This window comes from Strigops habroptila, chromosome 6, assembly GCF_004027225.2.
Source record: "Strigops habroptila isolate Jane chromosome 6, bStrHab1.2.pri, whole genome shotgun sequence".
NCBI classification, from domain to species: domain Eukaryota; kingdom Metazoa; phylum Chordata; class Aves; order Psittaciformes; family Psittacidae; genus Strigops; species Strigops habroptila.
Window position 1 is genome coordinate 5,066,483 of NC_044282.2, and position 144,179 is coordinate 5,210,661.

The window sequence follows — 144,179 nt, forward strand, 5'->3', positions numbered from 1 at the left end:
TCCCATCAGACAGTGTCCTGTTTGCTGTCACTCCATCTGACTGTGCCTTTAGGAACAAGGATTATAGGGAATTATTTGCTGCCAAGCCACCAGAAGCATGTTTGATACACCAAACAGAGCCTGAAATTTGTTGTCAATGTTCATAAATAAAAATTTACTAAATCAAGTACAAGATCATACCGTGTGTGTTTTCTAAGCCTATGCAACTAAACTGTTTCCAAAACTATATACCATTCATAAGATTAAGTCGCATACCACATAAAATGTGATCTAGCTCATAACTGAGGAAAGGAAATGAGGCAGGATTTCTCATTCTGTGGAAAGAATTACATTAAGCAACAGTTTGAACTCACCTTTCCCATGAGTCTGTAGTTAAGATTTTAAAAAAGCCAAGGAAGAAAAACTTGAATATTCTACTTTTTCCTGCATTCAGGCTGTGCTTTTTCATGGCTTTCTTCCTCCTTGTAACTGAAAACTGATTGGAAATGCTTAACGGTGCTAGGGAGATATCCAACATCTGTAATCTGAACAAAAAAATTTAGAGGAGTATAAACTGGCGAGATGAAAAGATGTGGACAATGCCCCATAGGAAAGCCTGGAAAGGAAGTCTGCAAACTAGTCTCTTGAATCTGTTGCTGCATGAAAATGTGCTCCCAGATACAAAAAAGGCATCCTTTTGTCTAAAATGGAGGAGAAACTCATAAGGAGAAATGAAAAACATCTGTCTTTTCTGAAGCACATTTTGCATTCTTGGCTGATGGGAATACCCTTCAAATGTTCTAGAGATGATAGAAATGGTATTCACAGCTGTAGTTTTGGTAGTTAGACACAAATCTATCAGCTTTTCTCCTGAAAACAAATAGCAATGGGGAAAAAAATCCAAATACGAACAGCTGAATAGATGGAAATTGCATTTACTGCCTTGCCTGCAGAGCAAAAAGAGCATTCCTTTCCTAAGTGCTTTTTCTCTTCCATTCCCAGTCAGTCCTCTTTCTTCCCCTGGAGAGCTGGTTACTCCTGAGAATCAAGAGAGAATTCTGTGGCATGTCCTGCACACAATAATAAGACAAGGACAGAAAGATTGTTAGTATGGAAATTTTGGTTGAACAAACTGAGTGTTTAATATATACAACTGACTGGTACAGCTTCCATCCATGCTGATGAGTGTTAAACTGCTCATACAAAAAGTCTGGAATATCTGAAATGCAGGACATATTGAGAAAACTCTTTAATTCTCCTTGCAGAATAACAGGGTTGTATTCTGCCAATAAGAAAATTTCACAACAATAAATAAAACGGCTGTCTTCAAAAAGCATTCCTGAAAAAGCACGATTAGCCTTGCAACCTTTGTGGCATTCCCATTGCTTAGTAGTCACTAGTGGTCTACATTGGATCCAGTAGTGTTCAGCATCTTTACTAATCCTGAATTACTGTGGATATCCTGCCTGGAGCCAGATTGAAAGAACACAGGTTGCTAACAGGCAGAATTAGGGAAAAAAAAAAAAAATCTTTTTGTTCTTAAGAAAATGAAAGAATTTAACTTCCACTTATTTTGCCCTGTTAAGGTGTGAAGCCTAACAAATAGCTCATTTCTCTTTCAGCTACAGCATCACTACAGACAATCATGCAAATGATAAAAAAACCCTCTATCGCCTTTCTTTTTTTTGTGTGCCTTGCAAGCACAGCTGGAGTTGGTATGGTTGGCATATCTGTGAACTGTTGTTCTCACTGAAGTCACAATGTGGTGAAAATTCACTTCTCCAGCCATGGCTCTCCTAAGAAAGTGGTTTCTAAATCATCTCCTGCTGTCATTGTAACTGTGAACAACATCCGTTGGTAAGGTACAACCAGCCAGAGAAATTGCTTCCTTACTGCCAAATACCAGATTAGTTGAATCTCTTCTTTGGTAGAAAGGAAAGACGCTGCCTTTGTCTGCCCAGATGAGACCACTGTGCCTCATAGCTTGTAACACCACTCTCTACAATCCCTAATCTTGTGTAAAACCACACATGCCTTTGGTGACTTGTTCCATCCGTTAGGCAGCAATCTGACTCAGTGGTAAGAGGCAAGCTAGACAGCAAACAACTCTGCAAGTTTGCCTATTATTGGAGTGCCTCTGGAAAACTGGAGCCCTCTTCTCCCTAGCCACATTTCTCCCACATGGAGTAAGACCCGGAAATCTCCCCTTCCTTGCAGTCAGTCTTGGGAAGCAACTGCTGTCCTTCCAGCTTCCAACCGTTACAGGCAAAGCAGGCTGCGGCTGAGCTTCCTGGACAGTGGGCAGTTTGGTTTATCATAGAATCATAGAACGGTTTGGGCTGGAAGTGACCTTAAAGATAATCTGGTTCCAAACGCCCTGCCATGGGCAGGGACACCTTCCACTATACCATGTTATTCAAAGCCCCATCCAACCTGGCCTTGAACACTGCTAGGGATGGGGCAGCCACAGCTTCCCTGGGCAACCTTCTCTGGGCAATGTCTCATCATCCCATAATCCTGTGTACAAACATTGCAGAACCAGTGTGGGAGGTAATTTGAAAAAACAGTCCTTTCTATATCCATTAATATTATTTTCCTGAAGGAAGAATGTCCAAGGTATGAGTCAAGGGTATTCTGTGCCATTTAAATGTTTGCACTCAACTTTGAAGGTAGCCTTTAGTGAGGTACTAACAAAAAGCCAGCGGTCTCTATAACAAATATTAAGAAAAAAAGAAGTTTATTTTGTATGGTGTCAGACTCTCAGAGCCAGGGTGTGGTGTTTGGGAGATGGTAGCACTTGCTAAAAAAACCCCACAAAGAGTTGAGCTTTTCCTTGCTCTGGCTGTAGGATTTTCTGGAGCAGAGTAGGCCGTGTTTCCCTTACCTGCTCTCTTTCATTATTACTCAGCCTTGCTACAGAGACAAGACTAGCTATAGGTAGTGCTAAATTCCATAATTTGCTTACAGGCGTGGTTCCAATACTCTAAAACTCAAAACCCCCCAATCATTAGAGAGGGAAACAGACAGGTCCTTCTGAGTTCAGATTTTCCATGGCTACAGGAGTGCTCGGTTTCTCAGCTTCAATAGTGGTCTATGGAAAATCATGTTTTATGAATTTTTGGTTTTAATTCTCACCCATGATGTGGCTGTGAGATCTGGGACTCAGCAAGATCTGCTTTTACAGTCAGCAAATTGACTTATACCTATTCCACTCCAGCTTCATAGTTAGGGATCCCCAAACAGTCTAAAAACATAGAAACAAAGGGCTTGCCATTTTGGGGAAGCTATACCCACATCCTCTAGAAAACAGGAGAAGTTTGAAACTTTCAGAAAAAGCATTATTTCTTAGTTCTCAGTGCAAAGCAGAGTGGTTATCAAAGGAGAAACATGTTTTTAAAACAAATATTTGCCATATGCTGGTTTTACTATGTGTTATTATCTATTTGTTGCTACTTTTAGTGTTTCTTTATTTTAACTTCTGAATTTCTCAGCGTTTCTGAGTAAAAAAAAATACTCAGTTTTATTCAGTCAACTTTTCTTTTGTCCTGCTTTTCTATAGTAAGGAATATGTTCCAAGTAGACTTATTACAATGTCACATAGAGTTCCACTGCCTTTGAACTGCGAGATAGAACTTATTCCTCTCCATCTCTACTCTACATACCAGAACTTTTGTATTTTTGCTAACTTTAATGAAGAATAAGAATTCTTTGCTTTTGAAAGGCAAACCAGGACAACCAGTTGAGAGTCTTGAAATGTAAGTGGCTGAACTCTTCCAGGTCAATGTTATTTGAATAAAATATTTTTTTTTTAGATTCTCAGAATCACTGTGCTCTAATTTGTGGCTTTGGTGGTGTATGAATTCTGATTGAGGCAGCTGTTAATTTCCAACTCCATGCAAATCACAGAAGTTACTCTATTTCAAAAAGGAATAGATCCATACAAATGTCTTAGGGAACTGCATAAGTTTCAGGCTGTATGTCTACTGGTAATGCAAGTAGACATATGTACACAATATTGAATGTTTTCTTATGAACTAGCAAGAGTTTTTATTTTTATTTCTATAAATGGATACATTTGTTTTCAAATTTGAATAAAAATGCCTGTGCAAGCCTATGAAACTGTCAAAAAAATTTAGATATAGGCATCAAAGCCCAAAAGCTAGTGATTTTCCCTTGCATAAATCTCCAGGATTTGACGCTGCACTTCCTCCCATGTGCAGTTTTAATTGTATGATACAAGAGCGGTACACAGAGCCAAATTGGTCCCCTAAACATCATTATATCAATTTCACTACTAGTTCTTCGAATCTCCAATGCAGCCACTGACTCATGTAACTAGGGAAGAGAAAGCAGGAAAACTTAAGTCTTCTTCCAAATCAGCCAGAAATCCTGAGGTGTTCTAAATCACATAAATGACTAGACTCCTTGGTTGAACTTAGCAGTGACGGGGAAAAAACTTTCTGTAACTGTTCCTTTAAGTAACAGGTTTAAGGAGGCCTGTGAAACCACATGATCAACTAACATGGGCATTACAGCTTTTGGAGGTTAGAGGGAACACAATGCTATGAAGAAGCAGTTTGTAGCAGAGTTTGTGTCATGGGGTGTGACAGAAGCTGTACTGTACTGCATAGAGAATTGGCTCTGAGAAAGCTGAAGACACTGCCACACAAAAAGGGTACCCAGTCATCAGTGCCAAAGTAAAAATAAAGAGCTGAGAACCAAGTCCTTTGCTCACAGAAAATTTTCAGTTAGATATTCCTATGCAATCTCCATACTTTTATCTGTAAATGACCCACTACACTTTTGAGCACTAGATACTATGACAGCTGAATGAATAGTAGGAGAAATAAACATGAATATAGCAAAACCACTTTCATATTTGCTTTCTTAAACTAATTGCAACTTCAGACTCCATTATCATAAAAGTTTGTGTAAAACCCAAATATGTGATCAGGATCTTCTTGTGTTAGAGACTATACAAATACTGAACGAGAAAAAGAGGTTTTGGCAGGTTGATAGGCAGGGATCTTTGCACAAGAGTCAACTTTTATTAGCGGGGTAGGGTGCTTTTGGGGGGTGAGGCTGGACATTTTGCTAAAGAAGAATATTAAAGAATCTTGTGAAGGATGACAGCAAATTAATTTTGCTGCTGTATAAGTCCAGTATCTGTCATGTGCGAGAGCATGGATGAAATTAATTTGCACAAGTCTGGGCAAACCTCAAAGACATTATTTCATCATGCAGGTACCCAGAGATATATATAATTCAAACACGAGTGTTCACAAAGGCATACCTACACCAGAAATTTGCTTTCATAATTGAGCTAGAGTATTGGCCTGAAGCTTGCATTGCTGCCATGGTTGGTGATATGGGTGTTAATTCAAATTTAAATATATCAAATCACAACAATCAATCACATCAGTCAAGCTAATTCTACTTTAAATTGCTAATGTAGATATACCAAATATTATACTCTTAAAAAGATGTTTGTTTCTTCTAATTTTTCAAATTAATTTTATGATTCTAGACTGGTTACATGCCTACATTAGTTTGTGTTATGTAGAGCCATTTACTAGACTTAGGGTATGATTTACTATGCAGTGAAAAATCAGTTGTATTCTTAATTGAGGCATTTAGCATAAGTCTCTGATTTAGACGGATAGACTTAGATGCCACAGTGTTGCAGGGTGAAATATAATTCCATGTTCAAGGAGACGGTGTAACGGTTTAACCAAAGATACAAATCTTGACATTCAGCTTGGCCCCACACCTTGATGTAAGATAGCTAAGCTATGTTTGGAGTGTATGTGCACACACTGATCATCTAAGACATGGGGGGGAAAATGTCCTGTGGTTTTTATTTATTTATTTATTTAAATTGGCTTTTAAAGCTCCCTTTTCTAAACAGACATATCTTCTTCAGTCCACAACTAGTTACAGATTGAAACACTCTTTGACATGCTTCTTTAAAACTCCCCCACTGTGCCTGCAAATCGGGCAAACAGGTAAATCTGTTGTTATTCATACCAGTGCTTAGCAGCATTTTCAGTGGAGAAATATGTAACATTTCTGCAACTGCAGAATCTGGAAATTTCCACTGCCTTGTCCCACTTACCTGCCCTTGGTGGTAATTTGTGTACAGCACAGTGTGAGTTAGAGAGTCGCTATGTATAAAGCCTTTACAGAAAGGAACGCTATTTTTCAGATGTCTTTACTAATTTTGTGCTTTAAACTCAGGTTTAAATATTTAAAAATAAACACAAACATTTAGGTATTGCCAGGCGTTTGAAAATTGTTGCAAGTACTGGTAAATATCCAGACAAAATTCTTCTGGCTAGAGCATTTATTTTACCTTCTCATGTTCAGAATGCTTTACGATTTATGAAGGGTACAAAATACAACTCATTTTCTCTAACTTCACTTCACTTGTGACTAGCATAATGAATTAACCCAAGTGGAAAACACAGGGGATGATCACGGAAGACACTTCCACTATATACAAACTTTTTGTGAGTCTGAATATGTTTTTCTAAGTACATAGCAGTTTCCATGTGAATCAATAGGTGAGAAAGAGAAATTCAGAACATTTCAGAACATACTTGTATTAGATAACCATAACCTTTCTGATAAACAAAATGGGGAAAAAACACACACTCTCTCAAACTGTTTCAGTTTCCAAATCATTACAGAAATATTTTCTATACAGTTTACAATTCTGGGGTCTCTCTACTATGAAACATATTCCTTTTGGAAGTTTTTACAAACCACTACTAGTAAAATATTCTCTGTTTTGATAGCCTGGCTCAGCAATGATGATTTAATTTACTTTAGGTAATTTTTATGCAGTTCACACAAAACACTTGACTGCAGCACACAAATTCGAAAAGAGAAATTGTCTCTTCTAAATGTATTTTCCTATAGAAGAGCTGTAGTCATGTTTCCTACTTACTTTAGCAAGGAAAGTTAAGTTAAATCACTTAAATTTGCTTTCTTCCATACACTGACACTTTTTTTAACAGATACTCAGTTACTTTCAGTCTCAAATGTCGGCAAAAATGTCTTTAGCTGCAAGATCTCAGAGACGGGTTCCTCTCTTTCCTGGTAAAAGTCAAGCCCAGTTAGCAGCTCCACATCCTGAACACGGGCAGAATGAGCCTGAACTCTTTCTTCAACCCATTCAGACAGTGTCTTATTTTCCTGCCAAAACAAACAAGAACAATGTTCAAACACACAAACTCTGGTTTTTGGTGGTGGTATTAGACAATAACCAGTGTCTGAACTGGTTTGACAGACTAAAGGCCTCCAATTGCTAAAACTCTTTTCAGGTTCCCTAGGGATGTTTACAGACTTGCATTTAGGGATCTCATTTAAACAGAATCAAATGGATGTCCCTTCTCCCCACCTCCAAAGCAAAGGTGAAACAAAATTATGCTGAAATGGCAAGTATGATTTTTGACTACAAAGTCGACTCATGTTTTAAACACGCAAATAAGGATAGTTTTAGTTACAGTATAAATTAGCTGCAGTGCTCAGGCTACCAAACAACAGGCACCTGAAAACCTGAACAAAGTCCTTACAGCAGCTCAGTCTTGATTGTTGGACAGCAATAATACTTGCTAGATAGACAGGGAAAACAATGGAAATGTAAGCACTAATCAATAAAAAATGTTATTTTTCAATTCTTTTACTACAATGTTTTTTTTCCAAACAGATGGTAATTTGCTTTTCCATGAACAGTATCTGCTCCTGACACAAAGGTTCACTAAATTCATTGCTGCAAGACATGAGGAATACAAAGTACAACAATATTTGGGGTTTGCTGATAAACTTTAGAAATAACAGATGTTCATTTCTAAAGTACAAAGACCAATTAATCCCAATTATTAATATTGTATAGATAGTCAACTCTCAACTACCAAAAAGATTACTGAGTATTTGTGGATTATCCACGCCACAAATGAGGAGACACCCAAGTTGTTTCTAAGTAGTGCAAGATGCACCTGTCTGCAGTCATGAGTTCAAATTTATAAATACACTAAATAAACACAATTGTATTGCTTTGAGGGCCAGTTCAAGTTTGTGCAGCTGTATTTGTATATGGGAAGACTCTGTAATACACACACTGAGCTAAGGAACCTTCTGCATCCCATAGTTTACGGAATAGACACTCAGCTGGCTCAACAATACATATTACACTCAGCTGATTTATTTTGTTTGGTACAAAACATGAGATTTACGCTGTTACTATTAAGCATGGATTTTATTTAATTCAAGTATTAATTTCAACTGACAACCACCCATCTAAATACCTAATGTCTAATTTCTGATAAAGGTGTAACAAAGGATTGTAGGAATTCTTCTAGCTACACTGAAGGAATAAACACTCAAAGTCCTCTGATACTTCTGGAGAAAGATTATCCTGCAGCACTTCCATAAAGCTATCTGATCGCCCTGTTAGGTGTACTGCTGTTCTCAGCTCTTCAGTGCCAGCATTCCCAAGTCCTCTTATCAAACCCTTCTTTACTCTTCTTCCTTGCTTCCTATCAGCTCACTAGTTTCCAGCTACTTCTCTTGGAGCTTCTTACTCTCCTAGTCATCACTTTAGCTCTCAACTCATTCTCAACTCATGGGGAATGAATTAATTAAACACTTAGACTTCTAAAGATTCTCCAGATGAATGGATCCCACTGGGAACCAGTTCACAAAAGTCACTGGCACAAAGGAGCATGGAATTATACTTACAGCACAGCTTTCAGTGTTGTCAGGTCGATGAGGAATGATAAAAGACAGAGCATCCAAGGAGCCTGAGCAGTCCAGTGGAGTATAGGACCTGTTCTTGCAGCTAGTCAGAACCACAAAGTAATGGGTTGGGACAGGGATTTCTGTGTTGTTTACATGCCTACAAAACAAATATTAATTAAGCGATCTTTCAAGTATTTAAACCACTGATGCCGTTAGTAATTTATCATGTCTCAGCATAGATCTTTCACTACAATGACTTTTATTTATTTTATGATTGAAATAAATACCTGATGGGACAGACAGCCTCATATCTCTTTCATGAACAGCCAAACATGCATGGATTAGTACTTTTGCTATAAGCAGTCCCACTGAAACCAACAGAATTGCTTACATGATCAACACTGTTCTGTCAAAGCCAGACATTTCTACAAGTGGAAGAGGCAGGATACAACATTGTATCTCCCCTTCATTACATTAAGAATTTCAACCACATGAAACTGAATTGGAAAAGAATGATGAGAAAACTAGCTTCTCGTTTCTTGACAGCAAGAAATGCCAGAATGATGTCTTGTGGTTGTGTGTTATAAAAACCAGTTTAGGATACCTGAATGAAAATGTCTTTGTTTCCCTTTTCTGGCTATTCCGTGAAAATGGTCACTTTTGTGTATAAACTTATGAGGAGCTGAATGCTTCACAGATTTGCTGTACATCTTCAGTATTCAACAAAACACCATCACTGAAATCATTGTACTACTTCGTATGACTGACTAACCATGCTGAATAAAACATGCTTGTTCCAAACTATAGACAACATTATGTGGTTAGCTGGGTATTACAGCATTCTGCTTGGAAGGAAGTTTTAGTCTCTCCTCCCTTCCATCCTCCTACTTCATGGCAGAGCTAATTTTCCCATTCTCAAACCATTTTTGACAGATGTGGTATTAAGTCTAGCCTTGAATAAAACATCTCCAGTGACATATTCAGCTGTGCAGATTTCCCAGCACTTTTCTACGACATAAGCGTTCTTACTGTCACAAGGCATTTTCCCTATATTTGGAACAATCTAAGTTAAGTTGTTTTTTCTTATTCCGTTTTTTTCTCCCTCTGTCCTCATTCACTAACATAAATAATTGGTCTTTATCTGTCATATTTCTCTTTCAAAGATTTTTTTAATGTAAGTCTTCTCTCATTCTTGTTTCTACTCACACATGAACTGTTAAATGTATTTTGTTACTCTAACAGAGCTCACTAAAATGTACCTAGAACTTGTCAGACCTTCAAGTGACCTGCGTAAACCATAGCTATGCAAAGACACCACTTAGGAACATTACATGTTAAATTCCCAGTTACACGATTCAGTGAAAGCAAACGCAGAAATCTGATCTTTGATAAAAAACATCAGTTTGAGATAACAGAGAGAAACAATGAACAGGTGAGCAAGCACAACATGAAAGTGAGAAAATTATGCTTAAGCACATCTTCTGTATATTTAGATGTCATATATTATGCCAGTATTTCTGTTGAAGATGCCCAAAAACCTAGGCATAAGCTTCGGAAACACATTACTGGTCTGTATCTGTGCATGTGTACCTAGATAACTGCAAAGCACTTGTCTTTTTACTGGACCTTCAACTTCTACAGTACTGTATCTGTTTGCAAGAGTGTTTGCTGTTGTATGAGTAGCAGTGGGCGAAGTGTACTAAAGGGAATACTCTCTTCTCCATGATACTTGTTGGTTTTGAATAGAATTCCGTTTGTGTGGAAATACAGTTTGTGTGGAAATAATCAGGGGTTTGACTTCTGGCTTTTCCAAGTACTTACTGTTTAATTTCATCAAAAGTATCAAAATGGCCATCATAATTGTAATCAAACACTGGTCCACTGATAACGTTTACTCCATTCCTTTCTCTAGCATACTCCTGAAGAAGCACATTATGGAAATAGTCCCATAGCTCTGTCATTAAAAGAAAATATAAGCATATTTAACATAAATTTGAAGTTCTCTCATCACTAAAAAAACAAAAACAAAAAACCAAAACAACAGCCTTTTTTTTTCCCTATAGATGAACAATAAAAAGTTCCAAATCAAACTGCCTGTAAGATCAACATTTTGTTACACAAAATTTGTATTTCATCAAAGGGGAAATACTCTCACTCATCATTGAAAGAGGCACAGTAAATGCTTATAGGTCTGCAAGGTCCATTACACTACTGGTGATAATGCATCTCACCTGCAGCTGAAGCTACAATTTTAGAGCTATGAGGTCATTAATTTCTGGCCTATTTGCTAGCACCTGCAACTATGCCACTTAGTAGGAACTGAGATAATGCTTTGTAAGAGGAATATTTACCACCTGAGAGTTAGTCTAACTCTGCAGAACTCATGTCAAATATCACTAGACAATTTGGTTTATTTCACAGATGTTATTTGAGAAAATACAATTTGCAAGATATAAGCTAGTGAGACTATTCATCTATTTACAGCTATTATGGCAAAAATAACAAGATACATTTTGGGGGTTGAGGGTTGATTTACCTCTTGCTTATAGTCTAGAGTAACTTCTTCTAAGTTTATATCTCTTGTACAATTTTCCTTGGAAAATTGGATTTTTCATGTCTTTTTTTGATTTACTTTGAAGATTAAAGCCACTTAAGTTTTCTGGATCTCTGTTTTTTTAAAGGACATGAGTGAAAGAATAAATGATGCATTAGAAAGGTAGTTACATCATTGCTTTTCCTCCAGCTTTTTCCATAAGCATTTCTTCTTTCTATATTTTGTCTAAGAAAATGAGCTTACTGCACTTGTATAATAGAAACATCTGCCTGAAATGAATATTCCAAGATTAATATTGTTTGGTTTGAGTTTCTCCTTGATGAAACAGGCACTGTGTCAGGGCATTGTTAACAGACTTTGTCCTGTCTTCTCTTGACACCTTGCAAAAGGAAAGAAAAACTGCCATTTACATTCAGCTTTTTCCCAAAGGGGATATTTTCATGAGACTTTCATTTCCTGTTAGGAGAACACACAGTGGGTGAAGAGAAAATTCAAAAGTGAACAGGTACACCTAGCAGAGGTCAGACAGGACTATATACAGAAAAAAAAAAAAATAATGTGGGTGCATTTTAAAATTTCAAACATCTATTTTTAAAGTTCTAAATATATTTGCACAAGATCTGGATATACTGCAGGCATGCATTCATATTTTTTGGTTCTTGTCATAGCTTTATCAAATCCAGAGTCATAATTACAGAAAATTAATCAAAATTAAGCAAAACCTTGCAACCTACCTCTGAAAGCTCTATACATGGGAACAATATTGCTGGTGAGTAAGGCATCATACTGTTCAAGAACAGATGAATTGAAGTCTATATAACAGAAAAAGAAATATAAATTAATGAAATTAAATAAATATACAAAGACAAATTTGATTCATATGTCACTATAAGTTGCAGGTACGACAATTAAATTACATTTTACATTTGAACATGCGTATGATTCTACTGCAAACATATCTCTAAATTTATTTATACAATCTGTTCAATAAAGTAATTACCAAATTTGACAACAGGAAATGAATACTCATACAGAGGAAGAGGGACAGCACTTCATTCCAACCCTTTACATCTTTCTAACCAGTTTTCATCACATTCAAGTTGTTCCATTTTTAAAAGAAAGACTTTAATGTTCTAAACTGAAAATACTTAGATACAAGTAGCAGTTGCCCTGCTTTTAGTCAGTCTACAAACACTGGAAACCTTTTTCTGCCCAACATGCTGATCCAAAGAAGTTTGTTTTGGTGTTTGGGTATATGTTTAAACATAAACCCACATCCAGCTGATTAAGACTTTCTAAGCTCTAGCTATAAAAAGAACCATGCTCACTGGGAGGATAGAGGAAACTGCGGGTGAAGGTCAGCCCTTCTGGGTAGTTGGAACAATTTTGGCTCCGAGCAACAGGGATTCTAACATCAGCCCGCAGACAGTCTGAAACAGTGGGAGGAAGAGGAGATGTGTTTTCCTGTGAAAAGGGAAAAAAAAGAAAAAGTATTACACCCACGGCTGTGGCTAACCCAGTGCTTTGTATGGTTCTAACTTTCTAGAACAGACTTCATTGAATCTTCTCCTATTTTCATAGTGAATCAGGTCAATGCAAGTAACAGACACTGATGTTTGCTGCCTAGTGTTTTTCCTCTATTTCTGTTTTTAGGTAATTCAGGGAAATCCTTATGCAGCGTGTAAAATTGCAGTAACAACATAAGGTTATACCTTAGGAAAAAACTGGTGACAAGTTTGGCTCATTTGTCACTTTTACATATTTCTGGAAACACCAACGTGATGTCACATCCTCCTGGAAAGCAGCTAGTATATAAAGATGAAGCTATCACCTCACCTTAGCATCTGAGAATACTATTTCCATAATAAGAGTCTGTGCTGCTGAAGAGTTGAGGCTAAATAAAGTCATTCAGTAAATTCAGTACATTTTACTGGCCAGCTTCACTGAGACATGTTAACACGCACACTAGCTAAGATCTGGCCAAAAGTGATTATGATGAGTATAATTTTTTCTATAACCTTTACTTTTTTTTTCTTTAACCTTTGCCATAATTTTATTATAGAATTAACTAAAACATCAAAATATGCTTTTCTGTTTAACTGCATTTTCTTTTTCATACTGATTTACATGTAATTTATTTTCATTTTGGTAATAGAACGTATTTATTTGCCTTATACCTTTATAAATGGTAGTTAAACATCTACATTGACTTTCACTACATTGCTTATTTTGATCGGCTAAGACCAGGCATTAAAAAAGAACTGGAATTCCTTCTTGTGCCTCTTAGTACTCCTTGATCTACTTACTTACTTACTTGCTTGCATGAGAATTCCTATAGGTGCCCATATTATGGTCAGGTTGTATATTAATGGAAATTGCATATATCACATGGAATGAAATATAAAAGACAAAAGACTGACTTTGACACCTGAGCAGATAGCTGAAATTGTCAAGCAAACATAAACCTCAATACAAAACTGACATCCAATTCATTTGAGCAATTTGTCCTTTCTAGTGTCCAAATCAATAAGGCAGGGTTAATAGATCAGAAGAATAGATGAGGGTTAACAGAATAGAAGAAACCAATATTTTAAACTTAATAAGTGAGCTGTGGTAATCAACAATAACTTCAACTTTTTTACAGTCTCCAAAGGGAAACCTGAATCAAAGTAATAAAGGTCTGAGTAAACATGCCAAGGACTGTCCTGAAGAGAACTTCATTCTTCCCATTAAACATAGTGGTCACACCTAATGTTATCCAAATACAGCAGGGAATCTACTTTTGATCTCTATCATGAATCTGGGTTCTTAATAGCATTCACATTTTCTCCAACTTGAAGTGATGAGGACACCACTCAACTCTCTTCTCATTATTTCACATTTCTTGAAGCTGACTATATGAGCTATGATCTCTAATCCAAGTGCCAAGGTGGGAGGACAGTGTTTTAGACCTGTCTGTCTGTCACAGATACATCATATAACCTGTATTTTCATGAACATTCCCATCCATTTAGGAGGTGAAGACTGCTCATGGCTATGTCCATTGGACATCACCGGAGAAAATTCTCCAACTGAAGAGATGAGAATTCATAATGAACCTATGATGTCTCAAAATACTGAATAGACAACCACACAAGAATATTTCAGGTTGGTTTTTCAAGGATCTATAAGTCAGCAAGTAAACAATATCAAAAGATGTTGAGAGATGAGAATAGTTATGTCTCTGTCACCTTTAAGTACAATGGGATCAACAGTTAACATAACCCCAGATTGCAAGCCATATTGCTAATGGAATTGATATACTCACTCTGCTAAATCTCTTTTCATTTGCCTTCCCCAAAATAGAGGAATAATCTATTTTTAAACAGATCATCTATCCATAAGAATAGAATGATTCTCAAAGAAGATGTTGAAAGTGCTCATTTAGTAAGAAATGATATCTTGACAGTGATAGCCACCACTTCAAAACTCAGAATAAAAAAAAAACATTCATCACCAGTTCAACACCTTTAGCCTTTTTGGCTCTTCATCTTTCAAGTTAAAGAACCATAATGTCTTCAGAAGAAAGCAGTTACAACAAAAAAATAGCTTTGCCTATTACGTCATGCATCACCTTTTCTGATGCAGGTTATTGTCTTTTGCTGAGCTAGTAATTAATGTTGGGAAGCATGAGCTATTTGCATTCCAAGACAGAATTTAAGCATCTGCTGTGGTCTGTCATGTCAACGTCAGCCACCTCCAGGAATCTTTTTTCAGTAGCCAAAGAGTATTTCCTCATGGCAACTTAGAAAAAGGGTCAAATTATAGGGTGAGTTAAGCCCATGAATTTTATTTCATTTATTGACCCCGAAAACTCCAAAATTTATTCCAGAGCCACATACCCTTGAACTCTCAGAGATTGAATCAGCCATAATTATGTTTTTCAGAAATTATGTAATGTAATAGATAGCAAATGAATAGAATATACAGAAATATGCATTAGAAAAAACTGTCTTGCTGAGTTGTATAAAGGTTTCTTAATAGGAAAAAGATTGTGATATTCATAGGAAAGCTTAAAAGCTTCTGATTTTGGAAATTGCAGCCTGCTTTCCCTCAGGAATTGACAGGCAAATTGGAACACTGTCTTGACAGCTTACCCCTGTTACAAAACAGGTTTCATGCAGCCAACTTAGCAGCAGCTCTATTCTTTTCTAACTTTTGTGTCCCTAACAGATGGCCATTCCCACTTTTTTAAACAGTATTTTAAGATAGTTTAAATTTAAAAGATATCAAAGACAATTTTTCTTTTTCAGAAAGAAGAGGAAGGGCCTTAAGTCACATGATACCTATCAGTCCTTAACCAGGATTCCTGGTGGATGAATTATGTTTTCAATCTGTTCTATTACATACTTATGAATAGTAAAGATATTTTATAACATACAGGCTTATCCACAGTGTATGCAGTCCACAGTGGCATCCAGATATCATAGCTGTATCCACTCACATACCGATGATGGGAAAGGAGGCAGTAGACATTTTCTTTCTGCAGAACTATGGGTCTTCCATATGGCAAATGATATGAGTTTGCCTCCCTAACTAGAATTTAAAAAACAATTATTGATTCATTCTTCTATAACATTTTGGATGGTTTAAGAGAGCAGAGAAAAAAAAATTAAAACATTAGTAAATACAAATAAAATTAAAGATAAACATGGGCATGTGTTTCAGCTCTTAGCTTGAGTGGAATTAAAAAAAGTAGAAAATAGTTTTCATGTATATTTAACATAGAAAAGTCAATGTAATATATCAGACTTGTTTCTTTGCGATTTAATACCAATAAAAATCTTTCAAACTTATCTTGCCAGTGGTGTGAAAGTTACATCTTATTTGGCTAGGAAGCATTACGGTGCTTCCTAAAATTTCCAGAAACCCGTAAACAGGCACACAGAAATATCTATGGGAACTTTTGATCAGAGAAAGGCAAAGTTGTGGTTACAAAGTGCAGAATGAGTTATGGCATATAGCCTGGAAGTGCTCAGGGTTTCTCCAAAGACCACTGAAACCTGTATGGTCTTTTTCCTAGATTTTAATGGGATTCACATCCAATTCCTATGCATGAATGTTGTGTTAATAGCATCAATTAACATTGCTTAAAGAAATAAGAAAGAAAACAGAAAAAAAGTTATTATTCTAATTTGGCTTTCCTATTTCACTTTAAATTGTAATTAACATTGCAAAAATTCCCACTGAAACCAATAATATAAAATGTAAACCAGGCATAGATTTAAAAATACTGCTGTCCTTTTAACTTCTTGCTACTTACTTTCTTCTGTAGTGAGATTTAACCTCTCATTTAGCACTGAAACATTTGATACCTGTAAAATATGAGAATCATTCAGAATGAATCCATAATACAGAAAAAAAACCCCAAACAAACAAAGAGAACACATTTGACTAAGAAAATTTAAAGATCCCAGAAGCCCCTACTTACATGCATACATGTGCATCCCAGTTCATCTATAGGAGTCAAACGGGAAACTGGGCATGAAGAAGGAGATGAGACTTCTTTTGCATATGAAGGATTGTAAAAAGGGTTTTTTAAGAGGTGGTTCAAACTGCCATGTGTTCCATTATTTGGTGCTGGTGTTATACGCAGCAAATCTGTCGAAACATTTGAAATTTATAAGCAGATTTTAAGACTAAATGGCATTTTTAAAAGTCATTGTCTTTCCAATTCTACGTAGTTCCTATGCATTCATTCTAAATAGAGAAGAAATAGTTTATTCTGTTATTTAAACTATTGTAATAACTACTACCATCAACTTCCAATTTTCTAGATATGAAGGCTCATTGCTATTTTCCACTGCATCGAGATTTGGTAATTATGTATTTGAGTACTGTTGATACAATTTTATACATTGCCATAACATTCATGAGATTAGATGATTTAATGCAGAGTACAAATGTGATTGCAAATGCATCACATTGTGAAGCATACTAGTCAATTGCATTTTTGTGTGATGCCTTAATTCATACTTTCTGAGGCTTATACTCTTAATCACTAACTGTGGGGACTGCAATGGTCCATCTAAAGTTATGAGCAAGAGCAGTAACTCTCTACAAGATTCTTATCCTACAATTATTTCACAGGCATCATTTCAACAGCAAGCGCATGTGGCAGGAGCGCTTCTCTCTGATTGTTTAGTGGAATTCTTGTGCAATCAGAAACAAACTTCAAAGCTTAACTATTCAGGGCAGTTAATCTTTTAGCACTGTACATAAAGCAAAAAAGCATGGCTTCAGTCTTCTGTGCAAAAAACCTAGCTTCTGAATGAGTACATGCAATTTTTAGTTACTCTTCTTCTAGTTCTTTCAACACTGGTATTTGAAAACACTGTTGATTTATCATCTAAAGTACTGGATTGTTTCTACTCACCACACAGAAGGTTGTAAACCTCGATATTTTCAAAAGCATCCACTTCTGTTTGGTCTTTAAAGCTTGGGCCATATGCTAAGAATATAGCCTAGGTCGTAATAAAATAAAAGTTGTTATCTATCTTAAGGAATCCAAATTAAAAAACAATTCAGTTGCATTTTACAGAACAGGGACACTGGAAAAAAATATAGTCTTTTCACAATCCTTAAAATTTAAAATACAGGATTGTTCTGGTAAAGAAGGCAAATTTTTCCCATTGCATATAATTTGAAGAAAAACACAAAATAGAAATTCATTTCTCAGGATACTTTAAACTACATAATGAATTGGGGTGGTCTTTAATATTTTGATGCATACTTACAAAAATTATTTTTGCTATGTTTCAAATTCACACCTTTTTATGTTTTCATTGCAAAGCCATATCAACAAATGCACACTGCAAAAACTACCTCATATTCTATATTGTGGTGGTTCATCTAGCACATTGTGATTTTCTATGTAAGAAGGTGAAAGACTTGAATAGAAATCATCTTACCTGCATACTTTTAAATTGGTTGTTATAACCATGGTTACCCCCATCACAATATGTGTAACTTCTGTCCCTAAGGAGAAACCATCATATAGTGTAAATAAAAATGGCACAAATAGAACCAGTTAATAACAGTCATCCTGACTTAATGGACTCTGTATTATGTCTTAAGAACTGACTCTGGCATTATATTGTAGCACTTTTTGCTCATCCAGTGTTCACTTTTATGAAGATCTCTTTCTCCTGTAACAGAAATTGCTATGGACAGAAATAAATCATCCTAGCTAGCTACTGAGTGTACAGTGCACCAATGTTTTCAAAATAAATAGAAAAAATGGCTATTTTTGAACTGAGGCCTTCACCCGGCTTCAAGTTACAGAACAAGTGTAATCTGCTTAGGAAAAATTCCTCAGTTACGTTCTGTGATATCTGCATTTTAACATATAATTTACAATGTGAGAACTCTGCTGTTAGCCTCTGTGGAACAACATAAATAAGACTGCAAGGTATTTTGCCTTACAAGACAGTGCATTTTCATTATGGATTCTAAATGGTAAAGAAGAGATGTGGTTGCGTGGGAGGGGTTATAGAATTAATAATATGTCAGAATAGTCTGACTTATAATGACTAACACTTGTTTTAATTTACCCGTTGCTGAGATACATGGAAAGATAAAGATGTAGTCACCCCATACTGACTCAATGTACAGTTGTCAAGCACACACATCCTGTTTTCAGAGGCATAAGAACATTTGGGCATAGTTTAAAAAGGGGTAAATACGAGATTTTTCAGAGAGTATTTCTTTTGATGTGTCCAGGACAATTATTTGGTTGCATCAAAATAATCAAGTCATATACTGATCAGGCATTTTCTACTATTTGAATAGCCTTGAAATTCCAAGCAAGCTCATGCTTCCCCTACTACAACGCTCTAGCGCAGTAAACACAGTATTGCTACTAACACCACAGACTTTGTACTGAGTTTTCAAAGCCTCAGGACTAAGTCTTGTTTGAACTGCTCTTGACTTGCCCCGAGCTATTTTTTTTTATTGTCTAGCTCTTAAAGCACTTTTTTTGTAATGTCAAGTTGGTTATGTCTAGTTTGTTATCATATCAGTTATCTTTGCATGGCAAAGATACAGTTTTTGTACAGAATGGAGACCCCAAGGCTAGAAACAACTCACCAATGGTCAATTAAGGAAATGCAGATCTGGAACTGAGTAAGACCAGACTTAGAGAGGTAAGAAAGAGAATAAAGAACAACTATCTAACACATGTAGAATGCGCCATAACTAGTGAACTGAAATGTAATGTTAACTCTCAGGCCAGTGAAGAATGAGCAAGCTGTAATGTTAGCATACATACAGGAAGGACCCAATTCAGATCACAGAGTGAGGAAGAAGAAACATCAACATCATATTCCTCTTGATGAAGGACTCATAATGCTGATTACTGGCCATATCCACACATGTACCAGACTGAAGCCATCAATCTTAGGACCCAGAAGGGCAGTGGAGGGGTGACTGTAAAGCCAGGAAAAGGCTAGATACTAGGAAGGCTTTACAACAATATTAACTGCATTATTTTTGAGACTTTTTCTGTGTAATAATATTAATTTCCTTGTTTTCTTTTGTTTTCCTTTTTTCTGTAAAAATTTGATGAAGAGTAATGATAATTCGTTTATTACAGTGTTAAGATTTGAATCATACTAATAATACATTTTTGGCTTTATGTATAAGGCATGTTTCCTTTTTACATATAGTAAGAGTTTAAATGTAACAAATATGGAAATGTAGCAAGTCTAAAGCAAAACAGGAAATGAGGAATCTGTGAAGGAAATTAAAAGCATGAGAATGGAATGAAAAAGATATGGTAACAGTTCCACAAATTATGTTACCTCACAGCCAGCCACTGTCGATCCACCAAAAGATGAACTTTATCAATACGAATGTTGTTAGCATAGTGGAGTCGCTTTGGCAAGTCAGGAGTCAGATAAGGCTTGAAGTGCTGGGGGGATTTTTTGCACTGTGCAAGAGGAAATAGCCCTGTCAGGAGTTTTGCCCAGTTTCAAAAAAAAAACCCCTCATTCAAAATGAACACAAACATCTCAGTGACAGGAACATAAGCACAAAGCACATCATTCACAGATAGCTTTTCAGATAACTTGCAGATCTCATTTTTGGCTCAAGAAGCAATGGAAGGAAAAACGGCTTTTTTTTGGAACTGCTTGAAAATATACTGCTATAATATATATAGCAAGTTCGCAGATAAAGTGGTAAAAGTACACATAAGGTTGAAGGACATTTAGTAGTAGTCTTTCGTCTCTATGTCCTTGCTAATATCACTGGCATCTAGTACGTAAGATTACACTCTACAAGAAAGTTCCCTGGCAGTTTATTTTTGCCATCTTCTATTACTTTACCATTCAATTAATAACAAAGAAAAGCAAGTATACATAATGTAGCACAGTCTAGGGTTTTAGCTGCAAGACTGAACATTTATGCCACGTAAATGTCCAATGCTTAGCTATTAGCTAAAGGTCTTAGCTTTCACATCCACATTTAATGTGGTAATATAACTACTGTGTTAGCAGGCACACTATGAATGAGTTTAGCACTGAGAGCCTAATGACAACCATATGACACACTGCAAAGATTTAACTACATATGGCCATCAGGAGCTATTCCAGCTGGCTGCAAGCATCATGGCAATGTTTCAGGAGTGTTGGTCCTGATCAGGAATCCAGCACTGTGACAAAGCCGAACATCTAAAATGCTGAGGAAAGAGCTGCTGCTAAGCGGGGTAAGCCAGAGAAGTGGACTTCTTTTATCACCTAGGCAGTACAAACTATAGCATGCTTGGAGTCTGATCTGACATCTCTACCTCTAAGTACTAGAATTGTATACTCTGCACAGAATGACATTAACAAGTGAAATTTGAGTAAATGTGCCTGCGTAGTCATCAAAGAAGCATAGTGGAATCCAAGAACATGAAAAATAAGGATTTGCTAGCCCAGGAGAGGTAGTTATTCTACAAACGATAGTCTAACTAAAGGGAAAAATAGAGGAAATCAATATATAATATGACTTTATGTCTATTGATTGGCAATTAATATACAACACCGAGCTCCTTTCACTGCCTAAAGCCTTCATTCTAAGAACTGAAAGGGAAAAAATACACTAACAGTTTAGGAATTAAAAAAGGAAAGAGGAGGTGTCCTGATACCAGGCTGTTCCTATTAGGCAGAGATGTCACGTCTCTGTAACTATTTGCAATTGCAGTTTCAACTGGGGTGGAAAACATGCAAATTGTGCTACCCCACTCACGATACTGCTCTTTTCATATGACAGGTTCCACATCATACAATGGGGTAGGAGATGTTGCATTGAAAAGACTTCCGCTATTCCCAGCTATTGATATCCTACTCCTCTGTTTGATTTGGATGCTGGGGAGTAAAGGATGTGTTCTTATTTATTCAGAATATAGAAAAAAATAAACAGGAACATTAAACAGGAACATTCACTGCCCCTTGAACTTCAGGGGCAAGCAAAATCTACATGTGATATTGCACAACTGAGTTGTTCAACAGGTTAAAGGAAGACCTCTACTGGAGATTTATCTGAAATGTACCCAGCTGAGACTGCCAGAATTTTTCCAAGCTGAGAACATTTTTCCTAAAAGTATTGGAACATTTCTCTAATGTTTGGACTAGGACTAGCCACAAAATAGAAAACAAACTGGCAATGAAGCAAAAAAAGGAAAATTATGGCAATACATTGAGAGCAAGCAGTTTAAATTTATCACCTTTCAGTAAATATGGGCTTGGTGTTCCTTTGTTTTGCACTCTGTTCTGCACCCCTTTTTTTGCATCCTTCAGAGCTCAGCTGTCACAGAGCGCACCCACAAGGAGCAACAACGGTCTACATGGGAGACACAGACAAGCTTGGACCTGCCATGAAGGGCTACATCAAAAGACTCTGGCAGGGATCCAAGCAGAAATATCGGTATGGGGTCCAGTGGTAGTGCAGCATACCTAAAAGCACTGCAAGTACTTAAGTGATATGTCATAAAAAAGCCTAAAAGGGACATATTGCCTCATGCAAAAGGTCAATCTTGCCTAATAGTATATTTCTAATCAGACCTCCAGAATTTCCAGAATCAGATAAAGACTTAGTGTCTAAGAACAAATCAAATATTGAACGAACCTTCTTTCTGGTACCTGTTCAGTTTCCTCTAGGCTTCAGGGATTTCTTAAGTCAGAGGTTTCTTATGGATCCTGTTTAATAGCCCTTACAGGCCTATCCTTTGTTAATTTATCTAAAATCCCACCACCTATATTTCCAGCCTGTGGCATGTGCTTTACAATGTCATTTTCTGTTGTGTGGAAAAGTTGCTTTAACCCAGTCTGGGTGCAGCACTTGTAGTCCAGAGCTAAAGATGCCTGTTATCTAAAGCATCTCTGTGTTGTATTCTGTTCTATAATGAAGATATACCCTACTTTCTCCATGTGAAGTCAGCCACTTCCTTCAAAGTGAAGTACAGAAAACTCTTTTGTTCTGAACAGAGATCCCTCATGGGGGATCTCTGTACCATCTTTAAACAGCTTTCAGAACTGCCTCCTATAGTACACTGGAGTCAGTACACTATTTAAATTGGCACTGTAGTATCAGTTTTTCATGAACTGTGCTTTTTGATCAGATTCTTAGAGGAACTATGAGGAAAAATTATGAAAATATTTACTCACTGTGAGGTTTTTAACAATTCCTTCTGAGTCAACTGTTGAAAAAGAGAAGATGAATTAACATACATTCAAACAGCTGAAGGTGCAAAGCCTCATGAGAAAAATTTCAACATACTTTTTGTCGGTAGAATTGAATTTCTTTACTAGCCTGTGAAGATAATGGTAACCATAATCTTCCATGGGTAGGACTGTTACATTTCCAAGGGTAACTGTCTGTAAGTGTGGTCACCTGTGAAAGAACCTAGTACTTTGGGCACATCAAGACAGACTGTAGAAAACTGCCATGGTGATGACTGCCTGCACCTAAAGCTGACACACTATTAGAACCAAATTTTCTTCTCCCATGCAACCTCTGTTTGAAGCATAACCATTTTTACACTGAACTGGACCTGGAGCACTTATCTTGTGCTTCCAGCAGCAGTCACAGAGAAAAGTCCAATACATCTTAGTATTTTCACCTCCACATTTTCAAAGACTGATTTTAACCTTTTGGCATTAGCTTTCTAAAAAACAAGCCTGAGCACTTTACAGAAAGAGGAAAAATACTTCAGAAAAAAATAAGACCATTAGAGGAAAGCAGTCAACAATTATATTGAGATTGACACATACAAAACATCATTTTTCTCTCTTCTGCTTATCACTCTGCTACTGTCTAACTTAGACTTTTACTTAAACGAAGGAAAGTCTGCTTTATGTTGTATAAATATTGTGCCTACAAATATAAATACAACTAGAAAAGATTAAAAAGTACAACGGGATCCCAGCTTTTATTTGAGATCTGCAAGAATTATGCGTTTTAGAATACTTTATGAATTTTATAAACTCACTAAATAGAGCACTTCCATGGTTTTACCTCTTTCCTTCTTTTGCTGCATACAGAAAGTTTGGGGATTTTTTTTTTCCAGTCTGGTAGCACAATATCTATTCCAAGTCACAGTCAGCTCACATAGTTTCAATTTTGTGTTCTTTTGTGATACTAGCTGAAGGGCCTAACCAAGACTTAGGTCCCAATGTGCTAAGATTCAGATTCCATAACTTTATATACATGGTTAGAAATAGTCACTGCTTGAAAGAGACTGACTCTGCCAATGTTGCACAACAAATCTGCGAAGAGCAATGCACTTACAAAAGACCTCAAGTTCCAGTTCAAAACAATGAAACTATCTTTACTTCATCTTTCCACATGCCAAGAAAATGCAAATCAGAGTCTGCAACAAGCTTTCTAACCTTCAGTTTTATCTAAAGGGATCATTCTTGAAAACAAAAAAACAAATAAACAAAAACCTAAAAAAAACCTTCCATGGATGTTTAAGCCAGGTTCAGTGAAACAGAAAGCTGTTCACTCCTCTAATTACTACTGATTATCATTTTCCCCTAGTTATTTGTTTAGTTCCTGTTATATTGATTGTGCAATCCCAGGATTGGCCCACACTTACAGGTATAATAGTCCTCCGGAACATTTCTCGCTCGAATGCGAGCTGCAGGCCCAGCATATATGTAGAAATCAATCTGCTCGAAGTAATTAGTCATATATTCTAACTGTGTGCAGTAAGTTGACTCCATCCCTGAAGGATAACATTGAATCAGTTATTTTTTATATGCAATATATGGCAAGGAAGATAAAGTGAATTACAAAATATATTAGAACTAGTAAGGACACATATTATACAGAGGAATAAAACAATGTCTCAGTAAAATTTAGATTGAAAAAATAACTATATATATTACCATGATCAGCTAAAACAATGAGGTTTACACATTTGTGCAGGTTTCTTTGCTTAAGTCCTTCCATTAGCATCCCCAGTGCTTGATCTGCTAGCTGAAGGGCTTTAAGTACCTGTGAAATAAACCAGTTTTGTTAGAATTTTTGTTTCTGATTTCAAGTTCTCACTTAAATGAAATCATTAAATCTTGAAAAGTCATCCTTTTTGTCAGTTTTCAGATTCTTAATATTGCTTCTTCTTTGCTTTTTCCATCACCATTATAGATGTGCAGAATTCCATTGTTCTACCACAGAACATGTGACTTAAAAAAAGACTTGCAATTATTTTTTTCCATTGCCTTAGAAAAATTCAGCTTTACAATACATTTATTGAAAAAAAAAATTTTGACACGTTCAGATCAAATTTGTTCCTCACCTCCAAATCTATATATAAAAAAAAATCAGATTTATGACATTAAATAAATTTATTTTTTAGTATGAATATTAACATTTTATTAACATTGAGAAGTGTTCCAAAAATATTTACATGCACATATTATCTATAACACCATTGTAGCACCCAAGAAGGCATGGTGCCCTTCTCGCATATATAGTCCCTTTACACTTCCTACAGAAAACCTCTGACCACCACTGAAATGATTTGGGAGAAATCCAGTACAATCCACCTTACAGCCATTCACAGAGGATGGCTCTTCCCTAGTTGATTTACAGGAACAGATTTATAGTCTTCCTGTAGTCTTAGGAACTAAAGTTCCTACAGTAAGTCAGTCCTACAGTAAGGATGACACCCAACTAAGTTTAAGGACTCCATGTCTGAGCACTTGTACCCTTCTTGTTCCCCTAACTCTGCTCTACTCTCTTGAATGTCTTGTGTGCATGGACAATGTACACACAATTATACGTACAGTAATGGCTTTCTAAGCCCTTTATATAGAGAGAGAAATGGAGTTCCCTTTCCAATTAGGGAGCCTAAAATTATCCTGCAAAGATTGGGTTTTCTGTCTGTCCACTACAAGAAGGCCTTTTGTAGAAGAACATTTTCAAATATATTAAACAAGACCATTCCACGAAGGAGTTGATATGATAAATTCTAAGCTCCTTAAAGACCAAACTTTTTGCCTGCATGCAACTAAAAATGCCATATTTTTTTATTACAAATTAACAAATATTGAAGTAGAGTATTAAAGACAAGACAGATCTGAGGATTCGCCAAGCCACATGCTTCCAATCATCACTTGGCAATAAAATTAAAGTTCAGTCTAAATATAACCATTAATACTATTTCTAATAGTGTGATCTGAAATTATTTGCTGCCAATCTGTTTGGTTTACAGTTCTTTTGATTCACACACAGTGTTGGAATCATAACAATGGGCTCAATGACAAACAAGAGTTCTTAACAGAAGCTCATACAACAGTCATAATAATTTTTGATCAACTATCTTTTCCAAGTTTATAAGTTGCTTAAATTCATAGTACAGCACCATTTTTAGAGTGATTGAGTCGAAGAAAAACACAAAAAATACTTACACCAGCACTAACTGGTCCAAATGAATGTCCAGAAGAATCCGGTTCTTCAATATACAAAGTGTAGAAATCAGGCCTCGAGTTAGAAATAAATAAGAGTGCAATATTATGAGAATTTGGAGACAGCATTTCAAAAGAACTTTCATTTAAAAAAAAAAAAATCAATTTAAAGTGGAATTATAAATAACTTTTTTAAACTTTAATAAAAGTCCACACAGCAAACATAATCGTTCAACTTCCTCTGTGCTTTGTAATTAATCAGCTTGGACTATTTGAAATTACAATTTCAGAAACAGTATCCAGTATCTTTAATTGGTATCCAGAAATCACTCAGAAAAACTTCAAGATCTCAGTCAGCAGAGAAAGCTGTTCCTTTGAGATGCAAGTGGAACTACCACTTGAAGGATCTCTTCCTGATTAAGCAGTGAGGCTCTAGAGAGCATGTCCTAACTGCAAATATGTTAGGAATTTTTTAACAAATTATCATATAAAAGATTGCACTTGGTTACGTGTCACAAAGTCAAGCACCACAACCAGTAGACATCTACTTTTCATCCTGAATTACTGCCTGCAATTACTTTCAGGTATGTAACCTTTCTTGTGCAATATCTTCCATATAAGATCTTTCATCCATACACTTAGACTAGATGCTGCATGTTCCATGTTTCCTCTAGGCCATGCGCCAAGGAAAAAGATACAACAATAAAAGAAAACGTACAGTACATTCCATTCAGACATATGTTCACTTTTTCATCTTTAGTATCTACAATCTTATCCTTGAAATGATTAGCTGTACTTGTAGAGTGAGCTTAAGTTCAGCAAATTGTCTGAGGAATATTCCATGTTTCACAAATACCAATAGAAATTTTAATTACTAAGCATTAAAATCTTTCTAACCTATAGTTTCACAAATCAGACAGATATTACTGTTACCTCTCAGATTTGGTGTAATCAAGCCATTTCAATACTCCTGAAATTCTCTGTTCATATGTAACTGAACTGAAAGAAATAAAAAAAAAAAAAAAGAAAAAAGAAAAAGAAAAAGAAAAAAAACCCAAAAGTATGTTAACAAGGGTTTTCTGATAAGCCCTTCTAATTCCAGGATACAGAGAAAGTATCCACCCTTTAATCATGTAGTAAAGTCACAGATTTGGATTTCAAGAACAATGCATCTTAACAAGGTACCAGCAATCAGGTTTATTATTCTTATTTTTAATTGAATGTAACTCACTTTTAATGTTAAATTAGACAGATCCTGATTTTGCAAAAACAAACATGTGATGTTGGTTTGTATTTTATGTTATAAATGTATACTCATACATTTATAATTATATACATGCAAAAAAGAGATTTCAAGTTCAGGACATAAGCCTGAAGTACAAGTCAGAATAATTTTTATTCTTTCCAGCATGTATAAACCTTGGACTTTCATATTTTAAAAGCAAGTATGTCCCCAGCAAAATCTTTTTGAGGTCATGTTTTTTCTCCTATGAAGGAATTCACCCATTAATAGCTTTGCTTTCCCCCAAAGTCATGCACAAGCTTTTTGTTAGTTGCCTACAGTACTCAGCTGTTATTCTAAATGCACATCACTGCAAAACCTTTGTTATATACAGAGACTTACAGTTATATACTTGCTTTAGATTATCTTTGTAAATGTGAAGAATCATGGGAGATTTACTGAAATCAACATGAAAATTTAGAAATAATTTATTAATATCAGTCTTCCATATTAAAAAAAAAAATACTATGAAGGTAATTGCTATATTTTCACGTGTAGCCTGTGAGTTAACTAGACAAAACATACAGAACTATCATTCATCATCAGTATGCACATTATCACACACACAAACAAGACCAGAGGGAACTGATCTAGAGCCCATCTTCCTTCACTAGTGTCTCGGGTTCAACAGTAGCAGTTATTTTTCAACTTTTTAGTAGCTGGTGCAGTGCTGCGTTTTCGACTTTAGTTTGGGAACAGTGCTGATAACACTGATGTTTTTAGTTCTTGCTAAGTAATGTTTACTTCAATCAATGACTTTCTCAGTCTCATGCTCTGCCAGGGAGGAGGGGAAGCCAGGAGAAGCAGAGACAGGACACCTGACCCAAACCAGCCAAAGGAGTATTCCATACCACAGCACGTCATGCCAGCATGTAAACTGGCGGGAGTTACCCAGCAGGCCCAGATCGCTGGTCAGGTTGGGCTGGGTATCGGTTGGCAGGTGGTGAGCAATTATATTTTCTCCCCTTGTCATTTCCCTTATCATTATTGTTATTGGTGGTAGCAGCAGTGGTTTTGTGTTATACCTTAGTTACTGGACTGCTCTTATCTCAACCCGTGGGAATCACATTCTTTCGATTCTCCTCCCCATCCCTCCAGGAGCGGGGGGAGGAAGAAGGCGAGGGGAGTGAGCAAGGGGCTGCATGGTTCTGAGATACTGGCTGGGCTTAAACCATGACAGTAGCTTCCTTATACAGCATCCTCTCTCCAATTAGTTTATGCTTTTTTTAGGCTTTTGCCATGACTTTCAAGTTTGTGTTTGCTGTCTTATGGCATGAGTTATCTGAAAACTTATTCTCCAGTACACGCATTTTTAAAGGGCTATATAGTATGCGTAGATTTTATGTGTGGAAATATGGCAAACAAGGGCAGAGCTCAGCAGTGGCTACTAATCAGTTATAGGATATTTTCCTAGTTGGAGATAAATGGATTGCAGTTGGCTGAAACTTTCAAAACTGTCTAGGAGAAAACAATATATAGTACCCTTTGACCTTCTCATTGCGAATTCCCTAATTTTTGAAATTAGGTTTTGAAAATTTCGACTAGTATTGGTAGTTCCATGGCTAAACCAGGAGGATGTGAGATGGCACTTGTCTCTCAAACCGTTGTTTAAAAATCTTACATTTAATTTCCTTCAACTGTTATATGGAAATTTGGATTTTTGGACTAATTTACAGGCGCTTACTACAAGCTCTATAAAAACTTACTCATCGTATACAGTGTAGAAGGTGGGGTATGTTCCATTAATTGGAACATCAGAGCCTGGCCAAAAGAAGGTACCTGCTTTCAAATTTTGGTACATTGCTGTCAGCCAGACCTATAGATAAAGATACAAACAAACGATTTTATGGCATTTAGACCACTGGAAGTCCTCAGATCACCAAAGTAAAAATACATAATTGGATCAGAAATATGGGCTGCAAGCATGCATTTCTCTTTCTTCTTTCACATATCACACAGCTGCTTAATGACCATATCTGATTTGAAGATTGTTTTCTACATACATGTTCTGAAGAAAAATTAGTAGCACAGAAACTACGATGTTGCCATTTCTTGGGTATTAGAATCATAGAATCATAGAATAGTAAGGGTTGGAAAGGACCTTAAGATCATCTAGTTCCAAACCCCCTGCCATGGGCAGGGACACCTTGCCCTAAACCATGTGGTCCAAGGCTCTGTCCAACCTGGCCTTGAACACCGCCAGGGATGGAGCATCCACAACCTCTCTGGGCAACCCATTCCAGTGCTTCACCACCCTCACTGTAAAGAACTTCTTCCTTATATCTAATCTATTCTCAGCATAGGAAAAAAATCATATAAGAATTTCCATGATTGGCAACAGGTAATTATCTTTGTTCCTATGTCAAATGCCAATGGAATGGATTGTGAAGATGGAAGAATGGTTCAAAGCTGCATCAGGGATGTTCAGACTTGACATTAGGAAACATTTCTTTACAGAGAGTGTGGTCAGGCACTGGAACAGGCTTCCTAGAGAGGTGGTCAATGTGCTAAGATAGTCAGTGTTTAAGAGGCATTTGGACAATGCACTTGGTAGCATGCGTTAACTTTTGGTCAGCCCTGAATCGGCCAGGCAGTTGCGCTAGATGATTGTTGTAGGTCCCTTCAATCTGAAATACTCTATTCTATTTTGTTCTGTTCTGTTCTAATAACTTGATTTTAAAAGGGCATATTTGTATTCATCTTACAGTGTGCAGCTGTGGTTCTTTTACTAACTTGACAGAATCCTTCATGAAACAATAGCAACAAAACCTGGAAACTTGAGGAAATTATAAGCATGACTACGCAGACATATATTTCTAATATATATACACACACACATACACAAATACACATACATGTAAATAAATATATAAATAGGAGCTTGATATTTCCAGTAAATACATAATACTAATCATAACCATAGGTACAATCAGGGTGGGGTTTTTATTATGAAATGCGCCATATGTTAATATATGTATTCATTTTGCTGGAAATTAAGCTCTTTGCTATTCTCTTCCTTGCTTTTATATGCCTGGACTCTGTATATGTATTCATAAATGAATATAACTTGGAAGTAGATTCTCAGATTTCATTTTGTAGCTAGTTGTGAAAAGACAAACAAAAAAAATACCCCACAAGAAAACCATATCCAAAATTTGCTGGAACTTTCTGTGGCAAGAGATCCACTCCAATATTATCCAAAATATTTAAGTCTTTTCTACTAACTGTCACATTAAGTGAAATTGTTAAGCCTCAGCATTAACATTTTAAGATTTCTTTCAATTTCATAAGATAAGCAGATAGCAAACTTTTGTAAGCAGCCTATAATATGAAGCCCACAGGACAACTAGCACATACTGCAAATATATCACATAGCTTTGCATTTTATTCTCATTTTGTTTTATAATATGGCACAGGAGCCACTTTAGACATAAAGGAATACCAAGATGAGGAATAAACCTACCGGCTGCCCCTTCCACCATGAAGGGTTGAATTTTTCTGTTGACGAAAGTGAGAAATGCTTGTTCAAGTCTACATCATATATGCTGTTATCAATAATACCATGAGATTCCGGATACAATCCCTGAAAAATGAAAATAAACAAACAAACAAAAAAAAAGCTGAATCTTGAAATCAAGTGGAACCTGAAGTATGTTGCAATACACAGTGCTGCGGCGCTGCAATTATTTTTAGACCTGTTTTATCACAGAAGCAGAACATGCTTTCCTTACTCACACAGATCATCATACTCCTGCCAATAAATTCAGAATCCATTTCAAGTTCCCTTCAGTTTCCCTGTTTTCTCCCCAGCCCAATTTAAACCTGATGTGCTGTAGATTTAAGCACCATATACGTCATGTGGCTATATATCAGCTGCCAAACCCATCCTAACACCCACTCTTACCAAATGTCTGTGTCCTCACCCATACTCACCCATACCCAATTTGACTGACAAAGATCAGGAATAACTGGTTCACGGGCCAGAAGCAGATAACATACATATATAGCCACATAGATTACGCCTGCATGTACTATCTCAGCATCTGTCTCTTTACCCCTATAGCTTCCCCACATCTCACAAAAAGATTGGCACCACAAAAGCCTTCCTATGTCATCCAGATAGTGAAAATGAAAAATAGCAAATTCTCACTTACTGTGACAATAGTATAGTGGTTTGGAAAAGTTTTTGTGGGGTAAGCAGCTCTCATGTATTTTGAATGTGTGCCACATGTTTCTGCAAGAGATCATGAAGTTAATATAAATTCGTTTACATTTTTTTAATTGAAAAATAACAGTCTTAAACAAAAAAGAATAACCAGAGCCAGTTGCTGTGGGATTAGAAGGGAATTGTGACTCTAGATTCAGACGCATACAGTCTGGTGTCTGCTCATGAGCTAGGCCTACCGCTCCATTGCAATCAATGGATCCTGGACACAATTCAGCTGCCTGAAGCCTAGATGCCAAGAGCCATCTAAGACAGCTTTAGTGATCCTGCCTGGCATTCAGATGCTGCTTCTACATCCTATCTGTCAACCCAAACGAGTGTCTCAGATACTTCTGAGATACAAAATGGCATGCGACGTACATGTTTACGCAATGAGAATGAAGCCTCAGGTCAGCCAGGCAAGATACTCTGCAGAGATGTGTGGTGACTAGCTGTATGGGAAGGACTCAGTTGCTTTAGCACTGAAGTCCTGTACCATTTGAGATATCCTCCAATAGTCAACATATCTGCATGAAAGCTGTCAGTTTTGATGCAAGAACAGTGGTAGATCTGGGTTCTCCTGTCATAGCAGCAGCTAAAGGACACCTAGGATATGCCACAGCACTCTGAAGAATACTAGAAACAGAGGTTAAGGCAACATTTTGGCCTGTGGCACCTTCTGTCGGTTGAGTTGACTTGCTCTCTAGGCTCTTGTACTGTGCTATACAGACTGTACTAACCATAAACTGACTGACTACAAAGAGCATGCAGACATCTCACATGCAGACATCTCACATGCAGACACCTCCAAGAACACATTTAAATGCAGGTGTCTTGCTCTGGATTGAATCTCAACCCAGGTATCCTACTTTATCTCCAAACATTGAATCATTTTTCAGCAATTTAAGGCACCTACCACACCTGAATATCTGTAATATCTAAATCCACCATAGTATTCAAGTTATTTACCCACAAAACAAAGGTGTGAAGACTGGAAGATGCCTTAACATCATTTTTAAATCTAACTAACTCATGTGGAGAAACAGTTCTGTAATAAGCTATGGTCATATGATTATCTGGTTCACACTCAAACACGCTTTATTCTCTGATGTACAATGTTTCAGGCAAAGAACAGAAACAGATTTTAACTAAACAACCTCAACTAAGCAACAATAAGCCTGAAACCATTCAACCAAACTGTTCCAGTGTGGTACAGGAAAAAAGAAAAAAAACAAATTAAAGAGTGTTTAAAGAAGGGCTGAATAATTGATAAGTACATGAGAAAATCACCATAATTTTTCATGGATTTCTCTTGAATGATAAAGGAGCTACATTCATAGTGTAAGTATTCTATAACAATTAGCTTGATTAACTCTACTGAAAATCCTAGGTTAATGGAGTTAATAGAGAGGAAATACTTTATGCTACAAATCAGCGTTACATTTTTTCTTTTGAAAAGAATTTCCTTTTCCTTTCCACTGTAGATTTCTGAGAAGTATAAGCATGAATGTGCATAAGAAATTGTTAAAATTGACCACAAATATGAGTAATGCTGAATTAGATCTGTTCTTATTTGAAAGGATTTGTGGAAACATACACATAGCATGATTTTCATGCCGTTTGTCAATTTAGCATTTTCTTTTCACCTGTTTCAAAAGACTGGAACTGAACACTGACTTCTGCATGCATGGTTTCCAAAATTCCTTCCAAAGTCACAATGACATCAAAGAATAAAATACTTGCACAAGAAGTCAGGGTTGCACACTGCTTCAAGTTCAAGCTTCTGCATACCCTCATTATTCACAAACCATTCAGTAAAACGTAGTACTTTGTAACACCCATGTGAAGTTTTCAAATGAGCACAATGGAAATATGATATATTCAGAACAGACACAAACACTGCCAATTTAGAACTATTGCTGCTGAGAAGAAATTAATAAATGTGCAGACATTTTGTCCAGATACAAAGTATCTTGAGGCCTGACCTCTAAAATACTCAGGAAATTTTAACGAAGGGTACAATGATGAGTCTCACTTTTAGAGCCCTTTACAGCATAAGCTAAAGGCCTTCAGCTTGCTCTTTCTCACAACATTCAGAAATACTAGGAAGCAGTTACTTGAACCTTACTGCAATCAGATCAATGTATTAAATTATACCAATATGTAAATTACATTGCAAGTCTAATAAAATAACATTCACTGACATACTTTTAAATATGAAGGTTCTCTTTAACATCTTAAAATACCTGACTCGAAAAAGTACATCTTTGAGGAAAATTTCCCAATAACCCAATGAATTTTCTCTTTGTATTATATGTTAATGATGATTTTATCAGCTAGAATTTTTCAATGGAGTACAGAAAATGCAGGAAATCCTTCTTTGGAGCTTTTTTCCAGTCTCAATCTGGATCTGAAAGTATATTTCGAACCATTTATTTAATTAAAAGCTGCTGACCAGCATTAAAGGCCTTGTACAAAAAAACCTCATGTTTGCTGTGCACTCAAATACAATTACTGTAGAACATATAATAATGAAAATACTCAACTGATGAGGGAGATCTGATTTGTGATTTTCTTATTGCTAAGCAACACGCATGACAGCAGCAAAATGGACTGGAGAGATTACATGCAGACTTCTAAAGAAAACAGGCAAAGCACTCTTGGTAACTTACTGAGTTTTTCAATATTTGGCAGCAAAGAACTCCAAGTTTGCAAGTATTCAGCTCTAAACCCATCCATTGAAAAAAGGATAAGTGGTGGCAGATCAAACCTACAAGAAAATATGAGTTTGTCATTGTAAAGGAGTTTGGAGTGTTTGTGACTTGTTGAGATCTTTCCTTAACAACATAAATTCTATTTTTAAAAGCAGGATCCTGAATTTCCATGTACTTCTCAAAATTAATATTACAGGATGAGATAAAGAGTTCAATTTTGAAAGCAAATACATAATCCTCCTGAAAAAGAAAACAAAACAAAAACAAAAACAAAACTAAAACAAAACAAAAAAAACACCTGGTGGAGTAAACCCAAGCTACTCAATACATATAGAAAGTAGAAAAAAAAATTGGGTTTTGCTAATCTTTTAGTTACAAATATTTAATTACAAATAGAAATAAATACAAATGCGGCAGACCAGCCTCCAAATACAAACCCAGAGTACAGAACAGCTAAAGTACCTCTGTACATAGTAATGGGTTGAATTCTGTCTCTTGTGTCTTCGCACATCTTAAAAAGTCTTTCAGGACAGCTGCACAAGGACTGTAAAATTACTGCAGTCACCCAGCAAGCAGTTAGGGTCAATTAGCCTCAGTACTGAGAAACGTAATCTTGCAATGCCAGGTTTGAGCTAACACCTTACCCTACCACATTCCCTTTGTGAAGACATCACTAAGCAGTCCATGTTCTTTGTGCATTATATCTTTCAAGTTTCCCAGCTCTCATGAAACTGGAGAATATTTCCTTGCCTCCAGGCCCCCAACAAACTGAACTCAAAGCTACAAAAGGAATGCAGCAGCTGCTAATATGCTTAGGGTAAGACTTTGTGTAAAGAACCAAGGATAAAAGCCTCAGATCTGACTTCATACAGTAGGTATGATAAAATAGGCACAAAAGCAGCTGGTCTCTAGAACAGTGTTTAAATTCTTCTTATAAAAATTCTAAATAGGAAGCGATAGCTGTGAAAATAAGCTTCAAAGTTATTAAACATGTTTTCTCTTAACCAACCTATTAGGAAAGATGCATTAGTAGCTACGAAGTGCTGGCTTTTTTCATAACACCAAGTGACAACATCAGTAGGATCAAGAAATCTAGTGCTGCAAATTCAGTCTTTTTGTTAACTGTCATTATATATTCTACAGTTTCCTTAGAAACACATAAAGAAACATAAAAATTTTAAACTTACAATTAAGTTAAAAATATAATTTTAAGTAGGCTTCAATACATTAGAATCATAAAAAAAACCCCAACTATTTGTAATTTATAGGGATGGTTCACTAAATAAGCCTGGAAATATTGGGGGAGAAGACGATTGATAAAATGCAGTTACTGGTAACTGACTCCAAACCATTTTTAGAGTAATACCTCGAGTGATAACTATTCAAAAAAAAGTTATATATTCACATCAGGCAGTAATCACTATTACAGTTTGTTTCTCATTCAATGGTTTTTCAAAACATAGAAGTACACTGGCACCAACACTTTGTATAAAAAAATTTGTATAAAACAATTTCCTGATTTAAATCTGAAATTAAATGGAGCTTTATATAGCAATTCTGTTTGCAGCACTTAGAGAAGTCCTCCTCCATTAGTTTCCAAGCTTTAGCATATGAAACCATGTTAACTCAGAAAGTTATTTGTTAACCTAAAAAGTGTATTTTATACCCATGTTGGGAGGCACATGCAGGAACCCATGCAGAGGCTGCAATACTACAGGTATTATTGTTATAAGTAAACTAAATTGGCAGTAAAAAAGGTATATAACGGATAATATCACAAATACCATAATTGAACCAGGAAATAATCTATTTTCCTTTGAGAACAACTTCTAATCTGTGTTTCTGCCTAACCTCTACTTATAATTCTGGAATATTACAAATAGCAGAAGTACCATCAGCATTACAACTTTGCAGCATCTGTAGATACATGGCTATTTTCATAGCTTACTTTTTAACACACCTTCCTTGCTGCAGATAGTTCAAGCAAAAAAACCAAACCTGTTACTTAGATAAAGAATTGCAATCACAGATTCTAACAGTTATTACAGCTTGCATAAGGTGATTTATCTGAATTATCACAGATACAATATAGTAACATAAAATGGACTATGAACAATTTGAGATACATGAACTCCAGGTAACTCTATCAAGTTTTCCAGGTATTTGCGAACTGACTTTCAATCTGGATTTGAACTCCTGTACTTTGCTCTAAACTGTAAATGGTAAATGCACGTGCAACAAAATTACAAAGGTTTTAGAAAGAAAAATTATTGCTAGCCACAAACTGCTCCTATTGAATGTTCCTCAAGGCAGGAATCTTATTCTCAGTAAATATGAAAATCTCACGAAGACCTGCTTCAGGCCATTGGAGTAGTTCTCACCATCACAATGATTTTATTGATAAGAAGACAAAATTATTTTATCCTACCCAGCTGGACACTGAGGAGTTTCAAGTGGTTCACATGGTTCTTCTACCCAAGGTATTTCACCTAAAAGAACAAAAGAAAATACTGAGTCAACATTAAAACTACACACACACACACAAAAGAAGTTTCCAGGTTGATCTTTTTAGAGCTCTTCCTGGTATTTTTGTCTGCTTCAGCACAGAATTACAGAAATGTAGGGCTAAAGATAGATACCTTTCGAAATCATTTAGTGCAACATATTAGGCCCTCAAACCCTGAAAGGGTTAATGCTTACAATTGTAAGTTAAGGACAAGGCACATATTACACAGACAAGCAAACAAATAAAATGGAGAAGAAATCACTATGACAGTTTAGCCTAATTTGCATTAAAGTGACAAATACAATTTTGCAAGAGTTGCATTAAATATCTGCCACCTCACAATAAAAAGGAATTCTGATAACAAATACTGTTTTATGCCACCAGTATACTCCTCAGGTATCATTCCTATAATCCAATTTTACCAGCGCTATTCTTTGTGTTTAGCCGGAGCCTGTATGAAACAATCAGGCATGAACAAAGATGTTCAGAAATAAGTAAAAAATAAGAAACCCAATCTGAAAGTTAATTGCTAATAGAAAGGATGAGAGATTTTAAATTAGGGACTACAAAGTACTACAATGTGTACTTTGGATTGCATGAAATTTGAAACAGAAAACATGTCTCCATCTATTTTTAATAAAAAGAAAAGAAACAACCCTGAACCATCACATTTGGTATACTACTGCAATATTCAAAACATTTTGGCTTTTTAATGATTGACACACATTCACACTGTTCTTCAGAAACTTTTTCCCAGTCAAAAATACCAAAAGCTTCACTTCAAAATATTTTCATTTTCCAGAATGTCACTGTAAGACTCTAATCTTGAGAAACAAATGCATCCATCTTTATATTTGCCATGTTTGCCTATATATTTATTTCATAGGACAATTTATATATAAATCTTTTTGACTATTTACCTTTGCAAATGCTGTTGTAGTTTACACAGCAGTCTTTTTCCTGCAAGCAGTCATCAGAACAGGAACAGTAACTTCCAGGGATCCGTGTCTCACCACAACGGAAATTAGTGCACATCCAAGATCGGGCTGAAAATCGGAAGAAAAACATTATGATTCAGTTCACAGAACCTTATGTAAACTCCTTCATGTGGAAATCCCACGAACAGGCAAAGGAAAAAAAAAAAAGCTTTTTGTTAAACTATAATTTACATGTCCTGCTTGAGTTGCTTTGGAATTTTTTTTCTGAAAGGAAACCTCAAGATTTCATTTAACACATAAAGCTTATTTCTGCAGCCATTGAATGGTAACACAGAGTCATAGAATAATTTATTTTACAAAGGTTCCCAAAGTTACCTTCTTCAATGCCTTCCACCCTTCCAGGAAGATCTAAAAAAAAAATAATGAAACCCATATTTCTCCTACACAAAACAAAGAGAAGGAAATGGATCCTTTTCCTGCTCTTGCACACAAGTCCCAGCAAACAGCAAAAACAGAGATGTTTTTGGCTGAAGTGGGCAGAAGCAATAAGGATGACAAAACATCCAAGCAGCTGCCAGGTAAGCACAGATAGTAAGTGAAGAGGAGTCTGGCCTCAGTGGAGAGGCAGGCCGGTCCCTTGGAAGGTGAGCGCACTCCTCCAACACCAAGCCTCCACCAAGCACTGCATGAGGCTGGAGACTGCACCTCACCAGGAAACACCCATACATTTTCAAAAGTGCAAGAGGTGCCTTGGTCAAAGATAACCTACAATTTCTGCTTGCAGTCATCAGCTTTACCTGGGACAGGAAACATGCACTATGAATTCTTCGGTTATCCATGGGAAACAAAAATACAGGGGTCTGATTTGAGAAAGACACAGGAAGATTTTGTGTCCTGCCAGGCCACCAAGTTATGTCCCTCTGGAGCCATTTGATTTCAGAAGCAGCTTGACATTGACATGTCCTTCCATCCCTGACAGAATGTGACATAACTTCTGTATATCCGTTTAAATACAAGAATTTATTGCTTTGCTATGACTATCACATGAAAAAAAACAAACTCAAAATAAAATGGCAACCAGAGAGCACTGCTTGTTAAGGAACATACTTGGCTCCACGCAGGTGTCCTCGTAGTCCCAGCAGCAGTCGTGTCGCTCACTGCAGCCGCTGTCGCAGTGGCAGCCGGGCATCCCTTTCCTGTATGGCTCATTGCACTTGTGTCTGCAGCTGACTGTAAGGAGAAGGCAGAGTCTGAGTGCTTGGATAACACTGTCCAAGGCAAGTCAGTTGAATGGATCATAGGCATGGGCTGTGGGGAAAAATGTGCTGAGTAATTTCCCAAATCTGTTTCGTGAGTTGTTACAACATCCCTTAAAAATCTGCAAGTTTAGTTGTTTTGACCGAAAGAAGGAAAAGGATCCAAATGAAGGGTCTTGTGCTGGATATAGAGACATGTATTTCCTCACTACAGCTCTGACACCTTCTGTCAAGAAGAGCTACATTTTCTCACAAATGTACATATTCAGTTTTCTCTGCTTTTTTTGGCTGAATTTTAGAGTATTTCGTTTAATTTTTCCTTTACCCGTTGGCTTTTGAACAGCTCAAAGTTGTTCAGATAGTCTACCCAATTTAAAATTATATAGAATGGTGAGTCTAAGTCAGAAAAATATAAAAATACAACTCTTTTCCTTTGTCTGAAATGCAACTATTCATACCCCAAATAATTGGCAACTCTTGCTTTTAATTTCTTTACAACGTTTACATAACTGTGTAAAGTCAGGAATTTAGTATTTCATTAACTTTCATTTGGAATAGTCAGTAAAATTACAGGAGCTATAAAGAAATTTATCTTGAGTATATAAACAGAATCAATTGTACTATCACCAAACGCAAACTCTGTGCTAATCTTTAAACATACAGAGTGCCAGGTCCTCCCGACTCCTTCCACAAGCCCCAGCAAGCCTATCTCAACCATGAGTCCTTTTGCTCCTCTTTATCACTTTATCACTGCCCTCATAGCAAATGTAACTGAACAAAGGTGCGTGCCACTCAGGGCTGAGGCTTCACCTCACTCTGCAGCATAATATTATGTGTTGCTAATTCATATTTCCCAAATAGTTCTGGTTATGAAAGTAGGAAATAAAGTTAGTCAGCCCCTATTTAATGTTGCTCTGTAACACCTGCAGTCAGAGTCACACAAATGCTAACAGGCTAATTTGGTGCCATCTTTCACTTACTACACCTATGACCAAGTTCCTCATGTAAATGCCAGTGAAGCTCAAGTTGTTCGTATCTACATATTTTATACAGAAAGTTGTAATACAACATATGCATCATCAAAAAGCAATTACAGTTCCATCTCATCCTATCTGCTAGGCCCATAGTATTGAAGGACCTAAGACTTGATGAATAAGTAGGTAAAGAAGTTCAATATGTGTTGATTAGGAATGAAAAGAGACCATGCTTCCTTGAACTCTTCCAGTATGAGATTACTAATGTTTTGGTTCTAAAGGAAGTGTTTTATTTACCATATGGTACGTTTGTTTGTTCTCATCTGGCTTGGCCCCTGACATCAAATGTTACTTTGTTTTTCGAATTAAAAAATAACATTCAACCTAATCAAACCATTATCCCCTTTTTACCATAGCTTTATAAAAATTGAAGTTGGCAGAGAAAATTCATAACCAGTTTTAACATTAGCCACCTGAACTATGCCAAATACACTTTTACCAGATCTAGCTTCAGCAGTAACTATGTTGAAAGTATCACAAACAAACCTTGTTCCTGACCTCCACGGTTCAGTCCTAGTCCCAAACCTAGTCCCAGGGATACAACCACCAAAGCACACAGCAGAACCTGTCACATAGACATAGGAAAATTAAAGTTCACAATTGTGATAAAATGTTATGTTTATTAGAAATAACTTTGTGATTATTATTTTTGTGAACCTATGATTTCTTATGAACTAATAATTTCTCTGAACTTGTTCATCAAAAAATTGGAGACATTCTGAGCCCGAAGATAGGACCAGCACAAGAATTATAATCTTGTGAACTGCTTAAAAGCCAATTCCTTAATACCGCACTTTTAACCTACAGTCAGTCCCATGTTGGAATCCGGGAAATCTTTGCTGGGAAAAAGACAGTAGGCAGTAATCAACATATTTACCCGGTTTGCAGATTATTTATCTGTGTAAAAAAGAAGGTAATTCCTGTTATTAACCTTCTGTATTTTTTTAAAGTGCTCCCAATAATTTCTTAAGAGACTCAGCTGGATTGAGGCTGCACGTGTCAAATCTCCATCCACATACCAGTTTCTCATAATAAATTAACGAGGTTAGATGAAATTGGAAAGAGATAAACAGCTCAAGGAAACCCCATAACAGAAAGCAGCATAACGTTTGGGAGATTGGGAAAGAGCTGAGGAGACCTCTATTAGCTTAACAGACACTCAAGATGAATGGTGATGTATGCTGTCTGAAAGGCGCAGTGAAAAGTGACAAACCTCTCACAGTATTTCATAGGGTATGCACATTCATATGTTCATATTCACTAAGGCAATGATGGAAAAAAAAGCATATCACAGAAAAGCACCATAAACCATCCCAGTTTACTTCCCATTTTTGCGTCAGAGCCTTCTTTTGTCTCCTGCCAATTCCAGGAACCAGCACGCACTAGCAAATAAGATTCAAAATAAAGTAGAAATAAGAGAGGCTTACTCTCATGCTCAGTATTACTGTAATGGAGCCTCTTAACTGAGACTACAGCAATTATAAGGAGCTGAGAAAAACTGTTTCTGTGGGTAGGATATAACAAAGTGAACATACACCACCCTGTAACTTATTAGTTTGGGTTGGGGTTTTTTGGGTTTTGGTTTTGTGGGCTTTTTTTCCCATACAGGTAATCATTTGAAACTAGTGCATTTGAAAGAACAAATAAGTTTTATGATACTTAAATTTCTCACTTTACTCTTCCAAGTACCTCTTGAAAGTATCATATACTTTCCTTCATAGTTAGGCATTTTCCCCACATTGTTTCTCATTATTCATTTATTTTTAGTGAAGAATTAAGGAAGGAATGTCTGTTGTTTTATCTTCTCTTTTTTTCTCAATTTCCGGTATTTCCCTCATATGTTACGCAATCCTTGCTCGATGCAGCATTAAATAGGAAGCTGTACTATGTGCAATCGTACAGATGACATAGAGCTAAAGAATATTGTAACTTGTCTCTCATAGTGGTGTTTTCAAAATTTAGTTTAGAGTTGTAATAAAATCAGTACTTGTCATTTTCTCTAAATTCCAACTTACAGATGCAAGAGCTTGTGCAAACATATACATACATAAGTATTAATGATTGTCTCTTTCGTGGTTACAAACAGAAGCTAAAAACTGTATTGGCTACAACAAAAGATTTAAAAAACATAATGAAACCGTTACCCTTTATCATTTACAAGACAGCCAAAACAGTTAATCAGTCTTTCCCATGCCCTGCTTCCTGAGTGTCTTTCACCAACACTTTGCCTACATGTTCTGTTTTGTTAATGACAAATCCAAAGATAAAAAAGTAAGCAAAAAGGAACTGCGGCTGCTTTGGCTACAAACACATCTGCTTTAAACAAATGCATACAATAAAGTATTGAAGCAATGTCTTTGCTGTGCAAAAGAACTGTCAGGTTACCGTAGTAAAACAAAAAGTGCAGTTAACTGCCAGAAAACAAAGAAACAAACAATTTACTTGATAAGTACCAGAAGAACTTAGAAATCTGCCAGTGAAGTTAGTGCATTCATGCAGTAAAACTTTAAGCACCAATTACTAAGCTACCCTGAATGATCAATACAATGAAACTTCTAAAAATCTTGCAATTTGAGACTTGTTAAACTAGCAGCCCTGAAGAACAGCACCTACTTACAGCGCAGATGGCTTTGTATTTCAGGAGGGTTTTTTTCTTCACATAGGTTGTTGGGTTTAAATACACCTCATCCAAATGTCCGCTTTGATGCTTGATGATATGATCCTGAAGCTCCATTTTGCTGATATCTGCCTCTGGGCTTCGTTCCTCAGCCTCCCCAACTGCGACTAAAAGGCTCTTACTCCTGCTTCAAGTGTGTATGTACTTTGTTCATAGGTTTTTTATGAGATCCTAGCATTTGCATCAGTGGTAGGGTTGCAGGAAGCCAAAGTAAGCAGGAAAACGACTCAGAAAGGTCAATGGCTGAAAAACATTATCTGTGTACAGAGAACCTGTTGTCACACTGCAAGATAAGAACAGCACTAAGTAAACTCTTAACTGGAGATTAGGAGTAACATTGCTAAGCAATAAAATGCGAAAATGACACGAATTCAAGTACTCAACTATTTAGTTAAAAGCCTGTCATACAGAGTATTTGTTATCTTCAAAGACAGTTAAATATATCAGACGAAACCAATATGAAAGTAAATAGTTTCTTAATTTCTGCTCTGTCACACCTGTTTTCAGGTGGTTTGCCTTATTTAGCACCAGAGGATTCCTCCCATTTAGTTTCAATCCATCTTTGTCTCATACTTCTTTCAGCTTGTTACACATTTTTTTCAGTAGTAATAGATGTACACATTAAAAACAAATAGCATATAGTCAAATCAGATTCAATGAAAAATAAAAAGGTTTTGTGTAAGAACAATGTGAAATCTATTTGGTTTTCAATTTGGTAGTTAATGCAAGGGTTGTTTGTTATGAAAATGTACCTTCATAGCCTACTAGGGCTATGCAAGTGTAACTATTCAAATGTGGATCTGATTTGAAACTTAAGCACTGCATGAGCTGTAATTTATAATAAGTAAATTTACAATATCTGTAGTTAAGAAAAAAAAAACCAAAACAAAACATAGTACTATATGACTTGGTATGAAGAAAATTAACTCCTTCATAGCCCAAAACAGTTCAATCTCTACCCCTTATTCTATACCATTTGTGTCATGCTCAGGTCCCACATTATCCAACACATCCACATTAATCACACACATGCCCCTCTTTTCATCTGCAGACAGATATAATTCCCTCAGACTACAGAAATGCCCATAGTATGCCCATTGAGTTCACTTCTTCCACGACCAGGACTCCATCTGTTACACATTCTGGCATGAACTCATACACAGGCTGCAGCACGTTCCCTTGGCTGGAAAGCTGCCTAGTGGAAAAGGACTTGGGAGCGTCGGTCGACAGCCATCTAAATATGAGCCAGCAACGTGCCCAGGTAGCCAAGAAGGCCAACAGTATCCTGGCTTGTATGAGAAAGAATGTGGCCAGGAGAACTAGGGAAGTGATCATCCCCCTGTACTCAGCACTGGTGAGGCTGCATCTTGAATGCTGTGTTCAGTTCTGGGCCACTCACTACAAGAAATACATTGAGTTGCTGGAGCAGGTCCACAGAAAGGCAGTGAAGCTGGTGAAGGGTCTAGAGCACAAGTCTTATGAGGAACAGCTGAGGGAACTGTGCTTATTTAGTCTGGAGAAAAGGAGGCTGAGGGGAGACCTTAACACTCTCTACAGCTACCTGAAGGGAGGATGGAGCGAGGTAGGTGTCAGTCTCCTCTCCCCAGTAAGAAGTGATGGGACAAGAGGAAATGGCCTCAAGCTGCACCACGGGAGGTTTAGATTGGGTATTAGGAAAAAATTCTTCACCGAAAGGGTTGTGAAGCACTGGAACAGGCTGCCCAGGGAAGTGGTTGAGTCACCATCCCTGGAGGTATTTAAAAGAGGTGTAGATGTGGTGCTTAGGGACATGATTTAGTGGTAGACTTGGTGGTGCTGGGTTAAAAGCTGGTCTTGATGATTTTAAGGATCTTTTCAATCTACATGAGTTTATGATTCATGACTGTACCTGTTCCACTGTAGATCTAGCCACAGACACTTTGGGGTGTATCTGCTCCAGCATGGAGTTACTTACAGGTCACAGTCCCTTCAACTGGAGTTCAGATTGGAGTTACAGCATGCCTGCTACAGCAGTACAGGAACAGCAGCAATGACCTGGCCATATGCCAGCTCAGGCACATGGTCAACACTGTCACAGAAATGTTCCTAGGCACAGCAGAATAAGATGATAAGCACTACAGCAAATAGCAGCCACTAACAATCACTAGACTCCAAAATACAGTAAAGTCAGCAAGTCCTGTGGCACGTGCAGGAGCCTGACAATTAATAGCTCAACAGCTGTACTAGTTATAAATCTGGTCTAGCACATTCCAATCAAACCAGTCATTATCTTGAACCCCAGTTTGCCCCCACTGGGCACCAAAAAGCACACTTGTGGGTGAAGCCCAGTAGGCAGCTCAGCCCCACACAGCTCCTCTCTCACTCCCCTGCAGAAGGTTGGGGGGAAATTGGAAGCATAAAAGTAAGAAAACTTGTGAATTGACATAAAGACAGTTTCATAGGTAAAGCAAAGCCGTGCACATAAGCAAATCAAAATCAGGAATTCATCTCTACTTCCCTTTCACAGGCAGGTGTTCAGCCACTTCCAGGAAAGCATCATCTCTTTTCTGGAAGAGAAACAAACACCATCACTCCTGAAGTCTCACCTTCTTCCTTTTTTCCCCCCAAGATTTTATTGCCGAGCACAGCGTCACATGGTGTGGGGTAATCCCTGGTCAGTTGGGGTCAGCTGTGCCCCCTCCCAACCTTTTGTGCACTCCCAGCCTAATCACAGAGAAAGCCCTGAGGCTTTGCTTGAGCACAGCTCAGCAATAGCTAAACTCTGTGCGTGTATCAATACTGTTTTCATCACACATCCGAGACACAGCATCATACAAGCTACTATGAAGAAAACCAGCTACATCCCAGCCAAAACCAATACCTAAATTTACAGAAGAAGCAAATTTGACCATTGAGAGTGTGAATCATCAGTGTAGGCACTCAGGATTAATTTCTGATCCTATCGATATAAAAGAAAATAATTTAGCAAATGGAACACGATGTGATCTCATCTATTTGATTTTGCTACTTTTACCTAATCATTGCTCTAATTTCACAAATTTCTAATTCCACTGCCCACATGACTAATTTCTATGAAATTTCTCACTGATAAAATAAGAATATAAAACTTCATGAAGATTAACCAAGAACCCAGACTTTTCTGTTTAAAGATCAAGGGCCTCACAAGTTTAAAAATACTTCTTTTCATCCCTACTAAAAGACAATTCACATAAAAAAGCAATCCATATGATCAATACTTAAAAGCAAACAACAGGGAAGAGGAAGTTATCAATTATCCTTTCTGTTCTCAGTTAATGAATTGTAAAGTTCAGCGAGCATTCTGTGTACAGTCCAACTCTATACAAGTGCAGGGCTAGGGTACAGGCAAACCCACTCCCCTATGGTCAAATGGCAGTCCTCAGTCCATCTGGAACTTCCAGAAATGGGAAGATGGTTTCAAAGAACACAGGCAGGACATCTCGCCATATACATGTTAACAAGAACCTTAGGGAAATAGGGAGAGACATTTCAGAATTGTGTTGTGGCTGCTTTTAATTTTCACTACAGCTCCTGTAGTTTTAAGCTACTAATATAAAGCAGGTGAAAGTCCTCTAAGGCCATCAAGAACTAGACAGAACTTACATATCACCAGTTAAAAGACACCTTTATACTTATTTGTCATCCACCTTCTAAAATGAATGCCACTCAGGAAACTTAAAAAAAACCAAACAACAAAACACAAACAACAAAGCTTAACCATCTTCCTCCTAAATGTTTATCATCCTTTAAAAAATAGTCATTTTGGTGAAAGCTTTTTGCCAGAGTAACATCACATTTACAGTCAATTTGAAAAGTGCGTTTTCTGCCTCTGGGTGAAGAGAGCAATTTCCTCCTCCTGCAAATGCCACTTTTTGTGTTTGGTGAGGCTTGAGGCTCTGTGTTACCCAATATGAAGAGTCTGACAGGGCTTCCTACCTTGGCAGAGACACCTGGATGCAATGCCTAAGATCTGTGCTGTTCCTCCTTCCGGATATTCAGTTCCCTTAGACAAGGCAGGATGACCATTGCTAAAGCCTGATCTGCGGCGGCACCCTTGCCCCTCAGCTCCACCCCAATAAACAGATCCTCTGTCAAAGGCAGGATCATAGATAGGTCAGTTTTGTTAAAAGGAGATCTGGTTAAATGAGGCGTTAATTTCTCATTGGGTCATTATAGGAGGTTCAAGGCTATCACATGGTCCAGTTTTAAAACTCAAAATTGGGTATTGTATTTGAGGCAAGTTGTGGACCAGGATTCTAGTTAAGGATAGACCAAATCTGTCTATTAAAGGTTACCAGCTAAATTTGGGCTGGCATGGTAAGTACAATTTAAAATGAATGTTGGTTAATGATCTAAAATCAAGATAAAGTCGTATTAGGTACAAAGTTGTGGACAGATTGTGGCTTGGTACATATCAAGATCTGATCAAGATCTGGAGCCCAAGGCACGGTTAGGAATAGTTGTTAGCCTGTGAGTGTGACTGAGCAGTAAGGCAGAAAAAAGTAAGGACAGGAAGAGACTGGTCCTCAGAATAAGGATAAGACATAATGATGAGCAAAACCACTTCTTTTAGGCTTCATTTCCAGTTGCGTTATAGGTCATGATGGGAATGGAATAGGAGCTTGGCACAGAATTAGAGTAGACACCTATCCTGGGGGTTGCCATTTTGATAAACTAGGAGCTGGTATGCCCAGGATGGGCAAGTATCGACACTAGGTGTTAACAGGACATTCCAGGCCATGTCAGATTGTTCTGCAACACGCTTTAAATAAGCACACAGTGAGGAGTATAATGAACATTTCCAACCGAATCAATAGCTTCCTGTTAAGACTGAGGGCAATCCAATTATAAAAGCAACACAAGCAAATACAAACGGACCTTCAATTGTATCCTTTCTGTTTCCAGTGATCATTCATTACATATGTATGTAGGTAAATACTATACAGGTAAGCATTATTTGTTTTCCAAACAGGTATTTCCCATTACTGACAAGAGTGCGCTGACTTCAACCATGTGTACTACTGCCTGTTGGCTACAGCATGCCTCTCTGCTAGCTGGGCAAGTGCTGGTGAGCCGCATATCACAAATTCCTGGAGTACTTTTGAAATTTATTTATAACATTTCTCATTGCTTATGTCATGTATTCTTCGAGGCTTGCTTATACAAAAGTTATTTATGTTTACAACAAGTTATCCTCTATCCAATTCCACATGAGCTTTCCCTCTATGGGTTATTTTCCACTCAACTCCAGGCCTGGCAACGTTAGTTTCGTGCTGTTCTGGGGCCTTGGAATTTGGGATGATCAGCTTTATTCTTCTGCTGTAGACATAAATTTGTATCTAGCTGAATTTAAGTTCACAGCCAAGCAGCCACAGGCAGCTCAGAAAACACAGTGTCAGCACCAAAGAGCCACAAAATTTTACAACTGTCTTGAGTTGGCATTTTACATGTATTTTTAATTTCAAACCCACTGCCAATATATAATGTGTCCTCCTATGTTTTCAGACAAACGCATTTTCAGTTTATTCTATCTTTATGTCTTTTTACAGGAATGAGTAATTCCAACTTTATAGTAATTACAGCAAACTATAGTCCCATAAGAACGTTGGTAAGAACCAGAACATAGAATCATGTAACCACAGAATGGTTTGGGTTGGAAGGGACTTTAGAGATCACCTAATTCCAACCCCCCTGCCATGGGACGTGTATTTTGTCAGATTATTCTAAGAACTGATTATTCAAGAAACAAAGAAGTTTAAGCAAATATTCTGGTTAAAAACAAACATAAAACCCAAAAGCAACAACACCACCTCCCCCACACCCCCCCCCAAAAAAAAAGAAAAAAATTACCCCAAACGAACAAACACAAACAAAGCAACAAAGAGCAAACAAACAAATCTCAGAAAGTCAGCTCCAAAATTGTAAACGGCGGTTCCTTCCCCCGCTTCCCGCCTCCCGCCGCCGCTCCGGCAGGGAGCGCTCCCGGCCCGCAGCCGGGGCCGCAGCGAGCGGGCAGAGGCGGAACGCTGCGCCCGCCGGAACGGCCGCGCCGAGCACTCGCTTCCCGCGGCGAGCGGGATCAGGGATCGGGGACGGAGCTTCCGGCGGGGGAGCGGTCTGCGCACCGCCGTGTCCGCCTGAGGAGGGCCGCGGCGGGGCCGCGGCGGTGGTGCCGGCACCATGGCGATTCCCATGGTGCCTATGGAGACGCAGTTACAGAGCATCTTCGAGGAGGTGGTGGTGAGTCCGCGGCCGGAGCGGGGCCGGGGTTAGCGCTGTGGGTATGGCGGGCCGGGGCGCTGCGGCCCGGTGTGCTCCCTCTGCGAGGCGGGGCGGGGCGAGTCCTGCAGAAGACCAGAAAACGGGGAGAAAAAGGGGTTTTGTTTTCCTGACGCGGATTGCTTACCCAGAACCAACCTGTATTGTGCCGAGTTCGCTGTAAAATAGGCAGTTTAAGGAAACGTTTCAAAGGAGGCTGTGAGCAGATGAATGTCTTGAGGAGACTTTTCTCTTAAGCCACCATAATGGCGCGAGTAAGTGGTGGAAATACACACACACAATGGTACTTGCAAAACGAAGCATGGTTCGGCAGGTCATTAGAATAGACGAGAATAGACTATTTCAGTTGGAATGGGCCTACAGCAATCATCTAGTGCAACTGCCTTATCAATTCAGTGCTGATCCCGTGTTAAAGCATGTTATTTAGAACATTGCCCAAATGCATCTTGAACACTGACAGGCTTGGGGCATTGACCACCTCTCTGGGGAGCCCATTCCAGTGTTTGGCCACTGTTTCAGTAAAGAAATGCTTCTTAATGTCCAGTCTAAACCTCCTCTGGTGCAGCTTTGAACCTATCTGGATCCCAGAGATCAGCGTCTCCCCTCCTTAGGAAGTGGTAGAGAGCAGTGAGCTTTCCCTTCAGCCTCCTCTCCAAAGTACACAAACCCAGAGTCCTTAGCTGCTTCTTACATAGGACATTTCTTCCAGCCCTTTCACCAGCTTCGTTGCCTTCCTCTGGACACTTTCAAGGACCTCGACAGTCTTTGAGGCTCAGAACTGTGCACAATATTTAGGGTGAGGCTGCCCCAACACTGAATACAGCGGAATAATCACCTCTTTTGACCACCTGGTTATGCTCCGTGTGATGCACCCTGGGATGCAGTTTGTCCTCTGGGCTGCCAGGGCACACTGCTGGCTCACGTTGGGCCTGCTGTTGACCAGCACCCCCAGATCCCCTTCTGCAGGGCAGCTCTCCAGCCACTTCTGTTCCAGTTTATACTTGTTCCCAGTGTTACTCTGTCCTGCGTGCGGGATCCGGCATTTGGACTTGTTGAATTTCATCCCACTAATCATAGGCCAGTGTTCCAATGTATCTAGGTCCCTCTGCAAGGCCTCTTGTCCTTTGAGAGAGTCAGCAGCACCTTCCAGTTTGGTATCATCAGCAAACTGGCTAATGGTGCATCTAACTCCTGCATCCAGATTGTTGATGAATATACTGAGTGGGACTGGCCCTAAATCAAGCCCGGAGGAACAGCACTAGCGCTGGTGACCAGTTGCCAGCCAGATGCAGCCCCATTCACTGCCATGCTTTGACCTCTGCCCTTCAGCCAGTTCTTCACCCAGCACACTGTGAACCCACTGTTCATCCCACAGTTGGACAACTTGTCCAGAAGGATGCTGTGTGGGCCACTAAAATCCAGAAAACCCACATCTACTACCTTCCCTTGCTGCAGTAGGTGGGTGATCTTATCATAGAAGGATAGTTAAATTGGTCTTTCCCTTAGTGAACCAGAGTCATTGGGTCATTAAGTCATTGATTTTTAGAGCTCAAATGAATGAGCTTCTTGGTAGATATGAGCACTTCGTGGCTGGAAACACTGGGGTAACAGTAGCTGATAAGATGATAAGGTCATGAACAGGAGCCTGACTGACATTTCAGAGAGGAGGCTGGTCAAATTGTCTGCTCTGGAAAGAGTACGTAGGTCCCATAGAGAGGTGTAATTGAAAGTGGTATCCATAGGAGGAATTTCAGTAGAGGGAAGGTTGAGTTTTGCTTCCTGTTTTAAATTTGCATTATAAAATGTACAATGTACTTCTCTTTGAATGGTATTAAGTTGCTCATAGCATATTAATTGCCCATACCCAACTGATTTCTTGTTTGGGCACTGTCATTCAGACTGTTTTCACATATTTAACATTGTGATTTGACTGTGTTGTCACATTGCCTGTTTTTAAGCAATGTTATTTGCCTAGAATTTTTATTGAAGAAGCAAAAGGCCCTTACAAAGTTTCACCGCATTTTTGAAGCCAGAACTGAGATAATAGCAAGTTGTTTCTTTCACTGCTGCTATTACTGATTTGGTAGGCAGCAACAAACCTTAAGTTTCTATACAGAACAGATGAGTATCAGTTTCCTTTTTGTGTCTAGAGAAAGCTGTGAGTAGCAGTGAGAGGCGGTTCTAGGCTGTGTGATTGGAAAGGTTCACCAGAAAGATGATTTGGTTACATGCTCTTATTTCTACAATATAAAATGAAAATACATAGTGGCTAGTTACAGATCACATCTGTGTATAGTATGAAATTCTTACAGAAGGTAGAAATAGTTGTAGGATAGTATTTTCTAGAACCTATTTGCTGATGTATTAGAATAATGATGTAGAAGCCTTTGAGCAAAGTGGAGGTGGTGGGGGGTTTTTTTGGTTTTGTTTTTGGGTTTTTTTTAAGGGGAGGGAGTGAGGGGAGGTAAGAAAAAAAAAAAAAAGGAATCTTTTAGAGAAGATAAATTGAATATTTATATATCCATCCATCCCTGGCAGTGTTCAAAGCCAGGTTGGACAGTGTCTCGAGTAACCTGGTCTAGTGGGAGTTGTCCCTGCCTATGGCAGGGGGGTTGGAACTAGGTGATCGTAAGGACCTTTTCAACCCAAACTATTCTATGAGTCTATGATACTATATAATCTTTCACCTAGTACAAGACCATATAATCATTCAGTGGAATTTAAAAAGCAATGAATCTAAACTGAGAAAGTAACTGTAATAATTGGTTTGTGTTACTGAGTGTTATGCAACATAAATGAGACAAAAACTTAATGGAATTCAAAAGTATTACTTTTTTTCAAAGTATGAAAAAAGCTGCAATGACAGAATCAAAAATTTATCCAACTTTGAGAAGTAAATTAATATCTAGGCATTCAGAATTAGAAAAAACCCCACCCATCCCACCCCAAAATCTACCAAAACAAAACAGAAGGCCTAAGTTTGAATCCACAAGGTGTGTTGTTTTTATGAAAACAAAGCAATCTCAACCTTGAAAGAGTCTAGTGCAGCAGAAGAAATAAATCTTTCTTTGATACAGCCCTATAACAGTACGACTTACTCTTTTGGGCTTCATCCTGGTGGTGTGATACTCATAGGAAACCTTCTCACAATAGCTCACTCAGAGTTTTTCTCTTACAGAAAACAGAAGTAATTGAAGAAGCTTTTCCTGGGTAAGTGCAATTTTAGTTTATTCGTGCAAGACTTTTGGTATATTTTTCTACTTACGCTCTTCCAATGGGTACTGCTAATAACTAATGTTTTTATTTGCATTAGTATGTTTATGGACACTCCTGAAGATGAGAGAACCAAACTGATCAGCTGCTTGGGCGCTTTTAGACAGTTTTGGAGCAGTCTTTCCCAGGTTAACATTTCATTTTGTTTCTTACAAGTACTTGATACACTTTTTTAATATAGTGATTTGTTGACTAGTAGGCAAACACTAAAGCTATAAGGTCTGTGTCCAGTCATTCAGAATCTAGTTTCAGGTATGGTGCAGTAAAGAATATAGGAAGACTTTGCAAGAAAAAAGATTAGTTTTGTCATGTATAAGATGATACAGTTGTTCAGCAGAGGTTGGTGTGCAGTGTAAATAAGGATAAGCAAATGAAAGTATAACAGTTAAGAAATAAAAAAAGGGAGTTTGTTACAGGATTTCCAGTAGAAGTGAATAAGTGAAATAAGAGGAAAAAAAGTAAGAGGGGAAAAAAAAAAAAAATGAAAATAGTTGTTTATGTTCAGAAATTACCTTCCAGAAGTTAGGTACCTCTAGACTCTGTTCTGTAATTGGAGACCTGGTCATCTTTGTTTTCACTGAATTTGATTGTAACTGTGAAAGAGAAAGAATAATATAGAACAATTCTATTTTATTGTATTCTCTGCTGACTTCATGTGAAATCAGTTGTTGACTATAGAAATCAATGTTTCAGCCATGAGGTGTTTCCAGTACTGAGCAACTGGACTTCTTCAAAATAAGATCAAAAGGCTTGTAGGAAAAACAAGACAACTGGACAACTTCTACCATTTGTAATCTTGTTCTTGTGTTAGAGTAATTTCTTTGTGGTAGGGTACTATATGAATTCTACAGTTTGTTTCACTGCCTGTAAATACGTTCTTTCTCCCCTTTACTGCTTTTTCAGGAATCCCATGAACAGTGTGTCCAGTGGATTGTAAGATTCATTCATAGCCAGCACAGTCCTAAAAGAATTTCTTTTCTTTACGACTGTTTAGCAATGGCAGTAGAAACTGGTCTTTTGCCACCCAGGTAAGTAACTATGTCAGAATGAATCGATAAATAGGGTTTGTAGAAGTTGTAATATTGGAGGGTATTTTATGATGAAGTTGTAAAATTATTGCTGAAGAACATGTGCTTATTATCTGTAACTTATTCTTGCATTGTCTCCTTCTGCTAGGATGGTTTGTGAATCTCTGATAAACTCCGATACGCTTGAATGGGAAAGGACACAGCTGTGGGCATTAACATTTAAATTGGTCCGGAAGATTATTGGAGGTGTAGACTACAAGGTATCTTCCACCCATTCGTTTCTTTGTGCGAAGACGCCTCATTTTCTGGCTTTGTTCTTATCATTCTATGCCAGAGACACACAGTATTTTGAAGTCTGCTTTGAGTATGAAAGAAAAAAATAATTCAGTGAGACCACTTTTAATACTTTTTCATAGTTGAGCTTTACCTTAATAGATAATTCTGTGTGGACAACTTAACTCTTCCTACTCTTTTCTTTATTGCACAGTCATCTTTCATCCCTCTTTCAGTTACAATAACCCTAATGCAATTGCAGCAGTGGTAGACGTGGGAAAGTAATACTATCAAGCATGGAGGCTTAAGTTCTGTTATCTGCTCTGACCCCTGTTGCTATGTAGGAAAAAGGTCTTAAAAGCCAAGTCTTTGGCAGGGTACAACTCTTAACAGAAGGAGTAGGAAACCATCCATGTCTTGCAGAGAATCACCTCACCAGTGTTGGTGAGTGTGTTAGAGCAAAAAAACCCATAAAATACAACATTGTATGCTGGTCAGCCTGTACAAGCCATTGCAGGTTGGATGTGTCTGGCTGTACATGAAAATTTCTAGAGTTACTTTCTCATCTGGGATATCCTGAGATTAAGAAGTTCCATAAAGGGGATTAACTTCATTAGTGCAACTAGTGTGTCTGTCCAGATACTGTCTGACCATATTGACGGTCTAATCTTTCTGCCAGAAATAAAGAATATCTGGGAAATTTAATTTTGTGTGCTTTCTCTTAGGGTGTGCGTGATCTATTGAAAGTGATCCTAGAGAAAATCTTAACAATTCCAAACACTGTGAGCTCAGCTGTCGTACAGCAGCTTTTAGCAGCAAGAGAGGTAACTATCTGAATTCTGTTCATTATCACTATAAAGGAAGATAGACTTCATTCTTCTGTTATTAGTGAGTTCCTAATAGCTGGGATAACTCTCTTGGTACAGTTCAACAGCAAAGACTTCCTCTTTGTGCTCTAATTCTTTTCTGTAGTTGCATTCTATACAGTAAAAAAAGAGCTTTTTAGGGGTTGTAGATAAGCAATAAAATCCATAACAGGAGAGTCAGGCCCAATATTTGATTTGCCTAAGGTAAGATGTATGAGTTATAATATTGAGATTAATTTCTTTATTTTTTAGTGAATAAAAATAGTAATTGTTTTCATACTTTGTAGGCAGACAGAGGCAGAGATTTACGTAGGCTTGCACAGTCTAAGTTACACTTGTACAATTAAAAACAGGTCTTAAACTAATTTTCTATCGGAATACAACTTGAACTATTTTAATTAGTATATCTATTTTCATGGGCTGCCTCAGTAGACAGACTACACCTTTGTTTACCTTACCCAAAGTCTTTTACACTGATTTTTTTTTTTTTATTATTTATTTATAGGTGGTAGCCTACATTTTGGAAAGAAATGCATGTTTGTTACCTGCCTACTTTGCAGTTACAGAAATCAGAAAATTATATCCTGAAGGAAAACTTCCCCATTGGGTAATGACATGATATTAAAGCATATAATCTGGGGGTTTGTTCCACACAAACCAAAATGAGTTATGTTTTTATAAACAGAATTTAAATGAAGATTTAAAATCTTCTATGCAACAGTAAGGTCTGTGACCAGGCATGTAAGTTAACATACAGGCTTGATGTGATTGTAAGCAGCACCATGTGTTCTTGCATGAAATTGATGATGTAGTTTTGACCTCTGGCCTGATGTTCAAAACTCTAGAAGCACTGAATTGGTTTTGTTGAATGCATTTGGAAGTGCAGGTTCACACTTAATCTACCAGTTTGTGCTTTCTCTATGGCTTCAAGATAAAAAAAATCACTTCAAATAGCTGACCAGTGTTTTCTTTTTGTTTAAATTCAGTAATACAAAAATATTTGGGGCTCTGGTACAATGAAAATGGTCTTTGTTTCCAGAAAGAATGGAACGTTGATCTAGTTTTTAATTTTGTGTTCTATTAAAATAACTAAGTATTGGGAAAAGGATAAATTCCTGCTCCCCTTGAATTAATGGGAAAACTATTACTGACTTCTTTTGAGCCAAGATTTAATTTAATTTAAAAATTATTATTTAATTAATACATTAATGTAGGTGCTTTGTGGAATTGTTATTTAAAGGCAGGCAGATTTGTTGTGAACAGAAATTCTAAACTTGTCTTAAATCATCTGTTACTAAATGGTGTGCATTGTTTCTCTTATGCATACTATATTATTTCAGTTATTATATAAACTCTTCTTTGAGTGCAAACTGAGAAGAGTACTTCCTGCCCCTTCTTTATAAGGGCATATTTTTCCTTTTGTGGTTTTAGGTTTTGGATTACTTTTCTGACTTGTTGAAATGTGTAGTAAGACAGTTATTTACTAGACTATTGTGCATTTTATTAAAACATAGAAACTATTTATAAGTCTTAAATATTCCTATTGGTATCTGGAACTTAAACTCTTTTTTTTTCTTTTAATTTTCTGTCCTCCTCCAGTTACTAGGTAATTTAGTATCGGACTTTGTGGATACCTTCAGACCTACAGCAAGAATAAATTCCATTTGTGGTAAGAGAATGATTTCATGAGTGACTTAAAAATAAATTAATTTATTTTGAACTCTTTTTTTTCTTATAACCTTTTGGGGCATATATTCGTCTAAGCAAAATTATTCAGAGCTTATGTTTCATGAAGTATCTTTACTCTTGTCAGTTTGCTCTCAGACTTGTTTTTCTTCCGTTTTTGCTCTGAAGGGGAAAATTCATATTGATGTGTTCAAAATATTTTTTACTACAGGCCGGTAGTGGAAATGTGTTACTTGTTACATGGGATGCAGTTTCTAACTACAGTAGAAGTAAAGAAAATTGTAGGTTTCCTAAGCTCAAGGATTTTGAGTTAGTACAAATCTACTGGTATGTTAGTCATAGAGTATTTTCGGATTTCAGCTCCCATTGGAGCTTTTGTAGCTGCTCAGCCTTGCTGTTTTTGCAGGCTTCTGTGTGAACATTTCCCAGTAGGTCAGATAAGTGCTGGCTCTCCTTTTCTGTGAAAGAAACACTCGCCTTTGTTTATTGCTAGAAATCAGAAGGTTAAAATTTGGCTGTTTTAATTGTGATGCCTGTTGCATTTTTCTTCAAAAAGCTAAAAATGTCTTCTGTTTTCTTTGAGAATTAAGTAGCTTAATAACAGCTGCATTATTTGTTAGGTCTCAGCAAGGTCTATTGCAACTGAGCTTCTTCAGTGCAGAGATTAAGAATATAAATTCATCTGTAATGCTCCAAAGCATTATGTGCTTCAGAAGCATGTAGTTATTCTTCTATTGAAAGTGTGGCATAGCTTTTATGCGTATGACTTGCAGGGATCACACACAAATTTTTGCAAGACTTCTATGTGTAAATGACCTGTATAGATATGGTTGAAGGGAAAAAAGAAATGTTTCTTTACTTCTTGTTTTATCTGATAGTAATATGGCCAGTCTGGACAATAGAAGTAATGGACTTTGAACTGACAGTGAGATTTAGGTCAAAGTTGAAGCACCTAAACTTAGATGCCGATACACAGGTGTGCTAGAGGTTCGGTTCAGATGCCTATGTGTAAGCAACTGAAAGAAATCCCAGGTGTCTAACCTACACTAACAAGTCTAAATTTGCAGTACAAAAACCACTTTGTGTATGATGGCTGAGTCGTATTGGCCTACACTGACTGAATTGAGTAGATCTCCATTGACTGTAATTGGGTACAGATGCTTGTATTTGACTGGTTTACTGACCTTTATTTTTGGTCGTTTAGTAGTTTACTGAACAGAATCCTGCCTAGTATTTGTCTTACAGGGTTAAAACTGGAAGACTAGATTATACACTTATTTCAGAAATACCATTTTCTTTGTGGAAAGGGTCAATGTGCCAAAATTAAATCCCTAGATCAAGCAACGGTAATGGAACAGTCTTCTGGTAACCTAAAAGGGCACTTTTAGATTAATATTTGCAAATACTTTACTTTTTCAGGGTAGGCAATCTGAATAAATGGTGATTTTACTCCTTAGATATTTTCATTAGGTGAAAATTAGTTCTAAAAATAAAATCAGCCTGAAGCAATCTTATGGTAAAAAGCTTTAAACAGTGGAAATTTAAGGGGAGCACAAAAGTGGGTGAGGCCAAGTTTTGCATCAGAATGATTAAGCGATAGGCCAGTTTCACTGTCTTAGGATTTATGTTTCATTGCACGTAGGTCGCTGTAGTCTTCTTCCTGTGGTAAATAACTCAGGTGCCATGTGTAACTCATGGAAGCTGGATCCTACAACCCTTCGTTTTCCTTTGAAAGGTCTCTTACCATATGATAAGGTATGCCTTATGAAGCTTTTTACACATGTTATATTCAATGAATGCAGAGCTTTTGTATCAGTGGGGGGGGAAATAATTTCAATTGTGAATATCTGATTGTTCCAGCTAGGCTAACATTGAAGACGTAGGTTATATCTTCATGGTGTTGCATATGCAAGCTATATGCAGAGGACCTTTAGACTAGTGTATGATATAACTGCTGCTCAGGATGCTGAAGAACATGAGATGTTTAATGTGCTTTGTGGGGGGGGCGTTGTGAGAGGGCAAGTGAGAGCACAGAATAGATTGGAAAATTATTTTAGCAGTGGAAAGATGTAAGAGAATGGGAATGTAATATCTTCTTTCTGTGCTCTTTGTTATTCCATATGAAAGATAATTTTACAGTTCAAATTTCTAAGTTAGCTTATTTAAACTTAAAACTGAGTCTGAAATAGTGGCATACTGAAAGAATTTAAAAACCTAAAGGATCAGGGCAAAAATCCATATTGTTGAGCATCCCATTCCACATATCCTAAATGTCTAAGGAAGGATATAAAGATAGTTTATCTAATGACATATATAGTGTTCACGCTTGACAGTCAGTATCATTTTGGGTATTTCCTGATAGAGGTGTTGTTTCTGTATATTTAGTAAACCCTCCTCTTCCAAGTAGTTGTTCAGTCTCCTCTTGAGCCCCTGTAAGCTTTTAGCATCCTTAACATCCCTTTGACAGGTAGTTCGACGTTTGAACTTCATGTTGCATGACGAGTCAGTTCCATTTGTTTTGAGTCTAGCTTGAGATAACATTTGTCTTTGAAGTAATTCAGCTATTGGAAGGTACAGCGAGCAGTTGTTCCATACCTGATTTCATTATACTACTCATGATTTTTATGTACCTGTGCTTCCTCAGTTGTCTTAACCTGGCTTCCTTTGAGTTCTTGATGGTCTTGCAGTGCTTCAGGGCTGTTTCAAAAAGTGTGCCATCCTTTTACTGGATGAAGAATGTTCATCTATTTGGTCCCCATAAAATCTGTCACTTCCTAAGAGCTGTGACTATTTCCTTCTCGATTTAGGGTGTCAGAGAGCAAAAAGATTTGCCAGATAATACATATCTGCGTAAATGAAACATTCCTTCTTACGTGAACTCAGTTAAACGTGAACTCAGTATTAAGCATGATCTGGAGGCAATATATGTTTGTATGTGATTGCTTTTTTTTTTTTAAGGATCTGTTTGAGCCACAGACTGCTTTGTTGAGATATGTGCTGGAACAACCGTATTCAAGGGATATGGTCTGCAATATGCTAGGTCTGAATAAGCAGGTACTGTACTATGCTATAACATGTGTTTTAATTCTGCATAGAATCTGCACTATTCTTTTTCTCTTTTCTTTGCTATAGCTAACTAAGCAAAACAGTTTAGGTCCAGAGAGTGAATTTTTTTTTTTTTTTCTTTTTTTTTTTATGAGATCATATTAGGTTAATTGGACACTGTTGTTCCTATCATTTATATATTGCTTTACAAATGTTAAATTGAAAAGTAGAGATTTAAAATATGATTTTTTTTTTTTGCATTGCTTTTTTTTCCTATAAGGCCAGCCTCAAGTACACCTTCGACAGACAGTAGGAGACTGCTAGCTCAAACAATAAAAATGGTTATTGTTCATTAGGTTTTAAAGCGTTATACTCTCTTGTATTAGCATGTTATGGTACTAGGACGCTGAAAAGCTGGGTTTTGTTTTGTTACACTTTTTCTTTCTATACCGTAGAGTGGGAGGGCTTAGTCTGACTTGGGGATCCTTGAGGCTGGCCTCATAGTCACTGTTTTGTCTTTTCTTTTTTTCTTCCTTTATTTTTGTTCTGTCCTGTCTTGTCCTGCCCATCCTCCAATGCTCTAGACCTTGAACATTGCTCAGGTATGTTCACAACCTTACTGTTGTATTGTGACTAACGATACGCTGGCCGCTTTGTAGCCACTGATTCCAGTTAGAGAATACATGTACAGTCAGGGCTTGAAATTGGCAGGACCATTAGTCAAGGGCAAATTCTCGCTACAAATTTCTAGAGATATGAGAGATGTAGCATAAAGCTGACAGTCGGTGGTCCTTTGGTCCTAAAATTTGCATTGGAATGGACTGCTACAATTTCCCCTACCAGTCTTAAGAACTTTTACTTTGTCTGCTGGAATTTTCAGATGAGGAGAGATTCCTAGTTCAAAATTTCTTATGCAGGTGGAAAAACATCCGCTGCATTTGATTGTAAAATTATAAAGCTGTAAATACATTATGGTAAACACCCTCCCCCACAAAAAAAAAAAAACAAACCAAAAACAAAACCCAACCCAAACCAAAAAAGCTTTACTAGTGGAATTTTCTTATCATTAGGAACTGTAACAAACTTCCCAACAGGCAATTATTATGCTCTCCAAGCTAGGTTAAAGAAAGGTAGTGCAGAATATAATGTGAAAAGTAGTTCCTTAAATTTTGACTACTTGTTTAAATAAATAAATGAATGTCAGGCTAAATCAACCAAGTGGACTTCTGCTTGGAATTTGAAATTACGGGTATTAGATTTACAGTTGGTCCCTTGTTACAATAATAGATACCCCATCTATTTTTAAAAAACCCCCATTGTTTAAGATTTATAAAATAGCGTTGCTGTTTGCAATACTATAGTGAAGGTTGTGTCAGTGTTTCCATTTAAGAAACTTTTTTCAGATTTGTAACTTGACTATAAAATTTACATGATCCTGAAACCTTGTGTATATTTCCCATTGTAAGTGAAATACACCATTGCTTTTTCTGGATTGGGACAATGGATTTGAACGCGCAGATTCCTACATCTCGACAAACAGTACTCTGTGTTGTATATGACAATCTTTTGTATTTGAAACTTAAAGCAGCTGAAATGATAAACCTTGGAAATGAGCTGCTAGGTTTAGTGTTGAAATAAGTAATATTTGTATTCTGTGTCTATTTCTGTGTCTACATTCAGTTAATAAATCAAACTATGCCTCTATACATCTCGAAGCTGGTAAATAATACAAGATTTAGACAAAAAATATATTGAATCCATTTTATTCTTCTAACTCTGGATGGTCTGTGCCTTCAGGTCAAAAAACATTGATATTAAAAATGCTGTGGTTTAACTCCTACTTTACTGTCCTTTAAAAGTAAATGAAGAAAATTTAAACGAAGTAATGAAATATATTGAACTTTATTTCTTAAACATTGTTTACTAGTATAGGAATACCTACACAAAGTTTCAACCTGGCATGAATTTTTATGGCCAAGGAACAAACTTGAAGAACGTAGCTTATAAAGGAAATGCTGACAGAACATGAACTATAGCTGTGTAACTAGAGTTACATCAGCATAAAGATGTTTGGGCTGTTGAAAATTTGTGAGTTAAAAATACAAAGATAGAGTAGGGTGGTGTAGTGATACAGAACAAGAAGTGATTTTCCATTTAAATGTTAATATGCTCTGTTTAAAACTGTGGAAAATGTTAAAATTTGACTTGCTTTTAGTTACAAATTAACTTCATGTTATAGCTGGATTTGTTAATGTAGCCACCTGACAAAAAATAGTAGCATGCTTTTCAGAAGTTGTGTAACTGTATCGATGCTTTCAGTGAAATGGCTGATAATTTTGTATTTTATTATTAGAACTGAACTAACCTGCAGAATACAAATTGTCAGTATAATAGAAGACACTTAGAAATGCAAGTATTGCCAGGGTTGTTTCAAAATAAGTTCAGAAACACCTCAAAGCAATGATCATTATTTATTTATGATCATTAATTATTTATGTGAATCTGCTTGTATGCCCTGTCAACTATTTACACAGATCCAGTTGCAGGATTAGAGCCTTTGAATCTTTTGGCATCATAAACCACGTATGGTTGAGCCAAATCTGTCCTATTTCTCAAATACTCTTGAAGATCAGCAATGAAATTTTCCAGTTCAATTTTAACTAAGTAGTTCTATGTTAGAAAACTGGTCACTCAAGCCATCTCTGTGTTGTATTAAAAGAACAAAAACCAAAAAACCCCAAACAAAAACCAGAGTACAAATCCAGCTGTCCTGTAACCTTGCAGAGAGAAAACTGAAGGTAAAATTTGATAAGTTTATAGATTCATATTTTCCTTTCAGGATTCTAAGTTTTGCTGTGGAATTTTGTTGTGGGATGAGGTTTTCTAATACCTTTACCAAGTATATAGCTTTAAGACCAGGTGTAAAAGTACAGACTTCAAAATGTTCCTTCAGTTTGAATCTGGGGTTTTCTATATTTTGCTACTGTCCATGTCTGTGCAGGACAGTACCTTCTCTTGCATACCTGTTCGAACTGGTCTATAGGAAGTAGAGATTTAAATTGTATTTTATCATGTGTGTTATCATGGTTTATGGTTGGACATGATGATCTTGAGGGTCTTTTCCAACCTAAATGAATCTATGATTCTACATCAGTTTCTATGCTGCTGTTAAGTGGGTGGTACTCCCCAGTTCTTAATTGTCTTTTAAGGAATTTGTCGAGGTATGTAACAGCCTGGGTTTTGAGAAATTATTAGCAGTTCAAAGTGTCTTAATACACTGATGCCAAATTAAGGTTTAGTTTAGAGATTCTACAGTCGAGCTTTAGTAATGTCTTAAGGACATAAAGTTACTTTAAACGTTGTGGTTTCTATCTTTACCTTGTCTGTATGTACAGGCTTGCATGAAGAATAAAATGCCATTTTTGCTTGCGTAATTGCAGTCAGGTTTGTATTGCAGTCCTCTAAACAATGAAAAACTTCATTATTGATTTCTCTGGGTTGGAGAATATTTGAAAGAGGAGATAATTTTACAGTGTCTTGGTTCTGTGATGTTATAAAAACTTTCAATTAGCGGCTATTGTATTAATGATTTTGCTCTTTAAATAGTATATTTGGCTGGTCACCTTTTAAACCAGCAGCGGTGATCTCCAGCTCTTGACTAAGAAGTTACCTATGCCATACTCCATTCAGGTGAATGTGTAGTTTTGTTTTCTCCTAGCTACAAACCAGGATAATTTGCTTGCGGAAGATGTTATTTCATGTTTGTCCATGCATATTGTGTAAGCAGAATAATTAAATGAAAGGAATGACATAATGCAATATTCAAAAATTGACCTTTCCCTTTTATTTTTAAAATATTGTAGGTTGATGCTGGGAACTTACTATCCAATATTACTAGTGTTACTATGGCAAAGTACTTAAATTAAGGGGTGTGAATATTTTTATGTATTTCTGATTGTGAGAGTGTGCTTTGAGAACATTTGAGTGCAACTTGCTTGTTGAAACTTACTCCTTTTTTAATGAGGAAAACTTGCGAATGCCCACTGAACTTGGTAGAAATAGAATCAGGCATAATGTAAAGATGAAGCTTTAAGATTCTGTGGCTTGGTAGCATGCAGTTTTGGAAAATGGAAGTGGCTATGGCTATAGTCCTGTTTTGTATTAACTACTTCAAGCATTTAACTTGTACAAGCTTGAATTGGACTTTTGGAGACACCATTTACTCTTGCAGGCATCTTAGGCTCTGCAGTTTGGTCTTCTGAATCCATTTCTCAAGAGCGAATATTTATTAAATATTTTTGAGCTAAATGTTGTTTGCTCAAAATATTCAAAAACTATAATAGCTTGCAGCTGGCCTTACTGACTTCTTAAAATAGCCTTTTTTTAGGGAACACTTTCAATGCTACACCCCCCACCTCCCATTCTACCCCCTGAAAAACAAAGCCCAACCAACTAGAAAAAACCCCAAACCAAATCAAAACAAACCCAATTGAAGCTTTGATCTACTTAAAAAAGTACCAGTGTTCCATCAGAGGGCTGGTGCAAATGCGTGCAAAAATGTATATTCACTGAAAATACAGAAAAAGAAAAAAAAAATGCCAGAAGATTAAATTAATGAAGATAGAATGTGAAGTACTGCTATATTTCTTTATAATTGTTCTTAAAGCTATAAAAGCATGATTTTCAGAATAAAAGAATGAACTTGGTTTTTTTTAATTTCCTGGATCCTAAACTTTTCCCAATCTTAGAATTATTCAGAATAGTGAAAATTCCTACTGGAAATTCTGGCTTTCTTTTTAACAGTAATATTTTCCTGTTGTATTCTTTGAATAACGTTATTCTAAATTAATATAGCCTAACATGATTAGGCGTTTGGACATTAACCCGGTGCTTAGCAAACTATTAAATTTCAAGCCCTGTACGTAGTAGTTTTGCATGCTGGATTATAAACTAGTCTGTAGTGTTGTCTGTTGCACCCTGCTCTGCTTCATAATTAGTTGCTTTGGGAGGGGGAAAAACAAACCACAAAAACCCCAAAGTATTCTCAACTGGTGGTGTTAATACTGCTCTCTGTAAACCTGTAATGTGGTTGATCCGTGATAATGGCACTGCGTACTGGAAGAGAAGGTGAAACTGTAATCGATGCTTTCTGTTTTAGTTGGAGGTTTGCGTTAAGCATGCTTCGAGAAAGCACAGCTGGAATTGTAGCTTTCTGCAGTTTTGAGCTGGCGAAGAGCATGCAACAAGGGATGCTGTTCACTATTTTGTCAACTTTTCCCATTCTTGCATTTTATTTTTAATTGAAGAGAATCTCTTTTTTTTCATAGCAAAAAGACTACCATCGATGAAGGTAGAACAAGCATCTCCTTTCAGCATCTCTCTTTACTTTTATTATTTCTTTCTTTATTAATTAGAAGGGTTTTTTTAGGCTGCCTGGCTAGTAAGTCAAAGAACTCATCTAAGGCATCCCTAAAATGTTTTATGAGTACTTGGGTGATCTTTTAAACTTCTTTACACACACCTTTTTGCCTCTAGAAAGGGATACTGCATTTTCATGATTAGTGTTTGGGCAGCTCAGTTCCTTTTCTTTTGTATCATTAAAGTAATAATGTTTTCTTTAAGGCTGCATTATGTTACAGGCATCAACTGTAAAAAAACCCAAAACAAAACATTCCTGACCATTCCTGAATGGAGATTGTAATGAAATAAACAGAGGTTTGTTTCCAAAGTGCTAGCTGGCACTGTTTGAAGTAAGTTAAATTCCACACAGCTTTTTGTCCTTAGTAATAGTACGAGAGTAACCATACAAACACAGGTAATAAAATGTTGCACTAAAGAACTTGTGATGTGTGACATTATATTTGATGATCTTAAATTGAAGATTTATAATCTGAGTTCCAAATCGCTGGTAGTGGGCCTGCTTTACATACATCTGTACTAACATATGTATTTGGATATATAATTCATTCCTTAATCATTATTAAAAGTCGTCAGGGAAGGTGTGTATTTTGAATTATTTCTGTGCTTGCATAGCTTACTGTGGAGATCGTGGCAATCTAAATCTAACATCTGAAGAGCTCATCGCTGTACCTGATTTCTGTTCTATTCACAGTATGTAGAACATACCACTTTTATCAGATTAATTTTCAAGTCTTTTTGACCTTGTCTTGTACCAGGTGGTGCTGCATCAATAGGACAGCACCTAATTATAGGCATATTTACGATATGTTAATTCTGCTACTAGCTGTAGGTGAGCCCAAAATGAATGGAAAATAGAATAGTCATTAAATATCTATATTGTGTATTGGGGTGTTCCCTCTGGGTTTGGTGGTGTAATTGATACATCTTGTTCTTTATGGTGATCCCTACTTTTGAAATGGACTTAAAGGAGCAAAGAAGGAAGGGGGGGGAAATATATACACACAGAAACCTCAACACCACCCCCCCCAACCAAACACAAATACCCCCACCAGCGTGTGAAAAGAATAGACTTTGTTTTCCATCAATGCAAGATCAGAGAAATAACATTCTGCATGTATTTAGTGAAAAACACAAAACCCCCAGATGTTATTTGTGCATTGATTATCTGTGTTTTGGAACTGAGTAGGGAATTACATAATGTGATAAAATGTAAAAATCATTGTGACCTGTAACATAGTGCAGCTTTAATACACTGGATTATCCTTAACTTAAGTTCAGACTTCATTTCATGCTTCCCAGCCTTCTGTCAAAATACTGTACTGTAACTGCAACTGTACAAGTTCTGAAGTTAATGGCAAGGCTTTTGGAATACTGTATCTGGTCTCTGCCTTACAGCACAAGCAGCGCTGCCCTGTGCTGGAGGACCAGCTGGTGGATCTTGTGGTGTATGCCATGGAACGGTCTGAGACTGAAGAGAAGTTTGATGATGGTGGAACCAGTCAGCTTCTGTGGCAGCATCTCTCCAGCCAGCTCATTTTCTTTGTGCTCTTTCAGTTTGCAAGTTTTCCTCATATGGTCCTGTCACTCCATCAAAAGGTAAATTGTTTGTATCGCTACCATGTGTAAGAGATTTTAAAAACAAAACAAGTTTTTTGGAGGAAAAAAGCCAACAAACCAACAAAAACATCACTCACCCCTGCAAGAAGTACCTGATGTGTAAGAATTAACTTTTTGATTCTTGCGCTCTGTCAAATTCTCAAGTGAAATTGCTGTTAGCTGGGTCTGTTTCTAGTGTATTCAGTTACAGGATGTTGCACTATATTTGAATTCAAAATGTGCTAGTAACTAGAATAAGGAAATAAACTGGCATAATTGACAAGATACAAGTACTGTGCTGTTGCATCCAATTTACAACCAAGCTTCAAACAGAGCAAACTCCCTGATCAGTTTGCGAGCTAAGGAAACAGGCCACGTAAATGGATGCAAGAACTTATAATTTGTCTAATCAGAGCTGCCTAATCAAAGATCATTTTTCCAATTACAGTGATATTGGCAATCACAGTGAAAAGTTATTATTACTTCATAATAATAATTCTGTTAAAACTGATATACTGTCTAATACTTACACTTTTCTATGGTCTCAGTGCCTCTCTGAATTCTAAGGGGGGTGGTTTTGCCAGTCCTCCATAAGAAAGGAGAGTAGGGATTAAAGTAAGCCAGCAACATCCTGAGTGCTTTGCTGAGAGAAAGTACTATGTTGATGGTAGGAAAGGGATGTTCTTTCTCCTCACTGTGCTATTGATTAGTTTGTGGCAATTTAGATACGGTTTCTAACATGCACGACACATTGCTCCATCTTCATTTGCCCCCAGTTCCATGTTACCTCAAAATTTACTATGTATGTTATGTTTTACTTGTGATGGAGTCTAGTTCTCCACTCTCTTTGGTATCCCTGAAATTAGTTTTACCAGGGTTGCTTTCCTTTAATTACTCTTAATGAACCACTGAAACAATGGATGCTATGCAACACAGCTGCACAAATCTAATCTAAAACTAAAGCAAGCCAGATAAGAGTAGAGGTTAAGTGTAGAATACTGGTTATCAGAGAGTTGCTGTTAACAGATGGAGAAGTTGAATAACAAAAAAATAAATGCAAATGGGTCCACAAGTTGTTCTGATTCAGAGACTTTCTTTATAGATAAAGTTAATATAAAACCTGTGGTCTGCTGCTAGTAGCGGCAATACTGTACTTAGCTACAGGGCTACAAGGTGACAACTTAAATCCAATACTTATGAGTTGCTAAGTTTTTCAGAACAGTGATCCTCAAGAGCGAAATAAATTTTTAAATCTTACCATTAATTGTTATGGCTCTCCCAGAGTCTGTTTCTGTGTTACAACTACTAGTACCTGTTTGCCATCTTTCTGAAAAGATGACATATATTTTGGCTTAAATCCTGCTGTGAAATTCCAAGTAAACTCTGCTGGAACTGTTTTAGTCTGCCCTTCTACTTTTGTAGGAATCTTTGCAATGATTTTTCTTCTACATGCCGTATTTGTCTGTTACTGAGTGTATTTGACAGTTGGCAGGCCGTGGTCTCATTAAAGGAAGAGACCATCTGATGTGGGTGCTACTCCAGTTCATCTCTGGCAGCATCCAGAAGAATGCATTGGCTGACTTCCTCCCCGTTATGAAGCTTTTTGACCTCCTGTATCCTGAGAAAGAAGTAAGTCTTCTCTCTGAAATTAAAAGTTTTGGTTTAGTTCAACTTGAGACCTTCATATGTCAATATCGTTCTTGAGTCACTGATACAGCAGTGTGCTGTGTAGTTGGAGAGAGATGTTTCATAATTAAATGAAATTTTTCAGGATTTTCCTAGCTGTGTTTTTCCAGTAGACGCATTTGTGCAGTGGTTTTAGGCGTGGAAAAGACTCCTGTTAACTCCTCTCTTCCTTGACTTTGGTTTGACTAAGCTTTTGAGGAGTTAAAGCACTGAGGACACTATTAAGGAATAATCTGGAATTTTATGGTTGTATCTGTGCTGTAACAGAATAATCCACTGAGACATGCTTTCATCAAAGAACTGTACAAGGCACATTATATTTGTTCCGTAGTGAATAACATCCTAGTTATTCTTTGTACATTTGTACATTCCTCTAGAATTAACATTCCTGAGGGGGAGTTTGGGAAAGTTCTTAAACTTCCATTGTGACAGTGCTGTCACCATGAAGTCCTGGTTGCTTGCTCTTACCATACTGACTTCTATTTTGGGTCAGTAGGTATGTTAACACACATGTGTGGTGTACCAAACTGATATGTAGCAGTTTCCCCTTCCTCCCCGTCAAGTTAGTTTTGACCCACAGAAATTCTTCAGTGCAGTTAGTTTCATGAGCTCACAGCTGTTTTTGTCAGCCCAAAATATGGGAAGAGTGACAGTACTATTTACTTTAGATGTAGTGATAAGCTCTGAGTTACACTTGTTTAGCGTGTTTGTCAGAGTAGGGCATTTCTGAGGATTCAATTTCACAAGCAGTTTAAATGTTATCTACAGCTGTTGCTCTTCAAAGGATCTTTCTTGCTATCTCCTTGATTATGTGTTGCTGCTGTCTCACTTGTGCTACCAGGAGTGCTTGTGTGGTAGTAACTGTACCAAAGGGAAAGAAATGCGGATGCTGGCAAACGAGAGAGCCAGACTGCCTTTTCCAATGTCAGTAATATACCTGAGTCTGTAGCCAAAACCTTTTGAATTCTGGGGTGTATCTGTTCCTTTTCCTGGGAAGTGTGTTAATCTTTAAGGATAATAGTGATGCTGGACAAATTAGATTTTTCAGAAAATGCTGGTGAACCACTGAGTGCTTACAATGGAAGCCATAATTGATTTTTGAATGATGTATAAGTGTGAGGCTGAGAGTAAAAGTGTATGCTGTGTAACTATATGTGTTTTGATTTTATATACTCGAAGCATGAGCTTCCATTTGCTGAGGTCTTAGGTTGTTTGTTTGTTTTACTGAGGTCGAGGTCTCTTCCAGAGCTCTTGATATTTAAAATTGTGAACACAGATGAGGGTAGAATCTGTTCTCTACAAATGTTGCTTATGATATTGCAAGTCAGAAGAAGAAAAACTTGACCTTGTGAATGCTGGCTATCTAAGTTGGTTTTCTGTTCATTAATACGTGCAATATGTCACATTCATGTGTTTTTTCTTTAGTATATTCCTGTACCTGATATTAACAAACCCCAGTCAACTCATGCTTTTGCAATGACCTGTATTTGGATACATCTGAACCGGAAGGCCCATAGTGACAACTCCAAGTTACAGATTCCCATTCCTCATTCTCTTAAACTTCACCATGAGTGAGTTTTGAGGGTTTTGTTATGTTTTAATTTGTCTCTAGACATAATGGAATAGGAAGCTTCAAGTCTGTATTCGAAATGTGTTGTGTGATGGGATGCTGTATAAGGGTTATCAAAGGAATGAGCTCAGTCATTCAACAAGCAAGAGCTCAAAGTCAAAATATTTCATAAAAAGTGAAATACTCTTATCGTACACCTAATGGAAATAATATATTGCACCTCAAATTAATGAATCTTTTTTACTGATGGAGAACTTGAAAGCAAATTGACAGGGTTTATTACGCTGTAGTTTGGAAACTGTGAATAAGCAGTATGTCAGGTTAAGTTTTGTTTGGAAAAGTGATTTTTAAAGTGTATTTTTCTCCTGACGTGTTTCTCCGATACCCGAAAATCGTATACAGTAAAACTGTGGCATAAGGTGTAATCATTTTGATGTGGTGCAATTAATAAGTATTTTGGGGTTTCTACTGTTTTACAATGGATTTTTGGTTGAGGTCGTTGTGACTGTACTCCTGGAATGCATTTGTGGTGTTCTGCTTGTTTCTTTCTACTCAGTGTTTAATATCTTTGGCACACAGGTTTTTGCAACAGAGTTTAAGAAATAAAAACTTACAGATGAATGACTACAAGATTGCCTTGTTGTGCAATGCTTATTCAACTAATTCAGAGTGTTTCACTTTGCCAATGGGAGTGCTAGTAGAAACAATTTATGGAAATGGCAACATGAGGATACCTCTTCCAGGAACTAATTGCATGGCATCAGGGTCTATTACCCCATTGCCAATGAACCTCTTGGACTCACTCACAGTTCACGCCAAAATGAGGTACAGTGTGCAACTAGGTTTTGTTCTGTTTGTTTGGGGTTTTTTTGGTTTTTTCTCTTGTAAATCTGTGTTTAGCTAATTATTATCAGGAAAGCTTTCCTGTGTCTGGACATGATAAGTATAGATCTGTTTGTTTGCTCAGTAAATTTCTTAATTTTCAAGATCTTGTTTTTGATTGAAAAATACTTTCTCTTTTTCCTCAGTCTGATTCATAGCATAGCTACAAGGGTAATTAAGTTGGCTCATGCAAAATCTAGTGTGGCCTTGGCTCCCGCTCTTGTGGAAACCTATAGTCGCCTGCTGGTTTATATGGAAATAGAATCCTTGGGCATCAAAGGCTTTATCAGTAAGAAAGAAAACCTTTTTTTCTTCCCCCTTCCTTTTGTTCAGTAGCATTTTCTTTTAATGGCAGCTAGAGACCATAATAAAAATGGTATTAATGATGCAGCATGTTGAATGCATGTGTAAATTATTTTAAAATAAAAGAAATTGTAATATTTATCCTAGCGCTGCAGTGAATTTCAGATGAATGTGTTGCTCTCCCTTTATGCCATCACTTGTATGGTCAGGACCTCACTAGTTAAGCTGTGCCGTGCAAAGATATGCTTAGTGGAAAATCGTAAGGAAAGTTACTTAATTGGGCACAAACGATACTTCATTGCTCTTGGTAAAATTATTTGCATGTCTGCTGCATATGTTCATTCAAAAGATTATTGAGCTCTACACATTTACAGCATCTTCAGACAGCGCTTGCACACTCACTTCTTGTAGGTAATACCATTTTCAAATCAAATACCTGACTTGCAGCCTAATATAACTTCTCTCTGCAGTGTGCTCTGGAGCTGTATTTTAAAGTGTAATCACTTGAAAAACTTATTTTACAAACTCTTTTTCATAAGGTCAGCTTCTGCCAACAGTGTTCAGATCTCACGCATGGGGAATTCTGCACACCCTACTAGAAATGTTTAGCTATCGGATGCATCACATCCAGCCTCATTACAGAGTGCAGCTGCTCAGCCATCTTCACTCCTTGGCTGCTGTGCCACAGACTAATCAGAACCAGCTTCATCTGTGGTGAGTGACAGTTACCATATTTAACCGTAATCTCAGATTTCTCCTTCATCATATGTGAAAAGCTGTGTGAGAAGTGTGTTTAGGTGGGATGTAAGTACTGCCTGGTCTCACTTCTGTGGCTAAATTGTGGTATCTTAGCAGGTCATGTTTCAGAAATACAGATGGATGTTAGTGGTAATACTTCGCAGAGTTGCATGAGGCAGTCTCTTGCACAGGCATGGCAGCAATGTCACAGGTCAAAACACAGGAATGCACACCAGGAGTGTCATGTCAGCATGTGTTGGAAAACTAGAGATAAAGGGCAATGCCTGCTACTTGTTGTCACAGTGTTTGGCTTGTCTGCCAGTGGGACTGTGCTTGCTTACTCCCATAGAGGATGTTTAATTTCATTATAAGAGTTAAGTTGGTTCCGCTTAAGTCTTTTGTGAAGTTAATTTTCAGTCAGATCAGAGAAATGATCTAATTGAGCCTGCAGCTGTAAAGGCGTTGGTGCAAAGTTATGGTGGTTGTACATGAACCTGACTAGAGAAGAAAGTGTCACTTCCATTGCGTGGTTCGTGTCTTACATTGATGTAAACCATGCATAAAACAATGGCTAATTTGGATGCAAGAAAGGTGGAGAAGCTGGTTAAAGAAGCTGTAGAGTTGATATACGGATAATTCTGGGGAAAAGGTTTGAGTTTAACTTACTGTTAACAAAGTTGAAGGGTATGAGATGCAGTTTATATGCAGAATCTGGGGTTTGTTCTAGAAGAGTTGAGGAAAAGTGTCCATTCACACTTACAGTAGAATACTTCTTTGTGGAGGTGTGTGAGGGGCACAGAAGAACCTCATTATTATCAGTTCATACCAAGGAAGTCTAATTACACAGTAATTTCTTAGCCCAAATTCGAATTGCTCAGTTGCTTATCCTTTATCAAGAATAAAGAGAACAAGTGTTCAAGGTCAGGTTGGATGTGGCTTTAAGCAGCCTGGTCTAGTGGAATGTGTCCCTGCCCATGGCAGGGGTTTGCAACTAAATGATCTTTAAGGTCCCTTCCCAAGCCATTTTGTGATAAGCAAAGACAAGTTTCTCCTTAAATTCAAGGTCTTGCTCTTTTTATTCACCTAAATCTTGTTTTGTCATCTTAGTCTGTGAAATGTGGATGTTAACGAGCACTTTTGATGAGCACAGCATGCAACTAGATTGGACTAACCCAACCTATGGCTTTGGCATTTCAAAGACACAATGTTATAAAAATCTTTTAAATTACTTCAAGCTACCTGGTGTGAAAAGCGCTTCCAACTAGAGCCCTGGAAAATAAAGTGCTTTCAATCATTTCTTTAATAAGGACAATTTAGTGCTGTCTGCTTCAAGGTGATAGTTAGCTTTGAAACTTCCCATGCATTATTCATGCCTTTTTATTCTGTTTTTGCATACATTTATTTCTATATCATTGTTTAGATGAAGATGTTAAAAAGATAACAAAGCAGGGGATGCTCTAAATTGGAGAGACTTGAGACTCTTCTGCAGGGGCTCTGCACTTGGGATTTTCACTAAATCAACTTTTGAGAGGTTTATTTGAAAATAAAGTACTTAAATAGTTGCTAACATATTTATTAAACAGTGGGAAAAGCAAACTTCTGATAGGTTAAGAACATCATTTTCAAAACAAATGTTTTTGTATTGTTTGAAGCAGAAAATAAAGGAAAAATAGGTATTTTTGGAATCTTAGAAGCAGCAATATAAGCATTATTTGCTAACTGGACTGTTTCCTTCTTTCAGTGTTGAGAGTACTGCTCTAAGGCTAATCACAGCTTTGGGCAGCTCCGAAGTCCAGCCACAGTTTACACGATTCCTCAGTGATCCCAAAACAGTTCTTTCAGCAGAATCAGAAGAACTCAACAGGGCTTTGATCTTAACTCTAGCAAGGGCAACACATGTGACAGGTAATGGCAATACTGTGAAATAACATCTTAAGTGAAAGCTGTAGTCAAGCCATTTCTTTAAAATACTGTTTAATAGAGTGTCATGGAAATGACCCAGTCATGAAACATATCCCAGACAATTCTGGGTTTGAAAAAAGTATCATTTTAATTTCCAACTAATTGTTTTCAGGCAAAAAGCTATTATTAAAGCAGTAGTGAAATGGGACATCATTTAAAACTTTTTTATACAGAAATAGTGTGACAAGTTTCTCTTACTGTCTTATTTTCAGTGTCATGATTTTAAATTTAAGAGTTTGGATTGGTTACTGATACATGCCATTAAAAATAAAGACTACCATGGAATATTCCCAGCAAGTATGTTGCTTATGTGGAAGCCACCCCCTCTACAGCTTACCTCTAAGAAAAAGTAGTAAGGGAAAGGGCGAAGCTTTATTTGTGTGTTTTAGTGTTTTAACAATGTGCAGTGACATGGGTCAGGCTTTTGTTAGCTTTGAGGGGGATGTTTCTCTCCTTTTTATGGTTCTTGTCTGGAGACTTGCTGGAGAGTTAAACCAGGTGATTTCACAAAAACTGGTGGAGGTGATTTGAAAGGGAAAGGGCTTCTTTGTGATAGGGTTTTTGTTTAATTTTATTTTTAACCTTTCCTCAACCTTTAATGTTAACACTGGGGTTGGGGGGATGAGGCTTGTGTTCTATTTCTACAGCTTAATTGGGAAAGCTGAGTGGCCTTTTTAAAGCAATATAAAATGACATCTGGCAATTTCATCATAATTATCTTCCTCGGGATTTTTTTAAGTCTAATCAGTTAATCAGCAAAAGCTTGTACTGTCATTACAGGAAATTAAATATAAAATCTGAAAATCATGATTGCTTTATTTGTAGTTCAAAACCTAAAAATAATTTTGTTGTTGTTTATAGCATAAAAAATACAATGTCCAGCTTGTTCTATAGAGTAAATAAGATTCAGAGAACAGGGATGGGAGAAGTTGGCCAAAAAGGAAACAAAAGAATTGATGCATGTGACTACAAAAGGAATATCAGTAAGAATTTTTTTTGTGTGTGTGTGAAATTCTAATATCACCAATCCATTTTCTAGACTTTTTCACAGGCTCTGATTCAATTCAGGGAACTTGGTGCAAGGATATATTGCAGACTATAATGAGTTTTACTCCACATAACTGGGCATCACATACACTAAGCTGTTTTCCAGCTCCTCTGCAGGTAATTGTTTCAAACTGATGATTTCGTAATTGGAATTACATAGAATTTACTCTGTTTACAAGATCCTTTGCCTTTTGCTAGTTGATGTGATTCTTCCCCTGTCCAGACTACATTAATCTCAAGTCTAAAGAATGCAGCATGATTGTAGCATTGCTATTTCTTCAGAAATGCATTAGCTTCTGCTGTATTATTATAAGACCAAGTTTGGCCAAATAATACTTCCAGTGACAGGTAAATCAGATCTTCTAAAAAAAAATGATAAAAATGAAGAAAAGAAAAGTTGGAAAAGCCTTTTTTCTTGTGGCAGCTTGTCATGTAGCTTTGTTAGTGACAAAACAGTAGCTGTGGTGTCATGGTGAAGCACAACCCTACCTAGCAGGTTTGTATTGTACAAGGAAGTAGGAACTCATAAGGTGCTAAGTCAGGTAAAAGTTTGTTCAACTTTTTTTACTGTAGGCTCTCAGTCACAGCAAAGCCTACTTTATTTTCAGGTGTTCTTCAAACAGAATAATGTACCTCAGGAAAGCCGTTTTAACTTGAAGAAGAATGTGGAAGAAGAATACCGAAAGTGGAAGTCTATGACCAAGGAGAATGATATAATCACACACTTTTCTGTGCAGGGTTCACCCCCACTTTTCCTTTGTCTCCTATGGAAGATGTTATTAGATACCGATCACATTAATCAAATTGGCTACAGGTGAGCTTAAAAGATGTGCTATTTCAAAGTTATTATAGCAACGTTCTCAGTTCTGAGGTTGTAGGTCTTGTGCATTAACAGCTTGATTTGTGCTTCTTTTGTTAATTCAGAGCATGCAGAGCATGGAAAAAAGGAGTGGAGCTAGGTGTTAGCAAGCATATAATAATTGTGCACTGTTAAAGACTGGTTACACCACACAGTAGGCTGCAATGCATATTCTTCCTGGTAAGAGACAAGGATGTGTGGTGTTTGAATTAAGCAGTTTACTTTTAAAGACAGTATTTCAGGCAATCTGAAATAGTAACCAGAAAATATCAAACATTTATTTACTTAACCTTTAAACATGAATAAAGGCCAAATATTTTTTCAAAAAATAAATGTTGGATTAGGATGAAAATTTACAATAGAAGTAGTAGTCCTACAATTTTTTTTTCTTTTTTTTTTCTTTCACTTGTTCTCAGCAGTAGCATTATCAGCTGTAGCTGTGAAAAATGGATTCATTCTTTCTAGTCCTTATTAGGTTAATATTTTGATCTCATGTGTTACTCTTCTGTGCAATGATGAAATACCATATTTTAATGTTATGGTTATATCAAAATGCATACTGCAGGAAAGTAAAGGAGTTGCAGAAAATTGTCCTAAGAGGTGTGTAACTAAAAATGCATAACTAAAGCATGGGTTCTGGGCAGAATACTATGCATAAGAATTGGTGAACTTGAAGCATTTTTTCTGATTAGTATTTATGCTTTGGAGTTCCGTTGCTGTAAGGTTTTTTTTCTTTGCTTTGGGGTTTTCTTCAGTTCATTTAATAAAGGGAGGTTTTTGTCTCCCTTTTTTTAAGACAGTTGTATTAAAACCCACTAACTATTATAAAATAAACCAGTTAAAAATATTAAAAACAGTAACAATTGCTTGTTGCCTTTTTTTTTCCTTTTCTTCTCTTCTGCCCTGCTAGAGTATTAGATAGAATTGGGGCCAGAGCTCTGGTGGCACACGTCAGGACATTTGCAGATTTTTTGGTGTATGAATTCTCTACCTCTGCAGGAGGCCAGCAGCTCAATAAATGTATTGAGATTCTCAATGACATGGTGTGGAAATACAACATTGTAACGCTGGATAGGTTGATACTATGTTTGGTAAGTATTGTCTTAGAAGGTGAAATGCCAGTTCTTCGTGCAGTCTGCTTGGAGTCACTTTTGTAGGAACATTACGTGATTCAGAAGCAAATGGAAAATTTTGTACCCATTAGAGTATGCTTTCTTTGCTTAGAATTCAGCCTGTTTGATCAGAAAAGTAAGAGAGAAGCAGCTTTCTCTGTCTTTTCAGGTTATCTTACATAATAATCTAGAACTCGTCTAGCAAGAATTAAATTTTCCTTCAAGAATTATCCTTATATTTTAAAATGTGATTTTAACATAAAGCTCATTTGAATTTTAGTTTGGCTTTCAAATTGAAGTCCAAACATGTCAGAGTGGCCAGAAATTTGAAGCCATTTTAACTTCATCAACTGATTACTTTCAGTAAGAGAATTGACAGCTAAAAGAGAGAGAGAGAGAGTTCTGGGAGAATGTGCTATCATTGGGGAGTTTGTAAGACTTTCTGCATATGCAATAAATAATGTGATGGGTACTTTTCACAGGAGGTGACTGAAACTGCCTGTATTCTGTGTCTTCACTTGAAAAATAGAATTGAAAGACCATATGTTCAGTGTGAATTTGTGTGCAGATGTACCTGATGTGTAGCCACATTTGCTAGCCAATGTTTCGGGGTTATAAAGCAGACGGCAGCATCAACTGTAATTCCATGTTTTCTGATCCATTTTTGTTTAAGGCTATGCGTAGTCATGAAGGAAATGAAGCTCAAGTCTGTTACTTCATAATTCAGTTACTCTTACTGAAGCCTAATGATTTCAGAAACAGAGTGAGTGATTTTGTGAAGGAGAATTCCCCGGAGCACTGGATGCAGAATGACTGGCATACTAAGCATATGAGTTATCACAAGGTATCAAAGCTAATAAAATTCTTTTGTTGTAAAACTTTCTGTGGAGTTGAGATTAGCCAGCGCGTCTTTTGTCCTGTGAATGACAGGACAGCTCTATCAAGTTTTAGAGTTGCTCAATCAGTTGTAATTTATCTGGGCTAGAATCAAAAATATATTTAAAGAAAAAGTCACTTTGATTATGTAATAATGTTAAAATTATTGTGCAGTGATATTCAAATATAGAAGCAGCTGAAGAGTTGGTTGGAGATTTATTCTTGCTCATCTAAATCCAGTTGTTTTAAAGTCTTGGTTTTAGCGATACTCATTTAGATCAGTCCTTGTGCGTCAGAGAAAAGGTATTTCCTTCTGGTGTTTTATGAATATAGCAATAGCTAAATCTCCATTTTCTCCTAATTATTGAAGCTGCCATCTCCTGCGTAGCAAGAACATGATATCCTCTTACGTTAAGGAAGAGAATTGCTGAGATTTGAAGGCTGCTGTAACATAGTGGCTTCTGCTGACTAGAAAAGAATGAACCAGTGTGGTGTTCTGTCAAAAGATAAATCAACAGCCTTCAGCTGTACTTATCTGGTATTTTAGTACACTCTATTTCTTTCCCTGGGAGTTACTGTTTCTAGTGTTCTAATTTACGATATGATACAGAAGGTTTCAGTAGTGCTGATTTTCCCCTAGGGTTTCTCTTAAAATGCTTGGCAAGGGACACGTTAGCGCTGGCTGCTTTCGTCTTTGCCTTGGGATGCTTAATGTTCTCTTATGCCTACTTCGAGTGGTGGTGAAACTTTGTTTTGTTGGGTGTTTTCTTCTGAAGAAGTAGTTATCTACTAGTCTAATAACTAAATAATTTCACTTACAGTTGAATTTTCTTCAACTTTCTTCTTAAGCCTTACAGTGAAATCTTCTCACTGCATTCCTGTGAGATAATGAGGATTATGAATTGTCTTTTTAAAACAATGTAGATGCTGGATGTTTAATGCATTGCTTTTAAGGAAAGAGGTTTTGATTTTGTTGGATTTCTTTCCCTCCAGAAATATCCTGAAAAGCTGTATTTTGAAGGGTTGGCAGAGCAAGTCAATCCCCCAGTTCAGATCCAGCCCCAGTACCTACCAATTTATTTTGGAAATGTATGCCTGCGCTTTCTGCCAGTGTTTGACATTGTAATCCATAGATTTCTGGAATTGCTTCCAGTGTCCAAATCACTAGAAACTTTATTGGATCATCTGGGAGGTTTATACAAATTCCATGGTAAGTTATCTGTGAATACAGACTTTTATTCATGTTGCAATCATTCTCTTCCCCTCATTCATAACTTTCATCTACTAGCACAACAGCGTTTTAATCCTTTCCTATCCTGTAAGCCCCATGTACATTTCCACAGAAAAGTAAAATCCATCTTTAGTGAATTTCAGCCTAATGACAGCGAACTTTTATTCAGGTAGCTCTTGCTAATTCATGCATCCTCTACACCTTTCCCTTTCATTACCTTCTAGTTGTAAGTACTTGGACCTGCATTCTAACAAACTTTCTGTTACCAAGACTGAAACAGCTAAAAAGCAGTTCCTCCATCTGTCCTTATTTAAGATCCAAATATCCTGATTTTTTTTAACACTTTTATAACTGCACCTTTATAATAAGTTTTTTGTGTAGATGTCCTTGCTATGTTATGCCCAGACAATTTACAGTATTCTCTCTTTACTGTGACTTTATACCTAGATTCTTCTACTTAATACCTTTATACAAAGAGATGATTTGGACAGTTTAATTACAAATATATTAGTTTTATAATTAAGTTACAAACTGTTAGTAATACTGACTTTGCTCAACTTATACCTTTCTGCACACGCATTAAAATGTATGTACAAGACAAAGGAAAGTTACTGTTGTAGAGTATAGTGAAATAAAGAATGTGAATCAATTCCATATGTGCTTTTTAAAAATACATACAACTTACTCTTGTAGAGCTCTTGATTTCATTTTTATGTTTGCCACCATAAAAATAATAGTGATGCTAGAAGTTATTTTTGATCTTCGTTGTTTTCCTTTTCATCTTGGTAGACCGTCCAGTGACTTACCTGTACAACACTCTTCACTATTATGAGATGCATCTCAGAGAGCGCACAAACCTCAAAAGAAAACTCGTTCATGCCATTATTGGCTCTCTCAAAGATAATCGCCCACTAGGCTGGTGTCTAAGTGATACTTATCTCAAATGTGCTATGAACGCCCGAGAAGAAAATCCGTGGATTCCTGATGACACTTACTATTGCAAGCTCATTGGAAGACTAGTAGACAATATCCTTCTTAAAGTTTGCATTAAGGAAGCTGTGCCAATATCTTATAGCTTCTTTTCATCAAAATACAAAGTTTAATTTCTATCTATTCAGGTATGAAATAAAGCTTGAAGTGTTTATTTAGCTGCTTATGTCAGTCAAAATTCATATTAGATTAATTTTTTTTAAATTATTCTACACAGGAACTGTGCTGTAAAACATCTTGAAAGATATAGTGAAAACCAAGAGCAGTGCAGCTGTATAAATGTTTCACTGTTTAATGCATCACTTATAAATACAAATGCTGATGTTTATGTATTATGTATTCAATTAGAATTGAATTCTAATTGCCACATAAAATCAGCTTGATACAAAGCATGAGTGTATAAATGCAGAAATGAGTATTTCTACATTTAACAAAAAAATGTAGAAAATGAGGCTACTTTTTACCCTAATGTCATTATCAGTATTACGAAGAATAAAATATTGTAAGCAGTGCCACATGTAAGATGGTATATAACTAGCTGTGTCTAGTTGAAGATCAGTTATGTGCTGTTAGCAACAGCTGAGAATCTGGTTTTTAGGAGGGAAAAAATAGAAGTTACATTTTTAACACAAACCTACATGATCCTAATTGTTGCCTTTTATTAGTTTTTACTGTTAAGACTACTGCTGATTTAGATTTTTGTGGAAATGGCTAGTGAGTCTGTGCATCTATGTTCTAGAAATTTGTACCAATGGAATCTCCCTGGACGTTGTATTCTTTCTGTGTCAGCTTTATTGGAGTTGACCAGTTTTCTGCATGTTGTGTCTTCCTTCACTCCTCTTCCTGAGCTTGCTTTTCTTTTATGTGTAACTTGAAATATGTTTATTAGGTCTCTCTAAAGAAAGCTAAAATCATGTAAACCCCTGCTTTTATGCAAATGTTAACAGTATGTTCAGAGATCTTTTCTATACATAGCTCAAATGAGTTAAGTCTTGGCTGGGAAAGTGGAGTATCATTGCTTCATGTTCATACTTTTGTCCACGTCTTTATGAAATGCAGTTGGTTTATTTGTTCTCAGTGACTTACCTTTCAGTTCAATTTAGTATGAAGCAGTGTGCTACTTACACTAGTCTATGTTGGGGCAGCTTTTTTTTTCCTTAATCATTGTCACCTATGGCAGGCAAATCACCAGGTCCATTTCCAAATTGCGACTGGAGATTCAACGAGTTTCCTAACCCAGCTGCTCATGCTCTCCATGTTACCTGTGTTGAGCTCATGGCTCTGACTGTTCCAGGGAAAGATGTGGGCAATGAATTACTGAATGTTGTGCTGAAGAGGTACGTGGCTTTCTGAAACTGTTTTCTGCAATATATAACACATAGTTAGAGATACTTCGTTAATACATTGTTAAGGTAGTCTGTGATACTCATTTTCTTAGGTTTTTATAAGTTTTTAATTAAGTATAAATACTTAAAGATACATACATATATGAAGGTGTCCTTGCCTTTGCAATGGAGGTTGCTACTAGAATCTTTAAGGTCTCTTCCAACCCAAAACCTTCTATGATTCTTTGATGTTTTTGAGAAGGTGGCTATGGGGATCAAACAGAAAATTTACGCATTAGATTTCTGTGCTGTAGTGGATTGTGTGTGTGTGATACTCTTTAAAAGATAGAGGGAAGACCTCGCACAGCCGAAGAACTTACCAGCGGGTTCAGTGGCAGAGAGGCTCAGAAAAGTCCGTTGTTCTTTCAGCTGTGCTGGGAGATTTCATCACTTAATATCACAGCATCTTTGAATGCAGAAAAATGAGCAGGAAGCATTGACAGGACTCTGAATCCTCTTGATGCTAATGTAAAATCAGAGGTACTTGAAACAGAGTGGTGTGCCAGGGGTAACGTTTGTCATGATGCTTTAAGTTTGACCCATAGCTCTGTTTCTTGCTCAGCCACTGTGAAAATACCTGAAGTGAAAGGAAGAACCTGGTATTATCACAGGGATTCAGATGCCATCTTTGATCAATGACAAACTGAAGTGATTTGATTTCAGCCTATTCAGCTTAGTAATATATTATTGTTAGGTCTATTTTGGAGTCAATAAAAGGACAAGCTAGCCTTAAGCACTGATGCCTATTCGGTATAAAGAACAGTGTGGTAACAGCCTTTGAGGAAAACATTCTGTTAACACAAAATCATGCCTGAACAAAGTTGTGCAAGCAACATCACAATAGCATTTATACTGTTTGTTTGCTCTCCTAAATACGTGTATATATTTTTATAGCTCTCTCAACTTGACAAATGTTCTTTGCATGAGTACACCTTGTCTTTAGGTGCACCAGAAGCACAAATTGCAATTATGAAATTCAGAGCTTTAGTTTTCTTTGTTTCTCCAGTCAGCCCCTGGTGCCAAGAGAAAATATCACAGCTTGGATGAATGCGATTGGATTAATTATCACAGCCTTACCAGTGAGTCAATATGTTGTATTTTAAAATAAAAAAATCTCTTCTTCCGTGTAAGATTTATCATCTTTCTAGAGTATGTTGTAAGAACTTAGATCCAACATGTAGATTCTGCAGAATGCTATTCAGAAGGCTGCTTGTGTGTTTGAGAAACATCTACTCCTCCAGCATGGAAAAATTGACTGGGTTTTCTGGTTTTCCATTAAGTTTTGAGGCTAGATTGAAAAGTAGTAGGTCACTCCTATTTGAGAACATGTTTAAATGCTGTGCGTGTAGTATCGAGAACCGGAGCTATGAAGTAAGATCTATAAGGGTTCTGATGCAAAGCTAATTTTGTATTAATCCTTGTACTTGCACATCCTTAAACCATGTAAATGAGACATGCCTAAAACTGCAAGAGCAAATATATGCAGTATCAGGGTTCATGTATCAGTAGAAACTTTGATCTTCTGAATATAATGTCTCTTGTATCTGACCAGGACTCCCTGAATAATTTTGATCTTGCTTGTCTGTTCCTTGTATCTGCAACAGTTATCCTTTCCTTGCGACTTTTCTTCCCCAACAGTATGGTTCCTTTTCTTGAAAGAAAGCCATCATGGATTTAATCTTTATTATTTTTATGTTTCTTATTATTCGTCGTGTTCCCTCTCCTTGCATCTTCATCTATATTCTTTAATTTTTGTACTTTTTTTTTTTCTTGTTTCCATCTTTGGATTTTCAGTCTGTTTTGTCCTGGCAGTTAGAAACCTCAGAAAATTCTCTTTCCTTCCATTAGGGCTTTTTGCCTCAGTGCTGCTTCTTTCGGAGAACTTTATATTAGCTAACTAAATAATTAAATTCATGAAATATGTCTTGATGATGTCGTAACCTCGAGTATACCACATCCCTTAACATGGATGCTGTTTTGTGCTTCTTAATTTCCATGTTTGTCAGACAGGGTTATAAACTACCATGTGGTTGAAAACATTTTAGAAATGCACTAATAGTAGAAAATGTTGAGGAGGCGTTGTCTCAGATAGTATTATTTTTGGAAGCAGTTTGACTTTTTGGTTTTTTCCCAGGAGCCATACTGGATTGTTCTCCATGATCGCATTGTGAGTGTTATCAACAGTCCCAGCTTGACGTCAGAGACAGAGTGGGTTGGTTACCCATTCCAGCTGTTTGACTTCACAGCATGTCACCAGTCGTATTCTGAGATGAGTTGTAGCTACACTTTGGCTTTGGCACATGCTGTCTGGCATCATTCTAGTATTGGACAACTTTCTCTCATTCCTAAGTAGGTGTAATGATACTTGATGATTTAATTTGTCTTTTAAATTCCACGCATATCATAGGTAACAGCGCTGTACCTCTAGCACTTAGATGGGCAAATACGTACAGGGGAGCTTCAAAACTCACCAGATAGATCACAGTTTTTTTCCAGCTCCTTCTTCCACTGACGTATTCTTCATTACCTGTAAGCTTTGGAGCTTTCATTTAGAGTGTCTTTAATGAGCCTTTTTTATCTTGATTAGCTTTCATGCTTTTATTAATGTAACTTTTTTTAAACCTTTGACTGTAGCATATTCCTAAAGTATCAACCGTAATCTCTAAATCTATCCTTAATTCTAGCAAATACCCTCTACCACAAGTTGAGCTGTTTTGCTGACTGAAGGATGTGGTAGTGGTCCACTTAATCATTAAAGCAAGTAAAAATAACTACTGCAATAAAAGGCTCATTAGACTTTCCCCAAGGCCACATTAATGAGAGAACTAATACACGTCACGAACTCTTAAATACTGAACAAAATTAAGGTGGTATGAGGTATTTCCCTCAATCCTGATCCTTGATTTAAGGCTAGCGTTAAAACATTAGAGGACAGCTTTTTGACTGTGTGTAGCATTCTGCTGAGCTTAGAGTTATTGCCTGTTGTAGTCCAGTAATAATGCCTGGAAATGTTCTGTAGCTTCACTGAAATAACTAGTATTTGTAAATCTGGTATTTTCAGAGTTCCGCTGTGTTTTCTAAAATAAAGGCCCAAATCTGTCGGGCCCATCCATTTTGGCTAGAATTTGGGGTAGGGGAAAGAAGAAGAAAAAAAAAAATCCAGTTGAAGTACTAAGTGTCTTGAAATACTACAGGTTCCTCACAGATGTGTTGATACCCATAGTGAAAACAGAGTTCCAGTTACTCTACGTTTACCACCTTGTTGGTCCTTTTCTACAACGGTTCCAGCAGGAGAGGACACGATGCATGATAGAGGTAAAGTGTAGCTCTTGGTCTCCTTTATAAAGTATATGTTATTTTAGCTTTGCAATTATATTACAAAGAAGTACCTGATAGGAGATTTTTCATAAACATTCAGAATTAAATTCTCTACAAATTAAACAGTGTTTTCAAGGATCTGGATTGCTGAGGTGGTACTCAGCTACCCAGTTAACTGAAATCTTGTCAGCTTGGCTCAGGATAAAACACCTAGCACTTTTTCTAAACCAAAAAAAAGAAATACAACCCCCAAAATAGAAAGCAATACATGCTTGCTTTGGCCCCTAAACTGCATGCAAGATATGCATCAGACTTAGTGCCTGTTTTAAAAGCAGGGGAGGGAAGTACGCAAAAGCTGAATTGTGAGGTTGGAGGAGCACAGGCAGTTTCTTACATTCATATCAGTGTGGGTAAGGGTAGGGGAAGAGAAAAGAACTGGAGCCAGCCAGTAGGCAGATGAGCTGAAAAACAGCAGGTAGCAGAGACCCTTCTAGAGAGAATAACTTAACTTGTGTATCCTGTCTTTAAATACCTGTGCTGTCATTAAATATACACAATGCCTGTATGTCAAGTGTGCATCTTGTCTCCCATTAGTTCCTGTGCTGCAGCTCTCTGGCAGTCACCCCCAGTTCTTTCTAAAATACTTAGTTTGCATACATTGATTTGTGAAGAAGTCAAAGAGTGCAGGGATGCATACACAGTGGGAGAAGAGTTCTGTAGCTTTTGTTCCCATGTTTTTGGATATATCATGAACACAGGATACTGTAAGAAACTGTATCAGGTAGATAAATAATCACATGCCAATGTTTCTGTATACTCATTTACATCCTGCAGTTTTACTTCTGAGTTACAGCCTTTTCTGGTTCTTTTCAAGTATACTTTGGAAGTATGAAACAAAAAATACATATATAGTTCTTTACAAATGCCTTTTTTCTCTTTTTTTTTTTCTGTTTTGCCTTTTTTTTTTAATGTCTTAAAGCTACAATAAAGAAAACTCTAAAAAGTTGTTTCATAAAGCAGTGCTTAAAGAAAAGTACTGTAGAGCAACAGAAAGTACTGTTCAGACATGGATCAGTATCATCTTATAGATTACTGTATGATACTGTAAATTGTGAGCAAGTATTGCTTTGACTGGTTTCTTCCTTCCTCTGTCAGGAAGGAAATCTTTTCTGTGCCTGCATTTTCTGGATTGAGCAAAAATACAAGGAAAGCTAAAAAGCTGTTGTCTTTCCATGCTTCTTAACGTTCCCATCTCCTTTTTCTTTGCGAGGAGTTGATTTCAGTGTGAGGAGATCGTGAGGAGTTGCTGTCCTCAGAGTAGGCAGCAACTATCATGAACTTTGTACATGGTCATCTAAGTCACAAGTTTCACATTGCCATATTTAAACTCTTCGTAGAGAATGCTTCAACCATTAAAATGCACTGTATGCTGAAGACCTTGCCAGAGACTAGGTAGAAGCTAAATGCTGTAATGTCTCTAGAAGACTCAAATCTTGTGCTAAGCTTTTCCTGGTTATTTACTGAGCAATACTTATGCAAATTTTCTAGGCACTTACTCAAACCATATTGCAGTCAATGATGTTATGGACCATGTACCAAAATGCCGTCACTGCACTCACTGGAAGTTAACTTGGGAAAATGGGATCATTTAGTTAAGCACAGTGGGTAGAGTTAGACTTGCCTATTTGTCCTTGTAAGAAAGGAAATGGTTAGGAATCACAGATACTTAAAAAGCAGTACATATTTATTACACTGTTTAGCTGTATTTCTACTCTAAAGCATTTTAAAATCTGCTTTCATTTGGGGTGCTTTTTGTGTCTTTGGAAACAGATTGGAGTGGCGTTTTATGAAATGCTTCTGAATGCAGATCGGTACAGCTCCCACCTGAACTACATGGATCCTATATGTGACTTCCTGTATCACATGAAGTATATGTTTACAGGTGACAGTGTGAAAGACCAAGTAAGTGAGCAGTAGATATCGATACTGTAATTATCTTTCTTCCCATATAGAAATCTAATCTTTTTATGAATTATGTTCATAGATAGCAGTATGACAAAATGCTTAACAATTGACTAATCTCTATATGCAAATTAGAAAGTTGCCGCACTTCTGCACATTTAAAAGAAAGCTTTAGATACAGTGGACTGAGTATCTCAGATTTCAAGACTGATTTCTGTAGCCTGAAATTTAAGGTATGGTTTGAGGGTCCTTTAAGAACTATTATTAAAGCAATCACTAGAAGTAAAGCTATTGGATGTTTCATACCTTTTCCTCATACCAATCTATATCTTTCAAGTTTTTACCTAATTTCTGATTCATTAATGTAACTTAACATGTGACAAAAGCAAGAATGCATCCATGGTCAGTGAAAAATCATTCACACGATTTAAGTTTAGTTTATAAGAGTATGCGGTTTTAAAAGTGTCAATTGTGTGAATTGTTTTGCAAAGCTTTGGATCCAACTGTTACACTAGGGAAAGATTTTTAAGGTTAGTTAACAAAAAAAGTTAACACGGTAAATAAAATATTAACATAAATACTGCTATTTACTATATCTTTTTTCATCGTGCTAATGTGACGTTTGTGTACAGTAGTGACATTATGTCAAAATACTCCTGTTTTACTCAATGCATTTCTGTATTTTATTTTCTTTTTTTTATTTATTTTTTTGTTAACAGGTTGAGAAAATAATTTGTAATTTAAGACCAGCTTTGAAATTTCGGTTACGCTTCATAACACACATCAGCAAAATGGAACCAGCTGCTGTTCCACAACAACCTCTCAATAATGGGTCACCCGCACAGCAGCCTAGCCAAGTGCCTGTTAATGTTACTTTACCAGTAACACAGTGAAATGGAGCATTGTTCTGGCCTGGAGATGAAGGCTTCCTTCTGTTACTGATCAAAGTGAAATATTATCTGATCTGAAATTGGGTATGCTGTGTACACATACAGACTTCTGCTTCATTTTCTTTTGCATAATGAAGCTGTCTTCACTCTGTGCATGCCAGTTGTCTTAGCTATTGATATCAGACACTAGATAAGGTGTATTTTGCCATTCTCTGAAAGCACTGAGTAAAGGTTCTTTGCAAGCAAATGCATGGATTTCTGAAGAGTTTACAATATCCTGCTCCCTGTTCTGGTTTGAGTACTCTGGATTTTTGCTTTCCGTCTGTCTGTGATATGAACAAACATTCAATGTAGCCTGGTAGAATATGGCCTTTTTAAATTTGGGTTCTGCCTTATTAAAGATTTCTATTATTGTTGCAGAAGAATTACATTTCTTTTGGGCAGGCAGTTTAAGTCCTGATACAGAAACATTCCTAGACAGAGAGATTGCATCAGTTGCATTGAGCTAATTAGAACATCTTTCCAAAGACTAAGAATGAGCCTTTGAAAATACTTGTAAATCTTGTATGTACAGTTTACATTCAACAGGTGAGCAATGGATTTGACCTAGCATCAGTTACTAGACTGTTAGATTACTGCCGAAAGGCTGTCTCTAATGAATCTATTGGAAGTCTGAATATTCAGTTCAAGCTGTGCTGGTTTATGTTTTATCTTTCCTATTTCTGAGATGGTGTAATTTTTATTAAGTCAATCACGTAAATTTTATTGATATTATATTTTAGATTTATACAATATTCTACTTTAAGTTTTGTGTACTGCGTTCAGCAGGTTTTGATAACAGAATTGAAAGGCTCAATGCTGTGTAAATACTCTTCATGTTTGACAAATTTTTTTATTAAAAAACCCACTTTAAAAGACTGTATTCAGTATTGTTAAGCTTATTTATTTTCTGTACCCATTCCTTAAAAATAAGGATTGACCATAGCAAGTATATCTCCGTGTCCCAAGTCTGCCAGCTTTACAATGATGACAGTTTTAACCTGTTACAAATAGAGCCCAGATTAGTAAGGTCAGGTCTGATTTATATCTCTTTAAAAATGTACCAGATATGAAAAGAAGTTCTTGATTCAACGGATGAAAGGTTTTTTGGTCTGGTTTTGAAGGACAACAAACCTGGATTGCTGGTAGCTGCTGTCGTTTGTGTTGTACTTGGATCCTAAATTCTGCCAAGTGTAATTTGAGTAACAGGGAACTGTGAGTCCTCTTCAATGAATTCGTAGTCTGATAGAAAACAGACTGTCTGGCATATACTGTGTTTGGTTTAAAAGGTCTTGTATTCCATTCCAGGGTCACATGACTCTTAATACCATCGGGCTCGATTTTGATAACAAGGTGAACATAGTTGGTCTCCAAAAATCCAGTGGGCCATTCTGTACAGGCATTCCCATATGCTTTCTGGGGCAGACCTGAGAAGCAAAATTCTGGTCGTGAGTCTGCAAAATTCTGTCAGCAGTGAAACTGTGTTAAGACTTCTCTTCCTAGACAGTTTTTGGGACAAGCAAAGAGAATAGTCTGTAGAAACAGCATGTTTCATGGCTATTCTGCACACATGTTCTCACTGAGCTGATGCTAACATCACAGGCATCACTCCGAATTGTCTTTTTTCATACTAAAGTAGTTTTGGTGCTTGATGGGGGACCCAGAGTGTCCCTTTTAGTATTTAAACTAGCACCTGTTTTCAGTCATTGGGATCTCAGAGATGGTATTGAGAAAGTTGCATAACTGTCTCCAGAAACAAATCGCGAGAGCTGTTAGAATTCTTTAAAGCTTTGGGTGTTTCTAGTTTTGGTTTGGATTTTTTTTACTTGTACATCTGAAAAATTAAATTCTTTAGTGCTGTGGCAGGCAACAGTGGTACACAGAAACAGCTCCCTTGTTCAGATTCGTGTCTACCAGGCATGCAGTTATGTTAAGAGGTTGACTGCAATACATTGGCCTTGCACTATGTGGAGGTGCTTTGCCACAGCTGGGCTGGCATGAGCAAATCATTGAAAAACTTGCGTTTCATTAATACTGGACTGTATTTGAACTTTTGACTTAGAACTTAAGGGCGGTGTGTCCCACTAACAGTGCTACGAATCAGGACCGTGAGCCCTTGCTTACCTAATAGTGTTAGTGATTTACGTGGTTTATGTATTACGAAATGCAAAGGGAAGACTGTCTCTTCCCCTGAGCATGCACTCTTACTCCCTGCAAAACTCACCAGGTTTCTGAAGGTGCTAAGCTTTCACTAGATGGAATATGGTGTCTCTTCTGCTAAAATCTGCACTTGCCCCTTCAGTAGTGTTGGTCTAAAAATCAGTTCTTAATGATGCTTTCTTTGAATTAAATAACTTGCGCTTTAAAACCCAGTTAACCAAATTCACTTTCTAAAGTAGTGGCACAGCAAGACAAAATTCTAGGGTAATTTCAGCCCTATGTTTGTAGCTGATTATGGCTGTGATATGGCTGGTTTTTAAAATCCAGAATACTGCGTTTGGCGGTCTGCTGGAACTCACAGCGGTTTTGAGTAGTGAGGAGAGACTGAAGTCTGAGGTTTTGGGTTTGGCTTTTGGATTTGGTTGGGGTTTTTTGTATTCTAGGTTACAGGTAGCCAGCATGGAATGCACACAATCGTACCAGGCTTTTTCCACCTCCTCTGACTTCTATAGAGAATATTTATTTAGTAAGACTTGAACAGTCTGTTATTCCACAGCTGGGAGTCACCAGATGGTTAGAAAAAAAATGAATTTCCTCTTTAACCACCAGAGGGAGAGTTCTTCAAAAGATTTAATCTGCTCTTCAGCTGATTGCATGTATAATGCAACGTCTTGAACACTCAGATCTTCGGATCTACCAACGTTTTGATGGAAGATTTAACAACTTACACTGATGTGCTTTGTGCTTGATGTTTAAAATATATTTTGGTATTTCTCTTCCTCATAAACAACTTTGCTGGAGGACTCCCTAGAACTATGGGATTTACAAAATCTTCCAAACAAATACAAAGATTTATAATCTTTCAAAATTATCACAGATTTTTTTTAAAAAAGAGAAGCCAGTCACTTGATGCATGCAACAATTACCAGAGTTGATGAGAGATTTTTGTACTGAATCACCTCAAAAAATAAGCAATAGATAAGAACAGAGCATTTCACTTTGATTTTTAGCACTAAGACTGTTTTAGGTCATAAATGAATACTTGTGGCTAGGCAGGCTATACCTGAAATCATGCAGTCTTCTGAAAGTGTACAAAATGAGAATAGTATCATTGTAAGTGGTTGCTTTGTTCAATTCACGTTCCTGTGGCTCTCCACAGGATGAGTTTACTCCCACCATGCCTACTGCTGAAATAATCTTACACTAGTGAATGAACAGTTGAATAAAATGATCACACAATATTTAACTTGCGGTACCCTCTGCAGCTCCAAGAGGTGGTGTTTTTGGTTTCCACTGTGCCTTTTTTCCTTCAGCAAGTCAGTTGTACAGTAAGGCACAAGCTTTTTTTCCTGGTTTAGGATCCAGAAACCCAACGTGGAGACATTCCCATTCAACTACCCCTGTTTCTTCATTTATGCATGTGCTGTTAGCCTGTGATGCATTTCCACCTTCCTCCTCTGGGCTGCTCTACCATCTCGAGCGTTCTGGTGGGCATTTGCCTGTGTATCCTGATTTGGGTGGTGAAGCATCCCTTGACTATACCAGGAACTCTTGCATGGCTAAGGTGGGAGCAGCAGTGACCATACCATGAACTCCCGTTGCCTGGCCAAAGTGGGAAGTGAGAGCGGGAATAATCAGTCATACCCTGTCAGCTTTGGAACATTCCTCACCTTGGTTGTAGCCCGAGTGGAATGGTACCACTGTTACCAGAATTTTGAAAATTCCAATAATTACCAACTCAGATTGTGGCTAGCATGGAAATTGATGACTAAAGCCAACCATCTTGCAGCCCTATATACAGCGGTCCTAAGCCCTTAGGTCACAGGCTGGACCACACTGGCCTGCGACCAAGCACATCCCTCCAAGTGGACAGAGCTCATCTCTGAGCTCTGAGTCTCTCAGAGCTCATGAACTCTGAAGTCTGCGGGGTTCAGAGGACAGTCACTGAAAGCTGATGATGCAGCCTGGGCTGAAGACTTCCCATTCCTTGAGGATCAACCCTCACCCACTGAGAAATGCTGAGACATTTGAAGTGAGCGAGGAGGAGAACTTTTAACCATTGTCCAAGTGTGAGGCTAAGATTGGGGCTAGCCACACATGAGCTCCATCAGGAGTTTAGAAAGCAAGGGGAGTCCACTCTCAATCTTGTGACTCAGTGGGAGGGTTTCGCTTACTCTTCTGCGTCTTCAGTCTGAATCATTTTAGCTCAATTCTAACTATTTTCCTTTGTACATTACATTCATGTAGTAAGTAATAGAGTGAACCTTGCCATCAAACTTTGTTAAGTCACACTTTTATAAGTTCATATTAAAACTACTCTTGCTAATACTTCTGACGGTGATTCTTTGAGCGACCCTAAACCACTCATTCATGAGCCATGGTCAAAGAGACACCACTGTGCTTCTGCATCCTTTCTTCTAATAATTTCAATAGAAAGAAAGGTCTTTGTTTTGGGGTTTTGTGGTTAGTTTTTTTTGTTTGGTTGGTTGGGTTTTTTTAATTTTTCCTTCCCTCCTCTCTATGTCTGTTCTGTATAAGCTCTTGTGAACTGTAGTGCTATTCGGGTCTGGTCCTTCACCTCATTAGCATTTCACACAGACCGCTGTATGACTTGGGGGTGTATGTCTGATGTCAGATTTAATAGGAGTGAGCTGATTTAAAGATAAGTGGGTGCCTTCTGGTATTTTTCTCCTGAAATGTGAGGGAATCCTGTCTGTGTCTGGTGAGAGGAACACAGTGGGTTCCTATCAGCTGTTGAAGGCAGAGGTTCTGTAGTTCTGCCCTAATCCTATTTTGATACTAAGCAGGTTCAGGCTGCTTCATAGTTTAACTTTTAATTAAAAAGCTGAAATGCCCCTACACCTAATTGCCCCCAGCTCAGTGCTGCATAGGAAATTTTTAAAGCAACCCAGATGCCTTTGAAGCAAAAGGCTGAGCTGCCTTTTACTAAAGAGGCAATCAGGAAGGTGAATAATGTTGAGGGCCCTCTAGAGCCTGAGATGGCTGCAAGCCTCTTCAGTTTGGTTCTTGCTCTGAACTGGCCTCAAGGAAGGATCCTGCCACTTTCCATTTACTGCTCATCGAGTCAAGGGAGATTGGCTGGCCAAGCTATGTGCTGGGTGATATGGATACCATCCAGTCTAGTGCTGGTAGGATGCAACACCTAGTGATCTCTAGGACATGTTGAATATAGCAAAACAAGCAAGAAGAGGATGTACAAGTGTCAGTGAGTTTCATGATTCACATCATTACAAATGTATAACTGATGGCTACAAACAGTGAAAAATGAGTAGAGAGAGAACAGTCTGACAGTCCTTCTGTGTAACACTTTTACTGAGATACAAGACTTGAAGGGGCCTGTTCCAAGCTAACATGATAACGTATCTGTCGTGGCATTTCCTTTTTTTTTTTAAGCACATTTTCCCAATGCTGCTCTTGAAATGGCAGGTACATTTAAATTTAGCAAAGTTATACTGAAAGTTGCATAAAATACAATTAGCATGTTCAGTGTGAAATGACAGCATGGCATTATCTGTGTGATTGCACTGGAGTTGAGAAATTCAGTGTTGATTCCCATTGCAGCTATAACTGAGGCGTGCCATTATTTGTTAAATACTGTCAAAGTAAAGAGCACAAAGCAAGGTCCTTAATGAGCCAGTCTCTTGCACTGAACAACTTACAACCTATAAATGAAGGTGTGCAGAAATAGAAAAATTGTACTATTGATAAAAATATCAGAACTTGTTGAGTTCTCTAGTTAGCATATCGGTTTTCCTGTGAGTGCTGCAAAAGCAGGGTGCACGTGTGATATCTTTGGATGACTTTATGGAGGTATTTGGCAAATGGAGAAGGGCCTCAAGAGTGAGGACGAGATAAACAGATGGGAATGGAAACGATGTTCTTGGAAGGGTTGTGAAGTTGAATTCTCTTAAAATCCCTGTAGGCTCCTTCCTTCCTTGATGCTGTTACTGCAAAGACATAACTTAGCAGAAAAGAGATCTGGCCGTAGCTTACCACATCAATATCTTTTCTGTTGCTTTTTTTTTTGCATTGTCAAGTCCCAGCTGAACCAGCTTTTAAGGGCCCTTGCAGGAGTAAATCCCTTCCTTTTATACTTGCTTTCTTTAAAAGGGTAGGTGGTATAGTTAAGGGAGTGTAGATTGACTCCATGCATGTCAGTAGAGGCAGACTGTCATCTGCCTTCAGCTGGCATGTCACCTCTTTTCACCAACAGCAGTGCTCTGACTATGGATAAGAAGGGGAAAGACCGAGAATGTATCTCCTTTACCACTTCAGAATCGGCATTGCTCCTGGAGCAAAAGCCATGTTAAAATACATGATAAGAAGAGTTCAGCAGCAATACTGGCTTCCGCTTCTCTTTTCTCACTTATTCTGTTCGTTCTTGCCCCCACTGACTCCCCTCCTACATAACTGCAGAGCTGTGAAAATTAAAATGACTTTTCCCCTGCAGGAGGGGATCCTCACTGGGAGCTGGTATGGGAGAGGCTGAGCGCGTACCAGGGCCTGGGGGAAGTTTGGCATCGTGAGCATCTCCCAGACTCCGTGCTGCAGGTAGCTGATGGAACTTGTGGTGAATATGCTAGTGCAGGGCTGTCAGCATGAAATGAAGTCGTAAGTGTTGAAAGGGTATGTTTGGACTAGTTAGTAGCTTTAGAAGTAGGTCAATGATGGGGGAAGCTCTGAGAGGTTACAAAGAAAGATTTGGGGTGCAATGCTCATCTAACTGCTTGTCCCTCAGAGGGCCCTCACTGTAGGGGCAGGGAGGAGGGTGCTGAGCGATCACGAGTTACAGGTCCAGCAGAATTTTGACAGTGTGAAAGTCAACACACACCATAAAGGAGTTCTGAGCTTCTACCTCTGTAATTAAAGGAACAACTGAGAGAAGTCTGAACAGCACCCAGATGTTGGCATTATGGTCTAGAATCTTGTTGGCCTCAAATTTGACATGTTAGAAGCACTGTATGTGCTTTATCTCGTTAAAGAAGTAGTAGCCTCCAATAAGTTTATTTTATTATGTTAAGGCAGCTGTCTGCCAGAGTGTCCACTCTTCAAGGTAGCATTAGAATGAGTAAAGCTCCCATGCTACAGATGCAAAAAAACTAACCACCCTAGCAAGTTCATTTTAACTTCCCCCTTTTTCTTGATAGATAGGCACCTTTTAATATTTAGACTCAGTTTTACACATTTGAATAGCTGGTTTTGAGTTCTGTGAAGTTCTGGGTTTGGAAAAACAGGCCAAAAGAGAAGGGTGAGGTGAAACACTGCCGAGGAGCCCAATTGCTGTGAACACTGGACAAAATTAACTTCTGATTTTCCCCAAACAAATTCTGTGTTAAGTTCAAAACAAAAATGACAGATGTCAATCCTGCAAGCAATGTTTGTGAAAACTCCTTTTCCTCCCCAGGAGAAAAAACTGTGGCTAAGAGTTTTCCATTATTTTCCACGAAGCTCCTTTTTTCACACAAAAGGAATAAATAGCCTTGAAGAAAGGTCACAGTCAGTGGCAACTTCTTCATTTGCAGCCTCACATGCTCCAGCCAGAAGTGGTTCTAGATTGGTCTGACAAAAGCTAGAGATGCTTTTTACCTATCCCTTCGAAAGAGGAGTTCCAATGATTCCAGCTCATGGCTTCAGCTTGACACTCATTATGACACCTGCAACAGAGGTGAACTTACTGTAAGGAGGAATTGGAGGAATCTGGTTTTCTTTCCATCCACAGGGAAAAACAAATGTACAACCCAGCAGCAGCAGTTACTGCTTTCCTGTCCTTAAACCTCCTGCAAGGCAGTAATTGTTTACTGTTTTCTTAGACTGTCTTTCCTCTGACTAAAATACCACCTTAGCAGCTTTTAAGTACATGTTTCCATGGGCAGCACCCCTTGTGTATCTTTGAAGGACAAAGCTTTCACAGAATACATCCTGTCTCATGTTGCTATTTATAATTTAGATCAATTCTTTTTTTCTTTTTTTTTTTCTTATTTAATTTACTGTAGACAAAGGCATTTGCTTTAAAAGGATGAATAACCCTTCACCAATAGTAACTCTGTCACCTTTGCGCTCTGGCAACCATTTCAAATTCCCTTTGAGATTTCGTTGTGGTTTTTTCTACCGTCCATGTTTTTACTCAGCATTTTCTGCAGGAAAAGGCAGAGAAATCGAGGCCAGAGGTTTTGTGCAATTCCCCACACAGCACTGCCACGTTTCAGAGAAAAATTCCCATGCTTCAGGGTTTGCGAAAAACTCTACCCCAGACACAGGGCACAACTGGGCAGGCACATGAGGGGAGAGCTGTGCCTCCCTGGGTTCCACTGCGCTCGGCTCCTGCACCCCTGAGCTTTCTCTTCTCTTACCCAGAGCGCAAACGGAGAGATGTCAGACCAGCCCAGGAAGAGTGGCCTCATCATGAACCACTGCGATGCAGTTTCTTGGTTTTCCGCAGTCTCCATGCTGGCATTATCCCATTTCTGCCACTATTCCATGCTCCCACTCTCACTGCCGTCATCAGAGCTTTCCTCTGCAGAACCTCAGCGGCCACAACTTCCACTGGATTCAACCTTCTGCAGTTCTGAGCTCCTCACCCCTGTGAGCACATGAGGCAGCCAAGAGCTGAGCACGCATATCACAAATAGAAGTAACCGTTTGGTGAAGGCACGGGACTTTTTGTCTTTAAAAGAACAAGAGAAATTATAATAATCAAGAAACTAAGAAGCACATTCACACTAATTTCTCATTATTATTTTCAGAGGAAATCTAAAAAAGCCCTTGAGCATTCTCTAAAACGCAATGAACCATATTTGCCACTCACTGTTGACAGAAAAATATTCATTTAGGGCTTTTTTTTCCTCTCAGTCGCCCTAACATGTGAGCATGATTAAACATTTGCCACCTGCAAAGGAATGTCGCTATGTAATTTTCTTTTCCATAGCATTCTGAGAGAAAGGCTATCACATCAGCTGTGGCAATTCTCCAGCCTCCCAGCCTACAAAGAGTTTTATTGAGCTTGTTGATGGAGCTCTCACCTCTCACAGGCAGTTGGGGCCACTTCTTTCTTCTCCTCAAAATGAACACTCTAGTCTAAATGAAAATAACAGGGTGCTATAATTATATTCTCTTTTTCTCTTGGTGCATGAAATCAACACTCAAGATGTTGGCTTGATAACATTTCCAGCCAGTGAGCAAGCAGATCCTGCAGTACTGCAAGCTGTGAAACAGATTTTTATATACACATTCCTTGTCTGGGCCTTATTTACGTTAGAAACTGAATGTAGTGTATTCAAGCTGTCATGCACTGGAGGGTTTCCTAGTGTTTTATCCCAAAATACCGGTACAGCCCTTAGGGTAGTCCCTGCTGTAGGCACTTTCGCAATGTTTTGGCTCATGCAAGAAAAGCTTTAGAATGAAGAGGTTGCTAGACATATTCCTTCAGGTCCTCTTTCAAATCTCGATGAACCCCAGGGGAATCTTGTCATCACTTCACTAGGATTTGGATCTGGGATGTGACAGTCTTCTGGGAGTGACACACAGACACCAGCCACCGGGTTCCACCAGCGGGGTTCTTCAGCAGCCAGCCACAAGCGAGTGATGGTCCAAAGCAGGTTCTGTGGCAAATTCTCCATTTAAGGCTTTTCAAATGGGCATCGCGTCAGCCCTAAACATTTAACTTGTGTCTATATAACTATTCTTTCCAATTGAGATGTTGGAATAGAGGGTGTTCAGCTAACGAGGAAAATGCAGGATGGATAGTCGTATGAATTAAAAACAGAGATGGTCCTCTGGAGCACATGCAATGCTTCTGAAGTGGCATCTTGTGTCAACCATCACAGAAAAGAAGGCCCTTTGAAATGGATGGAGCACCATGAAAATCCTATTTCTGTGATCCATAAGCAAACTATTTCTTCTGCTCCACTAGATGACAAGCTGACAAATCTTGTTTTAAACAACATTTTCAACTTGCTTAATAAATTATAAAAGGCAGCTTGCAAATGGCATATTTCATTTGCAGTGACATAAATCCCAAACAGATTTTTCAGTAGTGTTACGAATTATATAAAGTGATTTATATGTTTCCTTGGCATCAGTTCTCTGTCTTTCTCCCTAAAATTAGACAAGGTAAAAGACAGAAAAGTAGGACAGCATTAGAAAAGCATTATAATTAAACATTACAGAGTGGGAGTATTTGAAAATTAAAATAGAAAATGCTGACAAACCACCAAGGAAAGATGGGCTCATGGCTGAGGTGCAGGAAGGGGCTGCAAGAACCTAGATTCATTTCTTCTCTGACACAGTCTTCCCAAGTGACCTTAGATAAAGCTCTGAAATTCACTGTGCCTTTATTGTCTATCAGTAAACAATGGCAAATAAGGCTTCCCTGCCTCCCGGTTGAGCCATGGAGATTGTAAAGTACTCATATATATATAGTGACAATCAGGACCATGTGGTGGCCATAGGGAAATAAGAGGAAAAATCACGAACTAAACTGCTAAGAGCATCCTTTCCCTTGAGTGTGGTAGTCTCCACTTTGTCTTCTGCAGAGGTCCCCAGACTTGTGCTCCTGTGCTGTCACCATTGTCACTGTTGTTAGCTGCTGCCCTGGTTTCTGTGTGTCACAGAAAATCTTCAGTTGTTTGGTCAGCATCTGTAGGATTTGAATTAGTAGCTTCTGCGCCCCATACCAAATCTACCACAATTCAGGAATCCCAGGCCAAAATAGAGAACGATTGTTAAGATAGAGGTGGATTTTACCTTCCCCAGAGAAAGGAGGGCAGAAAAAGAAGTTTCAGATAGAGGCATAAGCATTCAGGGTCAGGATCATATTTACCCTATAGATTTTTGGTTTATGAGCTATTCTACACACCCCTTGTTTACCTGCATGGGTGACATTTCCTGCTGCAATCACTGTCCACGATCCTAGTTATCACCCCAGGACATGCCACCCTCTCTGGACTCAGGTCGTGACAAGGAGCATCTCTCAGCAAGAGGAGCAGCATGATGTCTCTTTTACTCTGGACTTCTTCATCCTGCAGCCAAGTGACAGAGGGAGGACAAAAAACCATTAGTGAAGGTGTGGGAAGACTGTTGACAAGCCCCCTGAAGCCAAACAATTAAATCCATCCCTGTACTCAAGCCCCTCAAGTCGAAACTGTCAGCAGGTATCAGTTCAGAAGAGAACTAAGAGCTTGTTTATAGCAGAGCTTGCATTGTTCAGCCAGGCTTGTATGTTAGAGTGGTGCAACTCCATAGCGTGTATAGCGGCTGACACGTGGTGCCCCTCATTAAGCTCTTCCACCTCGCAGTGAGGTTTCTGTGCTTGTCCTGCCATGTGTTGTGCCAAGGCATTTCTTTTACCTCCTCGTTTACAAAGGGGTGAAGTAACATCACAACCGTAAATCGGGGAAAAATTGACTCTCGTCATTTTCTCAGCTGTATACTGAGCTGTTTTTCCTGTGGACAGCACCCTTGTGGTCCCACCAGGGATCCAGTGAATAGGTTAGACAAGTGAGCAGGTATGAACAGTGACCTCAGGCACCACTCCATAATCCCTGCCTGGCATCAGGTGTGGGGATGGTGTGACGGCTCTGGCTGCTGTCGAACCAGGCACAACTGGACAACATGGGCATCTAGTTTTCTTTCAACATGAAAACACACCTTTATGGATAATAATAGTCCTTCTTGTTTTCTCATCTTAAATACATGCTGTGGAAGAAGCTAAGCAGGGGAGGATTCTTCTGCCTGGGTCACACTTCAGGTTACACTATCCCTGTTTCTCAAACCAGTGTTTTTTTCCCAACAAGTATTTCACAGATGAGCCCTGGAAGAGAAGGTGGCAAACTTAGGCATTTAGTTACACCTTCAAGTGACGTGTGGGATGGGGACTCTTCCCACTCTTCCCTTCCTCTTCTCTTCCCCCTCCTCACTGCCCATATGGTGTGACAGGCCTCAGGCTGTACACTGATCACTCCATCCTGGTCCCAAGGCAGCCAAGGATGGCTGCTGCAGTGCTGCTTGCACTCGATGCACTGAATTTTGGGACACCCCTCCATGTTGTCATCATGGCTCCAGCCAGTTCAACAGGCCTCATGCTGGAAGGGTGAAAGGAGCAGGGTAGGACAGGGCCACCATGCCCATTGTCCCCCACAATAGGAGTGCCCTGAGCTCCTGTCTCAGGAGCCTGATACTCTGAGGACAAGGCAACCCAGATGAATAGGTGACAGCAGGAGTACAGCCCTGATTTTTGGGGTCACAAGAAGGGTTTTGTGGTATAAAATGAAAGCTGAGCTATTTCTCCAGCCCTGCTAGGTCCCAAAAGCACTGAAAACAGCGCCCTACTGAGAAGTGCAGAACCTGGGCTTTCACTCAGAAGTATATGTAAATCCTACTACCATAGGTTTATACGCATGGGACCTAAGCTTGCAATAGTGTGCCTATCAGTAAACTGCAGCTAATCTCATTGCCTTCAGCACTTCATATTAATATATTGAGTTTATGCAGCCAAAGGCAAGAACCAGAAGCAACAATCATATTCACTGACAGCAAATTTCAAACCCTTCAGGCAGCTGGAGCTTGTGTTTTTCCCACATGCAAATATGCAAGACCACAGTGACCTGAAAATCTTCTCTTCTGATTGTAGGAAGAGCTGGGGCTTGATTTCCCCAGTGTTTGCAAATTGACTTCTCATCTCATTGCTACCAGTTGTTCAGAAATGGGTATCGATGGGAATTTGTTGTGAGAAACTCTGATACAGAGAAATTTTCTCTTCTATCATGTTAGCTTTTCAATCCTCTTCCTCTCCTTCTCTCCCTTTTGTAACAAAGACATTTCCATTATTTTTCTGAACATTCCGAAGAAGAGTTCATTTGCTGAGTGCAACAGAGCCTTGCCAAAGTTACTGCTTCCAAATCATCAGCTGCTTATACCTGTGGGCAGAGAAGGGAAAAAGGTTTGAGTGGTGTCATGCAAACTTTGTGTGGAGGTTCAGGAGTGTGTGAAGGAAGACAGATAACGTACCAAGGCTTTAGAAATCCCAGTAGTCACACAGAAAAATTACTCTCAGCTTTGCTATCGCCCTCAGTTTTCAAGTGAGATATTAAACTATCTTTCAACTTCAACTCATACTAAACGTGATCATTTTACATTGGCCAAATTCCCTACATATTGAGTGTGTTTGTCTCTTGTGGCTCATCACATACGAGGTCTAAAGTTCCCTGGGACAGAAACTCTCTTGTTGCATCTGTTCTCAGTAACTTATAAAACAAAGCTTTAATTCCCCTCAGCAGGGCGCTCAGGCACAGCTATGCTGCAGTATCGGGTGCTCTGAAGCCCCAGATCCTCAAAAATGTAGAAATCTGCAGATTCTGACATTTGCTTTTCCTTGAGATTTCTACACAGTGCCTCTCAAGAGCTTTGCTTGACCTGCTGGGAATGCTGTGAAATAGTCCTCAGCTGTTCATATTTTTGGCTAAAAGATCCTTGAAACCAGATCAATAAATCGTGTTTTAGAAGAATATCTTTCTGAGGAGGGGGGACTAAATGCAGTATTACAACCTTCATCGTGATTATAATGCCACTTCTTCAGTAAAAATTTCTGACTTCCAGGGGAACTGGATTTTGCCTCGCAAAGATTATCTTAAAAGACTGAAACTGGGTACATGCTTCATTTCAGAATTCATGCTCTTTCAAAATGTTGTACATTTGTCGTATAAATTCCCAGCAGGTTATGGATGGGACTCATCCAAGCTTGGGTGTTCACCTTTACACCAAGTAGTGCTGTAGCCATAATAAACCTTGATGTGATAGTGCTCCATGTGGAATTGATTTTAGCAAAGCAGGAGTGTTGCAAGGTATTCAGTAATATGCAGAATTGTAATTTTGTGTATCAGAGTAAATGAGAGAATTAAAAAACCCTACAAGAGTAACAAATGCAAACCTGGAGTTTGCTCAAGCACCTCAATTACAAAGCTGGAAAGTAAGTCAGATGCATATGTTGTATACCAAATTGTGACACAAGTACAAATCCTACATTAGAGATAAGAAAGTGTATCACATGCAAGATTTTATGCTCATCAGTTGTTTTTCTTGGTTTTATTTTAGCAATAAAGATCAGTGATGTTCCTTCATTATTTGTCAGCTAGGGAAAGACTATTATAAATTTTCCAACTCCTAAGAAGCTGCGATAGCACAGTGGGGGATTCACAAGCACTTTGATTAGGACATAAAATAGCAAGGAAATTAAAAAAAGGCAGAAAGTGGCTTTTTGTAAGTGTGGTTTAAAATGAATCAGGAAGGATTCACTCCAGTGTTCTCCCGCTGCTCAGAGACCTTCCCTGCAGAGGCTGGTGGTGAGGAGAGCAAGGTGAGTTGTGCAGAGATGCTGTGGATTAGTCTGAAGCTCATCTGAACAATGTCTGGTCTGTGCAGCCTAAGTAATTTCTCAGGCTCAATGAGCTGGATTAGTTTGCAGAAAATGTTTCCAGGTGACACAGGCAGAGGTATAGGCAGTGCCTACCGGTCTCCCAACCTAAGACAAGCACAGTGAGATGGCACCAGGGGACCTGGGGTGAGGGGCCACCCCAGGGAGGCTTAAAAAGAGCTGGGTTTGGTGCTGTTCCTTGCAGATCCAACCTGCCTCTGGGAGCCAGGCTGAAACACCACGTCATGCATGGTGGTGCAGGACACGCAACGCAGCACTGCAGCAAATGGAGGGGCAGTGATATTCATGTCCCTTTGATCTGATATGCTTTGGTGTGCCTCATCCTGCCAAGCAGTGTAGCCATAGCGCTGTGCTCAGCCTGTTCCGTGTCAGTTTAACCTGCACATCTCCCTTGCAATATCCCCTATACAAATCATAAACTTTTGCTCTGACAAATGCAATATGGCTTGACCAGGAGTCTTTTCTGCTACAGCTGACTGCTACATTTCCTATTTCTGCAAACACTTCAATTGCCTGTCAACAGAAAACCTGTGGAACCAGATTACACAAAAGCTGTTGGAGAACGAGAGAAATTTCTGGATTTTGAAGATCTTGTGGTGATATAGCAGGCCACAAGACAGTACCAGAATAGCAAAAGCCATCTCCAGAAGGGTTGTTTATTCCCCACTAACAGGTGGACCAAAGTCGGAGTTTTTAATGTAGGCTTCTATCAGGGGGAGGAAAAATTATAATCCTAGCAAAACTGAAATCCTATGTAAGTATTAAATGTTAAATTTAAATATAAATTTAGATCTGTAAAATGCCTCAACAGTAAAAAATAGAAGGACATGGAAACAAAGTCTTGGTTTGAAAATGTCAAAGTGCTTCATGTCAATGCTGTTGGACCAGAATATCCAACATTATGTTTCACTCAAAACAACAGGTTTTGCTATAGAAAGGAAGCAAAATTAGAAAACAAAATTGAAAGGAGTTTAATTATGCACAACATATTTCATTTTAGTTGGATGAATCATCAGATTGTTTAGGTTGTTTTCGTCTGAGAGGATAGTATTCCTTTTGGCTTAATTAAAGCTGTTTGTTTACAAGGGTGGAGAAGAAGTAGGTAGGTAGTTCCTACTGTTCACCCATGGACCTAAACCCCTGCATTTATATACCTGGTCCACTCTCAATCTGTGAGTTCTGAAACTCTACGAAAAAAGCCTGGTTTTGGTCTCCTGGCCCTCTGGATCCCAATACCTCTCTGTGGTCCCTCTCTTCACTTTGACTCTGCCATGCTTCCCCTGAGTCTTGGGTTTCACTGCATGTTCGACAGTCCTCACCTTTGGCTAGTGGGCAATTACAAGCATGGTAAGTGTCCTTGGACTAATCAGTGGTTACTAGCTAGGCAGCTTGAGAGCACATTGAAGAGTTTATTTTAACAAGTTTCTTTGCACAAAACTCATTCTTTAAAGATGGTTTCTGTGAGTTTCCCTCATCTGAGCAAGGTCAACCCCTCTTAAACTTGCCTGGGGAGGTAATTTTACCACATAATGTTCTCTATGACACAGCATTAGGGGCCTTTATTTGGCCTTTGGCAAGGAGGATTAGGACAACAAAAGCACTGGTACCAATTCAGCTTTAAAAAACGTAAGTAGGAAACTGCCTTATTTTTATGCTTGAATAGTTTAGATTACAAACAGAGCAAATTATGTCAACAAGCAGCTACCTGGTGAGTTAATTCACTACGAATTTCCTAGTTTGAATTCATCAGCAGTCATATCACTATAAGCCAAAGAATGAGCCTTCTATGTTGTTGTCCTAATACTCACAGCTTTTGCCTTAAATGAAAGAGAGAGGTTGATTGACTGTACCACAGTCTGATGGTGAAGAAAAGCTGGGGGTCTTTTATCACTGCTTGGGAGTTGACAGCAAATGTTCTTTATTGAACTGGAAAACCCCATCACTTCATGAACATGGGTGAAGAGGGGCAGAATTCCACCTATTTGTTCATAAGGTCCAGCAAAGGCAGATGATACTGCAGCTGTGAGAGTGAAAACATTTAACATGCTGTGGAAATAAATCTTTAGTGACCCAAATTCTCCTATAAATACTGCATCTGAACAAAGAAAAATGAATTGATGAGGAATGTGTTCCACACAATCCTCATAATGAATCTTCTTTCTAAATAGATATTTTTAACTATTATAAAGTGACCCAATAGTATATAAAACTTGCTTTGCTGCAGGAGGTATACATATGTATTTTTAAAGACTGTTGAGGCTGCTCTGTCAACAAGCCTCTCAGTGTTGTTTTTTGTTCTTATTTTGCAAGACTCAGTAAAATTGAAGGCTAGTTATGAAAAACATTTTCTATGGAAAAATCAGGCAGAATTGAGTGATAAAAAGTGATTTACGCTTTCTTACAAACAATAGCTATATTTATTTATTTACTCACTACCCTTGACACCAGGTGTAAATTGTCTTCTTTCCTGAAGAACTTTAATTTTCTACTGCCTTCTGCTGAAAATATCACAGAATTTGAGAACTTTTATTGCATTAACCTTGCATGCATAAAATGCTAAGGTTCTCCTTCAATATCTGGGTGGTAAGACTATTTCATGCTTTGTCAGTGGTGTCTGTCTAAATGGCATCAAGTCCAATAGGAAGACAATAGCTTCACTGTGAAAGCTTTTGTGCTACTGATTGGAGGAGGTGAATCATCTTGCATAAGGTACTAGATCAAAACTCAGAAGTTTTGTTACATTGTTTACTCTTTCTCTGAAGCTGTGGTCCTGTGTCATACAAGGGTGTTTTCAGAGGGATGCTTTGCATGTTTGATCAGATACTGTATAAGGACTATAAATTAAACTGAGTAAAAACTCTAACTCCAGCTAATTGTACTAGCAAATTGAAAGGTGTCTTCCTAAAGTCTTTCCTTGCGCCTTCTACTCCAGGCCAACCAAAAATAATGAAAACAGGAATTCTAGTTGATGTCCTGACATTTTCCTCAGCCGAGAGGCTGAACTACCTTTTTCATTCCCTGCAGGAGTAACATCCAGCAGTGTTGAACTTGATCTATTTCCACCACGTCTTTTACCCTTATGTTAGCTAAATAGAGAGCTGCTGTCTTTATCATTGTCATGGTAGATGTTCAGTAAAGGCCCAGTCTGACAACTAATAAAATTCATGGGAGTCTGTCCACTAAAGACTCTGCAGACACTAAAGACTATCTGACAGCAGATTGATTGAAATTAAAAACAACATCCTCAAAAGGTTCTGTATCCTCCATCCTAATGTCCTCACTCATGGGCAATACATCTTGCTGCCTCAGCTTGGGGTCAAAAGAAGGAGATTGTAATTGGAGAAGACAGGTCTGAGAAGTCCAGCACAAAGTGTCCAAAATACGGCAGCAGAGGGTAAAACCAAAAAGAAAATCTGAAATAAGAAAACAGTAATGAGCAGAACTTGGAATGGAAAAATTATGGGGGCAAAGTAGAGTGTGAAATTAATCCAGCTTGTTATAAGATGCAGGATTTACTTTTCAATCTAGAATTACTTTTCTTACTTTAGGTTTGATTTTAAATGACTCCGAAAACACAAGGAAAGGAAAGGACAACAATAGTTGCCATTTATATTTGGTGTGCTCTGTGAGTGAAATGCACTTCTCTTGAAATTCTTGTGCATGACTTACAAAGAGAAAAAGATGAGTGTATTCATTGTGTTTATGCCCTTCTTCCATAGGAACAGCAACTTGCAGTCCTTCCTCCTAGACACATACCAGATCTGGGTTTGCAAATGCAGTGATTCCTTCCCTGAGCCTCCCAATCATCCGTCTTCCTTCTCCTCCAGCTACTCCTTTTCCCTGAAGGGCACAGCACAGAGCCTGAGGAACACCAGAGCAGTGCTATGACTACCACTTATTTTCATGTTCTCCTTGACACTTGGTGTCTTTGTGCTTTCAGAGTTGAATGTGAGTCCCCTCACATATCCTCTGATATTAATGATTTCTTGTCAATCTGCCTATAGAAATAAGAACAAACCAACCAAATGGTAAAAGTTCAGTCAGCTCTGCACTGATTCATGTATTTTTTTTGCATCCTTTGTCTACCTTGACAGTAAGACAAGGTGTCAATAACCGCCAGTTGTCCCCACCATGTTCTGCCAGAGGAACAAAACTTCAAAATTGACAGAAGGGTTATCCAAGCCTCTTGCAGTCTGAAACCAATAATCTACTTATCTTTACCAAAGATAGATTATTCTAAAAGTGGATACCTAAACTGTACTAAAAAAGTGAGAGTATCAAGATCAGGATCCCTAGTTCCAGCTGTCAAAGTTTGACGATACTGATATGTTAAATGGATAATTCCTCAAAAGTTTCTGCTGTAGCCTATTTTCTTGCATGCCCTATATAATCTTTAGATAAATTATTCAACTGAGACCTTTTTCTTTCCATTTTGTAGAGGGTTAGACTTCTTTCCAGTTGTGTAACTGTTGCCCTCTGCAGATGAGTAGAAAATGCAGAGGAATTTATTATTTATGGAGAACAAATATGAATAGTTCATGATTAATTTGGTATGATGGTTGCAACAGAAAGGTTTCTGGGTAAAAGCTACCTTACAACATACTTTTTTTTGTGAATGCTTTCACTGCTTAACATTCACTGTGTGAATTATACTCAATGGGAGACAAGGAGGTTGGTTTCATTTTGACACCAGCAGTGACTGCTAACGCACTGATTAACTAAAAGCAGTGGCATCATTACTGAGTAAGTCATTAGCATCCTCAGAGAAAAGCATTAATGAGGAGGGAAAAAAACCAATTGCTTAGAAAAAAATCACAAAGCACATGATGGAGTATTTTAATTTGTTCAAAAATAGTTACATCTCCTGCTCCTATAATTAAGGTTTTATTAATTTAGGATTGGAACAGATGAGAACATGAATCTTTGTGTGTCTGCATCAGCTCAGGTGTAGTTCATAACCCTGAAGAGAGACCCCAGTGAACCACAAGGACCTGGCCACTTTCAGGGGCAGATGTTCCTTCATGGTGCAGGCTGTGGGAGAAATGAGTACCAGCTTTCTCTGTATTGATGCCTAATTCTGTATCAGCTTTTTGCAGCATGCACATATGGACAACCAGCAGACCTCAAAAGTCTGACAGTTTAATCATGCTCAGAATAATTTATTTTCTATAGGCTCCTAATAAAAACCTACAAGTAACGCAAAATAGGCAAAATCTTATGCCTCCACATGTAAATGGGAGTGGGCGCTGGAGTATAACCAGAAGTTTGTTTGTAATGTAATTATCTACCACCACCATTTTGAGTAATCTGTGTTGAAAATACCTCCAGAAGGTCCTCAGGCAAAAAGCCACTGAAATTAAGGATGGAAATCTGTATTAGGCTTCAAGTGTGTGTCTGGCAAAGGGAATATCCCCCCCTCAAAAAAGTCTGGATTGAAATCCTGAGGTTCTGTGCAGGAGCTGCCATGTTCTGTGTGTCCTGAATCACCAGTTCAGGACATCACAGAATGATTTAGGTGGGAAGGGATCTCCTGAGGTCTTATCTACTCAGACCTCCTGCTCAGAGCAGGTCTGGTCAGACCACCTTTCTCAGGGCTGTGACCAATCAGATGTCAAAGGATGGAGGTTCCCTGACCTCCCTGGGCCTGTCCTAGTACTAGACAACCCCCATGGCAAAAAAGGTTTCATTAACATCTAACCGTAATTTCTCATGTCTTCTGTCTTCTCAGATTCTCTGATCAAGGAGATAGAGACAGCCATAACATCTCCTTTGAGCCTTCTCTTCTTCACAGGCATATAACCGAAAGTACAATGCATTCAACTCCTACAGATTCAGATCTGCACTGCTGCATAATATGTTGTGGGTAGCCAGACTGTGACATTACTCATTTCTACTTACTTTTCTCCTCTGTTTGTACCAGGTACCCTGTCTCTTACAGAAATACTATTTTAAGGGAATCATGATTTTTAATCTAGTTGTTGGCGTACTTCCCTCTACCCACAGGAAACCATATCAGCAACTGAGACAAGCATGGAAAAGCTGTGCCCACTATTCTCATCCTATATTCCACTATGTGATGGTTGTCCACTCCTGTGGACATGGGGTTAACCTCTACAGAAAGACTCCTGTGAACCAAAGTGGGATTTAAGTCCAGATCTTTAGGTCCAAATTTAAGAAGCCTAAAATCTATGTAAATTCCCAGGTCAAGAGTTTCCTATTGGCTCACTCTGCACTGTCAAGGCAAATACTAGGCATGGGGATTTGGCTGAAAAAAAAGGTGTGATTTAGGATTTTGGTCTTTTTGTGGCTAGGGATTTTTATGGGCTGTCCTGTTCTGTTCGGTGTTGGGCTGTGCATTTTAGCAGCCAGAAATGTGAACAATTTGGGTAAAATCTCAAAATTCCTGCATGTTAACTACCATTCTATGTGAGTCCACATGTGTGGAAATCTCAGCACTGAGGATGTATTACAATATTTTTTGAGGATGCAATAAAAATGAAAGAAAAATAGGATGAATAATAGAATAGTGGGGGGCTTGCATCTGTGGAACCCACTTGATATTTTGCATTCTCTTTACTAAACCTCTGGAGCGAAAAAGTTGGATAGCCCAACTATTTACTCACTGATCTTTAATATAAATCCATTTTTACTCATTATTATATTCCAGTTTAGTACTTTAATACCAATTTCAAGATGATTTGCAGGTTAGTCCAGAGCTTTTTTTATGGCCTGTGTGGCCACACTTACCTTTGGTTATCAAAGGTAAGTAACATGGTAGGTAGGATTCATGCAGACCAACCAGGTGGGGCCTTAAAGAAGCATTGCTAATGCCAGAATGACACAGAATCCAAGCATGGCTTCAACGCTTCATGTCTGGGCCAACACAGCTGAACTGCATAGCTGGACCATGCAAGTACAGCAGCAACTGGGGGACCCCCAGGCTTCACTATGTAAGATAGGTGTGTCTTAGGATCTTCTTCCTGCTGCTAGCGTTGTGATTACATGGCAAGTAGCTATGCTTTGTGCAGGAGATTGGACTTGATGACTCCAGCCTAAATTTTTCTGTGATTCTGTGAGTCGGCAGACTAAATTTTGATATTTTCTCTGCCCTCTAACTGAGGTTCTCCACAGCTCAGAATTGCAATGGCTGTTGATTGAAGGATGTTGAAGGAATGTTTTAGGTCGAACTCCTCCCAGAGTTCTGGAGTCTTTCATGCCTAAGAAAAGAAATCCACATTCACGTGGCTCTCATGAGCCGTTTGGAAAGCAGCAGTATCATACTTGTAAGAAGGAGCTCTGTATCAAAACCCAGGTCTGTGAAGGTGGGCACCTACAAGTATTCCTGGACAACAAGACGTTGCAATATTTAATTTTTAGTCAGGTTTCTATGTAAGCCATTAAATTCTTTATCAAATTCACAGGGATAATTAAATATCTAAGACTTAATTCAGTAAAATATACCAAGTAAGAAGGGAGCTATCTAGAAGAGCTAATGAGTTGTACTTACTGTTCCTTATGCCATGCAAAATGGTACAGTTCAAACCAGAAGAACCTTACTCTAGAGTATCTCACAGCTGTGTTATCCGTGAGCATATTGGAGATGTGGGTCTAACACCATTCAAACAACAAAGAGAATAACCCTGGTCTTCCTGTCTCAGGTGAGGCTTCTAATAAGTGGTTAAGGCAGTAAACAGGACAGGATCCCAGCTGTGAAAGCTGTGATCCCAGCCTTTGTTCACCAGATGTGGGAGGGTGATGGGCACTCTGCAACAACCCCAGCAGGGCCCAGAGCAGGAGTGAGGTGGGAAGCGACCTCACTGAGAAGGGGATTTCGTGGGGTTTCAATGCTGCAAGCAGGAGCCCAAGGAGCTTTATAAACAGCACCAAAGCCCAGGAATGTGAGATACTTTGAAGGTTTCTGTGATGAAGGTTTTTAAGAGCATATACATTTTGGGGACAAGTAGGTATGTAAATCCCTCTGTCACTTCAGTCTCCTTGTTTGGAATGGGTCCTTTTTATTATATAAATCAACAGATAAGTAAACAGACTATTATTCTTAAATTCCACTGCATAACATATAGGGCTTCAGGGGAGAAAACAATAATCTGTCTCTCAGTTTTTAAAACTTGTGTGAATGTAGTTGAATTCTATTTAAAATCCATTAATCATTTAATTGTATATTTGTATTTTAAACTGACGGATATTTTACAACATGTTGTCACTTAGTACTTTTTTATATTTTTGATACAAGGAAAAAACCTTAAGTACTAAAAGTAATGATTTTAGAGAGTGAAAGAGAAAGAAAGTAAAAACATCTCATCACTTCTCTCTCTAACAGGAAAGTAGTTCAAAATGATTATCATTTTTTCTGAAAGCGTCGCAGACTTCTGGTTGCCGTGAATCCTGGGAACCCTGTGCATTTGCACTTCAGTTTGGCAAACGGGAGCCTTGCTGTTCTCTTTGTTCAGAAAGGTTTAGTTCAGAATTAACAAGCTGATAAAATACTTTGCTATAAATTTTATAAGAATATTTTGCTTTCTTCATAAGAAACTTTGCTTATAAATTCTGTGAGAATCTACAATGGGTCACATCACTACGTTGTCATGGTGATGACAACCAATGCAGATGTCAAATGCAAACTAGGAAGTGGTATGTATGATGGTTTGATTTTGAAATAGATTTTATTATAGCAGCTTTCAGGCAGCTTCGATATTCTTTCTTCCAACAGGTTACTCAGACTTCAGCAGTTAGAGGCCAAATCCAGGGACCACCACACCCAGTAACCCTCAGGCTGTTAAATTCAATGGACTGTGGACGTGGCCATTAGGAAGGTATTGACGTGAGACAAATGCATGTTTCCTCTTTGCACAGAGACAAATCCCTCCTACAGACTGAAGCCCTTCAGCTGCCTGAAGTACATGAAAACTTAATAAGGTTTATTTTTAGATGGTTGTGTTTGATATATGGCAGTAAATGGGGTGTTACTCTTGTAAAGCTTGCTGTTATCTGAAGGGTACTCTTGAATTAAATTAGAATTAAAATTCTAATTTACTTAACCTAAGTGTAGTGCACAAATATAATTTCACATAAAAATTGCCAATATATTGTACAAAATATGGTGAGTGGCAATTTAAAAACCAGCATTGACTCTACCAAAGGAGAGGGTGACTGGCTTCAGGTATGTAGTGGCATTGATCAGAGATGGAGTCCGTAACAAGGATGACAATACCAAAGTCATTCCTCTCTTTCTGTTCTGCCTTTCTTCACATTTTTTAGTACCTTCTTGTTATTTCCTTTGTGCTCACACCACAGAGAGATGTTTTCATGTATGCGTTTGATACTTGTTCTTTGTTTCCTTTGTTATGACTGAAGATTTGTTCTATTTGGCTCTCAAGGCTGTATCCATTCCATGACCTGTACTTCCTTTATTGATTTATATTTACATTCTGGGGCCCTCTGCTATGACACATCCCAGGCCTCTCAAGGCCTCCACCACCACCCTTTGTTTGTACCCTTGTGGACCTACAGGTCTTTTGGTGAGAGTGTTCACAGCTCCGAGACCAGCAGTGGGTATATCTACATAGTACACCACTGCAATGCTACTTAAAGTGAGGGTGCCAGTCTTCTCCACCCTGCAGCCTATATTCCCTGCCCAGACACACTACGTTCGCATCCCTTGGCATCAGCTGAAACATCTCCCACCCTTAATGTTGACTGCAGCCACCACGAGGTTCCTCAGATTCTGCAGCACCTTTTATGACTCTCAGATGTTGTTTTCTTAGGTACAAAACCAAAAACAAAAACCCAAACAATTCCTGGCAGCATCTGCCTCAAGTATAGTTGGGATTTTGGGCTACTCTCAGTGAGCATGGACACCACCCATAGGCATCTTACAGGCAATGAGAGGGACGTGTGGAGTCATGTTAGCATGAGCTGGGCTTTTGAGCTCCAACCTGATTAGATTTCACCAGGGTTTTCTTGCCCTGTCCAAGAGATGAGTCCCTGGCTGTGATATTAACAATGCTACATAGTTGGCTACGTAAACAGAGTGGGGGTTTTTGCCAACATCAGAGCTTACGTATGGATGGGCATCTGTGTAGTGGTAAGAAAAAGAGTGGAGTCAAGACCAGAAGGATTTAGTTGAAGTACTAGTAGTGAATGTCTAAATAATTTTCAAAAAGCTACAGTCCTCAAGGTTTTCCAGAATTTCAGGTCCAGTGCTCGTTGACTGAGAATACATCTCATGAGATAGTGGTTCAAAATGGTCCATTCTGGCTGCAGATATTTCTTTCCCCAAATAGATACTATTTTGTGTGGGCCACATTGTTGTCCTGCCACAGCAAATAGCATGGAGATCTGAGTTTACTTTTCCAGAGTTGTGCTTCCAAAATATGTGATGATCACTGAGAATGGAAGAAAGAGGGGGAATATGTATTTCTCAACAGAAATCTCAGAGATACAGAGTGTGGTTGAAAAGCTCTCACAACAGGTTATATGAACCAGAGGCACATGTTTTGCATTAACCTGTGCTGCTGTGAAAAAAACAAGTGGCCTGAGCTTTCTCAGAAGCCTATGGAGATATCTGCAGGGGCAACCCAGATCCAGCCAGGCTGATGTTTGGACAAAAAGCCAGCGACTGAAAATAATCTGATTGGGCAGGTGCACCAAAAGGAATGAAAAGGGCTTTAGAGGTCAGAGTCAATAAGTGGAAATCTCTCACATTAATTCAAGTGTGTTGGCCTCTGACACATCATTTCCAGATAAGTAGAAATGTGACTCATTTCCAAGATATCAAATTAATTTGTTAGAATGACAAAGGGAGTTTTCAAAAAGCAACTTGACTCTAAGTGCTCTGAGGACATTATTAAAAAAGTAGTTAGCTGACAATCTGAATGAAGTTCTCTGTGTACACACTGACATATTGCTTCATCCAAATGCTACCTTTAGAAACCTGGCTTTTTGCCTAGCCCTTTCAGATGACATTTGGTCAAAAGCCTTATATGAAACAGTGATCACAGGGATTTCAGTTTAAATCATTTCACCGGGTAGGGAATAGCAGTAAGGCTGTAATTATTTGTTAGCTATTGGGTGATGCTCAGTTTCCAAAATGAAGGGAAATCTTCAGCTGAAAGTACAGGCACTGCAGTGGAATTAACAATGATGCAATGTGGCCTCCATTTTCTGTAATTGTCACAGCTGCTACCACAATTATGATCATTATTCCATCAGGAGCTCATGCTCCTGATACGGAAGGAAAGGGGGAATGTTTGGCTAATGATTTGGTGATGGCTTGACTGTGAAAGCTTGCTCAGAGGTTACAAGTTCAGTTGCAGCTCTGCTATTTCTGCTGCTGGGTGAAAATTCTTCTCCAATTGCTCTTGTCTGTTACTGGTTTGTGTGAAAGAGTTGGTGTTCAAAACCTGTTCTTCAATGGATTTTTGCACCCATATTTTAGGATTCAGTGCCTTCGTTAGAGGGATTAGCAGAAAGAAAAATGAAGACCTGCTAAGAGCCATCCTCTGGAAGGTGCTGGTTTTGCTGAAAAAAGGTGGACTTTTGCTGATATTAATGGAAATATAAAGCAGAAAATCCTTCAACGTCTTGAAGACGTTTGTTTTTGAGAAACAGCTTGAGTTTTGCACTCAGTGCAAGGACAAGAAGAAGAAATCAAAACTGAAAGCAAGTATGATTCTATGATTCTACTCTACATTGAATAATAACATCCAGCTCACCCACAATAATATTTCATGAATATTCATAGATCTGCAAAACACTGTATTGGCTGCATGAGAAAACAGATTAAGGTCAGGTCCCTAGATAACTGTACTACCAGCTTCAGCTGTACACAATCTCATTTTGAAATATATAATTCAATAAGTGATTTCAATTTTACAAGAAAGTACTTTTAAATAGGCATATTTGTGAGAATTAACTCAAGTTACAGCTCTGTCACACCCCTGTGTAATACAAAAGGCTTTTAGTCTGTAATAACACCTCAAAAACATTAATAGGGACTTTTGCAGAGAGCAGGAGTAGAACCACATGATTTCTTTTTCTTGGTATTTTCAGGGTTCAAGTGTGCTCCACGCTTCATTATATCAGCAGAGATCATTCCTACTTAGCATGAGCTACAGAATCACAGAAGGGACCTCTGGAAGGTTGTCTGGTGCACCTTCTGCTCAAACAACGTCATCTAGAGATGGTTGCTCAGAGCTATGTCGAGACAGCTTTTGAGTATATCCAATGATGGAGATTCCACAACCTCTCTGAATATCTAGGAAAATGGGTGCAGGAGTGCTGGTTATTTTGAAAGAGTAAAGTACACAGGTTTTTAGAATTTCCACCCCATTAGAAGGGCATGCTCTGGAATTAGACACATTCCAGCTGCATCAATAAGGAGGAATTAAAGGTCAAAGAATCTACCTACTTCAAGACAGAATTTTACAAGAAAGTAAAACTTGTAAGTGTGTCATTCTATTTTGCCAATGTGTCCACCTGATGCTCAAGTGTCTCAGCCTGGGAGCAGGGTAACTAGCCTCTGCAACTTTCCTAAGTACTCCCTACCTTGAGTGTTTTTAGAGCTTCAGCTTTTCTGCTCCTGTTGTTAAAAGGAATAACTGTAGCACTTGTCCTATGAAAAGTGTCCTTCTGTCCTCCAAGATTGGAAGATATTTCCTCTCTCTTCTAGTATGGATGGACACTAGATACCATACAGTACTGCAGAGCAGTGTCATTTCATACTTTACTCCTCTTAACTCTTGAAGTTAAATCTTTAAATTTTTTAAAACTGATTTGATATATTGTATATCTCAGCTAACATGTTTCAAACTTGGAATTTTATGATGATTACTTTTTTCTTATGTCTAGTAAAATGCAGTGTTATACCTGCAAATTGTATGTCATAAAGACTAGTTAAGGTTCAGGCTTCCTTTATTATTCATAATGCACGGTCTTGTGCAAGCTTTGCACAGGGCTTACAAATAATATATGAAGAGAACAAAAGCTTGCTCTGAGGATGGACTTGCTGGCTGAATGCAACCTACTCTTCCTGCTTAGCAATACTGCTGGGATGCATTCACAGAGAAGCCACTATTTTTTAACCAGCTGACTTCTATCCCTTTTGCACCTAATACTCTCCTTAAGATCTACATCTTTCAGACAGTCCTCAAAACACAAGAGGGTATTTAAGGATCTTTTCCTTACAAAGAATACTTTTTCTTTCTAGAAGGAAAACATAGTCTTTCTGGGATGTCTTGTGTTAACTGTTACCATCAAGTCATGTCTTCACCTCACTTGAAAGCTCTGCAGAACATGAGACAGGAATGGGCCTCAGCTGCCAGCACTGCTGGTGGCATGTTCCTGCTGGCTTTGCCGTGGCCAACACGCTGCTTCAACAATGCTTGCTTAGGTTGCCTTGTTTCTTCATTGGTGTGTATGGGCAGGGCTTTTGAAATCAGAATGCGGTCTGCAGATCAGTATGAGCAAAATCTGTGGGTTACTTCCTACCCAGACCAGCTAGGTTTCTAGAACCTGTACTTCCAAAATTACCTGTGGTGAACAGGTAGCTTGGTTTCATACAAAGAGGTGAGATCTTGCTTTACAAGGTGCATAAGAAGTCAGGCTCCAAAAGAAGCTGGGCTAGCTAGGCATCCTTCTTCACTGACTTCCGCTGCTGAAACATGCGTATTTTGTGTGTGCAGGCTCCTGAGACACCAGCTGTCACAGCTCAGCTCTTTCTCTAGAGGGGAATGGCTTTGGTCAAGGCTGGTCACTTTTGGAAAAGTCTCTTTAGCTCAGACAGGTGCTGTGTGTTCAGCACAGAGCCAAGGATGGAGGTTTGTGACCCCTTGTAATTCCCAGGACCATGAGTTACATGAGTGAAGGGCTGCATTGCCTCTCCATCCTGGGTAATCTCAGGGTATATCATCCTGTCACATCCAGGCTGGTTCTACCACATTCATGTTATTTCAAGTCACTGGTAACTAAGGAAAGCTTCATTGTAACAGAGTGCTCCTAATTTTTTTAAACCACAGTTTAATCACAAAAAGCAGCTGCAGCTAAGCTTAAAAACAAAGCAGACCACATCACAATGGGAGGATGCTAAAGCAAAGTGGTCATTGTACCTATCACTTACCACCCTCTGCCTATTCTGATCTAGTATACACTACTGCCCGCATAGATTAATTGCTCCCTTTTTCACAAAGACATGTAACAGTGAAGGCATTTGCCTCATTTTACAGACTTTGGCTACAAAGTTGTTAATTTTCTTTACACAGTAAGCAAATTACGGAATTATTCTTGGCAATCACCTTTAAGAACAGTGGCAACATTCGCAGTGACATGCCATATGTGTCTGTGTCTGCCTAGTCTGTGTCTGCACATTTAACAAAATCAGTACAGTGGCAATGAACAGCTAGGAGAGCATCTCACTAAGAATTTCATTGCTGTGATATATCTTCACCTAGCTACATAGTAAAGGGCAGCACTAACTCCTCAGAAACAGATGAAAATTTCCTTTGGCTTTATGATCAGCCTTTCAGTGCACCTGTCGGTGGAATGCATGGGAAGTAATCTTGCAGAAGAAATTTCAACAGAAAGCTGCTGTGTCTGTAAGAGTATATAGATATAGATATGAGTAAGAAATGTTACCATATCAATTTCAGAGCTTCACAATCCTCATTTGAGGATTTAGTGTCCTCATTTCAGTTTAACATTGATCTTTTGTATCCTTGAGACAATTTACTACTTGTCTTCTCTGCAGTGAATGTTGTGAGCAGATTACTGTCTTTCTCCTAGCAGCTGCTCTTCTGTGTACATGAAGATTTGTGTCATACCCTTTCTGCTTGTTTTGTTATCTAGGCCAAACAAATTTGGTTCCTTCCAACTTTCTTTGTAGGTTGTGCTTTCTAGACCACTGATAACTCATGTTGCTCTTTGGTGGACTTCCTCCCATTGCTCAGTGCGTTTTCTGAGGTACCAACACTGGACTATGTTCTGCAGTTGGGTCTCACCAGTACTGAGTGTATCAAAGGAAATATGTATTACTATAGTATAATCAGCACTTCTTTTTATGCTCAGGGATGATGTTCCTTTTTTTCTAAGTATGATGATTACTTTTTAACTTAGGCTGTAATCAACTCTAGGATGTTGTGTTTTCTGCAGGGCAGTGGCTAACAAATGTCCTCTACTTTGTACTTGGGCAATTGCTTTCTTGTGTAGAATTGTTCATTTGTTAAATTGCAGTTGGCTTTGGGTTTCTAAAAAGCATCTCCAGCTTTTAGAGTTCATTTCTATTCTCCTTTTTTATTCCACTGTGTGTCAGTCTCCCTGCTGGAGTTGCTACCTCTATCCCATTACATAATTAGGAGGTCTACTTACCTGAAGTTTCCTGTGAGGATGGAGAGCATGAGGGCACCTTCCAAGTATCTTGAAGACTATAAAACAACCGAGTTTGCAGGGGAAGGTCTTCTTAGCTTCCCACAAGTGAAGAAAGTTGGTGCAGATGACAACGCAGAAAGATCAGCTTCAACAGGACAAAGTTAATCATCCTCTTTTCCCATACAGTAGAAACCAGAATATCACAAGTGTCCGTCCCTTTTCTCTGAGTCAAACCTCCAACGCCTTGGGCCTTTACCTTCTCTGAGGTGGCACTGAGCTACTTCTCAAGTCCCAGGTCAGGAGCTGGGTGTCATTTCTAGCCACAAGCTTCACCAGTAATACCAACAAGAGTTCAGCAGGGCTAAGGAGATGGTTAAAGGTAAAGTGACTCAGAGGTCTTTCCAACAGAATACAATGCTCTTCCAGGAGTCCAAGACATATAGGAGCCTCATACAAAGTTAGCTATATCTCCTTAAGTGTAACTTCTCCACAACAGCTCAGACATGCCTGCCCCATCTGCAAGGAGCAGGCTCCACTGCCACAGGTTGCTCCCATTCCCTTGTGCTGATCTTCCCCCATCTGTCAGTATTTTCACTTATGCACCCTTGGTGCCCCCTCAACTCTTTGAATTTTAGGTCTACTTTAATCCTTGGGTAGTGTATTCTGTCCTAGCCTTGCTAGACCCAACTGTTGTTATCTTAACACCTTTGAAGCTGTTTATCTGAGACACAATTTCCTTATTGCTGTTTTCCCTTCTTGTTCTTCTCCACCTTTTCACAGCTCCTGTGGCCTCAGTTCTAGGCATTCAGCCATGCAACGGTGCAAAATTAGGGAAGAAATCAGAACCACAAGTACATTCAGACAAAAATACTACAAAATTGCCCAACCTGACACCCACCATTTGCCAGTTCAGTGGCTTGTATCTGCTACTGTTCCCTGGAGATTAACATGCAAGCAAATGCAGGCTGATCTCCACTGTTTCTACCTAAGTTTGCATGTATACTGCCATAAAATCTGAGCACTGAGCATCAAAAGTTTCAAAGCATAAGTTATACATTCTTCTGCCTCTATTATTTGTTTTCTGAACTTCCCCCTCCCCCCAAAAAACCCAAAACAACCACCAAACTCTTCACTGTCACATTAAATATTTCTGTGGGGAGCTGTTCTTAATGTAGTTCATCAACTTTACAGAACGCCATGTCACAGGGGGATGTGTCTACATCTGCATCATGACTTTCTGCAGATCACAACCTGTAAAGATCAGTCCACTTTCCTCCAGTGAGCTTGGAGTCATGACCTGATATTTCAGTCTTTCAAAAATAAAATAGTATGTGCTAAGCTGAGAGTCAGAGACACCAGATGGTACCAGTGCCCAAAGCCACCTACAATTGCAGGTGTTCCCTGTGTCCAGAGGTCCCACAGACAATGCACCATGCTGTAGAGGTTAGTTGTGTCAATCTGGTCTAGAAAAAATGTGACACTAGAGACATCAACAGTGCTTTATAAGTAAGGACAAGTTTTGTTCATCACCTCAGAGAGCTTGTCCACACAACGACTTTCTCTCATTTGCTGCCACCTTGAAAGTAAAGTTGCTGTGTGTGAGATGGGCTGTAGAAACACATGGTACCCAGCAAGACATGAGCAGGGATATCACAGCCAATTGCAATCAGACAGCTCTGAAGATGGTTGCTTCTCTGTCAGAAGTTGATAATTCCTCAAAAGTATTTTCCACTGCATTTATTACAGTAGCAACAACAAAAAAAGAGAAATTATTTACCATCAACTTGTTTTTAACTTTCAAAATGAGTTTTTGTTACAGGTTTTAGAATGTTGTGTACTTGTTAGACAAAATAAAAATTGAACATTTAGTTAAAAACAAAACAAAATCACTGATAACCTTAGGTTTTTTAAAATTGATTTATTGGAAAATTTTCATTGCTTGAAGTTTATTCTACCCATGGTCAGACTTGTCTCCTGATTTTGTGGCAATCTTTGTGAAATGGGAAATCCATATCCACATCCACCCTTGAACTGGCCAGCTGAACAGGCTTGATTCCTGGTTTGTCTATAAAACTTAACCTGATGTGTTTCTGTACTTTTTAAAAATTGTATTAATTTTATTTCTGAAAGGTAGAACTTTGTTGAGATCCTGCTGTTTCTTCCTGGTATGTTTTGCATTTGCAAAGCTAGCGAAACCATCTATTTGGGGATTCCTTAGTACCATTTCAAAATTACTTCCAACTAAAGAAAAATACTGTTTTCATGGCATGTATGGATTTCATTTGGACAACAGCATGAGTGAATCAGAAGCCATGATGTAATTTTTGTAAAACATTTAGTGAAGTACCATGAGCTAAGGAATCATGGGGGTGGAGCTTTCATTGTGATTATACCATCTTTGGTAATGGTTTTGTTGACCAAGTGTTTGACACTTCGCACCATGCAAGTAATACATACAGGCCAGATCTTTTAAATAAAATGACCGCATCTCTGGTTCAAGAGCTGTTATTCCTTTTCCCAGAGCTGCTAAAGCTGTGTTTGCTGAGCTGGCTAGGGTTTAGAAATGAATCATCAAGAAAGTTAGATCTTTCAAAAATTGAATCAAAATGGTGAGATGACCTCAAGTTTCCTTCTAAAGAGGCAATTATGTCAAAGGGCATGGTGATGTGAACATGCAGTGTGTCCTGAGAGCAGAACCGAGCTGTCAGAGTGTCTTCCCATTTTTCTTTGTAGGTCTTTTTTTCCTTTTGAATCTATTTGAGGAGCTTCAGTGCACAGTTCCCACCCTGTGACAGCAAAGGAGTCTTTATGTGGTGTAGGCTAGAACAGACTGCAGTGTAGGAGGATGGTGGATTACTGTAGCTTCATATTACAAGCAAATTTAGCAAGTGCTTTAAAAAGCCAACATAAGAAATAACATCAATAAGATCATGACCAAAAAAAGTCTAGAAATATAAATCTGAGGCTTATTTTATTCTAAGAAAGTGTCTAGGTGGAGAGACAGGGACTGGGGATGGGGGAAGAGCACATTATGACAATAGTAGGAAAGAAGGTCAACCCAAATGAGTGATTTCCTAGCTGACTCACAATCTATTACATTAATAGGATCATTGATTAATCTTCAACTAAATCCTCTTTTCCCTTTGTTTTTATTTTAAACTGTTTTTAAAGTTTAATGAGTTAGGTTAGCTAGATAAACATCTACTTAATAGGCAGCAGTGTGAAGAAAGGGTCCAGGTGTTGTTTATGGCTACTGTGACTATCAATATTCTAGGAAGGTCTTAATGGTTTGAGAGGGATGTGATCTTTTCCTCTCCCTGATGTGATCCAGTCAATTCTTAATGCAGGTTAAGTAACTTCCCTAGTGACCCATAACTGTCCAGTAACCGCTGGTTTGTCCCTGAATGAGCAACCTCTACTGAAAGAGTAAGAGAAGCAAAACCTGCCTTTGTCATTCAGTAGATGGTGCTCTTCCCTTCTCCTGAAGTTATGGCTTATGCTGCTGATGCTTTCGGTGCCATACTTCAGAACCGATTTAAGTCTACAGCTCTTCTACTTCTTGTGCCATCACTGCTTGCTACGTGTTTTGCCAAGGTTTGAATGTTAACCTCTGTGCCTAAGACAAGCCAGATTTTATTTTGTTTACTTCATTTAGCTAAACTTCCTACTTTCTTACCTGAAAAGGAGTAAGTAAGAATATATGAAGCTTGGGTCTACCAACATTTTGCTGTCAGTCCCCAGGAAACAAACAGTATATGCATTGTGCATGAACTTGGTATCTCCCCAGACGTGGAGCTGCTGGTTTTCTTTTGGGCTGCAGTGCTGTTCTGAAATGTCTCTCCCATTCAGGCACCAGTACAGACTTTTCTCAGCTATCTGGCTTTACAGGACCTACATCTACATTGGTGGACTTCAAAGGGTCCAAAGGGTGAGTGCCCATGTCCTGGCACCCGATTTGACTGTCCTTATTCTTGACCTCTCCTGGAGCAAGAACTGGGCATGCTCCAGCCTCCACCTGCCATCTTGAACCTTGGTTCCCATCAGAACTAAACCCGACAGCAGCTGTTCCTGCCAAGTCCTTGATTTGGATTTTGCAGAAATGCTGAAGGCATGTAAGAATGTGCATCTCCTGCTTTGTCTGGAGATAACTTGAGGGATGAGATTTAAAGAGCCAGAAAAGTTGCAACCTAAACACCAAGATGGAAGATTAAGCTCAAGGATCAGAATGTGTCTGGAACTGCTAGCAGGGCTTCCTCACAGCACCCAATGGACAGGGTGGATTCCTAGGGTGGAGTCTCTTTATTGAAGAGACAAAGAGGCATTTGCTTCTTGTGGAAAGAAATGTTGCTTGTTATATTGTAAGCTTATTTAATTTTGGAACACATTTATGGGCACATGAAGGAGAAGATGACTGGGAAAAGCCAGCTTGCTGAGCTTTGAGTGATAAATCGTGCCTGAGCAACCTGATTGCCTTGCAGATGAGGCAAGAGCAATGAATGTCATTTACATTGACTTTAGCAAGACTTTCAACTGTCTCCCACAGTGGCCTTGCATCTAAGTCAGTCTATGAATGTCTGGATGAGCAGACAACTAACTGAGTAAAAAAGTCATTGGATGATTGTGCTCAAAGGATAGGAGGTACCAGGTTATATTTTACCTGAAGGCAGGTAAAATATACCAGGAGAATTGCAGAAATCTATCCTGGGACCTGTCCTGTTTAACGGCTTTATCACCTGGAAGAAGTGGTTGAGTGTACTCTCATCAAATTTGCAAAGGAACTCAGACTGGGGGCACCATCAATACAAGAGGAGAACTGCCGCCCAGACACACTTAGGCAGAAAGAATGGTTGGGCTGATAGGAACCTCATGAAATTCATCAAGGACGAATGCAAAGTCCTGCATCTGGAAAGGAAGAGCCCTTGGCGATGGTGGGACAGGCTTGCTGGGAAGCAATTCTGTGGGGAAGGCCCTAGGGTCCTGGTGGCAGTGAACTCAACACAAGCCAGCAGTGAGCCCTGGCAGGAAAGGAGGTTTGAAAGAAGGGATTCCCCATCTTACTGCTGATTTCTGCCACAGAGTTTCTGCTAGCATCACCTAATCCCAGGTGGATCTGCAGAAATGTTTCTGACATATGCTTGTCTTCTGTCACAACCTGTTTGGGGTTTGCACAACACAAGTGTGGGCTCCCCCGAGTCTGCACTGAAGGAAACAAGCCAGAAAGCCTGTGACAATAATTTTGGAGTGATTGCTTTGCAAAAGTAATAATGGAATGAGATATTTGAACTCTTCTGTCTTTGATGCACTGCACAACAATAAAGCAATAGAGAAAAGTCATGCCAAAGGTGGGATGCTTCCATCACCACTAAAGATGAGACAGTTGATGCTGGAACTATCATATCTTAGTCTCTAAAGATACAGACACTTATTACACACTTATCAATCACACCCTGCAGTACCAACTAGATTACAGACTGGCACTAAATTAGATTCATAGTTTAGTGAAAAGCATGTAGCATTTCTTAGTGAAAAGGCCACCATGCAAGAAGAAATGTGGGTCTAGTTTATATGGGTTCCAAACCAGAAACTCACATAGATGCTGAAATTCAGACTATCAGTCTGGGTTTCATCCAGTAAATGAGAAAGCATTCAGAGAATGCTTGAAGCAGCAAACACATCTTTTTCCAAGCTGGTTTGCTCATCTCTATTCAGAGGTGAATGTTGGATACAGTTCTGAGTCTAGTAAAAATAGTCATCAAAATCGGTATTCATTATGAGCTATTTCATACTCAAAATGAAATGTAGAGTTGATTTTCAAATGTTTCCTTAAATTAATCACTTTTTATTTTGATTTTCTCTTTGTCTCTTATTTGACATTTGCTGTGCCATTCTTTACTAGCTGGATTTAACTCAACAGGATTTTTAAGAGCTCTGACTAATCTTTATAGTATGAGAAAAAATTCTTCTGTGAACAAGGGGAGAGCAGGCAGCACTAATTATCTCCAGCACAGAAGAATTCTATGTCAAAGAAATCCAAGCTTTGAAATATATTTTCTTGTCAAAGCTTGGCTCATTAATATGCTTATCAGTCTTGTACATATTCAAAGTATGTGTCATATAATACAAATCTGAATGTGTTGATGTCGTGGTTGAAATATACAATCCCTTTTCTTTTTAATGGAGAGCCTTTTCAGAAATGTATTTATGCAGTTGTGTGGTTGTTGTTCTGCATGTCTCCTGCCAAGGCAGCAGCTGGGGGAGGGCTTCCTGCGCACTATGACGTTCTGGTCTTTCCAGCAGGAAAACTCAAGCAACCAATAATAATTTTTTTTGATCCTAATCTCAAAGCCCAGTACGGGCTGATGTTCATCTGTATGGATAAAAAGCCTTGTCATTAAAATGTTTCCCTTTTTTTCCCTTCCCCTCCTGTGTCTTTTTGTGTAAATGTTCAAAAATCAGACATCATAAACCATCTCACAAGACTGACCATTTTAAATATTTTCTTAATGCGTATACTTCTGCCAGCTGGGTGCACCTTCAGGCAGAGCCTTTGCTGTGGGCTGCACCAAGACAATCTGGAGTTCCTGCAGCAAAGCAGGAACATACGTCTTGCCCACAGGCCTCTGACTTTCATCTCCTATTTCTCTTCCTGCCCCAAAACAGTGAAGGCTGACGTAGCTGAAGGATGTGCCTGTGGCTAGCAAGCTGTCCTGTCTCTATGTAGGCAGCCACATGTGTCCCTAACACACCATGCTCTCTGAAAGAGTTGGTGCCCTGAGGACCTTGGCAATAGGAAGGGTTCCCCCCTTCCTTCACATCTGCTGCCAAAACCTCCGTAGGCACACCCTGAACAACATATAAATAGAAAACCTTCTCCTCCACCATGTAGAGAAGAGCAACCAGCCAGGCTCCTACCACCCTCAGAAAGCTTTTGGGCAGGTGGAAAATGCTGATTCCTCTTTGAGGGCTGGAGAAAATGAGCATTGCTGCTTGGTGTTTTTTTTAAAGGACTGTGACACGGTTAATAATTTTTTTCATTATGGTCTCTCTTTGCCAGACCCCATACATAATGGCTGTTTAAATGCCCTATGTTATAGCATCAGGTCAGTTTGTACAAAAAGGAGTGAAGTTTTCCCTGATGCCACCAAGGTTCTCCCAGCTGATCTTGCAGCAGTAAGTCAACAAACTCATCTGGCAAAGGTGCCAAACAGGGATTTCTTCTCCTGAAAGCTTTCTCCAGGCTTTCAAGACAAAACAACATCATCATCATCGTTATTATTTTCAGCTAGATAAATAAGTTACAAGGGACATACCGATAAATGCACTTCCTCTTCCTTCCTAAATGCCTGGCTTCTCAGTATAAAATAAATTTGGTGGAACTTTTTGTTTGAATTAAGAGATTGACATACCCACACTGTGTATTTTTCACACTCATCTTTCACATATTAGCCCTCTGTAGTCCACCCCTACTTTCTTTGAATTCCCTGGGTATGTACAGAAGGAAACCCCTTCTTTCCCCATTTAGACCGAACACTGGTAGTGCAGGTCAGGATCCTGGATTACTTCTTTCATTTTTGTTAAACTTGCACTGAACCAGCAGTTTGTTTGGGAGGCAAAAGAGGGGAATATTCTGCTGGCAACACTCAAATCTCAGCCACCCACAGCAGACCTGGTGTGAGTTATCATGGGTGGTGGATGGAAATGGCCATGTGCCTTGATGCTTCCCCAGCCAGCCTGTGGGCAGCAGGGCAGGAGGTGATCCCATCAGACACCAGGCTAAGCCCCTGCTGCACCAAACTGTGTCAGGAGATGCAATCAGGTGCTGCTTTGCTGTCTTTGCCACACACGTCACACTGAGCTTTTCACCACTTAGGCTATTTCAACCTTTAATTACCACGCGTAATAGGATTGGAGGGTATTTAGCATATTAGAAAAGATATCTCTAAGTCTGAGTTATTGAACCAGTATTTAAATAACCCAAAAAGCATTTGAAACAGTAGAGTGTCCCTTAGGAGCAATGAAATTCTTTAGGTCTCTAGAAATGACAGAAATTTATGTGTTTATTGATTATTTTCTTAAATTTCATAACCAGTAAAGTAACTGGGCAAAGTCAGTTTGCTCTTCCAGACTTTTATTTCTAATAAGAACTAACAAATAGTCAGGAGAACAACACAGAGGAGTCACTGATTGAGCCATATAACAGCTTTCTAAGTAAATAGGCTACTTGGTTCCCTCTGGGAAAGAAGTCAGCAACATGTCACTCGCAGAGGGTGTTATGCTGACAGGTGACAGGGATGGTTTTAGTTTTTCAGCAGAAGATGAAATCTGTGTAATATTATATTTCCTTGAATTCAGAGAAAGAAAACTTTGCAGCCATTTAAGTTTACAATTTGAAACGTAACACTGATAGGATTTGGTCAGGAAGGGTATGTAACTTTTTCCACAGAAAGGTAAATGAGCACAGTTTCAGAACATACCAGAGAAGATTTGTTGTTGTAACTGGTTTGGATGACAGAGAGACTGCTTTTGAAATGAGGTTGTTTCGTTTTGTTTGTTGGGGAGGGGCAGTGTTTAATACCCTTTGGCTTACGCATGTCCTGCAGAATCCAGCCCCATGTCCTAACAAGTTAAACTGCTGATCCTCCAGAAAGAGAAAATGGTATAAATAGCCATCAGGAGGACAGGACAGATAAGTGTACCATCTGGAATTTCCACAGATCCTAATGTCAGGCCAATCCTGCAGGACTGATTCAACGGAAAAAAAATCCCATTCGTGTCAAAATGATTTTTTACGGTAAGGTCTAGTTTGACCGCGACTTTGTATCTATGAAATAAGCTTAATATAGTCAAAAAAGGAAAAAATGCAAAACAAAAAAACCTGTCCAGCTTCAAAGACCTTGAAGTAATAATCAGTTCTACACCCCTCACTCTGACAAAATCCAAGCAGGGCTGTATGCAAAGATGTCCTTAGCTCTGATGTCTCATGACAAATTCTTGAACCAGAAGGGAGTTCTTTGCTCACCATTTGTGGCTAGATTGCAATGTCTCTGGTACTCTTAGACTCGCAATACAGTTTAAAAGTTCCATTTCATTGAAGCAAAGATGAAGGGCTATGGGTCAAGAAGCCCATTTTAGTACATACTAGGGCTCCTGATGGTCCACATTCTCAACCAATGTTTGGTTTGATCTTTAGTATACAATTCTGCATAAGAAGAGAGTGAAGTTCACTGTGAACTGCTGACCATTAGCAGCATGGGGTTTTAGACACAAGTTTTGATTGCATTTCTTAACAAGTACAGCTGTTACCTGATAGTAGTATTTTAAATGAAAAACTGGGAGCCTCAATGGGGTACGCAGCTTTTTCACTGAGAATCTGAAGAGTCTTCATTTTCTTGGGTACAGGGACATTTTTTTAATGGTTTTTTTTTTTTTTTGTTAATTTATTTTGTGAGAGTTTAATACATTTCTGTGTCCTAATGATCCTTGCAGACATCTTTTGTGTTTGCTTCCTAGTATATTTATTCTCCATCTTCCTCCTCTGTATCTGCTGTTTCTTAATCTTTGGCTTCGCTGCTGCTGCTGTTACTGGTAGGAAGATTCTGGATGAGAACATCCATAATGTCCTCTACTGCATATACAAGGACAGAGGAAATATACAAACGGACACAAAGAACAGAGTACAGTGTCTATGAAATCCTCAGATTGTAGGAGGAAATGCAAAAAAACCCCCTCATTTTCAGGTGGAGGCGTCTCAATAAAATAGGACATAAAATATCATATTTTAAGCTAATTGTATCTATTTCGAGATGTCTCAGCCCAAAAGCATAGAAAGAACTCTCATCCCTTAGTATCTAAATGTCACTCCCACTATTCAGCTACACAAATTTAAAGTTCACAATATATGTTTCCACTGCATGTTATCGTTAACAAGACCAAGACCTGGGTGCATTCATTACTCACGGCTATGAGATACCAACACGATATAACCATGAAGGGAGTAACTTCAGCTAAAGGACAGCATTGTCACAAGAATATGCATATAGGAGCCAGCCATTTATAACCATGACCCTAGGAGATTTCTAAGCATCAAAGTTATGAAGTGCTGATATGCCTTCCTGCAGAATAGTGAAGGGTAAAACTCAAACTCCACTTAAAGACAGCAACTGAATACTTTGGGGAGGGCATTGCACAGTAATAGCAGGACACACACCCTATGGCCCAGGAAGATCTTTGTGTCATACGTACCTTGGAGAAGGGGAGATCCAAGTCCATAGGACATAACATACACAGACCAAATTCCTATCCTTTTTTACTTTCCTTCTCATCTTTCCTTTATCTCCATATCTTTTCACCTCAGGCTGACCTTTCAGCACTTTTTACCCCTTCTTTCCTTCTCTATGAGGCAGGAATGTGCCTGGCTTGAGGAAAATGAGAAGTGAAGTAAGCACCAGGAGAACGAATAGAGAGGTGGAAAGATGAAGAACAGACTTAGTGAAAGTGATCAAGGGCTGTATCTCAGTGTTATCGGTGATTGTTTCAGTCTCAGAGTTGGGGGGTTTGATTATTCTTTTTTTTTCAGTCTCAAAACTATACTAAGAATTTTTGGTTTTTCTGTGTTCCCCCAAAAAGCTTGAGAGCTTCTGACCTTTAAAAGTTGAGTTTGCATGGCAGGAATTTACCTGGAAAATCCCCATAAATCCCTCTCCTTCACTGAAGTTCCCCTCCAAGAAGGAAAGTCTTTTTTTCCTCTTGCAGGTGCTTGCTAAAATTATCTGTGAAGAATGGTTGCAGAATTGTCTGCAGGACTAATCCTCTCTCCCAGCTTTGGGACCATAAATGCAGTCCCAGAATGTAGCTACCTTCCTGTTCTGGAGCCTGCTGTCCCCTGTGAGGGACCGCAGAGCAAGTGGGAGCAGTGGCAAGCATGGCAGTGTCAAGATTTCACAGACTTTGCTTATAATACCTTAAACAAAAATTTTGCTATGAGAAAGTCAATACAATTTCCTCCTACCACACTTCAGTCTGCTGAAAACTCATGACTTGCCTTTGCGCACCAGCAATAGGTAGTGTTTATGGATTTAATGATGCAATATACATGGAAGTCTGGCACAGTGACATGCCCCAGAGTGCCCAGAAAGCGCCGACTGATGCGGCATTCAGCTGCATGGCTGCCCTGGCGCTGGGCTCTTTCTGTTCTTTCTTTCCTGGGTGGCAAGATGCCATGCCCTACCACAATGCCTTCATTGTTGAAACATAAAGAACAAACCGCGCATGTTTAGCCTGATCAGTACTGGAACAAATCACTTGTACTTATCAGATTGCAAGGCCTTCTCTGGGAGCAGAAATTTGGAGTCCTCAGAAACTCAAGCAAAAGAAACTCAAAATAAAAAGCAACAGTCAGGCAAGTCTAAATACACTGATATATCTTCACCTTTAAGTATGGTGTTTCACCAGTTGCTCATTTTTGTAACTAACTAAATAGGGCAACATACATCCAGAGGTCCAAACCAGAGTTTGGATCTGGTTTTTATCATTATCTACAGTTCTTATCATTAACTATATACCTGAAATACTCATCCTTACTGCTTAAAATCAGATTTGTTGCTGTTAGGAAAGCAGATATGAACTATAAAATTAAGAATTGCAACCTGGGACAAGACTAGCCCAATGTTCTCTCTTGTACCATTTCATTCTTGAGATGTTGCCAAAGGCCATTTGTGGGTAATTACTCCCCAGGAAGTTTCTTCCCCTCCCAACACTTCAGACATGACTCTAATACCACTTGCTTCAGGATAAAATACCCTAGCATGTCAAACTTTTGACACAGATAAAAATCAAATCTCATCGGTGTAAAGAGTTGTCCCTTACTTAAATTTTGCCTGATAGCAAATGACTGATGTGTGTGTTAGTCCGGAACCTAATCAGGCTAAAAACAAAGCGCTTAAGAAGAGGACCACCTGATAAAATTGCTGGGATCTGTGGTTCAGTGACTTTGGCAGTCTCCTTCAGCCTTCTATTATTTTCAGGTCTCTAAACAGCTGTTTGATTGTTACTAACCATGTTCTGCATCTCAAAGTAAGCTATTGTATGGTTTTTTCCCCTAAGTTTTAATAATAGTGAGTTTGGTGCCAAAAAGCAGAGACCAGTCAATTATGTTCCCTATTAAGCTTGAGAAATAATCTATTTATACCCCTGTCCAAACATAATTTTACTTTTCTTGGAGTATAGTTTACTTAGTGTAACAAGTTCCCTAAAGTGAGTGGAGCCAAGACTTCACAGCCTTCCTTCTAGTCTTTCTAACCCTGCCTTTCCCAGTCCAACAATTCTGCCTTTATGCTTAGGGTCTCCACAGCTTGTATCCTTAGGGCTTCCTTCCTACCTTCCTCCAGAAATGGCCTTTTCTAAAACATTCAGCCAGTCCTAACCTTGGCTTTTCTCTTTCCGGGTAAAACAAAGGATCCTAAATGCCTGACTCTGGTTTCGCTGTGAGAAAGAGGAGATTAAGTTTTCCTACTCCACCCTAAATAACACATTAATGTAAACAGGTCACTGTATTTGGAGTGCATATTTTGGTATTATTGGTAGTGTTCACAAAAACTTTTGAATAAATACATCCATTTTTGCTCTTCAGCTGACAAAAGTAATACGCAAAATAAAATAGTAATTATTTCCTGTTCTTATTTCTATTTTCTATTCTTCTTCTTATTGCTAGTTTTTTTTTCTATTAACTCAGTAAAATTTCTCCAGTACAATTCACAGCCTCCCTTTAGCATAAAAAGTTGCCATGCTTTGATATTTAGCACATAATCACAGTTCCCATTGACATACATATGAAGAATGTCATTCCCCTGGCTTCTTAATGACTGGGTTGGGTCCCACAGGAAGCAACTCCCTCTGGCTGTGATGTCTGAAAGACACCTTACCTTTTTTACCATCCTCAGGAAAAAAAATGTTCTTTACTGGTTGTCCTACTACACTAATTGGTTCTCTTCTGTTAGACAGATATAGTTTTGTTTGGAGATCTTCTCATTCCCAGCAGCTGGACAACTGGAAATTGGGATTTGTGAGTAGGTAGCATAGCTGTCTAGTACAGCCTGAAAGTCTTGCTATTGAGTTTTATAAGATTTTGTAACATGTATATTTCAGTCAGACAGATTGAGGTACAGCCCTAAAACCTGCTCTGAGTATGTTAACAGATCTGTCTAAAAATACCAAAAAAGTACAAATCTGATCAAATGCATTCCCATGATCCCATTTTTTCTCCCCCAGCTTTTTCCTTGAGGTTCTTCTTCTGTGATTCACACCAGCGGTACAAAATAGTTGTTATTAATTTGTAGAAGATACAAAAGAAATGTCATTTTGCATCTGCAGCTTAATTCTTGCTTGTTTTCCTCTAGAATGTGAAAGACCTCTTTTAAGCATTTATCAATCCTTTACAATAAAAAGGCATAACTGGACAAAATAGGTGTTTTGCACCAGACCCTTTGGCAATGCTTTCTTCATTGACACAGAAGTGCTGGTGTCAGAAGAAGCATTTAAGAGGACTCACAGACCGTGTAAGCCACTGGGTTTGAAGAAAGAGTCCCATGCAGTACTTGTGCTCCCCTTCTGCTTTTATCAGTACACTCCCCTACATGGATTATAGAAGAAATAGGAAAAGCCGTATCACAGCAGTGCAATCAAGACATATTGTCCAGTCCATACACTTTGCACTGCAATAGGTCCTAACCCACTGCAGCCTTTGCCAGCACTCCAGTTCCCAGAAAAAAGGAGGAAGGAAGTGAGGTAGGAAGTCAGCCAGGGATGCCAGGGTGCTGTGATGCTGCTGCAGAGCTGTGCCTTGCATGGCTCCTCTCGTCTCCATGTCCTTTCCACTGTTCCTTGACTGCCTCCATGTGGAACACGAAGGTTGTGGGAACCAGCCTCGGAGCATTATGATGAGTTATCTGGGATATTGATGGATCAAAATGCAGGGGATGAACAACAGACGCAGTGGGACTGATTATGTTCAATGTCTGAATGCTAGGAATTAAAATGAAGTGTTTGGACAGTTTGACGGAAAATCCGGGAATAACAGTAAGAGCAGAATGCTGCAGTCAGAGAATTGGTGAAAGAAATATGACCCCAGTAGCAGTGTCTTTGTCTGAGAATTGAAGAGACCAGAAAAATTAGGATGGAAGAGCTGAAAAAGGAAAAGGGGCAGAGGAAGCATGGGGAAGAAAGGAAGCATGGAAGGGTAAATCTTAGTAAAATTATTGGGAAAAACACTGAATAATTTGGTCAGAGTCTCTACAAGATGTACTAAGCAGTAATAAGGAGTCAAAAATAGGCTTTCTGTATTGGTGAAGACAACATCAAGCACTGTAATTTTGTCAAGAGTGAAGATTCAGAACTCCAGAAAAAAATACTTTGTCAACTTCTGCTAAATGATGTTTAACTGTGTTAAGATCTCCTTTGACAAAAGGAGTTAACTCATTGTCTGTGAGCCAACTGAGGTTAATGGTCCCTTTACAGCTGGAGGTAGTGGAGAGGGTTTTGAAAGAAGTTAAGGGAAGAGGAGAGTAATGTCCAAGCTAAGGCACGGACTAAAGGGCAGCTGTTGAGAGAAAGGAGATTGAGCAATTCTCATATTCCAGACCCTTTTCCCATTTTTCCTGAAGTTTTGTGCTCATTATGACACTATTGTCATGGCAATGTGGGTGTCTGAAGTGAGGAGTGGGTCTAACTTCTTCAGCTGCAGCAACAAATTCTGTTCCCTACTAACCTGATTCACGTTTGAACCAGTAACCCAGAGCTGGGAGGCTGCCTAGCTCATTAAAAATTTCCTGAGCTAGTTTTCTGACCTAGTTCCAAAACAACAGGGAAAGCTTTTCAAGTTGGTTTTTGGAATTCATGTCATAAAAGATTCAGGCAACACATGGATTATTTATTCACATAGCGCATTTAAAATTGATGTTTTATTTAAATAAATAAATAAATAGGCAGATAGATAAATAAATAAATAAATAAACAAACCCTGTTTTCCAGCACTGTCTTTGTTTTTCAACTACTCAGGCAGATACTAAAGGAGCAGGTGGAGGGGGAAAGGAGGAAATTGGGACAAGGTCTTAGGCATGATCTCAAGGACCCAACAAATCTAGTTCTAATGCCAAATTGTTTTAACGGAAGAGTTGATTTTACTTTCCACTTACCTATGAAGGGCAAAAGGGCACACTGATTATCTATCTCAGTTATTTTGACTCTTACTATATAAAGAACCTACCCATTCTCCATGTATTTTGGATTAATCGGAAATAACAATTGCTCCCAGATCCAGAGCAGATGTCATCAGGGACAGGTCCACTGAAGGCACACCAGCTGTCCCGATTCGTACCAGCTTCAGCTCTGCTCCACACTTCATTAATGAAAATGAACACAGGCTTGCGCTTCACCAAAGCTATTGTTCTTGGCTTTGAGCTCTAGTTAGAAGCCCCCTCTCACTGCAGTCATGATGCAAATCCTCAAAAAAAATCCTCAAAAAAAAAATCATCAAAATCCTTTTGAGGAAGCCAAAGGTAAAAATAGAAAAGCAATGTTGCCATTCCAGACAAATCTCAAACAGGCAACAGCCTCTCTCCATGACCTTCAGGTAGAGAAAGGCAGGGATTTTTTTTTCAGGAAATCTGAATAACAGTTGAACTCTTTGGCAGATACGAGGTCTATTTTGTAGAGAAAGAATAAGAAACAGAAGCACAGCAAGCTGTAGTTTCTATCCCTTCCAGCGCTGGTTATTGAAAAACTAAGGTGGGACACAAAGGATCAGAGTATAGAGGAATTTCACGCTGCCTGAAAGAGGTCAGAAGCACAAAGAACAGAAGCTCAGGGAAGCAGCAGTGATAAGCATGACATAACGAATTGAGACCCACACAGGGACCCCAAAAGCAATGTTGCCCCTGTGGGCCCACAGCCACTCTCCCTGCACCCTCACAGCATCCCTGCATGCTCTCCCCCTGCTCTCCTGGCATCATGCCTGAGGTTTCCCCCACTCCTTTTCTTCTGGATAAGACTTATCTGACCTTGGAGGATGAAACATTCAGTTTCTGAACTTTTCAGCCTGGGAATAGCAAAGGAGCTGTGCGGTGGACCAGAACCCAGCAGCTTCCCAGCTGACAAAAAGGCTGATGTCTCATGCACTCCTCTCGTAGCTCAAAGATTCCCAAAAAAGTCCAGCCAAGGTCACATTATAACTTGGATAAACATCGATTGCTGCATCTGTGGAAAAAAACCCCAAGTAATCAGCCGTATCTTGCCAATCTTCTCAAGCAAGACAAATAAAAAAATCCGTGTAATTATAGGCCTGATAGCCTGAAACTAATCCCAGGTAAAATACTCTACGGCTGATCTGAGAGTCAACTAACAAAAAATTAACAGGAAGCAGTAAATTTAATGCTGAACAAAGTGCAATTATGAAAAAGTAGCTTGTTATCTGTTAATATTACAAGATTGATTGCAAAAGTTCACTGTGGCTGTTGTAATAGACTCTGCAGGGTGTGTGATGTGGTACGGCATGGCATTTTGATTAAGAAGCAAAGTGGATTAAAAACTGGCTGGTAGGTCTCAAAATGTAATGGGGATTTTGTAATGGTTATGTTTCTACTGATTCCCACAGAGATCAATTTTTAGCATTACACCATTTAAAATTCATCATTAACAGCCTACAGAAAGGCAGTCATTTGCAAACATTATAAAAACAAAGGGGGCCACTAATCAATTATGAAGAAAACAGGTCTCTGATACAGAGCAACATGTATGTGTCAGTAAATGAGATGCAAGTAAACAGTATTTATTGGAGTGTGGCTCATTGTGAAACTATGCCTCTACGAAAGACTGCAAGTTAAGTCCTGGGGAGGACTATAGGGGAAGCTGGAAGTCGTGGTGTGTCATTTGCTGAACATGAGCTTCAGAATGATGATGGCAAAACCACCTGATATCATCTTTTATATTCCGATTATAAAAGGAGACAGCAAAAGGAACAGAGAGGTTTGTGTCATGCCCACAGGGAGACTTCTGGTGAAATGTTTGTCCCTTTTGATGCCTACAAATTCAAGGAAGATGCTGATAAAATTGGAGAAGATTAAGGAAGGAGCCACATATATTACTGGGGGACTGGAAAACATGTCTCTTGAGAAAGAAATCAAGGAATTATTTAGTTAATTCAGAAGTATTTTGGCCAGGGAGCTGTTCACTTTTTAAACATGGGGAACAGAGATATGACAATTAGGCTTCAAGATAACAAACGAATTCAAAAGCTGGAAAATCAAGCTGGCCAAATATAAAGTATTTTTCACATGGTTTCTTAGGGATAGCATAGTCTATGCAGTTGGGCTGTCTGTTCATCTTTCGGTTTCACCCCTTGTTTTTTCTCCTCTCCCACTCCAACAAATTTAAAATATCTTCAACATGTTTGACCAGTTACAACCAAAGTTATTGAGGTGAGGCAGTAGGAAAATAGAGATCTCAAAGACATGACAAGCCGATAAGTGGCCTGACAATTGGGCAGAGCATTGTGCACATTCATGCTCTTAGGCAGAGGAAGGCAGCTGTGATTAAGCTTCACTCTGTCTAGCGCAGATGCCAGCTGGCCCATTCATTGCACACACATACCTACTGCCCAGTTAGCCAGTTCATGTTCCATTTGGCTTGTACTAGATTTTTCTAAAAGACTGACTAACAGCATAACAAAGACTGAATCAGAGTAGTCCTGTGGTTTGCATAGGACTACCTGTGCAAAGTAAACGTCCATGATAGACTTTCTGCTCTTCCTGCCTCTAAATCCATGACCGTTTGACTCATAAAAACAAAGCCAGTGAAGAAAGCAAAAGGGGAAAAAAAGTTAACCAGTCAGCTTGTCCAAGGGAAACAGCCATGTCAGAGAACAAAGAGAAGTTTAAATGTCCCACTCCAGTTTAACAAGTGCCACTGGATCTGACTTTGTCCTGCTCTGCACTGGTACAGCTTAGAACTGTGTGAGTGAGGCTACTGGGGAAGCCAGAGGGGTGGCCACAGCATTGCCTCATCTGTGGAAGACTTTAGCTGTCCAAGGTGGAAAAGGGGGCTGCCCTGGCTGCTGTCCTGGCCCTTTGCTGCACAGACAGCATAGACAGCTCAACAGGACACCCTTTCCCTCACCATTATCTTGGCCCTATGTCACAGCAGCCATGAGCTTTACCACTTGTTCCAATTTACACCTAATTCCCTGCGCTGGAAACTGCACCATCCCCTGCTATTCAGGCAACAGCTTGTGGGTGGGCAGCTGGGGCCTTAACCATTGCACTTCTGGCTGTGGCTGCATGGTCAGTACAAAGACATCTTGTCCTGGCCCACCTAGCCCCTACCTTGCTCCCCCTCCAGCTGCACCAAGGCATGCACTCACCACAGCACAGCTGCCCACTGCTCAGGCTGAGGAGCAACATGGTGAGGAAGCTTAGGGAGCACTTCCAGCTTGCTCATTCCTCAGCTGGACCTGGGTCACCATGCAACGGCAGATGCGACAATGCCAGAACTAAGCAGTATGTGATACAAGGGCAGAGCAAGCGGCTGGGGAATGCAGGAAGTCAAAGAGGCTTGAGCCAGTCATGAAACACTTGCATGTCAACGCTGTCAGCCAAATCCACAAGCAAATGCAGCCCCCCCGGCAGTAAGCCCAGGCTGGACCCACAGCTTCAGTGACACTAGTCTTTAAGCTGCTCTGTTTAATGCTAACTAGGTATAACTACAGAAATCGCAGCCCCACCTTACAGTATCATACAGTCATGTCCTGTGAGAGCCTCATATACTGTAAGCAAGCTTTTTTCCCTAGGCATTTCATTTGTCTTGAATATTTCCCTTGAAAAGCAGTCTCCACAGGAGGAAGGAAGCACCCTGGGTGCTGGAGCTGTGGGGTAAGTTGGTGAGGAGCAGAGCCCCACTGGGTGTTCCCCAGACAGGCGTCTGCAGCCTTTGAGAGAGGGAAAGTGTCAGTTTGCACAACCTTTGTCACCAGGAAACTGTGCCCAGCACTTGCTCAGAACATGCTGAGAGGTAATTCAAGACAGATTTATTCCTATTTTCTTTTCAGATAAGCACTTGGTAAATAGGGGTCATGGTGCTGGTGCTGTTGTAGGTGCAGTGGCAGACTGGCTTTACTTGAACACATACATGACTGGTGTTCAGGCTGATTACAGCCATCCAAAGCCCTGGCTTTGAAGCAGTATATCACCTCATATTTTCAGTATTAGAAATGGGAAAGCTATTGATTTGAGCAGGCCTGTTCCACTTTTCATCTCCCAGCTTGAGCCATACACGGGAATTCGAAGGCATCATCTAATGCTATGTGGCTATACTCCAGACAATGATGGAGGGGGAGAAATCGACAATGCTGGTATTACTCTTCTGAATTCAAAGTGGCACCCACACTCCTGCATTTTGTAACCCAGTGTTATATGGCTTCACGAGGAAAAGCAGTGTACACTGTGGCTGCCAATTCCCATCCCCAGAAAATGCAGTCCTGACTAGGTTGGTGCAGGACTAGGCCAGTGCAGCAATCAATTGGCTCAGGTTAAGATGTAAGCTGCCCAGTTTCACACAGTGTAGCATCACCGCTAATAGGCAGTCCTTATTGCCAGATCCTGAGTGAAAAAACAGCTGATCCCTGGAGAACGGCAGGATCATTTTGTGTGACTTATTTTCTTCGATATTTTTTGGAGGGGGGCATAATTAATTTTCTTATAAATGTACACAAATGAATAGGAACTAGGAACCCTGCAGAAAGTTGTCTGTTGCACTTGCAACACAAGAAACCCAACAGTTTCTCCAGGTCTCTGGTGCGACCAGCACAGCCCCACTAGTACAGGTACCTGCAGGCTGCTGGGGCCACCTTTGGGATGAGCCCTGGGTGCAGCCCAAATTCTCCTTCTCCATGTCACAGTGCAAAGCCTTTGCTGTTCCACTGTTTCAGGAGCACCCCAGGCCCCAAATATTTTGTCACAGCTTAGAGCCACACTGCAGTCAAAGCTTGTTTTGGAAGCTTACCAGCCTATGATGTGGTCCCCAACAGATGCCTTACGGAAGACCTGTGGGTACCTCTCCTGCTGCTGTTTTGTTTTCTCCTGCAGCCCTTCTGCAGACACCAAAGGGAAGGGGCTGCTGACTCCCCCTGAAGAAACTGCAGCTCAAAAGACCTCATGCCAGCCTAAAAAAAAACCAAAAAGATAAAGAGTTCCGTTTTTATGCAAGGAGAAGAGGGCGCTTACAGGGCTTGTTCCAAGGAAGAAATAAAAAAGCTCTGGGGGATGGTGCAGGAGAGATCTTTAAACACTGGAAAAGGTTTTAATAGCAGTATATCTGTCTGAGTCAACACAGTCAAGCAATAGTGTTACAGAGTTAAATATCACACTAACTTCCTTCAATCTTGCTCCCTATGGTCCTAACCTTTACTCTTCCATCTCTGCTACCTCCCTTCTGTGTTTCCTATCTTCTTTCTGTTTCTGAACCTGTCCTGCCTTCCCTGCCTGATGCCCACGTGTTCTCCAGCAGTAAATACCAGCTGCTCTTTGGAAGCCAGTGATGGATTGGGAATAAAAGAAGCTGAAGTCAAATTATCTGTGGTTGTTAAAAGGCACTAAGTCTGACCCTGGAGACTCACCAGTTTGAAACCCTGGGTCTCTCTTGCAAAGCTGTTGGCCAAGGAAAACTTGGGTGTGGAGGAGGAAAGGCTGGTGGTCTGCACATGGTTCACATCCAGGCTGGTACCCAGCTTTCTACGAATTGAACAGAGCAGAAGGCAGCATCTACATTTGATCTGCTTTTCTCTGAGACCCAGAAAGAAGAGAAGACCTGCTTTGAAAGCAGCCATCCTTCCCCATGGACTGCCCAAAGGGCACATCTGTTTCTACCCTGGGAGGTGTGTTAGTGAGGGACGGGATTGGTGTTCCCAGCTCTTTGCCCATATTTGCATCTGATTAACAATGTGGTCCTGTGAAATTTCCTTAACTCAAGCAATACAATGTCTGTAATGGGCCTCAAAAGGGCTTTGGGGTGGAGGCTTTGATGGGGATTAAGCTGTGCAGAATAAAGGAGTTGCTTTTCACTTTGGCAGCATGGACGACCTTAGTAGTTATTCCACTCAGCAAGTCCTGTCAGCATTTAAGGATTCAGACATTCAGCTGGGATTTATTATTTAGTTGAAAACAGAGACAAAATTAGCAGGGATAAAGCAGAATTTACAACAGCTATGTGTAAACCTCTGTCAAACACCTCTTTTGCTCAGAACTTAACCTACAAATATGCCATGTAGTCCTCCTTTTCTTTTCAGAACAAGTGTGTGGTGTCTTTATAGTGGTGACATCTAGCATAAGAATAAAGTCCTTTTTGCATTCATCTTCAATCACACTGATGCAAACACACAGAGGTGTCTGTAACCCTGCTTTAAGTTAAGAGCTAAGAAAACTGCCATGCATATATTTTGTTCTAGACTCCCAGGAGCTGTGAGTCAATCACAGCTGAATATGCACAGAAAGTCCCAGATAACATTGTTGGAATTTCATTAAAGGCACTGTGCAAAAATTGTGCAGAAGTGCAGAGGTTCGGTTAGTATATAGAAATCACAATATAATATTTTTAAATGTTTAAAAATTTTTAAATGTTTAAAATTTATAAATGTTTAAAAACTGCTGGTAAATGCAAAGGAGTTCCCCAGCCAGCCTTCATAAGCATGGTTTTCTCCTGTTATTACTATAATATTTTGCTTTTCCATCTTCATTTCCTCTAATTATTTCAGTGCCAAACATAACACAAGTGTTAGCAAAACTAGTCTTCTCTTGGCTTCCTAAGGGCTTGCAGTGAGTGTGGTCCCTGAGAACCGACACTAATCGGTACATGAGAGTGACGGTCCCTGTTGGCTCCCCTGCCCCTGTGGTGCTCTTGCCAAGCTGCGGTGCCACAGCTCCTCCTGGGTGGCTCTGCCTCCTCCCATGATGGAGACAGATGTGCAAAAACATGTTCTGGCAAAAAAAGGGGTGGCATTAGCTCAGATCATGGCTTCACCATCCACAGGGTGGAAAGCTGAGCAAGTAAAAAGGCTTGCAACACCAGCACCCCAAATGGGGCAAGAAGAGAGTCAGCCCCTTGCTCAGCCCCTCTGGAGCTGGGTCAGGAGGCTGCGCAGTGGCTTGCCCTGAGCTGTAACCAAATGCAAAGGCAGAAATAGTCAGACTTGAAGGCTGCTATGATGATTTTCTCCTTTCTGCTTTTTCTTGGTGCTCCGTACCATCCCTAAATAGATTAATGAAGCAGAGTCCATAAACTCTGTTTGAGTTTCTAGTTGAAAAACATGCCAGCTTGGCAAGCCAGTGGTATATTAATTGAATAAGATACTTGGATAGCAAGACATGAGGATAAATACATTTATCACTGAGCACGTATTTAAAAGATGTGTTATTCATTATGTTCTGTTCATAGATATTTCTCCTAGATATGTGTATATATTGTAGTTAATGTCTTATATATTTTGATATTTATCCACATGCATATACATTTGGGGAAAAACAAATGTGTGCAACTAGTTTTTAAGATACTAAGTATGCACTCACTGTAGGTATTCAGTAACATCTTTTCCATCAAAAGTATGATTATTTTATATGCTCACAACTGGAAATGCTTGAGTATTTGGCCCCCATTTTTCTGTACTTGAATAGCCTAACCAACAATGATGCTCTTGGAGGAATAAATAAAATTTCTTGAGATTTTTTTTTTTTTCTTATCATGGAAGGGTAAAAACTGAACATCTCCTGTGTTTGTTCTTTTGAAATTGGTACTGATATTAAAATGTTATCAAAGATACTATTTAATTACTTGCTGAGGACTGAGATGTTAAAAATACAGCATCATAATAGTTACAGCAATAGTAGTAATAATAACTAATAATAACAACAATGATGGATGCATAGAGGGCCTGGGCATCCTGGGTATCCCCCACAGTGCAATGGAGGGTGCTGTGTCTCATTACCAGGGGACAAAATTCTCTGTTGTGTGGCTGCTCTGCGGGGGAAAGGGAGCCAGTGGCAGCCTGCTTTGCCACAACTTCCCCCTGTAACTTTACCTTAACGAGAAAAATTTAATCTCCTACAGTATCTGCTTAATCTCAGTGGATTTTTGACAAGCCGTGACGTTCATACCTTACACTGTCCATTTTCACACCATTGCTTCAAGCAGGGGTGTAAACCTGGCTCTGCCTTGGTATTTCCATAGGATTTTACTGCTTAATTTTTCGTCTTCCTCATCTTGAGATTTTGAATGGAAGACTAGAGAAATCAGTGGCACTATTTTACAATTTACATATTTCATTAATGGAGCTTTCTTCTCTCACTATATTCAGGACGAGTGATTGCCTGGGTTAGAGCAGACACCTATTACAACATGCTGTATAGGAAATGATCCAGTGCAAACCATGGCTTTGATGGGGAAGCTCCATGACTGCGCTGACATTGCTTGGCTGAAGGTACAGCTCTGTCCTGTATTAAAGCTGATTTAAGGGTGGGCTAGTATCAAAAGAGGTGGTTTTATCTTCTCTCTGTCGCCTTTCAGCCTGCCACTCACCACATGTTGTGGTGTCCCTCGAACTGGTACCAGTGTTCACATTGCCAGAAAATGATCTGGATCCCACAGTTTATCCGACTCAGAGCTAATCTTTACTATTGTAACAGCTATTGACAGGTTAATTTTCAGCAGCTGGCTGGGCAAAGGTAGTGTTGGCTTAAGGAAGGCAGTAAGGAGTGTGAGGAGAAGGTAGTGAGATCTACAGGACCAATCCTTGTAGTAAAAAACAGGTCGCATACTGATCTTAAGTTACCGAGAGACATCCTTGGCAACCATGGCTTGCAATAGGTAGTACAGTTAAAGGGCATTTCCTCTCCTCCCCTGTGTTAAATTTGCACTTAAAAAATAAGCTGTTTTCTAGACAACTAAAAATACTAAAAAAATCATTGGGTCTGGTTTTTGCCCTACATTTCACTGTCCTTCGATTCTCAAATAAAGCACAGAAAAGGAGGCAGTGAGGGAATTAAGGAAAAGAAAGAGAAGATAAGGGAATTTAAAAATGGGTCTTTGACCTCCAAAGCAGTGGTGAGAAGAGAATTTTCTCTCTAGTTATGGAAATTACAGTCTGCTGCCTAGATAGAGATAACTCTGCAGTGCAACTTTATTCTTGCTGAGCTTTTCTTTCCTTTAATCCTGCTGACTAGAAACAGTCTATTTCTGTACTGTAAGCATCATCTACTTCAACTGAAAAGCCTTAATTTAATTTTTCTAGACAGGACTGTGAGATGTTTCTGTGGTTCCTATTATTAATAGAAGAAAGCTAGGTAAAAACTATTTATTTCTTGAATTAAATATAGTGACTGCAGAATTAAATCCTATTAAATTGGGCAGCACATTTTCAATTCATCTGTATCATCTCAAGAGATTCTCATATGTGACTACTGTTTTCTGGCTCCATAGGGAGAATAAAATTTATAAATCAGGCACTGAAGTTCATCTGCATTTTATCTGCTGGGAAAGGGAGAGTAAGAGCAGGAGCCCTTGTGAAGATTTATCTGCTAACAAAATTACAAACGAGATGCTTGCGTGGTGTCAGCTGTTGTGATATGAGGAGTGCAAAGTGGAGTACAAAAATGCATAGCTAGCTCATGAACTTGTCATAGCTAGCTTAATTTCACTGATGTTGCTGGTACTGCCCTCGTAGTTTTTTCCAGCTGAAGAGCAAAAAAGTGAAGAGCTTCCATCAGAAACAGTGTAAAAATGTTTTTCACAAAGACTTAAATATTGGGCTGACGGGTGCGAAAGAGGCAGAAGAGAAGTCTGTAGACAGTTTTTCTCATTTGGGAGAGAATTACTGACACTGATTGAGGCACTACAGACAACTGAATTATTCCACTCAATATCGCTGTAGGAAAAGATGGAGGAATTGCCAGCGGTGGTGATAGGGCTGGCAACACAAAATGCTGCAATCCTGCAAGAAGCACTTATTTTTAAAAATAAGATGGTTATTTTTCCTCCAGCACTGTGGATTTGCGAAGGCTCTGACCGTGGCTTACTAGTCCATGAGTGGGTCCCAGCAGCTGGGCTCTCTTGCTGCAGCAACCACGGCTGTCAGTGCACATCCATCCCCTGCAGAAAATGACCCTACTCCCCCAGTGATACATTTACCAATTTTTAATCTCCGGTATGAGCTAGAATTTTTCTCAAAGGTCTTTTGAGTTTTGACACATGGTTTTTGTCATTGTGGTTGTCTTTCCTGTGTTCCTTACACACAGGCAGAGAGTCCCTTTGCCCTCTGCAGCACCCAGTGCAGAGCTTTCAGAGGATGTAAATCATGGATATAGTTTTGCAATAGAAATTGCAGTACCAGTTATAGATATCATGGATTTGGCACCAGCAGGTCACATGCCTGTTTGTTTCTATAACATTTGTTGTAAAATATGGACACTGCTCAGGCCATCACAGGAGCCTTATATTTTAAGTTTGCTGTCAGGATTGGTTGTATGAGTGAGAAAGCAGAGCATTAAAATAATTTTGAGCATGTACCTCCAAAATACGTATATTTATTTATAAATTATATACAACTGTACTAATATAGTATGAACATTATAAAACATACATAAAAACAGAAATTAAAATAGGATGAGATAAAGGTGAAAAAAATGCTATTTTTATTTTATTGTTAAATTTAATTAATTTATAGTACAAAAAGTATTTTCTTCCTGCACCCCAATGGCTTGTCCTGCTCAGCCTTGGAGTGCACACACCCCACTTTGGAGACCATCGGGGATGCCCGCATGGTCCAGGTGCCCTCAAACCCTCTCTGGAAAGCAATGTCTCACCTTTCCCCACAGGACACCATGGGTGTTTGCTTCGCATCTGTCCACCTCCTCCTCCCCACCCTCCTGACTCACTGCAGAGCTGTCTCTACTCCTGCACCTACTGCTTGCTACTCCTGGCAAGCACCGCCTTTAGAAATCCCCTGCTCTGTGCATTTCTGTTAGCCACTCTAACATTGCTTGTATCAGATTAATACAATCACTTAAGCAGCAGGTGTTGAGCTTATAATTACATCCACGGTATGTTCTAGCTGCACAGCACACAGATCTGTTCTTTTTCTACTCGATATATCTGTCAGTTCTAATCATTACAAACCATTGGAGTCAGAACAGACAAAAATGTCAAGGTATATAGAATATACTTTTTGAATTACTAGTGTTCAGGCAATAAACTTTGGGTCCAAAAATACCAGACCTCTTCATCATTCACTGTATTCCAAAGAAGCAGACCCTCACCCGTCTTCTGGAAATACTTTCCACATTCTGCTCTAAGCTTAACACCACTGCTAGTCACAGCTCAATCACAACCTGCGGAGACCTTCAAACGATCAAACAGCAGAAAGGCCTAAGCTAACACATGCCTTCTCCATCCTCTCCAGCCCTAAGAGGAAATCAGTTCGGTCACCTTCCCACAGCCAGGAAGCATGCCCTTCCCTGCAAGGTGGGCAAAGCCCTTGGCTGTCATCAACCCTGGCTTTCTGCTTGCATCCCCTTGCAGCCTTCTGCCATTCTTTTATCTGCTAACCCCAACCCTAAGACCAAATAGAACCTCAATGACAGCCTGGGCAGATCAGATGCCTGGCCATGGTGCAACTTGCATCATCATCTACCTGTTTTCTTTGCTTTTGGGGGTATTTCTTGCATAGGCTCCACAGGAAACCTAATCACAGTTATTCCCCTGCAAGATGCTGAAAGTGTTTGGCTCTATTCTGTTCTAGGGCTGTCCCTCACCCACCAGGCCCTGGAGGAGACAGCCCCTGCCATGGCTTGGGGGTGCAGCCTCCCATGCCCAGGGGGTGGTAAGCAGCTGGTAATCTTAGGGGGGAAGGGCTTTGTGTTTCTTTCTTGGTAGAGTTTGTGACAAGTTATGGTTTCTGTGAGGATTATTAAACAAAACAAAACAAAACAAAACAAAACAAAACAAAACAAA

The 144,179-nt window shown here is 38.8% G+C and overlaps 2 protein-coding genes across 4 annotated transcripts; one reads left to right on the forward strand and one right to left on the reverse strand.

Annotated features, from left to right (window-relative positions):
- Window positions 1–6,304: 6,304 nt before the first annotated feature.
- On the reverse strand, window positions 6,305–44,898 carry ENPP3 (ectonucleotide pyrophosphatase/phosphodiesterase 3). 2 transcript variants are annotated; one of them, XR_003991846.1, is made up of 27 exons: window positions 44,708–44,898; window positions 42,760–43,102; window positions 40,629–40,707; window positions 38,960–39,082; window positions 37,835–37,960; window positions 36,837–36,897; window positions 34,367–34,464; window positions 31,645–31,724; window positions 30,954–31,073; window positions 29,197–29,306; window positions 27,142–27,207; window positions 26,212–26,284; window positions 24,688–24,796; window positions 24,396–24,524; window positions 22,963–22,994; window positions 20,116–20,243; window positions 18,226–18,292; window positions 17,691–17,778; window positions 16,746–16,915; window positions 16,578–16,629; window positions 15,696–15,850; window positions 12,604–12,739; window positions 12,010–12,087; window positions 11,258–11,654; window positions 10,543–10,675; window positions 8,722–8,878; window positions 6,305–7,176 (listed from the first exon to the last, which is right to left on the reverse strand). XR_003991846.1 is itself a non-coding variant. In XM_030489540.1 (26 exons), exons 2-26 carry the CDS (start codon window positions 42,874–42,876, stop codon window positions 7,003–7,005), a joined length of 2,661 nt encoding a protein of 886 aa, XP_030345400.1. In that variant the 5' UTR covers window positions 42,877–43,102; window positions 44,708–44,898; the 3' UTR covers window positions 6,305–7,002. The 2 variants fall into 2 exon arrangements, 1 of the variants encoding a protein (XP_030345400.1); XM_030489540.1 differs by lacking the exon at window positions 11,258–11,654.
- A 4,053-nt stretch (window positions 44,899–48,951) lies between these two features.
- On the forward strand, window positions 48,952–88,037 carry MED23 (mediator complex subunit 23). Of its 2 annotated transcripts, XM_030489536.1 has the most exons (30): window positions 48,957–49,077; window positions 52,295–52,326; window positions 52,430–52,517; window positions 53,293–53,417; window positions 53,566–53,677; window positions 54,416–54,514; window positions 55,062–55,163; window positions 56,156–56,225; window positions 57,885–57,997; window positions 59,201–59,296; window positions 59,872–59,889; window positions 66,104–66,304; window positions 67,790–67,933; window positions 69,416–69,561; window positions 70,140–70,385; window positions 70,589–70,731; window positions 71,285–71,459; window positions 73,225–73,388; window positions 74,485–74,609; window positions 75,101–75,306; window positions 76,262–76,442; window positions 77,137–77,307; window positions 78,333–78,549; window positions 79,360–79,596; window positions 80,732–80,897; window positions 81,952–82,024; window positions 83,080–83,294; window positions 84,140–84,260; window positions 86,094–86,225; window positions 86,945–88,037. In XM_030489536.1, exons 1-30 carry the CDS (start codon window positions 49,018–49,020, stop codon window positions 87,116–87,118), a joined length of 4,152 nt encoding a protein of 1,383 aa, XP_030345396.1. In that variant the 5' UTR covers window positions 48,957–49,017; the 3' UTR covers window positions 87,119–88,037. The 2 variants fall into 2 exon arrangements, with proteins under 2 accessions (XP_030345398.1, XP_030345396.1); XM_030489538.1 differs by lacking the exon at window positions 59,872–59,889 and having other exon boundaries at window positions 48,952–49,077.
- Window positions 88,038–144,179: the final 56,142 nt, after the last annotated feature.

Bases quoted from the DNA above. Each gene is read 5' to 3' on its own strand.
- ENPP3 (XM_030489540.1), bottom strand. From the start codon at position 42,876: ATGGAGCTTCAGGATCATATCATCAAGCATCAAAGCGGACATTTGGAT. The intron at 27,208-29,196 runs GTAAGTTTTTAT...TATTTCTTTCAG, and splicing joins TTCTACACTGTATACGATGA to TTCAGTTACATATGAACAGA. The intron at 24,797-26,211 runs GTAAGTATTTTT...TTTATTTCACAG, and splicing joins TTGGACCAGTTAGTGCTGGT to GTACTTAAAGCCCTTCAGCT.
- MED23 (XM_030489536.1), top strand. From the start codon at position 49,018: ATGGCGATTCCCATGGTGCCTATGGAGACGCAGTTACAGAGCATCTTC. The intron at 57,998-59,200 runs GTATGCCTTATG...TTTTTTTTTAAG, and splicing joins GTCTCTTACCATATGATAAG to GATCTGTTTGAGCCACAGAC. The intron at 73,389-74,484 runs GTAATGGCAATA...TCCATTTTCTAG, and splicing joins AAGGGCAACACATGTGACAG to ACTTTTTCACAGGCTCTGAT.